Raw genomic sequence first — 144,179 nt, forward strand, 5'->3', positions numbered from 1 at the left:
CTCTGCTAGGGCTCTTCCAATGTTTGGACAGCTATAAAAACTCACTAGTACCAAGGCCATGCGCAGGTCAGAAGTGTAGGGAGCAAGGGGACTTGCATAGCTCAGAAGTGCAGGGGGGCAGAGAAAGAGACCAGGAACAAACATTGACCAGTAGATGTCATAAATTGACAAATGCTTCTGCCTTTGGTATTTTTGTCAAACATATTCAGGGATTATTCTGTATGCTTTCAGATGTTCCTAGCAGAATTGAGTCCTCTTTGTCTCCATCAATGACGAACTCATTAATGCACACTCTATTGGCTTTCCTTCCTTCTCTGTCTGCGTCTCCCCAGTGGCTTATTCCTGCTTTCTGCGATCACCTCCCAAATGAACTACCTGCACATAAACCCTTGTCTCATTCTTTCTGGGAACTTCAGCTAAGACATTTACCGTCATGTACTGATGGTAGGAATGTAATTGTGCAATCCTTCTAGAAAGAAATCTGGCAATATATGCACAAGTAAGATGTATGTGTATCCTGTGACCCACCAATTCCTTTCCTAGATGTATATCCCAAAATTCTAATATAGCTCCATAAGGGGATATATTCAAAGATGTTTATTGAAGCATACTATTGCTTGGATGGGAATAGGCGGCAAGCTAATCTCCATCCTTGGTTCAATGTGGTCAATGTACACCACGGACTATTAGGTAGCAGTTAGAAGTATGCTTTAGATGCACATATAGCAATATGGATGGATCTAGTTTAAAATAAAAAACAAAATAAGATAAGGCAGTACCATTTACATAAATTAGGAAAATATACACAAAATAATACACGTTTTGCAAAACAGTCATTCAAATATGCAGATATACATGTCATATATTAAAATACTGTGGTTGCCTATGAGGTAGAGGGGAATGGAAGTGGGCTATGAAGTTTAAAAAAGGAAAAATATATAAATAGGAGGGCCTTCCCTGGCCAATAATGATAATGTGTTGTGAATTAAGAAATGAGTAACTCAAACCTCTTTACCTGAGGTCCAAACAAAGAAAAAAACATAGATTTTTATATTCATATGTATTAACTCATTTTCCTCCTTAAGAAATTATATGCTTTTACTACTTAGGGTTAGATTAATTCATTCCAAAGTCTTTCATTCCTTCATGTATTAATAAAATATTCACTGAGTCTCTTACTATGTACCAGTCCTCTTCAAAGTACTTGTGATAAATTAGTGAACAAAACAATGATCTTTGCCCACATTAAGCTTACATTCTAGTTGAGAGAACAGGCCATAATAAACATAAGAATCTTTCTCTTATGTTAGATTATTTTTTATGGTACATTAAGTGACAGTGCTATGCGGGAAAAATAAAGCAGAACAGTGAGAGTAGGGGTGACAAGTGGGGAATGGTTTACAATTTTAAATATGGAAAGGGGAGGCCTCATGAAAAACTTAGTGTATTTTACTTTTTTCCCACAATCTCTCCTATTTTAGTGGATATTATTTGAGTTGTATTCTTGTTACATCAAGTATCTTTTTGTTTAAGCATCTTTTCATATTTTCTTGAAAACTGAAATTTTTATAAGGTTGATTTTGTAGTTTGATGTTTCTAGTATCATTGTATTCTGTGTCATGTTACTACTTATTTAATTATGTTCATTCTGGAACATTCCTAGCTCCCTTTCCATGTGAATCTATTGCCTTATTTCATCAACATTCAAAATTTCTTTTATGGATTCCCAATTCATTTAAATTTTGCTGAAAGCAGGAAGCAGATCCTTTCTAAAAATTATTTCTGCTTACTCTAGTAAATAGTCATTTTTTTTCTGAGGAAGATTGGCCCTGAGCTAACATCCATGCTGATCTTCCTCTATTTTATATGTGGGTCACCACCACAGCATGGCTGCTGAAGAGCGGTGTAGGTCCATGCCCGGGAACCAAACTCGGGCTTCCAAAATGGAGCATACAGAACTTAACCACTAGGCCATGGGGCCAGCCCTAGGAAATAGTTTTAAAAGGGTTCTATTTTTTCAAGATTACGAAATAGGAGAGAATTTATTAATGGGATTAGATCGTTTTCAAATAATAAAAAATATCTCTAAAAGCTGCATTTTTCTATGTTTTCACATATCATTCATGGCAAATATAAATACCAGTGTTGGAGATTTAACAATATTCTGAAAAATATTCTCTTGCAAAATATGGATTTCTGTAGCAGACTTTTTTTTACAAAGGCAATTATAATTGTACTACATTAAAAGCCTCTAAACCTGTAACTTGAGATTTACCCTCTTAACAATTTTTAAGTGTACATTACAGTATTGTTAAGTATAAGTACAATATTGTACAATAGATTCATAAAACTTCTTCATCTTGCAACTTTATACCCATTGAACAACAACTCTTCTTGTTCTCCTCTTCCCAACCCCTAGCAACCACCTTTCTACTTTCTACTTCAATTAGTTTGGCTACTTTAGACACCTCATTCATATAAATGGAATTGGGCAATATTTGTCCTTCTGTGACTGACTTATTATTACTTAACATAATGTCCTCAAGGTTCATCCATGTTACTGCATATGACAGGATTTCTTCCTTTTTTATGGCTGAATAATATTCCATTGTATTCTATGCCACATTTTCTTTATCCGTTTATCCTTTGATGGACATTTGGATTGTTTTCACCTCTTGGCCATTGTGAATAATGCTGCAATGAACATGGGAGTGTAAATATCTCTTTGAGATACTGATTTTATTTTCTTTGGATATATACCTAGAAGTGGGATTGCTGGATCATATGGTACTTCCATTTTTAATTTTTTGAGGAGCCTCCATACCGTTTTCCATAATAGTTTTATTACTTTCATTCCCACCAACAGTACTCAAACATGCAAATTTCTCCACATCCTCACAAACACTTGTTACTTTCATTTTTTTCTATTCTTTCTTTTTGTATAATGGCCATCCTAGCAGATGTGAAGTGATATTTCATTGTGGTTTTGATGTGCATTTCTCTGATGATTAATGATATTGAGCATTTTTCATATACTTGTTGGACACCTATACATTTTCTTTGGAGAAATATCTATTCAAGTCCTTTGCTCATTTTTTATTTGGGTTATTTGGGTTATTTTTTTTTTTTTACCTTTTCACTCTGTTGACTGTATCATTTGTTCTCTAATTCCACTGCTTAAATATCATGTTCATCTTTTTTTTTCATTTTGCATAATATTTTCATAAGCTACATGCTGGTTTTACAAAATAAGTATTTATCTCTTAATCAGGGTAGGTCTATACCAAACTTGCGGGTGACCACAATTAGTGTATAAGGAGTCTCCTTGAATTCCCTCACTATGCCTGACTAGACTTAATGACTCAGAAGTTCGGCAGGAGGCCCTAACTGATGTATGTTTATATCACAAAACTAGTGATACTGAAGCCTGAGTGGGGCTGAATTTAGAGTTTTGGGTTGTCCTTTCGGGGAAAATTTGCCTCTGCACGCTTCCTCTTCATTGTCTGGTGAAGTGATAGTCTATAATTCCAAATTTTATGTTTGTTTTTCTCTGTTCTGCCTAAACCCTACTCCAGTTACAGAATGTGGCCATGTCAGGGCTCTTCCTTCATGCTACTGTTAACTACTGCTGAAAGCCAGGAGAAGGAAAATCCCACTGCCTCTAGGTTTTCTGCTAGATGTGATCAGACTTGGCCTTGTAATCCTCCTGCAACGGATTCCAAGTGGTTTGGATCTAAAGTAATGAATTTGGTCAAAGCGCCTGTTCCCCATTCGTCCCCAGTCTTACCCTAACCTCCAACCCACACCTGCCAAATCAGGAGATTCTGTTTGGCTTGTATTAGTCGGGGACTTCTCTAATTATTCACACACTGTATTGTATATCTATTAAATGGTATTTTGAGGTTTTTCAAGGCCTTTAATTAATCTTGTTCCATCTTTAAAGTAGCTAGTGGAAATTCTTCAAATTGTATAGGATGTGAATGTTTATCCTCTTTTTAAGATAAGTTTGATTATCTCAGTTGGTTTTTGTTACTGTGATCACAAAGGATTGTGTTAGATACTGGTGTTCTAGTCACCATCTTTTTGCAAATATTACCATTTTAAAATATTACATGTGCTTTATGTATGCAATTTAAATGTTTTTTGCTTTAACCACATGATTACTGTATACAGTGTTTGTTAAAATATTGACCCACACTAAAAGTACAAGTAAGAAAATAAACCACTGTTTTACATTTTAGTGTATCTTTTCCATATACTTCTCTGAGTCTTGGAAAAATAATGTGTTCTTACCTTTTTTCATATGGCTATAACTGTTCTTTTTCATGAAGGAGATCACAGTGTGTGTATGTGTGTGTTTGTATTTAATCAAACTTCATTACATTATAGTTAGTAGAAATTCCTTCTTAATTTTGGCAAAAAGTTGTCTGTAAATCTTAGTTTTCTGAGGAGTTCTGTGTTTTACTTTTTTAAAAAATATATTCAGGTCTTTTAGAAAACATTAGGAGAGGCTGTGACAGCAGCTGCTAGACAGATATCATTTTTCAAAGCCACTTTTTTTGTGCCAAGGGTATATGAGAACAAGAGTATTCTCTTTTTCTGGTCAAAAAATAATTAGATCTTGGGGCCAGCCCAGTTGCACAGTGGTTAAGTTTAGCATGCTCCATTTCAGCAGCCCAGGGTTCACAGGTTTGGATCCTTGGCATGGACCCACACCACTCTTCAAAGCCATGCTGTGGCAGCATGCCATTCACAAAATAGAAGAAGATTGGCACAGACGTTAGCTCAGGGCCAATCTTCCTCACCAATAATAATAATAATAATAATAATAATAATAATAATTAGATCTGCAGACACTCCAGTAGACAATCTTCTATTATTTCTTTGACAGAACTCTTTTTTCTTAAGTTTGTGTTAAAATATTTCCTTTATTTTTGTGGAAATATATTTCACATTGAAGATTAAGATATCAGCAATGATTTCAGTCATATATGCTATCAAGGATTCTCCATGATTGCAAAATCACTTTTAAGAAAAGAAGATGGATATAACAAAGTAAAATATTTTGTTAAAAACTAAAGCCACGCCTTATAATCAATTTACCCCAAATAGCTAGTGCTACGTGTGAGTAGTTTCCATAACACACTATTACCCTGAACTTTATCTTTCAATTTTTCCAAATGAGCAAGTAAAAGGCTCTTAAGTTTTAATGCAGCAGGTAAACAGAAATCCTCGTGTTACTATTTTTATGATGGATTTTAAGATCGTGAAAACGAACTTCTGAATATAGTATAGCTTAATAATGTTGAGCTTATAATTTATGGAGTTCCTTTCTTTGACACCTTAATAGCAATAGTATATCTATCTATCTAATCTTATTACTGTATTTACTTCAAGGGGAAGCATATCTATGAATACTATATTGCTGCTCTTTTCTTCAGGAAGGCTGAAAGAACATGTTGTTTGATTGCAACTCTCTCTTAGGTACCCTCCAAACATTTTCACACCTATGGCAGGTGCACATCCTATTATAGCATTCTTAATTTCTAGAAATAAAATCATCTATGTGAAATCACTATGTGAAATGTTAAAGGTCCTAGAGGTATTGAAGGTGTGAAGTGGCAATACGATAGCTTTATCAGAATACTGAATATTTTTAAAAACCATAGATTCATTCTCTATTCTTATTGGTTCTGGGAGGTAAAAAAGTTATTCTCAAGGCTTGAGGCCTTACCTGAGCATCTTTTCTAAGTGGATATAGATATTTGTCCTGTGTTTTCAGCTAACAAGGATTTTCTCCCAATCGCGCCTTATGTGTTTGCTTACTTTATTAATACTTTTGAAATGCCACCCTTGGTTTTACTGATATTCTCAAGAGGTTTTTGGTATTGTTTCTAATAGTTAAAATTTCCCTTATCTTTATTGCTTCCCTCACTCTTTAGTTCCTCTGCCTCTGATTCTTTTCCTAGCTTATTTATCACAATTCTCAATTATTTTCCATATTTCTTGTTTTTAAACATGTATACTTAATGTTGTACATTTACCTGTAAGTACCACTTCAGTTTTGATAAGTGAACTTTCATTGTTATATATTCCAAATATTTTGATTTTTTAACACATGAATTGTTTAGAAGTGCCTTTTAAACTTACTAATCATGTTTTTCTATATTTAGATAATTGAATTCTCATTTAACGCATGTGTTCAGACTACCGTTTGTATGATATTGATTCTTTGAAATTCCTTGAAAATCCTGGATTTAACAATACAGTTTTTCTTTCTTTAAAAAATAATTTTGAATGTGTACTGGGAAAGATAATATGTGTTATATTTTAGATTAAATTTATTTATATTGTTGCTTAAAATCTCTATATCTTTAATTTTTGATATATTTTTATATAGAAGAGTGTTAAATATCTACCACTACAATTATGGATTTGCCACCTTGCTTCTAATTCTGTCATTACATACACATGCAATGGTATTAGATGCATATGAGTTCATACTATTATATATCCTTTTTAGATTATCCTTTTTTATTATCATGCGTTAAACCTCTTTATCACTATCAATGCTTTTTAACTCAAAATTTATATATTTTAGTGTTACTATATTTCTGCAATCTTTTTTTGGTTAGTATTTGCCTAGTATGACATTTTTGCCATTCCTAATTTTAACCTTTCTGTGACCATTTATTTTGGTCTATCTCTTTATAGCAATAGATTTCTGGCTTAAAGAAAATAATTGAATCAATTGATTTTTGTTCCCAAAAAGCACGTTTAATCCTTCTGCATTTCTTTTTAATATAAGTATATTTTGAATTATTTTTCAACATTTTTCTTTTATTTTCAGTCATCTCTTTTTTCTTTTATTCTCCATTCTTGCCTTAGCCTATATTGATGATGTTTTATATGAACTTCTTTGCTTTTCTTTGCTGATATGAAAGCAGTAAGTTGTATTCATTATTATCTATTAATTTGTCAGTTATAATGTACACTATGTTCTACTTCTCTATCACAACCCCTTCCCACCAAAGATAGTCACTAGTCATAATGTTATGATTTTTTTATTTCATTGTATGTATATGTATGCCATAAACTTGTATTGCTTTATACATTTGGTTGTTGTACATTTTAAAAGGTATAACAGATAAAATTTTGCTTTGTCACTCAGCATTATGTTACTAAGAGTCATCCATTTTGTGGCATGTGGCTCTAGAATATTATTATCTAAATATACTATAATCTATTCATTCTTCAATCACTAAGTATTTGCATATTTCATTTTTTTTACTTTTTTGATTACATGTAACAGTGCTGTTATGAACATTCTTGTAAATGTGTCTGGCACACATGTGCGAAAGTTCTCATGTTATTGCTGTTTTATAGAGTACGTGAACATTCATTTTTACAAAAATGCCTAATTGTCTTCTGAAGTAGTTGTACCAATTTATACTCTCAACAGCAATACAAAGAGACATTGTCAATTCAACATGATCCTTTCCAGCACTTCTCAATCTTGGCAAATCAAAATGGATACATACTATTACATTGTGGTCTTGATTTGTGAAGTTCAGCTCGTGAAGTTGAACTTACCTTATGTTTATTCCTCACAAATGTTTCTCTTCTACAAAATATTTGGTCATGATTTGGTATATTTTATGTCTCTTATTTTCTTTTTAAATTATAAGAATTCTCGATGTGTTCATAAATGATCTTTCGCCAGCTTCTCTCAGTTTCTAGATTGTATTGTAATGGACAGAAGTCCATTCTTTTAATGTAATCAAACTTACCAAACTATTCAACTCTGGTGTTAATAGTCACTTGTCTTAAAAAATATCCCTGGTGACATCAGCATCATGGTGGAATGAGCTCTCCCTGTAAACTCTCCCCTCTAAGACACAATAAAAAGGACATTCATATTCCAACAGAGGATATCCACACAACACACAGATGTCTGAGAGACACACAGCCATATGTGAGAAGGTGGAGGTGCTGGAGCTGCCTCCCCCTGGGGAAGTGGAATGAGATAAGAGAGAGCTTCTCTTCCTCCCCAAAGGATAGTGACCCAGGGATTGCATGCAGCTTCCAAGACGAAAGAGGGGAAGGAGTAGCAGCCCTCTGTGGGAGCACCATAGATCTCCAAGGTCCCTCACAGCTTAGGGGAAAGCCCCACACAGAAGTGACTAGCTATCGTGGGGGTGTCTTCATCAAGCTAACACCCCAGGAGAACAGATAATGAGAGCAGATCAAGAAGCCCCTGAGATCAAACAGGAGAATGAAAATGCCCCTCCCTGCCCGGCCCAGCACCCCAGTCCAGCACCTAAGAGTTGTCCTGAGGATTGCAGCTGGCTCAGAATATGCAGCTCTTGAACCCCACCCAGTGGTGACAGTTGGAAGGGGCAATCAAATACTACCACAATGTGGAAGCATGAGTCCATGCCATCTAGCAGTAATAAAAAATATATTAAATCTCCAGACCAGAAGGAAAATGGCAAATACCCAGAAATCAACCCTGAAGACAGAGAAACCTATAACCTAAATGACATATAATTCAAAATAACTATCATTAAAAAACTCAAAGAGTTAAAAGAGAATGCAGATATGCTGTTCAATGAATTCAGGAGCTATTGCACAAAAGATATTGAAACTATAAAGAAGAACCAATCAGAAATATTGGAGATGAAAAACACAATGGATGTGATAAAGAAGAATATAGATTCCCTGAACAACAGAGCTGATAATATGGAGGAATGAATCAGCAACATTGGAGTCAGAAAGCTAGAAATGCTTCCGATGGAGGAGGAGAGACAATTAAGACTAAAAAGAAATGAAGAAAGTCTTTGAGAAATATGTGACTCAATTAGGAGATGCAACATAAGTATTATAGGTATTCAAGAAGGAGAAGAGAAGGAGAATAGAGCAGAAAACTTGTTCAAAGAAATAATAGCCCAGAAATTATCAAACCTGGGAAAGGAGATGGCAATCCACGTGAAAGAAGCCAACAGGCTCCTAAGTATATCAGCATAAAAAGACCTACTGAAAGACATATAGTAGTGAAACTGGGAAAAGTCAATGACAAAGAAAAAATACTAAGGGCAGCAAGGCAGAAGAAAATAACTTACACAGGCACCTCTATCAGGCTTTCAGTGGATTTCTCAGCAGAAACCTTACAGGCTAGGAGAGAGTGGAATGATATATTCAAATCTTTGAAAGACAACAACTTTCAGCCAAGAATATTCTTTCTAGTGACAATATCCTTCAGATATGAGGAGAAATAAAACCTTTCTCAGATAAACAAAAGCTAAGGGAGTTCATCATCACAAGACTCCCACCCCAAGAAATCCTAAAAAAGACGCCCATATCTGCCCAAAAAGAAGAAATGGGTTACAAGGTCCTGAGTAAGGAGATAAATAGGTAGGAAAAACTCAGGAAATTGTAGTCATCCATCAGAACAGGTTAGCAAATATTCAAGTAAAACAGTACAGATAAAGAGAAGGAAAATACAAAAAACAAAGATAATATTATCATTTAACCACAAACTCAGAACAGCAGATGGAATAAGATGTGACAAAAATGACCTAGGAGGGGAAGAGGAAAGGGACTGAATTGGCTTAGTTTAAGCAAATAAGAGGTCATCAGAAAATGGACTATCTCATCTACAAGATTTTCCATACAAACTTCATGGTAACCACTAAACAAAAAAGTAGAACAGAGACACAAATAATAAATAAGGATAAAACTAAGAAAACCAGCATAAAAAACTACCTAACCAAATTGGTAGTCTGAAATACATGGGACGAGAAACAAAGGAAATGCAGGAGAACTGGAAAATGAGCAATAAAATGGCAGCATTAAGCCCTCATATATCAATAATCACTCTAAATGTAAATGGATTGAATTCTCTAATAAAAAGACAAAGAGGGGCAAGACAGATTAAAGAACATGACCCAACAATATGCTGCCTTCAGTAAACACATCTCAGCTGAAATGACAAACACAGGCTCAGAGTGAAGGGATGGAAGAAGATACTCCAAGTTAATGGCAAACAAAAGAAAGTAGGTGTTGTAATACTTATATCAGACAAAGTAGACTTAAAGATAAGACAGGTAAAGAGAGACAAAGAGAGGCAGTATATAATGATCAAAGGGACATTCTACCAAGAAGACATAACACATAAATATCTATGCACCCAACACAGGAGCACCAAAGTACATAAAGCAACTATTAACAAAGCTAAACAGAGACATTAACAACAACAAAATAATAGTAGGAGACCTCAACACTCCGTTCACATCAGTGGATAGACCATCCAGAAAGAAAGTCAACAAAGAAACAGTGGAATTAAATGAAAAACTAGGAGATGGACTTAATAGATATATAGAGAACACATCATCCAAAAACAGCAGAATATACATTCTCCAGGTAGCATGGAACATTCTCAAGGACAGACCATATGTTGGGAAACAAGGCAACCCTCAATAAATTTAAGAATACTGAAATAATAACAAGCATCTTTTCTGACCATAATGCTATGAAGCTAGAAATTAATAAGAAAAAAGCTGAGAAAGGGACAAAGACATGGAGACTAAAAAACATGCTACTGAACAATCAGTGGATCATTGAAGAAACTAAAGGAGAAATCAAAAAATATCTGGAGACAAATTAAAATGAAAACACACCATAGCAACTCATATAGGATGCAGCAAAAGCAGTAATAAGAGGGAAATTCATTGCAATATAGGCTCAGCTTAACAAACAAGAAAAATCCCAAATAAACAATCTTAAACTATACCTGACAGAATTAGAAAATGAAGAACAAACAAAGCCAAAGTCAGCAGAAGGAGGGCAATAATAAAAATCAGAGCAGAAATACATTCAATTGAAACAACAAAGAGAATAGAAAGGATCAATAAAGCAAAGAGCTGGTTCTTTGTGAAGATAAACAAAATTGGCAAACAGCCAGACTTACAAAGAAAAAAAGAAAGGAAGCTCAAATAAATAAAGTCAGAAATGAAACAGGATAAATTACAATGGATAACCACAGAAATACAAAAGATTATAAGAGAATATGAAAATCTATATGCCAAAAAATTGGATAGTCTAGAAGAAATGGATAAATTCTTAGACTCTTACAACTTCCCAAAGATGAATCAATAAGACATAGATAATCTGAATAGCCCAATCATAAGTAGAGAAATTGAAATAGTAATCAAAAACATCCCCCAAAATAAAAGTCTTAGACCAGACAGATTCCCTAGAGAGTTCTACCAAACATTCAAAGAGAATTTAATACCTATCCTTCTCAAACTATTCCAAAAAATTATGGAAGGGAAAACACTTCCAAACACATTCTGCAAGGCCATCATCACCCTGATACCAAAGCCTCATGAGGACAATACAAAAAAGGAAAACTATAGGCCAATATCACTGACGAACATAGATGCAAAAATCCTCAACTAAATATTGGCAATCCAAATACAGCAATACATGAAAAAGATCATACACCACGATCAAGTGGGATTTATACCAGGGACACAGGTATAAAACTTTGGTTCAACAGCCACAAATCAATGTGATACACAACATTAACAAAATTAGGAATAAAAACCACATGATCATCTCAACAGAAGCAGAGAAAGTATTTGACAGAATCCAACAACGATTTATGATAAAAACTCTTAACACACTTGGGATAGAAGGAAAGTACCTTGACATAATAAAGGCTATATATGACAAACCCACAGCTAACAATATATGCAATGGGGAAAAACTGAAAGCCATCCCTCTGAGAACAGGAAGAAGACAAGGGTGCCCACTCTCACCACACTTATTCAACATTGTAATGGAGGTTTTGGCCAGAGAAATTAGGTAAGAAAAAGGAATAAAAAGAATCCAAATAGGAAATGAGGAAGTGAAACTCTCACTGTTTGCAATTGACATGATTTTATATATAGAAAACCCTATAGAATCCATCATAAAACTATTAGAAATAATCAACAACTACAACAAAGGTGCGGGGTAAAAAATCAACTTACAAAAATCAGTTGCATTTTTATACTCTAATAATAACTAACAGAACAAGAACTCAAGCATACAATCCCATTTACAATTGCCACAAAAAGAATAAAATACCTATGAATAAACTTAACCAAGGAGGTGACAGATCTATACAATCTAAACTATAGGGCACTACTGAGAGAAATTGATGATGACAAAGAAATGGAAAAATATTCCATGCACGTGGATCAGAAAAATAAACATAGTCAAAATGTCCATAGTACCCAAAGCAATCTACAGATTCAATGCAATCCCAATGACATTCTTCACAGAAATAGAACAAAGAATCCTAAAATTCATATGGGGCAACAAAAGACCCTGAATATCTAAACCAATTCTGAGAAGAAAGAATAAAGCTGGAGGGATTATAATCCTTGACTTCAAAATGTACTACAAAGCTATAGTAGTCAAAACAGTATGGTACAGGTACAAAAACAGGCACACAGACCAATGAACAGAATTGAAATCCCAGAAATAAAACCACACATCTATGGGGAGCTAATCTTTGACAAAGCTGCTAAGAACATACAATGGAGAAAAGATAGTCTCTTCAATAAATGGTGTTGGGAAAACTGGACAGCCACATGCAAAAGAATGAAAGCAGACCATTATCTTATGCCATACACAAAAATAAACTCAAAATGAATCAAAGACTTGAAGTTAAGACTTGAAATCATAAAACTTCTGGAAGAAAATATAGGTAGTATATTCTTTAACATTGATCTTAAAAAGATCTTTTCAAATACCATGTCTTCTTGGACAAGGGAAACAAAGGGAAAAAAAAAAAATAAGTGGGACTTCATCAGACTAAAGAGCTTCTGCAAGGCACAGGAAACCAGGATAAAACCCAAAAGACAACCCACCAATTGGGAGAAAATATATGCAAATCATACATCTGACAAGAGGTTAATCTCCATAATATATAAAGAACTCACTCAACTGACAAACAAAAAAACAAACAACCCTATCAAAAAATGGGAGGAAGATATGAACAGACATTTCTCCAAAGAAGATATACAGATGGCCAATAGGCACTTGAAAAGATGTTCAATATCACCAATCATCAGGAAAATGCAAATCAAAACTACACTAATATACCACCTTATGTTCATTAAAATGGCTTTAATCACCAAGACAAAAAATAACAAATGTTCGAGAGGTTGGGGAGAAAAGGGAACCCTCATACACTGCTGGTAGGAATGCAAACTGGTACAGCCACTATGGAAAACAGTATGGAGATTTTTCAAAAAACTAAAAATAAAAATACCATATGACTCAGGTCTCCCACTACTGGATATTTATCCAAAGAACTTGAAATCAACAATTCAATGTGACTTATGCACCCCTATGTTCACTGCAGCATTATTTGCAATAGTCAAGACATGGAAGAAACCCAAGTGCCCATCGACCAACGACTGGATAAAGAAGATGTGGTATATCTATACAGTGGAATACTGCTTAGCCATAAAAAAAGAAAAAATCATCCCATTTGCAACATGGATGGACCTACAAGGTATGTTAAGCGAAATAAGCCAGACAGAGAAAGACAAACACCATATTATTTCACTCGTGTGTGGAACATAAACAATCACAGAGACAAAGAGAACAGTTCAGTGGTTATCGGGGGACGGAGGTTGCAGGGTGGGCACAAAGGGTGAAGGGGAGCACTTACATGGTGATGGACAAATAATAACGTACAACCGAAATTTCACAATATTGTAAACTATTATGAACTCAATAAAAAATTCCCTTATCGTGAAGGTTGGAAAGGTATTCACCATTTTATTTCAAAGTTTTAAAGTTGTGCCTTAGACTTTTAAATTCTTAATACAGTTGAAGTTTATTTTTCCATATGGTGAGACATAGCCCTATGATTTAATTTTTTGGATAGATAAATGTTTTCTTCTTCACTTACTGAATTTTCTCTACTGATCCGTCATGTTAACTCTTTCATTTAACAAAGTACATGCGTGTATTTAAGTAAGTCTGGTGACGGTACTTGAAGATCTCTCCTACCTTTTATGAGATAGTGTGCCACATCCCCAACTACTGGCTCTATAATGAGAGACTGGCGTTGAACTCATCCCATGTGGACATGTTTAGTCTTTAATATACTTCAGTAACCAAACTCCTGGCCACCAGTACATGTTCTAGAAACCAGCACATTTCAGCTCCACTCACTGCCTTTCATTCTTGTCATATTTCTAGTTTGCGGCTATGTCCTTGTTCTTTCTTTTTTTATATTGTACCTATCATTGCTAAATATTTAAAGCACAACTGGTGTGCCAGAAAATAAAGTTACTGACTCACCTTGATCAGACTTAACTAATAACTTTTTTTGTTATAAAAACTAGACTGTGAGATCTTAAAAGGCAGGAATTTCGTATTTAACTTCATATAATCTTAACAAATATTATGTGTTGTCGTACAGTAAATCTTCAACAAATGTTTGTTGAATAAATGAAGTAATGATGATCATTCAGTGCCATAGAAAGCCTGGAAAACATGGATAGAAATAAATATATACGTGCAATAGCACATGCCACCTCCCTAGTTTTTGCTTTACTGAGATATTTAAAATTTTTATTTTTAGTGATCGAATGGTTAAGCAATAACAGTATACATAATTAACTGTTTGCTACTGTCCTCACAACATCATTATGTTGTTGCTAGGAATTTTGGTTTTCATCGTGTGCCTGAGCAAAATATGCATGCAAATAACCCCAGCATATTTGTAAAGCAATATTAAACTGCTTCTATAATGATATAAAACTGGTCATCTGCAAAACACCTATGTAAGCGAACCGTTTTTATAAAGATTTAATAATCATAAGGTAAAACAAAAACCCAACTGTCACTGAAATTTTAAAGATGTGATAATAATCAGTTTGCCTTATTCCCTTGTGTAATCCAACACTATGCAGAACCAAAATATTCTTCGTACAATATTTTATTCACTAGCAAATTAGTAGACCAGCTAGTCCTATTTTTGGAATTCCCAACTACACTTGCAGAGTTAAGATAACTGGTCTTTCTAAAAATTTATCAATTTCAGTGTCTAGAGCCTTTCTAAAGAGCTACTAGTTAATGTAACTCTCTGACTATTCTCCTTTCCCACTCTCTCCTATTTTATTTCAAATGACCAACAATGTTTTAATGGGCTTCTGCAGTAAACGAAATGTCATCATTAAATATTGCACCTCTGGATAATTTTCAAGGCTTCTGGAGAAATTTAACATTAGCCAGAATGGGTGTATTAAAAGACAATACATGAAAAATTATTGGCATTAATTTATTTCAGGCCCATATGCTTAAGTCGTACTAAATTAACTTTGTTCAAAGTAGCATAGCAATCAGGGTACTTATCCCATTTTATTGTGGTATATTTGATAAGCATGTAAAATGTATTCTGTGAAGAACTGAGCTTAAAGAAATATTGCATATTTATTTTGATAATACCAATATCCTCCCGGAAACAGGGAGAGGCTTGTCCTATCTTGGAATGTCTAATTGATGTCTTGATATAAACATTTCGATCAAGGGTAGCATTGCATACTTATTTACCAGACAGCAACTGACGTGCTTCCAAGGTTCTCAATTTCTATTTTAATATGCAAATAAGCAACTTTATGGTTGATTCCATCAATATTAAATTAATTGTGTCCCTATCTTCTTCAATTTTTAATTAATTCAATTAATTAAATTCAATGTCCCTGACTTCTTTTCTAAGTAATATGTCAAACATTAAATTTCTTCAGGTCAAGCATATAATTGCTTAACTTTGTGCTTGGGAAGAGTGTTCGGTGAGATCATCAGAGTCTAACCTAAATATTTGAGGTTATTTGGAGTTATGAGTGGATATTGACCTAAAGTCCTAAAAGTATAGATGGGACATAGGATTGCAAATTCCATGAGGAGAGGGGGATGGGTAGGAGCTCTTTCTGGAATTTTCCCTCCTTCCTGAAAATCCTCATAAAGCTTATAAAAAAGGGCAGAGCCATTGCCATCATCTTGAAGAATCACTCAGTATTGAAAATAATTAAAAAATGCTTTTTTAAATTTTTACCACATATGATGTAAATACTATTGTAAGTACAAGTATGATGTCATTTAACCTTATAACAATTCTATGAAATGGGTTAATATCCCTATTTTATAAAGAAATAAGGAAAAGAAAGTTAATGTTTGATAGTACTGATAGATACTGATCATTTAGTTGGTGGCCCTTGAGTTAAAGCTTGGAGGTTATCAGGGCCTGGTCATGGATGTGATCCTTCTGTGGCACATTTTTGCCTTTACCTCATTCTATTTCTGTGTCACAGGTTGCACTGCAAATAACCCCCTCACTAGCGAGACGAGTCAGGATTGTGTGGTTTGATCATTAAAATATCTTATTGGATTACATAAATTCAGTATCAACTGATGATAAATTTTTATGTTCACAAAAAGCCTGAGTTCTGTTCACACAAATCTGATGAGTTTTGTCTGTATTTACCACACCTAGCAATCAGATGCAGCCAGCAATCAATCAAATAACTCCTAATTCAGTGGAAAAATGTGTTGCCTGCCTTAATATAGCTGAAAAATGGTGGTATCTCTTCAGCCTAGAAGTTTGTAACTCACCAACATTTACTGACTGCTGTTTATGATACTGATCACATGAGAGGCTCTGGGGACCCACAACAAACAAGAAATGATTCTTACAAATAGATTTCACAATCCAGTATGGAAGGCACACATGAAAACAATGTATTACAATACAGTGAGATGATGTGATAATAAATATATGGATAAGATCTTGACATTATATTGACATAATATAGTAGAAAAAATAATTCATTGAGAAGAGAGAGTTAAAAAGAAAAAGGCTTCACAGAGAAAGTGGTATCTCAGCATGACTTTAAGGGATGAGTAAGCATTTACCATGAAGATGAGAATGGAAAAAAAAACCCAATAAGAAGCCATCGTGTTCAAATGTACACAACAGCACGTTACATGTCTTTGGCTTTTTGTGGAGAAATTTACTTCTAGTCTGAAGAATTGAGTTACTCTGCTTCAGAAATAGTATAAGTAAAATCATTGTTCGTTAATAGAGGAAAAAGCAATCAAATTTGATGTGTTTTTGGAGAAGGAAATATCTTATGCTTGGCACTGTGCTAGGCATTATGAGGAAGGATATGCAACACTAAATTCTGCATAGGTCAGAAATATCTCTTACTGGCAGTTTCCAGGACTTTCGGCAGTACAATATTTCATTGTTACTGTCATTGCATTGCTTATAATAGTATGTTTTCTATATTGTGCTGAATTTTGGATTACAAGAATTGCATTTAGAAGGGTACTTTTAGTTTGATAGTCATCTATAATGTATTATGCATCACTTGTATCTGGCACACCTTTCCCAGGGCAGTCTTCAGGTCACTGATAGGAGTGTCACCTTCCACAGCATAATACCTCTCACCAGTGATCCTGGAAATACTTGCTAAATAGAAACGCAGAGTCATGGGCCAATTCCTGCTTAGCACTCTCAACACAAGAGTGCTTTTACAAGGGTGTAATTTTGGGGAGAGGTGCAGGAAATAAGAGCAATACATGACACATCCTTTAATTTCCTAAATTCTAAATCAATTGAGACATAGGACAAGATAGGCACACACATGATTATCAAAATGTCAGCTATAATTTGATAGAGACATCCTGAAGAGCATGTTGTTAGACTGCCTAACAACAATTGGCTTCCTATTATGACACTCTAGATGAATCACAGGCACAGCCAGACACCTCCAGACCACCCCTGACGGGCGGACAGATTGGACCGCTTACTTTCCTCCGTCACTAAGAGTAGAGCAGCATGTTCCTTCTTTGTAGTCAGACAGATCTCCCAATTAGCAATGTTGGAGCCAAAAACATCCAGTTCATTCTCCTAAACTCACTAACCAGGTAAGTCACTCCTCTTCCTCCTATAGAGAGATCAGAAATATTACGGTAATTAATCTCCATCCACATGGAAACCTGAAGCCGAGGGAAAGGAGGTCCTCCCAACATGAATTAACAGAAAAAATATACATATGTGACAAAATAAAACTATAGATATTATAGCAATGCTAAAAAGGCCTCAAAAAACTCCTATATTCATTGAGGGGGGATGATTTCCATAAACTTAAAGGCATTAAAGGGAAAAGACCAAACAGTGGAGGTTTTCTGGCTCAGAAACTAGAGTTGCTGTGCTGTTTACTACTGGATCCATTTCAATTCCTAGTGGGTGCCTTTTAGTTAATCACTCAATAATTTTGGCTTTCCCCATGATAACAATAGCTCTTCTCCCACTGTGTGGCCAGCTTTCTTGTTCAACTTGACCCTGTTCTGTGGCTTTTTTTTCTTAAAGAGATACTTTTCTGAGTACTTATTATATATCAGACATTAGAACCTACAAGAGGCTAAGCTGCCTCAGACGTGCATTCAAAGAAATATCAACCAGCAATCTAAATACAATGAAAATTAATTAAAAATTTTACTGTAGCTTTTTCATAAGCTGTCAGTGGAAGATTTTGTTCATAATACGCCATCCCAACAGCAGCTGCTCTCCAAAGTCTTTCTCCTCCCCATCTCCACTGACTATCTGCTGAACCCCTCTGGCTTTGCTGTTCTTTTTCTCATTCATTATCCCAAACTTAAACTGGTTAGTTAAAGGAAATTGATTCTCCTTAGAAATGAGATGAAGATAGGGGATGATTGTTTTTCCCCGATCACACATGTAATATTTATTTGGTCTTAATGATAATACTGCAAGGAAAAGATTATCATTCTTCCCACTTTATCAATGAGGAAACAGAAGGTTGGAAAGGTTCAACTAATTATCGGAGGCCACAGAATCATTAAAATCGGCAGAACTTAGATTTGAAGCCAGGTCTTTTAAAAAAAAAATAAACTTCAGAAGTTGGTTCGAAACACAAAACAAGCAGAAAGAAAGATTTGGAATAAAGTTTCACTGACTTAAACAGGGTGAAAAGATTGGAGAAGTATACAGTCAAAATACGCCTTGAAGACAGAGCAGAAATTCAGCACGACGAACTACCAAATGCTTGAGTGAATATTGTCTTGAGAAATTTCTAACATTTAAGGGACTTTTTTTCCTTTTGATGGTACAATTTTGAAGAGGTGAGCTTTGTGGAATTTGTTTTGTGGTAGGGCGAGAGGCTCTCAGTTTAGGCCAGATTCTTACCTATGTTCATTTTCTAACATTAATAGACTTTCTTTTTTGAACAGTTTTAGATTTACAGAAAAATTGAGCAGATAGTATAGGGTGTTCCCAGATACTACACACAGTTCCCCCTGCTATTAACACCTGAAATTAGTATGGTGCATTTGCTATTATTAATGAACCAATGTTGATGTATTATTAAGTCCATATTTTATTCAGATTTCCTCACTTTTTTATGTGTTATTTTTCTACTCCATGGTCCCATCCAAGATGTCGCATTACATTTAGTTGTCTCATCTCCTAAGGCTTCTCTTTGCTGTGACAGGTTCTTAGACTTTCCTTGTTTTCCATGATGTTGAGAGTTTTGAGGGGTACTGGTCAGAAACATTGTAGGAAACCCCTCTATTGGAATTTGTCTGATGTTTTTCTAATGCTTAGCCTGGGGTTATGAATTTTACGGAGGAAGATCAGAGAAGTAAAGTGCCATTCTCATCACATCGTATCAGGAGTACCCACTACCAACATGACAGATTGTTGTTGATCTTAACCTGGACCACGTGGCTGAGGTAGTGTTTGTCAGGTTTCTCCACCCTAAAGTTACCCCCTCCCTTTCCATTCTGTGCTTTTCGGAAGTCTTAATGTGTAACTCACGCTGAAGGAGTGGGGAGTTTTGCTTCACCTCCCTGAGGGCAGAGTATCTACATAAATTATTGGGATTCTTCTGCAAGGGAGATTTGTCTATTCTCCCCTTAATACATTTGTTGCCCATTATTTAATAAACTTGTTTTCTCATGATTGAGTTTTGAGTGTTCTTTGTGTATTTTGGATAGAAGCCATTTATCAGGTACGTGTTTTGCAAATATTTTCTCCCAGGCTATGGCTTGACTTTTTGATGTCTTAAGAGTGTCCTTTGCAGAGCACATTTGAATTTTTGTAAAGCCTAATTGATCAATTATTTCTTTGATGGCTATGTTTTGAGTATTCTACCCAAAAGTTCATCACTAAACCCAAGGTCATATGGATTTTCTCCTATGTTTTCTTCTATAAATGTCATAGGTTGTGCTTTTCTCATGTAGGACTATGATCCATTTCAGGCTCATTTTTATGTAAGGTACGACATGTACATCTAGGTTCCTTTTATTGTTTTTTCTTTGCAAATGGTGTCTTACTGTTATAGCACCATTTATTGAAGAGACTATCCTTTCTCCATGGAATTGCCTTTCCACTTTCATCAAAAATCACTTGACTATATTTGTATGGGTCTAATTCTGGGCTCTCTATTCTGTTACATTGATCTATGTGTCTATTCTTTCATCTGATACCGCTCTGTCTTGATTACTGTAACTTCATAGTAAGTTTTGTAATCACATAGTGTGAGCCATTCAACTCTGTTCTTCTTCAGTATTGTGTTGGCTATTCTAGTTTCTTTGTCATCATTTCAGCTATAGCATCAGTTTGTCAATAACCAAACAATAGCTTACTGGAATTTTAATCACATTGTGTTAAATTTATAGATCAAATGGAGGAATTTACATTTTAACAATATTGAGTCTTCCAATCCATGCACACAGAATATCTCTTCATTTATTAAATCTTCTTTGATTTTTTACCAATGTTTTGTAGTTTTCCACATATAGTTCCAGCACATACTTTGTTAGATATATACCTAAATCTTTCATTTTTAGGGGGTGCTATTGTAAATCATATTGTTTCATTAAGTTTAAAATTCCAGTTGTTCATTGCTGGTATATAAGAAAGCAATTAACTTTAGCATGTTAACCTTGCATCCTGCAACCTTGTTACACTCAATAGTTCCAGAAATTTTTTGTCGTTTTTTGAGGGGATTTTCTACATAGGCAATTATGTCATCTATGAATAGAGATAGTTTTATTTCTTCCTTTCTGATCTGTATTCCTTTCATGTCGTTATTTGTCTATTGCACTATGATGTTGAATAGAGATGGTGAGGGAAAACATATTGCCTTATTCCTGACCTTAGGGGGAAAGTGTTCAGCTTCTCATGATTAAGCATGATATTACTTGTAGGTTTTTTGGTAGATATTCATTATCAAATTGAGAAATTTCCCCTCTATTCCTAGTTTGCTGAGAGTTATTACCATGAATGGGTGGTGGATTTCGTCAAATGCTTTTTCTACATTAATTAATATGATCGTCATTTTCCTTCTTTAGTTTGTTGATGTGGTAGATTACATTAATTGATTAACTGATTTTTTATTGTTGGACCAGCCTCTCAGACCATTTAGTCATGGTGTGTAATTCTTTTTATACATTGTTGGATTTGTTTTGCTAATATTTTCTTGAGAAATTTTACATCTATGTTCACGAGACATATTGGACTGTTACTTTTCTTTTTTGTAATCTCTTTATCTGATTTTGGTATTAGACTAATGCTGGCCTCAAAGAATGAGTTAGGAAATGTTCATCTGCTTCTATGTTTTTAAGAGATTGTGTAGAATTAGTATCATTTCTTCCTTGAAAGTTCGGTAGAATTTACTGGTGAAACCATCTGGGATGGGTGATTTCTTTTTTAAAAGGTTATTAGGCTATTAATTATTGATTCAATTTCTTTAGTATGTTGTAGCTGTTCAGGTTATCTACTTTTCCTTGTGTGAGTTTCGGTAGTTTGTGTCCTTAAGGAATTGATCCATTTCATCTAAATTATCAAATTGTGGACATAATTTTTTCTTAATATGCCTTTATTATCCTTGTAAATGTCCATGGGACCAAAAATGATAACCTATCTTTCATTTCTTATATTGGAAATCTGTTTCTTCTTTTTTTCCTGATTAACCTGGCTAGAAGGTTATCAATTTTATTCATCTTTTCAGAGAACCAGCTTTTGATATCTTTGATTTTCTTTATCATTTTCCTGTTTTCAATTTTATTGATTTCTGTTCTAATTTTTGTTATATCTTTTCTTCCACTTGCTTTAGGCTTAAATTGGTTTTTTCCTCTAATTTCTTAGGCTACTGATTTTAGATCTTTTTTATTTTGTAACTTTTATTTTGTAATACATGCACCTAGTGCTATTTTATTTTGTAATAATGCACTTAGTGCTATAAATTCCCATTTAAGCACTGCTTTTGTTGCATCCCACAAATTTATATAAATTGTATTTTTCATTTTTATTTAGTTCAAATATTTAAAAATTTCTTTTAAGACTTCTTTGACCTGTGTGTTATTTAAAATTCTGTTGTTTAATGTCCAAATATTTGAGTATTTTTCAGCTGTGTTTCTGTTTTTGATTTCTAGTTTAATTCCATTGTGGTATGAGATCATATTTTTTGTGACTTATGCTCTTTTAAATTTATTAAGTGTGTTTTATGACTTAGATGTAGTCTGTCTTCTGAATGTTCTTTGTGAGCTTGAGAGGAATGTGTATTTTACTGTTGTTGGAGTAGTCTATAAATGGTAATTATATCAAGTTGATTGATAGTGCTATTCAAGTCAACTATATATTTACTGATTTTCAGCCTGCATAATCTATCAATTACTGACAAAGTGTATTAAAAATCTCCAATTATGATTGTGAATTTTGCTATTCTTCTCTTTAGTACTATCAAGTTTGCCTTACATATTTTGATGCCTCGTGTTTAAGGTGGACATACACTTAGGATTCTTAGGTCTTTCTGGACAACTGACCCCCTTGTCATTATGTAGTGCTCCTCTTTAGCCTTGATATTTTGTCTTGTTCTGAAGTCTGCCTTGTCTAATATTAATATAGCTACTCCAGCTTTCTTTTGATTGGTCTTAGTGTGGTATATCTTTCTCCATTCCTTTACTCTCTTTCTATATTTAACTGAGCATTTTATATTATTCCATTTTATATCCTCTCTTAGTGTATTAATTATACTTCTTTTGAAAATAGTCTTGCAGTTGCACTCTACATTTTAAATGAATCTAAGTTCATTTAAAAATAACATAATGCCACTTCTTGTGTAATGCAGGTAACTTATAACAAAATATTCCCAATTTGTCCCTCCTGGACTTTATGATATTGCTGCCATCCATTTTGTTTATTCATACGCTATAATTGTCCAACATACTGTGATTATTATAACTTTAAACAAAGATAAGTTAAGACTATGAAAAAGAACAGATTTTATTTTACCTCTATTTCTTCTCTGATGCTCTTCCTTTCTCATGTAGATCTGAGTTTACGATCTAAAACATTTCCCTCCTCTCTGAAAATTTTCTTTAAACACTTCTTGTAGGGTATGTCTTCTGGCAATGAATTCCCTGTTTTTTGGGGAGAGGGTCTGAAAAAGGCTTTACTTCTCCATCATATTTGAAGGATAATTTCACTGGATTTAGGATTCTGGGTTGTGTGTGGTTTTTGTCTTTTAACATTTTAAATATCTCATGCCACTCTCTTCTTGCTTATTTGATTTTTGATGAGAAGTCCATTGTAATTGTTATTTTTCTCCTTCTATAGATGAGATATCCCCATCCTTGGTTTTTTTTAAAAGATTTCCTTTGTCTTTGTTTTTCTGCAGTTTGAATAAGATATTCCTAGGTATAATTTTTTAGCATTTATCCTGTTTGGTGCTCTCTGAGCTTCTTGGATCTGTGGTGTGATATTTAACATTAATTTTGGAAATTTCTCAGATGCTATTACTTCCAATATTTCTTCTCTGTTTTTTTCTTTCTTCTCCTTTTGGTATTCCAATTATTCCCTTTGAAATTGTTCCAAAGTTCTTGGATGTTCTGCTGTGGGGTTTTTTTTTCATTATTTTTCTTTGCATTTCAACTTGGAAAGTTTCTATTGCTCTATCCTCAAGCTCACTAATTCTTTCCTTGGCCATGTCTAGTCTACTGATGAGCCCAACAAAGGCATTCTTCATTTCTGTTACAGTGTTTTTTAATTCTGGTATTTCCTTTTGATTCTTTCTTAGAAGTTTACATCTCTTTGCTTACATTTTTTGAATGTTTACATTTTTCATTACAGCCCTTAGCATATTAATCTTAGTTATTTTAAATTTTCTATCTGATAATTCCAAAATCTGTTTCATACCTAAGTCTGATTCTTATGCTCTCTTTGTCTCTTCAGACTATGTTTTCTCTTCTTGCTTTTTAGCATACCTTGTATGTTTTTGTTGAAAACCAGACAAGGTGCATTGGGTAACAGGAACTTAGATAAATAGGCCTTTAGTGTGATAATTTATGTTAATTTTTCTAAGAATTGCACTGTGTTTAATGTTTTTTTGTAACTACGGATACTGAAGGCATCAAATTCTTATAGGGTCCTTGTTTTTATCTCCTTGAGTTTGGGTTCTAAAAGTACTCCTTCTCAGAAAGGTTCTGTCTTGTAGCTCTTTCAATTGTGATCCAGTGTAAGCATGCTGCAGACTTGTTGGTGTTACTGTAATGGGTAAGGGAGGCAAAGCTTTCTATAGTCTTATGATTAAATATCAGTCTTTCAGTGGTCCTATGCCTTTGGCCTGTGACTTTCAGAAGTGTTTCCTCATGTAAAGCTCCCCCTGCCCTCCCTTTGGTGAGACTAGAAGGCTAGAGGGGGCTAGAGTGGAAGAAATGTCATTCCCTCAGATGGGATAAGGCTCCAGTAGTCTTTCCCTGGAGAGTGGGACTTTCTTATGGAGAATGCTCTAGGCATATTTCAAAATGGTTACTTTTCCCCTCCTGTTGCCAGAGACATGAAGGGATTTTTCTTGGCTCTTTAATGAGAAACTGGTGGGGTTCCTTCAGGTAAAGCTCACGAAAGTGTGAGGGCCCTGCTACGACTTTGGCTCCCAATTGTTTCTCACTTTCACGTTCATCCACATTCAGCCTCCAGCAATTCATCAGAATTACCATTTAAGTGTTCTTACCAGTTTATGGCACAGCAGTTTCTGCTCCAGGTAAGCAGATGACAGTGATGGTTCTCTGGATTGCCTGTGTGTCCATTATTCTTGGGGTGGTTGCCTCTCAAACTAAGTTTTTTGGTAGCTCTCTTTGATTTTCAGTTTGTCTAGCTTTTCTCTTGTAAGGACAGAGTTGATGACTTACACGCTCTTTGCATGTCAGAGATCTCTCCATAATGAATTTCATTACTCTGGGCCAGACTACTGATATGGTAATAAGAGTATGTCTCATAAACCAAAGAAATAAATTTTTTGTGTGCTTATAGCAATTATTTGTGCTTTTATTTCTTTATAATTGAGTAAGTATGATTCACTTTTTGCCCAGCTTGTAGGCATGTATGAAAGGATCTTATCAGAGTTCTGTTTCTATTTGATAATTTTATTACTTAGCAAAAAGTATAAGAATGTTCTATTTGTCTCTAAAACAGAGCACTGTGGGATGACTGTTATGGCCATCATATTTGAGGGAATATAATTTTGATGGACCTTATTGCTGACATGACACTTTTATCTTATGATAATACTGATCTGTTTGTTTTGATCAATGTCTTTTATGGGAGCTGAATTGTCTCCATCTCAGATATTTAGCTCCAAGTCTGGTTTGCTGAATCTCTGAGAATGGACTTAGATTTTGTCTCGTAATATTAGAGTTAAAAGAAATCTTAGTGACTATCTAAAGAAGTGATGTGATTTACCCAAAGTCACAAACTAATTTGGAGACAGTATTGGGATTGGAGCTCAGGTCTACTGTCACATAGTTCTTTAATAAATAAATAAATATATATATTGTTTTATTCAGCTAATATTTATTGGTGCAAGGATTTACATTGTACAAGGTTATATAAGAATTAGTCTTTGCCATCCAGGTGTTTCCAACCTTGTTAGAAAGATAAGACAAATATGCATGTAGTTACTCTACATGGTAGAAAATGTTAAGTGCCAGGAGAAAGGAGATTCAGAGTTGGGACAGAGTATATCTAGTGGAGAGATCATTGATGTCAAGTTCAGTGCCTTTTCTATCTGTCTTTTACCCAAAATGTCACCGAAAAAGAATTCCTCTTGTGCTTTGCTGAATGTTCAAACTCTGCCTGAGATCTTATTCTTCTATTTAGTAAAATATGTATAAAATATTGATTAGTAATTTGGACCCAAATAAGACAGATCTGTGTTCAAATCCTAGTTCCATGGTATGCTAACTATTTGACTAAGGACAAGGTCAATTCAATTCAATTCAACAAATATTTATCAACTGCCTTCTATTTGCCAGGCACAGTTTTCTAAACACCTGGAAATACTTCAGTGAATAAAAAAGCAGAGAAATATGTTTGCCTTATAAAGTTTACATTCTAATGGGATGCATTTTTAAATAAAATAGTTGCATATGATTTTATTGGATATAATTTTATTGTGCATAAATCTTCACAGCATTCAGTGATGAAACTTCCCCGAGCCTCATCTTCCTCATTTATAAAATGAGGTGTTAACAGTGCTTGCCTCATAGGGTTGTTAGTAGTGTTAAATAATTTAATGTCTAATGCTTTTAGTAGAGTACCTGGCATATAGACTGTCTTCCACAAATGTGAGCTGTTACAATTGTTAGGGACACAGTGATTCTTATAAACTGAATTACGTCCTCCCCCCACCCTGATTCATATGTTGAAACCCTAACTGTCAATGTGACTGCCAATATCTCCTATTTGGAGATAGGGCCTTTAGGAGATAGGACTTTTAAGGAGTTAATTAAGGTTAAATGAAGTCATAGGATTGGACTCTAATCCTGTAGAACTGGAGTCGTCATAAGAGGAGGAGGCACCAGAGCTCTCTCTCTCGCTCTTCACTCACGTGCACAGAGAAAAGACTCTGTGAGAACACAGTGAGACAGTGCTGGCTACGAGCTGAGGAGAGAGGTCGCATCAGAAACTAACCCTGCTGTCATCTTGATGTTGGACTTCCAGTCTCCAGAACTGAGCAAAAATAAGTTTCTGTTGTTTAAGCCACACAGTCTATGGTATTTTGCTATGGAAGCCCAAGCAGACTAATACCATGACTGATTTGGGGATGTAATTTGCTGCTGGTATTTAAATAAATGATGTCTTTAGTTTGTGCTTTATTTAGTTCTTTCACAGACCAAGTAAAACGCCATCTGTTAGTATAAAGAATAAAAACATAATACTTTTCAAAAAAAATAGTTCCCATGACCATTATGAACAAATATTACAATACATTCTAGTATCTGTGGTGTTCAGTGACACTAGGTTAATGACATCACACCCCACTACTGGAAAATTAGCACAACTGTGAAGCAATATTGGATCAGAATATACAAATACTGTTAAAGGATGCTCATTCCGAGGTTTTTATTAGCTGCTATTTTTTTCATGAATTCAGACTGATCCATTATTTCCATTTTTTAATAGTTTTGAGGTGTAAGTGACAGTATAAACTGCACATAATTAAGTTGTACATTTTGATAAAATTTGACATACAAAAACACCTACAAAAGCATCACCACAGTTGAGTGGAATATTCATTACCCCCCAAAATTTCCTCATGCAACTTTGTACTCCCTTCTATTCCTCCTGAACGCTTTCACTCCATCCAAGGCAACCACTGATCTACTTTCTGGTATATAGATTATTTTGCACTATATGGAGTTTTATATGAATAGAATCAAACAGTGTGGACTCTTTTGTGTCTGGCTTCTTTCATTCAACATAATCATTTTAAGATTCAGCCATATTGTGTGTATCAATAGTTCATTCCTTTTGATTGCTGTGTTATATGTATTCCATTGTATAAATATACCAAGTTTACCCATTCACTTGTTGGAGAACATATTGGTAGTTTACTTTTTTGGCAATTATGAATAAAACTTCTTTGAATGTTAATGCAAAATATTTGCATGGAGATAACCTTTTGTTTTGGGGGGTAAATACCTAGGAATGGAATGACCGAATCATATGGAGCATATGTTTAGCCTTTTAGGAAACTGCCAAACTGTCTTCCAATGTTGTTGTATTGTTTTACATTATTTATATTATTATTACATTGTTTAACAGTGTATGAGAGTTACAGTTCCTCCACATCTTCTCCGAAACTTAGTATGGAAGTACATTTTAATTTTCACCATTCTACTAGATGTACAGTGGTATCTCATTGTGGTTTTATTTTTAAAGATTGCCCCTGAGCTAATATCTGTTTCCAATCTTTGTCTTTTTTTCCTTCTTCTTCTCCCCAAAGCCCTCCAGCATATAGTTGTATATCCTAGTTGTAGGTCCTTCTAGTTCCGCTCTGTGGGGCACTGCCTCAGCATGGCCTGATGAGGCGTGCTACGTCCACCCAGGATCTGAACCGGTGAACCCCGTGGGCCCCCAGAAGCAGAGTTCATGAACTTAACAACTTGGCCATGGGGCCGGCCCTCATTATGATTTTAATTTGCCTTTCCCTAATGACTATAAAGCTTTTCATGCGCTTATTAGCCACCTATATATCTTCTTTGGTGAAGAGTGTGTTCAAATCCTTTGCCAATTTTTTTATTTGGATTATTTATTTTCATATTATTGAGTTTTGAGAGTTCTTTATATTTTCTGGATAAAAATATTTTATAAGATGTATGATATGCAAATATTTTCTCCCAGGCTGCAACTTGTGTTTTCATTCTCCTAGCAGGGTTGAAGAGCAGATATTTTGATGAAGTTCAACTTATCAAATTGTTTCTTTATGGATTATGCTTTTGGATCTGTATCTAAGAAAACTTTGCTTAATCCAATGTCACAAAAGTTCTCTTCCAGGTGTTATGTTGTCTTCTGGAAGTTTTATAGTTTTATGTTTTAAATAGCTCTATGATTGTTCTCAGATAATTTTAATGCATGATGTCAGCTTTGGATCAAAGTTCATATTTTGGCATATGAATATCCAGTTTTTCCAGCATCATTTATTGAAAAGACTATCCTATCTCCATGGAATTGTCTTTGATGCATAGGTTTGTAAGATATCCTTCAAATTTCCTAAGCTCGCTTATTAGTTCTGGGAGCTTTTTTTTGTAGATTCCATTGGATTTTTTACATAGATAATCATGTCATCAGTGAATAAAAATTTTACTTTTTCCTTCCCAATCTGGATGCCTTTTATTTCTTTTTTTGCCTGACTGCTCTACCCAGAACCTTTGCTACAATGTTGAACAGAATGAGAGTGGCCATCTCTGTCTTGTTTCTGATCTCAGGAGGAAAGCATTCAGTTTTTCACCATTATGTTGATGGTTGTAGGTTTTTATAGATGTTTTTTGCCAAGTTGAGAAAGTTCCCTTCTATTCCTAGTTTACCAAGAGGTTTTTTTCCCCAGCTTTATTGACATATAATTGACATATAATATTGTGTACATTTAAGGTATACAGCTTGTTGATTTGATACACATATATTACAAAAGGATTACCACCATAGTGTTAGCTAACACCTGCATCATGTCACATAATAATCATTTCATTTCTGTGGTGAGAACATTGAATATCTACATTCTTAGCAACTTTCAAGTGTATAATACAGTATTATTAACTATAATCATTATGCTGTACATTAGATCCTCAGAATTTGTTCATCTTATAGCTGCAAGTTTGTACTCTTTGACCAACATCTCCCCTTTTCCCCCACCCCCAGCCCTTGGCAATCACCATTCTACTCTCTGTTTCTATGAGTTTGGCTTTTTTAGATTCCACATATAAGTGATATCATACAGTATTTGTCTTTCTCTGTCTGATTTATTTTACCCTGAGAGATTTCTTTTAATCATGAATGGATGCTGGATTTTGTCAAATTCTTTTTTTATGTCTATTGGGATAATCATGTGATTTTTCTTTTTTAGTTTGCTAATATGGTGAATTATATTGATTGATTTTGTAATGTTATACCAACCCTGCATTCCTGGGAAGCTCCAGTTGGTCACGACATATTATCTTTTTATATATTGTTGGATCCAATTTGCTAAAATTTATTTACATCTTTTGTTTTTGCATTAATATTTGTGAGGTATATTGGTCTGTAGTTTTCTTATCTTGTAACATTTTTCCCTACTTTTGCTATTAGGATAATGCTGGCTTCATCAAATGAGTGGGAAGTATTCCTCTTCTTCAGTGTTTTGGAAGAGCATGTGTATGTGTCCATGTAGAAATTGCATTATTTCTTCCATAAATGTTTGGGACACTTCGCCAGTGAAGCCATGTGGGCCTTGAGATTTCTTTGTGGAAAGATTTTCAACTAAAACTTTATTGCCTTTGATAGATTGCATATTTCTTCTTGTCTGAGCTTTGGTTGTTCATGGCTTTCAAGGAATTTGTCCATTTCATCTAAATTATTGAATTTCTAGGCATAAATTTGTTATGATATTAATTAGTTTTTTTTAAAGACTATGTAGTGATGTCACCTCTCTCATTCCTGCTATTGGTAAATTGTGTCTTCTTTCTTTTTCTTCCTGATTTGTCTGGTTAGAGGTTTATAAATTTCATTAACTCTCTCAAAAAGTCAGTTTTGGGTTTCTATTGTTTTTCTGTTTTTGATTTTATTGAATTCTCCTTTAAACTTCATTATTTCCATTTTCTGCTTACTTTGGACATAATTTTCTCTTCCTTTTACAGATTTTTATTGTGAAATAACTGTTTTCTTCTCTAACATAGGCATTTAGTGCTATAAAATTCTCACTAATACTGCTTTAGCATCATCCCATAAATTTTCTGGATGCTTTTAAATTTTTATTTTTATCACTGCTTTAGAGTAGCTTGGTTGTGATGTGACAGTATAGATTTCTTCATGTACTTGCTCATGAGGTTTGTTGAGCTTCTCCAGAGTGACCATTTTCATACACCTGGGGAAATTGTTGACCATTATTTATTCAAATATATTTTGTGTCACCGCGATCTCCATTAAGGACTCTAATTACATGTATATTAAGTTACTTGAAGTAGTCCCACAGATTGAAGATGCTCTTTTAATTTCATTGGTTTATTTTTTTCTCTATGTGTTTAATTGTGGATAGTTTCTATTGTTATATCTTCATAACATAATCTTATTTTCTACAATGCCTAATTTACAGTCAATCTCATTCAGTATATTTTTCATCTTCTGTATTTTAGTTTTCGTCTCCAGATGTTTCATATGTGTCAACTTTTTGAGCATATGGAATATAGTTACAATAACTTTTAATGTTTTGTCTCCTAATCCTAACATCTGTCTCAGTTCTGAGTCAGTTTTGATTGATTGGTTATTCTCCTCACTATGAAATGTTTTCCTATTTCTTTGCATGTCTAGTAATCTTTGATTAGATATCAGGCACTGAAATTTTTACTTGTTGGGTGCTGGATATTTTTGCATTCCTATAAATATTCTTTAGCTCTATCTTGGGATGCAGTTAAAATACTTGGAATTAGTTTGATTGTTTTGAGTCCTTATTTTATGATTTGTTAAGAAGGACCAGAGCAGTGTTCAATCTAGGACTAATTATTCCTATCTACTGTTGCAAGACCTTCCTAAATACTCCAACCATTGCCACATGAATTAAGTGTTTTCCAGTCCACCTAGTGAGAAAAGGCATTATTACTGGCCCTGTATGAGCATGGATCACTCTTCTCTGATCCTTTTGGATGATATTTTCCCATTGGCCTCTGTTAATTTCCTCATAAATATGAGTTTATCACTTCTCAGCCAAATACTATAAGGGCATCTTCTGAATATCTCTGGGGTTCTCACTCTGTGCAATTCCCTTCTTTGTGGTACGCTGTCCTTTGAACTCTAGTCACCTTATTATCCTTGGACTTTCAGCTCCATTTTCTTACCTCAGGGATACCAAGGGTGCTCCACCTGGATTATTCTACCCTGCATGGAAGCCTGGAAACTCAAGCAGATAATCTGGGGCAGTCATAGTGCTCAGCTGATTTGTTTCTTTTTCTCTGAGATCACTTTCTTTCATTGCTTGAGAGCCAGTGTCTATTGTTTCTTATATTTTATCTGGGTTTTTTTTTCCTGAGGAACATTCTTCCTGAGCTAACATCTGTTGCCAATCTTTCTCTTTTTATATGTGAACTGCTGCGACAGCGTGGCCACTGACAGACAAGTGGTGTGGGTCCACGCCTTGGAACTGAACCCGGGCTGCTGAAGCAGAGCACACTGAACTTTACCACTAGACCACCAGGGCTGCCCCAACTGTTTTCTTTTGTCGTTTGTTTTTGTTTCAAGAGGGAGGGCAAATCTGTTTCCTGTCATTTCATATTGGTCAGAATTAGAATTCTCCATTATTTGAATTTAACATTAATCTGAACAAATATATTACAGTGACTTTTTAAAAATCAACTTTAAAGTCAGAAAGACTTGTGTTAGAATTCCAATTTCAACCTTAAACATCCTTGTGACCTTGAGCAATTTAGTTAACCAAAGATAATGTCAGGGTTTATGAACAGTGCGAATAAATGGTTAAGAACATGAGCTCTGAAGTCACCAGCACATCTGGTGAACCTCAGGCCTCACCATGCAGTGGCATATCCTTTACCTCCTGATATAGTGATGACATGGAAACACATGTTCTTAGGTGGACAGTATTTCCAATGCTGAGAGAGAGGAGGGGTTTAACAGTGCTTGTGCAGTTTGTTCTCCCAGGCTCACCGATCAGTTAAACCACCCTCCTCTGGTTGGGAGAAAGGCCAGGAGTATTATTCTAGGGAAAGATTTCTACATGGAACAAGTGGAGTGGAGAATAAGTAATCCTCCACCCACCCAAAATCGTTCAACTCTTGGAATAAACAGGTAAGAAGTGCCTAGTGTTTCAGTTGAATTATAGACCCATTTCCTAAGGGCTCCAAGTTCAATAAGAAGAGGTGATTGTACAAAATATCTTTAAACCATATTTACACCAACTAAAATATTTCAAGAAATTGAAAGAAAGATTTTCTGTGGAAGATCTACTCTCAGATAATGGGTCATTGACTATAATGTCACAGCCCTTATTCTTGGCTTTTTTATGGATGAAATTCTGTGCTATATAATTGAGCTCCCCAAGATCAAACTATGAGAAAAGAAATTAAGGTATTGAGACAGATGCTTTTTCTGTGATTTACAAGAAATACCATTTCTTAATAAGACATTGATTAGTGATCGCTCTGCAGAAAGCATCCTGTGTACTAAACCATGTAATAAACTATCAGGAAACAAATTGAACTGGCAACTAACCATTTGAAAATTTCCCCTAAATTTATTTGATCTTTTTCATAAAAAAGAAGGTGAAAAGGTGATTGTTTCTTAGCATTTTATTCCTGGTTTGGATGCAGGTCAACTATAAGTAGGAATTGTAAGTAAGAATGTCATGTCTAGCATCCACAGATGTGTTTCACCTGTGGTTTATAAACTAGAATTGGCTTGCTATTCTCTTTTCAGTCTCTTTTATTAGAACAGTAAAATCTTTCCTTTGTTGATCTTAAAAATAGGAATTAATACGCCAATAATAAGAAAAAAATGTACCCCTCGAAAATAAGATTAACACGGTTTTCATAGTTAGACCAAACTAAGCTACCATGCCAGGTCTTTCAAAACACTGTGTCTTCAGTCTTGATTTCCATTTAAATTAGCAAATCAACATCAACTTCTCCATTTCAAGTACAGTGCCAATAAAACTCTTAAGAGGCACAAATGGGTTAAATTCCTACTATATGGTATACTTTGTAATGTATAAGATGCAGCTCCTTATTCAAAGATTTTCCACTCTAGTTAAAAACGAAGTATCATATGCTCTTTAGACCCATAGTTCTCCAGAAGTCTGAGAAAGGAGTGATAAGTACAGGTTCAGGTGAATAGCAAGGTTTTGTGGAGGAAATGTCCTTGAGGAAATGTCCTTAAGGTATAGATAGAGATTAGATAAATAAAAGATAGGAGGGAGGATATTTCTAGATGCGGGAACAACATGGAGGTAGAAATGAGATTGGTGTGAGACAAGAAGAACTTACGCAGAAATTTCGTGATGAGGAATTGGTGGAAATAGGATTGGGGATATAGGGTAGATCACAAACATGGAAATCATCCAAAATTATTCAAGATTGATGCATTGACTAATGTCTTAATGAATTCTATGCAGAAGAACAATGTGCTCAAATTTGCATTTTAGGAAATTAGACGTTATATGACGAAAGGCAAGATTAAGGAAAATGTAACAGGCTGCTGTGATCATTTAAGCTTAAAATATAGAGAGAATTACAAAGTAAAATAAACAAATTCATAATTATACCAAGAGCTTTAGCACAGATTTTCCTCTAGAAACTGATAGATTACACAGATAAACACAAATAAGGGTATGAAAGATATGAAAAACACAATTAGCAAGATTTATCTGGAAAAGACATATCTGCATCCATCACTTAGATAATACACATTGATGTAACACAGATACTGACCATGCATAGGTCACAAAACAAGTCTAAAAATAGGATATATAACCACTCCTGCCGATGACTTTGTGATAATATTAGAAATCAATGAAAAAGGTAGTAGCTGCCACACATTTAGAAAATGAAAAAAAAATTCTACATAATTTATGGTTCAAAGAAGAAGTCATAGTAAAAATAAGAAAACGTTTGTAACTGAATAATGAAAACACTCCATTTCAGATTGGGGGTGAAGCTAAACTGGTGCATAAAAGAAAATGTATATTCTTAAAATTTTCTCTTCCAATTTAGGGTTTCGAGGATAAAAATGGCATCAGTAGTCAAATTAAGAAGATGGAAAAAGCACAACAGAGTCAATTCAAAGAACTGGAAAAAATGAAATAATAAATGTATAATAGATATAAAAAATAATTTAAGCAAAAAATGCTAACAAGAAGAGAGAATCAACAAAATCAAAAGATAGTTCCCTAAAAGGTTGAAAGAAATAGACAAACTTCTGTCAAGATTCAAACTCTCCAGGGTAAATTTCACGACAGTAGAGATTGCATGTGTTGTTTTTGATGTCGTTCAACACTCTGTCCCTTGAATCTAGTACAGATCCTGGAACATCTTGTTAAGAGATGTTGTATTAGAGATGATGAACTGCCATCTAAATGGATGGGTAACAGGATGATATACAAACAAAATAGCCCTAGTCTGAGAGCCACTGCCTCTGCACAAGTCTAAGCTAAGCTGTGTAATGTTGGGAAAGTAAGTTATCTTCTCTGGACCTTAGAAATAGAAAATTAAAAGGTTCAGAATTCATTCATATCTCTTCTACCTCTCAGACTCTAAATCTGAATCTGTAATTTACTTTTCTCAATTAAAAATTACAGGTCTATTGATTTGTTTATCTGTGTGTTGTGCATCTTTCCCCACTAAGCTTCATTGGGTAACCTTCTCTGTTTCACTTCCAGTGTATACCCAAGACCTACAGCTATCCCCGGCACTTACCAGTGCTTGATAAATGTTTGTTGGCTGATTGAATAAACACTACAATGGGGTAGATTTAAGACACAGAGTTTGAAGAGACCTATAGGTCAGGAGCAGCAACATATACATGTATATGGCTTGGGTGAAAAGTCCAAGGAAATTTATAGTTTTAGGAGGCATCAGAATAGAGGTGCCAGCTGAAGTTGTGAGGAAAAGGAATCACTAAAGAAAACCAAATGTGGGCCTCTCAATGTTTTTAATGGTATATAATTTTCTACTTAAAAGGTAATGCAGAGTCATTGTATAGAATTCGAAAAGCAGGGAAATGTACAAAGAGAAAAACACATTTCTAAAATGCATTTGAAAATGCCTGTGATTCCCTTAAAACTATAATTATAAAAACAAGATATATTAATTGTCTGTTCTGTGTAAAGTCGTGTGTGGGTGATTGGCAAAAGATTGAGAGTTGTTATTAAGCAAGCAGGAAACATGGCCCCTGACCTTAAAGAGCTCGCAATTAAATTGAAGGAACAAAACAAACCCCACGAAATGAGAATAATTACAAAGTACCACATGATTAAGGGCATAAACACACATAAAAATTAAAACTTGAATGTGCTGATAGCCAGAGGTGGAAATCCGTCAGTACGGGCTGGAGAATAGAGTTAGTCTGGTTTCACAAGAGGTAAACTTTTGCTGAGGACGTGACAGAATCTAGGGGCAAGTGGGGTGGATGAAACAGGTGAATAGGAGGGAGGAATGTATACTTTTTGAGTAAAAGCAGTTGAAGGCCTCCTTTTTTGAGCGGTTTTCCAGAGGCAGCCCGGGAGCAGTAAGACCTGGGATCTTGTCTCATCTCTGTCACTAATTTGATGTGAGTTCTTAGAGAAGTTGCCTCAAGCTCTGTATCTTAGTAGGGCTAGGGTTTCTTCTAGCTCTTGTATTAAAGGAAATATACATAAAATCTGTCATTTAAATCACCACTCACCCATTTGGCTTCCCTTGACTTTCATATAAAGCATGTCATTAATGGAGAGTGTAGGTTGATTTGAGAGGAAGAGCATTTATTTAGGCAAAACTACTTCCCCAACTATGATAATTTTTACAGACTTGAGAATATTTTAAACCTGAGGCAAAGCCAAAGGCAGATTTACATAATGATTGATATAAAAGCTATGTCACCTCCCACTCGGCTATTCAGCCTGCACCCAGAATGGGAGAAGACTCTGAAACACAAATTTATGTTATGCAAAACTAAATTGTAAGTACTGTGTAATTTTCAGAATCCACAAGCAATTTGCCTCCTGTGGAGAAATCCTTCTCATTCACTACTATATACTCCTGCCAAAGGCAGACACACCCCGGGGGGTTTAGTCAGTGCCTTCTCCTTTTTTTTTCCTGACAGCATAAACAGGTCTCTTTCTTTCCTTCCTTTCTTTCTTTCTTCCTTCTTTCTTTGCTTGCTTCCTTCCTTCCTTTTTTTTCTTTCTCTCTCTCTTTCTCTCTTTCTTTTTCTGTCCTTCTGTCTTTCTCCCTCTCTCTCTCTCTCTCCCTCTCCCTCTCTTCCCTCCCTCCTTCTCTGTCTCGGTCTCTGGCTCTCTCTCTTTCTTCCTGAATTTCTCTCATTTTTCATATATAAAGCAGCTTCATTCCCTTTCCCGTCCAATTATACATCAAGGTTAAATTTACCTTCATGACTTCTATTGACGAAGATTTTTCTGGGAATCTACATTCAGACAGCTGACGTCTTTCTTGTCAGCTTGAAATCAAGGAAAAGAACCAAAGGTGTGTTCAGGTTGCATAATAAAAAGAATAATGAAAATTCATGTCAACATGTCAGTGAAAAGCCCATGAACGTGAGACCACACAGTGTATTGTTTAGTAATGTAACAGCTGAGTAAAAATGTGAAATCTGTCAGCTAGAGTAGCAGAAAATGAAAAGTCTTAGTCTTCAGAAGAGTGAATTCTTCATCGAGTCAATTAATTCTTGCACTTCATTCTGGAAATGCAGGAGTTAGACTTGTCACAAGGTTTTCCATTCTCTTCTGCAGATCTGAAACACATCCCCCTTATCCTATTGTTTCAGAAATAACTGTTATTGTTGAAATATCATCAGTGGATGCCTCTTGAACTCTCATCCTTCTCTCTTCTTTATATAACTCTTTCTTTCTTCCACACAGCCCCAAACATGAACCTTCAGCATCTATACCAATCAGAATGTGTTTTTCTTTTTTTGATTTAGAGCTGCTTAAAGATGGTATTTAAAATGACCATCATTTTTATGCTTTCAAGAACAATAAGATTATTCAGGACCAAAGCAGAGGTATACATTTTATTTATCTTCAGTTCATTTCAATCAAAAGAATTGTCAAATGGTATGCTGAAGGAAAATGAACATAGAGTACTTACGATGTCCTATTACTTTATTCAGTATCAATCATTTTAGAATTTGCAGGTCATAAAAAAAAAAAACAGCTAAAACAACCAAAAAAACAACAATGAATGCCCAACAAATCTCTAGGTGGTTGCATGTTTTTCTTTCTGGAGATTTATTGACTAAATATTCAGTTTATCATCATTGGATTTCATTGGGCTAAGTGGGTAGTTCTGGTGAATTATGGCACTTGTTTGTATACCTAGTATAGATCAAATACTTGTAGCACATTAACTTGTTTATACATTTTGATCATTTTTAGACGTACCTGTGTGTCCTCTGTCCACAAGAGGGGGACAGAATTGTTCTTCCTCTGATGGTTTTGGATTATGGGCTTTAGGTTAAAAGCAGAAAATGCCAAACACTTCTCCCTTCTTTCTGCCCCTTCTTTCTACACACAGAATTCTGAAATCAATCAATTTGTTGAATCTTTATGCTCTGTGCTCAGAGGTATCATTGACAACAATAAAAACCCCAAGGAAGGCCAAGAGATGCAGGAGTCCTGAGCAAAATTGCAAAAGTGGCTTTGAACTTCAGCTGCCTCACTTGGAACTGTTCCAGAAAATCTATGCCATACAGTTACTATAATTACAAATTATCTACAGCCATTAAAGAAGCTTATAATATTTAATCGTTCCCTAAGAAAAAATATAATTACTACACCCCTGTTAATTGGACAAGCTTTGTGTTAAACTCTTGGTATAAAATACAGGCTCTACTTGCAAGGTGTTCATAGGGCTCTTACTTTTAATCTGTTAGTCATGTTCTAACGTGTCAGAGTTGAGGTCCTGAAGTTGAAAATAATAATATGAATAGATCCCCACTTCATCTTATTGTTTCTTATAATCTAAACTCTGAGTAGACAGGACTAAGACCTCCTCCAAATACTTGTAATCTAGAAGACCAACTCATTTGGGCATAGTTACTCTGTAGATGACATAGAGACACAGTTTTACCCCCAGAGAAAGCAATATGTGAAGCATTATTTTATGAGGTAAAATTAGAGAAAATAAAGAAAATGACTTTTTATTCTTACTGTTAGTGTCTTATGTCAGATACTCATTATTCCTCACTGACACTAATTTAATACCTTTTAGTAGATCTTATCCCCTTAAATCCATCCTCTACACTACCTACAGAGGGATTTGTCTACAAATACAAATTGTACCACTTCATTCCCTTGAGAGAAAAAAAAAAGTGGATTGGGGCCAACCTGGTGGCATAGTGGTTAAGTTCAGACACTCCACTTTAGAGGCCTGGGGTTCACAGGTTTGGATCCAGGGTGCAGACCTGGCACTGCTCATCAAGCCACGCTGTGGTGGCATCCTACATAAAAGAGAGGAAGATTGGCACAGATGTTAACTAAGTCACAATCTTTCTCAAGTGAAAAAACAGGAAGATTGGTAACAGATGTTAGCTCAGAGTCAGTCTTTCTCACACACACACACAAAAAGTGGATTATTAAACGTATCATTGAGATCAGATTCTGAAGAGAGCATTTAAATCCCTTAATCCACTATTCCCAATGTATTTTTTTAAAAAATCTCATCTCCAACTGGAGTCCTCTATACACTCAGGCTCCAGCTACACTGCCCTCAAAATCTACCAGGCAAGCATATATGCTCATATCTTCATGTCTTTACTCTCGGCTACTCCCACCACCTGAAATACATTCCCCATCTAACAAAATTCATTTTATCCGTTGCAGCTCACCTCAACTCCAGATTTATTAAGCCCACCTGAGTCTCTCAGTTGAGGTTAGTTACTCTTTTATAAGAAGCTCCGAGCACTGTTTAAACCCTTGTTACAGCGTGTAGATTATTCTAGTTGCTGCAGGTTGAAGCAGCATCCTATACCTTCTTGAGTGAGTTTCAGCAGCTTGTGTCCTCGTAAGAATTGGTCCATTTCCTCCAGGTTATCTAATTTGTAGACATACAGTTGTTCATAGTATTCCCTCATAATTCCTTTTATTTCTATATTTCTGTAAGGTTGGTAGCAATGTCCTCTCTTTAACTTCTGATTTTAGTAGTTTTGAGTCTTCTCTTTTTTCTTGATCAATCTAACTAAAAGTTGAGGTAACATCCTAAATCTTTTTCTGTACTCACATATGTGTGATAATTCTGCTTGTGGCTGCTACATACCTTTAGTAATATCTAAGCTAGCTTCAGGGTGACAGCTCTAACAATGAACGTGCAGTTTACAAATTCAACTTGCGTCAATATAGTGAAATACTTGACATGAAAAAGATTGAACTTAAAACAAATTCATATTATCACAAGAAATTGCAACATTAAACTTACCAGTGAAAGAACAGGAAGAGCTATTAGAGTTTTTTTCCAATGTCTCTAAATACTCCATTTAATTTCTTCACCTTTTTTTAATTGAGGTATAATTGACAGATAACATTATATTAGTTTCAGACATACAACATAATGATTTGATATTTGTATATATTGCAAAATGATCACCACAATAAATCTAGTTAACATCTGCCACCTTACGTGGTTACACTTTTTTTTTGTTTCCACATATAAGTGAGATTATATGGTATTTATCTTTCTCTGTCTTATTTCATTTAGCATAATGCCCTCAAGGTCCATCCATGTTGTCACAAATGGCAAGATTTCATTCTCTTTTATGGCTGAATACTGTTTTAATTTTTGCTTATCTACTCATCCATTGATAGACACAGGTTGTTTCCATATCTTGGCTATTATAAATACTGCTGCAATGGACATGGGGGTGCATATATCTGTTTGAGTTACTGTATTCAGATAAATACACAGAAGTGGAATTACTGGATCATATAGTCACTGTATTTTCAATTTTTTTTTGCAAAACCTCCATACTGTTTTCTGTAGTGGCTGCACCAATTTACATTTACACCAACAGTGCATGAGGGTTACATTTTCCCCACATCCTTGTCAACACTTCTTATATATTTTCTTTTTGATAATAGCCATTCTGACAGCTGTGAGGTGGTATCTCATTGTGGTTTTGACTTACATTTCTCTGATGATTAGTGATGTTGAGCATCTTTTCATGTGTCTGTTGGCCATCTGTATGTCATCTTTGGAAAAATGTCTATTCAGGTCTTCTGCCCATTTTTCAATTGGTTTGTTTGTTTTTCTGATATTGAGTTGTATGAGTTCTTTATATATTTTGGATATTAACCCTTTATCAGATATATCATTTGCAAATGTCTTCTTCCATACATTAGGTTGCATTTTTGTTTTGCTGATGGTTTTCTTTGCTGTGCAAAAGCATTTTAGTTTGATCTAGTCCAATCCAATTTGTTTATTTTTGCTTTTGTTGTCCTTGCCTGAGGCAACATACCCAAACGTATATTGCTAAGACTAATGTCAAAGAATTTACTGCCCATGTTTTCTTCTAGGAGTTTTATGGTTTCAGGTTCTATGTTTATGTCTTTAATCCATTTTCAGTTTATTTTTGTATATGCTGTAAGAAAGTGGTCCATTTTCATTCTTTTGCATGTAGCTGTCCAGTTTTCCCAACACCATTTATTGAAAAGACTGTCTTTTTCTCATTGTATATTCTTGCCTCCTTTGTCATAGGTTAGTTGATCGTATAAGTGTGGGTTTATTTCTGGGTTTTCTATTCTGTTCCATTGATCTATGTGTCTGTTTTCGTGCCAGTTACATACTATTTTGATCACTATAACTTTGTAGTATAGTTTGAAATCAGGGAGTGTAATGCCTCCAGGCTGGTTCTTCTTTCTCAATATTGCTGTGGCTATTTGAGGTCTTTTGATTATTTGTTCTATTTCTGTGAAAACGCCATTGGAATTTTGATAGGGATTGCATTGAATCTGTAGATTGCTTTGGGTAGTATAGGCATTTTAAGAAGATTCTAGAACTTGTTCATCTAGCATAACTGGAACTTTATACCCATTGAACAACAACTCCCCATTTCCTTCCACTCCCAGCCCATGGCAACCACTTTTGTATTCTCTGCTTGCCTATTTTAGACACTTCATGGTGTTTTCATGAATAATTATGTTACTTAAAATGGGAGCTCTTGATGATCACTTAGGTGCAGTCAGAATAACACCACAGAAAGGTGTATGAAAGTGAAAGAGATTTGTTATACTCACAAGTCCTAAAAGAGGAAGGCGTGACATGCCACTCAGGGGGCCACATGGGAAGAGCTCCAATGGTGCAGGCTCAACCAAGCAGATGGAGATCCAAAGGAGAGAGGTCCCACGGGCAAGTGCCTTTATTGAGGGTTAGGGTGGAGTGCACAAGCTAAAGTTGTTAGGGAATTTCAGTGGTATATTTGAACGTCACTAGGTCACACAGTCTGGGGGAGGGGGCCAAAATGGGAACTTGTGACAGGGACCAGGACACTGGTGCACCTTGCCTAGGGATGTTGAGGCATTAGGAAAATATGCTGCTTTAAAATTTTACACTACAATTGATACTATGATGCCTCAACATCATTAACAATACTAGTTAAAATGGATAGCACCTGTTTCCTTGATTGTAGAGATGTTAAAGGTGAGTGGAACAGCTGGACTTGGCCACCAAAGACAAACTTTGATAAATACGACAAATAGGGAGAGTCTTATTAGGCATACAACAAGGACTTGGAACCCAGTCCACAACCAGGCACCACAAGAAAACCAAGAGAATAAGCCAAGTATCTCTGATTTTAAGGGAATTTGTTGGAAGATTTTTGCTACATTATGAAAGATCTTTACTTCTTGGCCTTTTCCTCATAGTTTTGCCTGCACCTGTCCAGAATTAATAATGTACTTACAGCAGGAGGTACCCTGAGTGGCACAAACCCCTCCTTTCCTGGGTAGTGAGTAGTCAAGAGCCAGTCTCTTATCTACTACCATTTGGTCTAGACACCCAGCTGCCTGTTGCATAAGGGACAATGCTTAATGCAGCCTTTGAATATGATCTGAAAGGGTTGTCAAAAGGTGCTGGTTGGCAGTTATAATTTGATTTTGTTTGACAAAGAAACAAAGTGGCCATACTGGTGCCACTGCTGGTGGCTCTTATGGCCATGGCAAATCCTATTAAGATATGAATAAACACTGCCTGTCTGTCCCCAGAATCCTTGGATTGATGGAAGCAGGGAAGTACCCAGTGAATAAAGAACTGTGATGAACCCCAGTGTAATCACTGCACACTGACGTTTGGTTTCCTTAGGAAAAACATGTGGAGGAGTCAGCAAGGAAAGATGTATAAGGTGCTGTGCCTGTGAGTGTGGGCCACTATAGAACCCAAAAGTGCCATTATTCAGAGAGTAATGTACCTGTGAGAACGTGGTGTTGTGTTCAACCAAGGGGAAAGGGTGGTTGTGGTAGTCACAGTCGGAAATGCAAGGTGAGAAATTGTAGTTGAAAGCTGGAGGGGCATAGTAGAAAAAGACATGAGGGAGAGGGTGGTTCTCGCCCTCAGGGAGTCAAAGTTTGATGTGAAGTAGGTGCCTCCTGGGCACTTAAGCAATAATCTCCATTAATTTTCATAATTTCTACTACATTTCCCTTTATGCATGGAAGGGGTACGCATTTTAGCAGAGAGAAAAGAGTATACCAGGGCCAGGGGCTAAGCAGACAGAATGTTCGGGAAGAAAAGCAAAAAATGTCATGTGTCCAACTTGTAGCTTAAGAGGTCGTTCATGGGCATTGTCTGGGCAGAGGTCTTAGTATTCAGGGTGAAGTTGTCTCTGGCATAGGGGGCGAAGTCACCTACAATGACAATGTCTTAAGCTGAGGCAATGTTGTCTGAGGCAATGCCATCTACAGTGGTGAACCCCTAGACTAGGACAATGTCATCTGGGATGTGGGAATCAGGTGTACTTTTCAAGTGGGTGCCCACTCGAGTTGATGTGAGCCTCCAAATTGTTGACCAACGAAAGCACACAGATCAGTAGTAACAAAACCAACAGTCAATGGAATGGTGTGCAACTGTACCTGGCAGGGTTCCTTTTTTTTGTTTTTGGTGGAAGTTTAGGTTCAAATGGGTCCTTTATCAGATGAGCAACTGCCTGGACTGTGGAACAATCTGTGGTTAATGAATCCCAGGAGAATATGTGCCCTCTATCTGGCCTCTAGCTCTTATGGGATGGGGGTAAGATTGAAAATTTATTTATTTATTTATTTTATTTTATTTTATTTTATTTTATTGAGGAAGGTTAGCCCTGAACTAACATCTGCTGCCAATCCTCCTCTTTTTTCTGAGGAAGGCTGGCCCTGAGCTAACATCCATGCCCATCTTCTTCTACTTTATATGTGGGATGCCTACCACAGCATGGCTTGCCAAGTGGTGCCATGTCCTCACCTGGGATCCGAACCAGTGAACCCTGGGCTTCCGAAGTGGAACATAAAATAGTTCAAGGCGTGGGGCTAGGTAGAGAATTTTAGGGAGTTAGTTTTTGGACTAGAATTTAAAAGGGAGTTGTTTGAGGATACCATTATGTCTCTTAGTTAAATTGGCCGTTTGAGACCTATTAAGGACATGAAAGTTCCGTTTCTGCATTTTCCAAGAGCTCAGCATTGCGTATTTTAAGAAGTAAAATGTGTGTCTTGGGTACTACCAGTAATGTCTGTAACTCTGAAAGGAATAAATAGTGTCCTCACAAGACCGTATATTGTGGCCTTAGTATATATAAAGACAAATGTGATTTTGATTTATATTTTGGGTATCTGTGAAGCAAGAGATTCCCAAAGTTAGTTTTGTTTTTTTTTTAACCTTAAAGGGGGCGATTTTTAGGTAATGGCCCAACAGTTTATAATAAATGTGCCATTCGCTGGCCAGGGCAGTCAGTCCTAAGACAATGGCCTGGAGTTTGGCCATGTCTGTTGTTTCCTAGGTTCTGTCCTTTATTAAGGAAGGAAAGCAGCAACATTCCACTAAGCTCCATCATGTATAATGGCTAGCAGCGCAATCTACACAGTCTATGAACTCCCATTACTGTTCACTCAGTTAATTCCAAGAGGCTACCCCCCAGGTAGCCAAGGAGTCACAGAGAGGGTTGACTCCCTCTAGTATCTTGGCATCTGGCAAGGGACTGAAAACAGGAGAAACGACCCCCTCTGGAATATACCAGAGGGCTCAGATTTGGTTCCAATCTGTTTTAAGGAGACCTTGGTAACTGAGCTTGCGGAGTGCTGTTTTCATGACCCAAAGCATAATGGGCAGCTGGATATGGAGGTTCACAGCCTCAGGGTCTGTAAGAGCCTCTATTTCCAGAAGTCCCCAGTAAGTAGGCATTAATTTGTTGTTTTAATATCGTGTAGTGCAAGGCCAAGGAAGGGGGGACAATTTTTTGCATTAGAAGCATTGGGGCAACTAATGACCATTATTACTACTCCAGAGACTCCAGAAGGCATGAGAAGATGTTGCTAAAGCCTCTATAGTGAAGGAGTTTCTGAAGGCCACTTGCAAGAGTACCTGTTGATTTTCATTTGTAGGTAAAATTTGTAAACAAAGAATAGGTTAACACCAGAACCCGAAATGGACTAAAAGATGTTGGACTTATAAGTCATTGAGAAGTGAGTCAAATGAATCTCCTTGGAGGAAGATGTTGTCAATGTAATGACATACTTGTGTTTCTAGAGAAAGACAGATATAATCAAGATCATGTCTGCAAACATTCTGTGCGATAGCCAAGCTGTTGGGATACTCCATGAGTAGCCTGGAAAAGGTATATTGTATTCCTTTGGAGGTGGAAGCAAACTGTAACTGAGAGGCTATTGAAATAGGCATTGAATAGAACGTGCTAGCCAATCTATAAAAGCAAAATATTTACCAATTATTGATTGAACAGAATCAGTAATTTTAATAATATTGAGTATTGGGTATGGAAGTCGATGGACGAACCCACAGCATTATGTTTTTAGTAATCCATCATGAAGCACCCTTTATTTTTTCCTGATTTAAAAACAAGCAAAATTGGGCTATCAAATGGAGAAGCAGTGGGGATAACCGCTCCTTTATTAATTAGGTTTTATATAATAAATTTTAATCCTTGAGGCCCTATTTTAACTTACACTTGGCCATATTAACTATTTTAACTGGAGGTTCATGAGATTCCATTTTATTATGCCAATTTGTAAGTGTTAGAGACATACTTTGCTTTTAATTTCTTATTTGTTGTTAGAGCATCGATGCCCAATGTGGAAGATTTTAGGGCAAGGGGTACTACAACTATGGGAAATTTAGGCAGGGAAATTCACGAGAGTGAAAGTGAAGCATACTCATTTTTCTTTTCTTTTATTTTGTTGCTTTTAAAGATTATATAGGGAACAATGTGTAAATTTAGTGGGATCCCCAGGTAAATGTATAATTTGAGCCCCACTATTGATTAAGTCCATGAAATTTTGTCAATTGGTGCATTTTAGCAAATGCTAAGTTTAATTTAAAACCTAGGTTGTACGGGTACAAAAGCTAATCAGTGCGCTTTTTACCTTTTTTGTTATAGAAAGCCTGTAGTATATACATTTTGGATTTCCAATTGGATCAAATTATGGAACTTTGTTTTAATTCAGCCATATGCTATATGTACATATATACAATTTTTATATATTTATATTAAAATATTATAATGTGTGTAAATAATTTATTTAATTACCTTTTATTTTCTCTCCCCGTACTTATGGGTTTGTTTTTAAATTAATAAGTAAGCTAGGGCTTGCATTATGTTTGCTAGAGCTGGCATTTTGGCCTTTGCTCAGTACATGAGGTTTCAGGTTCCTCTGCACCCACCCCTCCTGCTTTGGGCTCACAGCTGCTTAAAGCCACAGTCTTTCTCCTTTTCCTTTTTTTCTGTTTTAGGCTTTTAGCCACCTGAAGCCATGGTCTTTAGTTTCTGTCTCTGGTTGATAAGAGGAAAAGAAAGGAGGGGGAGGGGGCCTGGTGCCTCTAGGCAACCTCTCCTTGGGATGACCCCTGTCCGAAGTATAATCAGTCCTTTTCCCTCAGCTCCCCCCTTTTTTCTTTCTTTCTTTTTTTTTTTTTTTGAGGGCAAACTCTTTAGAATGGCTTTTATCTCTAGGTGGCTAAAGTTTTTTCCTCTCTGTATGTTTATCTGAGAAGCTTCAGGTGGTCTCCGGTGGCCCCTGCTGTGCACTGTGAGCAATGACTTCTCTCTCTAGGGTGTCCCAGTCAACCTCAGAGGAGCTGGGGTCTACATACAGGAGAGCAATAATGGCTTCAACCTTGTCTTACAATTTTTTTTTTTTTTTTTGTGGTCATTTCACTTTAAGGAGGAGACTCTTAGCACATCAATATGTAGTAGCACTTAAAAGTGCACAAGCACATTCACCAGGAGATTTGTAATTTCAAATGAGCTGAGAAACCTCCTCAGATGTCTTACAAGGTGACAAATAAAAATGGCAAGCAATAGGATATATTGGAGAATATGAGGAAGCCATTTTTTGTAAACCTAATTCGGCCTGACCTTGTCTTTCCAAAAGGGCCTGACCGAGGCCGTTGAGCATGCATTGTATATCTGCTTTAGATATTCCTTATGGAAAGAACAAAGGCCCTTGAGATAAAGGTGCAACTTCCCTCCCCATCCCAACATTGGCATTTCCTTAAAGATTAAGCATCTTTCCTTAGGCTAGAAACTCATTGCTGTGCTCACCTGTGACCACCCAGCTTGAGACAATAGACTTGCCTCCTGCTACGCCCATTGAGATAGCAGACCCACTACCTGCTGTGTCCATCAAGTGCTGTGCCGACAGGGCAATCTTGTGACTATTGTGGGAGGGACATTTCAATCACATGTGAAACATCCTGTTTGGGGGTATATAACCACTCTGTGCACCCCACTGCTTTGGTGCCCTTTCTTCCTTGGAGAAGAAAGGCCCCAGGCCATGGTCCTCAGATTTTAGCTCAGAATAAACTCTCCCAAATTTTCATTTTTAGATTGGTTATGGAATATTTTCATCGACAAAGGAAAAGTACTTCCACCCCCCTGCTTTTTTTTTTTAATTGAGCCACCAGTCTGCATGGATGGGATCCACAATACCCCATGAGGTTGAGGGACAAAGAATAACAAGAGCAAAGGATACAGCACAGAAGGGTCTGCAGTCCCCAGGTAGCATCAACCCTTTTAAGGCACCATGGAGGACTCTCTGAGGAAAGGAGACCACCTGATGCCAAGAGGGAGGAGAGTAAATTATTTTATTCCAGAGTGCTATTCAACAACACATTGAATGGGGCCAATGGGGTCACCCACCTGTGTTGCAACCCACCTTTCCAGGCTAGCACCCAGTGTGGCTCCGTGATAGGGAAGCAGAACTCCACTTCTATCTGCAGAGATCCTTCTTCAAATCACAATCACTCTAAAGTACACTGAAAAATAGCCAATTCACATGTCTCAGTGACTCTGGATCCCAGGGAATGATAGGATAATTATCCCCTTCTTGTTGCAATCATGGCTGGGAAGTGATATCCTAGGGTGTGTTATTAGGATTGGGACAGGACTTGCACTTTAGGTTGGAGATTCTTGGCAGCACTTGGAAGAGGCAACACAAAGCAGTGCATAGCAGTGCACATGAACACCAACAAGACAGAGAGCCTCCCCAAATCATGGAGCCCAATCTGGATAGCCAATTAGAAAACCATAAGCAGTCGAAGGGCATCTCTGTGGGGTTTTCCGTCAGTCATGGATCATCCCATTCTAGTCACCAACTGTGTTGTGAGGAATCATTATGTTACTTGAAATGGGGTATTTTGATGATCAATGGGGTGCAGACACAGAATAGCACCATGGGAGAGGTGTATGAAAGTGAAAGAGATTTATTATTCTCACAGGTCCTAAAAGAGGGAGTCATGGCAAACTACGCAGGAGGCCTTATGGGAGGAGCTCTAAGGGATCAGGCTCAACCAAGCAAGTGGGGAGCTGAGAGACAGAGTAAGTACCCACGGGCAAGTGCCCTTATTGAGAGTCAGGGTGGAGTGCACCAGCAAAAGCATGAAGGGATTTTACTGGTACATTTGAATGTCACTAGGTCACAGTTGGGGGAGATCAAGGAGAACTTGTGGCGGGGACCAGCCTCATCACACTGGTGCATCTCATCACCTGGGCAAGGTATCCATAGACTGTAGGGATGTTGAGGAATCAGGAAAATATGAAGTTTTCAAAATTTATAATACACTCATGTAAGTGGAATCATGCAGTATTTACCCTTCTGTGACTGTCTTATTTTACTAAGCATAATGTCCTCCAGGTTTAATTTCTAGTATTTCATTGTGGTCAATGAGGTACTTTGTATGATTTTGATCTTTTAAAATTTATTGAGACTTGTGAACTAGCATATGGTCTGTCTTGGAGAATGTTCCATGTGCACTTGAGGAAAATGTTCATTCTTCTTTGTTTGCTAGAGTGTTCTATATATGTCTGTAAGGACGATTTGGTTTATAGTGTTGTTCAAGTTCTCAATTGCCTTATTGATATTCTGTCTAGTTATTTAATCAATTATATAATGTCAGGTATTGAAATTGCCAACTATTATTGCACAAATATCTATTCTTCCTTTAGTTCTGTCACTTCTAGCTTCACATATTTTGGGGCTCTGTTGTTAGGTGTGTTTATGTTTTTAATTGTGTCTTCTTAACAGATGAAACTTTTTATCAATATGTAATGTCCTTCTTTGTTTCTGGTAACAATTTTTGGCATAGAATCCATTTTGTCTCATATTAGTAGAGCCAACTCAGCTTTCTTTTGGCTAATACTTGTGTGGAATATTTTTTTCTGTTTTCATTTTCAACCTATTTGTGTCTTTGGATCTAAAATGAGTGTCTCACAGACAGCATATAGTTGGATCACATTTTCTTTTCATCTATTCTGCCAATCTCTCTGCCTTTTAATTGGATATTTAATCTATTTACATTTACAATAATTGATGTTAAGGGAAGAGTTACTATTGCCATTTTGCTACTTGTTTTCTATGTCATATCTTTTTAGTTCCTCAAATCCTCCATTACTGCCTTATTTTGTGATTGATTGTTTTTCCTAGTGGATCATTCAATTTACTGGTTACTTTTTCTATTTTTTTCCTTAGTAATTAATTTGAGAGTTACAATGGCCATTCCTACCTTATAATAATCAAATTTGAATTAATATCAACTTATATTCAAATGTATATAACATTCTTCTCTATTCTAGCTCCATTCCTCTTTATTTATGTTGTTGTTGTCACTCAGTAATTCTTTATACAGTGTACATCCATTAACATAGATTTTTATTGTTTTATGCACTTATATTTAAATAATATAGAAAAATAGAGGAGTTATAGATCAAAAATTCAATAATAATGGTGTTTGTATTTACCTATGTAGTTATCTTTGACTTTTTAAATTAATTTCTTCACCTGGTTTTGTGTTACTGTCTAGTATCCTTTTATTTTAGCTTGGACTACTTTTAGTATTTCTTTTAGAGAAGTTCTACTAGTGACGAACATCCTCAGTCTTAGTTTATCTATGAATTTCTTAATTTCTCCTTTATTTATGAAGGATAGTTTTGCCAGATATAGAATTCTTGGGTGAAAATTTTGTCTTTCAGTACTTTAATTATGTGATTGCACTGCCTTCTGATCTCCGTAGTTTATGATGAGAAATTGGCTGTAATGCTTACTGATTATCCCTTGCCTGTAATGAGTCACTTTTCTCTTTGTGCTTTCAAGTTTCTCTGTTTTTGGCTTTTGACAATTTAACTAGAATGTCTTTTGGTGTGGATCTCTTTGAGTTTATCCTTCTTGGAGTTTATTTAACTTTTTGAATGTGTAGATTTATGTTTTCACCAAATTTGGGAAGTTTTCAGCCATTATTTCTTCAAATATTCTTTCCACCCCTTTCTTTCTCTCCTCTCCCTTTGAGATTCCCATTATGTGGATATTTGTGTGCTTGATGCTGTTCCAAAAGTCTCTTAGGATCTGTTCATTTTTCTCCATTCTTTTCTCTTTCTGCTCCTCATTGGATAGTCTCAATGGAATTGTCATCAAGTTTGCTGATTCTTTCTTCTGCCTGCTCAAATCTACTGTTGAACACTTGTAGTGAATTTTTTGTTTCAGTTATTTTACTTTTCAGCTCCAGATTTTGGCTCTTTATTATAATTTCTATCTCTTTATTGATAGTCTCTATTTGGTTAGACATCATTTTCCAGGGTTTTTTTTTTTCTTTTTTAGTTATTTGTCTATGGTTTCCTTTAGCTCTTTGAGTATATTTAAATCAGTTGATTTAATTTCCTTTTCCAATATGTCCACTGCCAAGGTTTCCTCAAGGACAGTTTTTATTGCATTATTTTTTTGTGTGAGTGAGCATACTTTCTTATTTCTTTGCATGCCCCATTATGTTTTGTTGAAAACTGAACATTCTAAACATTATAATGTGGTAACTATAAAAATCATACTCCCCCCCTCCCTGGGGTTTGTTTTGCTGTTTCTCCTGGTTTGTTGTTGTTTGCTTATTTAGTGAGTTTTCTAAACTCTAGAATCTTTGTCATGTGTGGACACTGAAGTCTGTCTTCCATTAGTTAGATGGTCAGCTATTGTTTTGACAATTTTTTTTAAATACCTGGGGCCAAAAAGAAGAAAAAAAATAGTCTCCCAGTCTTCACAGACTAGATTTGTATTAGGACTCTTCTTCAATGCTTAGCCAGGCCATTTATAACTCCGCCTTAGCCTTCACTTCCTGCTTGCACAGGGTCTTTAGATCAGCCAGATGTGAGGGTTCAGATTTTCCTGGGCTCTTCTGAGTGTGTGGGCAGTCCTGGTCATGCACGTGGCCTTTTTGAATCACTGATATATTGGGAATTTTTAAAAGTCCCTTTCCCCTCATATATTCTTTTTTAACCTCTTGCCTTCCAGGTTTTCTAGTCTGTCTATTTCTTGTCCCAACTCTTGTCCCTTGCCTTTAAATATTTTTGAAAAATGCCATCCAGGAAACCACACTTGCCTTGGCAACACTCCTCATCAAGAGAACAAAGGCAAGTTCATGTGTCTGTCCCTCATGAGCAACCAGGTAGCTCAAAACAGACAACCACAATTCTTTAAAAATAAGGTCTATATTTCTCACTTTGACACTAGCAACCTGCATCAATACCCCATGGCTACTCCCAATCTAGGAATTAGGGATGGTATGTAGGCAATTTAAAATGCCACAATACTATCTTATTGCAAAACAGTAGCTTCTTACTTCGCCATGCCTTCCCCTGGTTGGTGTAAGATTTTTACCAGATTCCAGAGTTCTATAAAAGTTAATACTGACAGATTTTTCCAGCACATTAGTAGCTTTTGTGGAGAGATTGAATCCTGGAATTTCTTACTCCATCATTTTCCAAAAGGCATCTTTTAAAATCAGTATCTACATTCTATATTGGAATGTTTCATTTCTTCCCAAAAAGATTATATCAATTTCTGCTTTTGGTCATGAGGCAGTAAAAGTATATAGAATTAACATCCAGAGATATAAAAGATTAAAACTGGGTCAATATATGAAATATCTGTTTTAAGTTATTGAACAATGGACAGCAAAGGATTGTGATCCCTGAGGAAAAAAAAAAAGACTTCACTGAGCCCTACAGTCGCCTGATTTTCTGTCTGGAGGAAATTTCTAGACCACAGTGCAGGGTGCGGCGGCGGTGGGGGCGAGGGGGAGATCTCAAACAGAGCTCGGTGTTTTTGCTTAGTTAAGTAAAGTGATATATGAGTTTTAAGAAGTTGAGACAGCTAGAATTTGAGAGACAGAATACTGAAAAAGAGGAAACTACACAGAAAAAGAGATCCAGATATCTGCATGAGTGTCTGAATTCCCATTTGGATACACATAAGATGAAACCCCCTGATGTCTGTCAAAGTATAACTTCCAGAAAAAAAATAATTACGGAAGCTGAAAGCCAAATCATCCCAGAGCTCAAACAGGGCAAGGGATCATTTGAGTTCCCATTAGCTAGAATGAAGAGACTCATTGACTACACAGAGCATTCAGTATACACCCTCGAAGGATTATGCCTTAATTGTGGGACTAAATTTGCCTTAGTATAAAGGCTAATCTAGACCCACCACAACAAATCCATAGAAAAAGCAGAGGAAGGAGCAAAGTATCTGCAAGTAACTAAAATGATAGCCATATGCTTAAGATGTTCAAAAAATGCATAAACAAAATGAGACACCAGCAAATTATAATAAGAAAAAAATCTAGAGATGAAAATGCAGTATTGGAAATTAATATTTTATTTAATGAGATTAACAACAAATTAGACACTGCAGAAAAACAGATCTGTGAACCTGGAGAGCTAGCAATAGAAATTGTCCAACATAAAGCACAGTAAGAAAAAAGGCATAAATCAAGACAACATCAGTGAAACATGACACAATATCAAGTATTCTAACAGGCCCACAATTGGATTGCCAGAAGGAGTAAGTTAGAAATATATTTGAAGAAATAATAGCTGATAATTTTCTAAATTTTTGAGAAATAAAAACCCACCTATCTACTAAGATCAATCAATAAAACCAGGAAGATTAAACACAAAGAAAACCAGACAAAGGTACATCATATTCAAATTGTTGAAAACCAATGTTAAAGAGAAAATCTGATAATCAACCAGAGATAAGAAGCATGTTTCATACAGGAGGCAAAGATCAGACTTTGAACATACTTCTTTTCAGAAATTACACATGACAAAAAACAATAGAATCACATCTTTAAAGTGCTATGAGGAAAAGAAGGCAGTCTAAAATTCTATATAAAGAGAAAATAAATTTCAAAAGTGAAATAAAAACAAAAAAGTGAAGACAATTTGGCCTCAGTGAACTGGCACTATAAGATATGCTAAAGGAAGTTCTCCAGGCGGAAGGAAAATGATATCAGATGAAAGCACAGATATACAGAAGGAAATGAAAAGCATAAAAAATAAGTATGTGAGTAAATATGAAAGTCATTTCTTTCTTATTTTTAACTTCCTTAAGAGAGAATTATTTAAAAAATAACAACACATTGTGAGGTTTATAACATATATAGAAATAAGATGTACAACAGAAATAACGTTAATACAAAGGAAAGAAGGGGTCCAATGTTAAGCCTACTTTTGAAAGGTTCTTGTATTTGACATGAAGTAATATGGTATTATTTAAAGTTTGACAATGATAAAGTAAAGGTGTATCTTGTAAAACTTAGAGCAATGCCTAAAAAAGTAAAACTCTGCTGGTTAGTTACTAAGCCAATTTTGGAGACACATAGAATCCTAAGTAAGTAATTAGCTATTCCAAATGAAGGCTAACAAGAGAAAAGGGAATAAAGAAGAGATGAATCAAAAGCAAAGTTGGAGGACTTACTCTTCCTAATTTCAACATTTACTTAAAGTTACAGTAATGAAACTGCATAAGGATAGATAGAGAAATAGAATAGACTACAGAGTCCAAAAAGAACCACTTACATTTATGGTTGATTTATTTTCAACAAAGGTGCCAACATAAGTCAATAGGAAAAGAAAAATTTTTTTAATAAATGATGCTGAAATAATTGGCTATCCATACGGAAATAAAATAATTTTGAAAATTACCTAGTACCATATGCTAAAGTTATCTCAAAATGTATCATAGCCCTTAATGTAAAACTCAAATTAAAAAACTTCTGGAAGAAAACGTAGGACAAAATCTTATTAAGGGAGACAAGGTTTTCTTATATAGGGCACAAAATGTATGAACTTTGAAAGATAAATTGCACTTTATCAAAACTGAAAACTTCTGCTTTTCAAAGAACACTTATAATATTGAAAAGATAAATTCCAAAACTATTCACGATGTTTATATCTGACAAAGGACCTGTATCTAGCATATATAAAGAATCCTTACAACTCAATAGTAAGAAGATAAACTCATGATAACAGCTAAAATAAAAAAGAATGGCAACGCCAAGTGCTGAAGTATGTGGAGCAAACGGAACTCTCATGCATTGATGGTGGGAGCATAAAATGATACAACCACTTTTGAAAACAGTTTGACAGCTCCTTAAAAGTTGAGTGAATACCATACAAAGCAGCAATTCCACTCTTAGGAATCTCCCCCAGAGCAGTGAAATATATATCCACACAAAGACCGGAACATGAATGTTCATGGAATCTTTATTCATCCTAACCGAAAACTGTGGACTAACCAAATATCCATCAACTAGTGATTGAATAGGCAAACTGATCTAAACAACAGTAGGATACTACTGAGAAAAAAAAACAATGACTGATACAGAAAATAATGTGATTGGATCTCAAAAACATTATGCTAAGATAAAGGAACCAGACAAAAATTAGCATATACTCTGTGATTCCATTTTATACAAAACACTAGAAAAGTCCAAATTTAATCTACAGTCACAGAAATAAAAACAGTGATTATCTGGACTGAGAAGGGGCATAAGGGAATCTTCTGTGATTATAGAAATACTGTATATCTTGATTGTGGAGGTTGTCGCACAGATATATAGAGATTTCCTCCGTTTTCTGAAGGTTCTCTTCATGCCACTCTTTCTTACAAAAGACCTACGTTAGTACATACCTGTTTTCGTTAACCAAAAGAAATCTGAAAAGGATTTTTGCTTTTACAAAAAAAAGGCAAAAAGCGAAAATAACGTTCAGGGTTTATATATAAGGTGCAGATATAAGTGTTATGGAGGCTAAACAGTCACACACACTGTAGGATTTCAAGCCTTCCACATCAACCGCATCGGCCACAGCAGACAATGATATTGTGATATTGTGGCTTTCCCCATTAATAAGAATGGACTATATATTTTCTGTCCTTTGAGGAACACTGCTTATTCCTACTCCTCCATTTATTTTGGATCACATGCCTTTACCTATAACTAGAAAATTTGAAACAATGACAATATTTAGAAAAGAAATTTTAATATACACAGTGCAGCCATTTAGGCACGATGCAGGTTTACACAAATTCAAAAAGCACATGAGATAAGGAAGGAATAAAAGAGGAATGGAAGAAGGAAGGAATGGTAGTCGAATGCAAAGACCTTCAGAAGTCTTAAGTCTCTGATCTAATCCTGGCTCTACCATTATGCTGGTCCGTTCAGGCTGCTATACCAAAATACCACAGACGAGGCAGCTTATAGACAACAGAAATTTATCCGTCACAGTTCTGGAAGCTAGAAATCTGAGGTCAGAGTGCCAGCCTGATCGGGTGACGGTCTTCTAGGTCACAGACTTGTCATTGTATGGTCACATGGTAGAAGGGGCTAGGGAGCTCTGTAAGTTCTCTTTTATAAGGACAACTCATTTTATTTATGAGGGCTCCACCCTGATGATTTAGACACCTCCCAGGGGCCCTACCTTCTAATACCGTCATATTGGGCATTAGGATTTCAACATATGAATTCTGTGGGACACAAACATTCGTACCATAGCAACCCCCAAATAGTTTATAGCTTGAATTAATCTATTTTTCCTCTTTGTGCCTCAGTTTGTCTACTTGTAAAAGAGCAAGGAGTAGGGGTGGACTAAACCACTTCCACGTTTTAATGCTTTTAAATTCTCTATCTCTAAAAAGTGGTATATACATTCAAATCGCATTTTTAAAAGAAACCAGATTGATTTGGTTTTGTATTCTAGCCTGGTGAGCTTACAGGTCAAGAGAATAGGCTCCGGAATCAGGCTTCCTGGGTATGAATCCCTGCCCTGCCGCTGGTTTGCTGTGTGACCTTGAACAAACCACTTCACCTCAGTTTCTTCACCAGTAATACAGAGACCAAGAATAAGGGTCATGTGGCTATATCCCATAGCTGTGGGGCTGATGAAAGGAGATGATGCACGTAAAACGTTTGGTGCCAGTGCTCGGCACGGGGGCAGTCCTCAGCAAACTCGTAGCGTTAAGCAGTGAGTCAGATTGCAGGCCTTGTGACTCTAGTGCCACACTTTTTTATGAATACTCAAAGAAAGACTAACCGCAGAAGGACTGTCCCTGGGACCAGCATCAGCATGGTCCAACCATAGAACAATGTCAACAAACGCACATCCCCTTTAACATTTATTAGAAGGCAGCCTGTGTGGTCAGTCTCCTTTTGGTCAGAGATCCTTTTTCATGCTTTGCTCTGCCTCTTTTTCAGAGATGTCCTTATTTTGGGGATCAGGCACCTTCCATAAAACTGCTTTCCTTTTACTGGAGCTGGTGAAGGCTCGCATGGAGAATTGAAAGCGCTCCCTTTTGCTATAGTCTGTCAGGATCCCCCTTAGTGGATGCATTTAATGATTCAGAACACAAGTTGGTCAATAGAACATATGACTTTGTTGTTGGCTTGGAATTTCCTGCTAATATGTTCATAATATTTTTTAGCACGGCATCTTCTCTGCTTTCTTCATGAAACGTAATGTCAGATTGATAGGTCGTTCAAGGCGTTGAAGGAAGAATGGCTGTCAGTTATCTCTATTTATAATGTGCAAACTAGTTTTTTAAATGTTTCGTGGAAATATTGGGCCTTTTCCAAAATAATAAAGATTGTTTAAGAAAAAAATTGATTTAAAAAATATTTGTTCTAGATTCATTAACCAATCCTAGATACAGTAGCCTCAAAACAAAGCCAATTCAGAGACGATGAGGAGCACTTTTCTTTTTTTAAATTATTTTACTGAGTTCATATTGGCCTACAACACTGCATAAATATCAGGTGTACATCATTATATGTCAGCTTCTGTATAGACTGCATCATGTTCACCACCAATAGTCTGGCTTTTATCCATCACCATACATACGTGCTCCGTTCGCCCTCCCTCCTCACCCTTCCCCTCTGGTTAACCGCTAATCTGTTTTCCTTATCTATGTGTTCGTTTATTTATCTTCCACATATGAGTGAAATCATATGGTATTTGTCTTTTCTTTTTCCCCAGAAACAAAGGTGCAAAATTAACAACTCCTCTGGACCTCCATTACCTTTCTCCCACCATGAGGTCCTCATTGCTTCCAAGGTGCATCCAGGCAACAAACCACAGCTGAAATTTTCTGCCTCTCTCTTACCCAAACTGACATCTTTTGCAACTCACCTTTTCCTCAAAGATTTTCGAAGTGCATTTTTGCCAATATGTTTCTCTCAGAGAACCTATTTGTGTTTTAGCAACATCCTTCAATGCCTTAACCCAAAAGGATATAACAATTCTTGGCAGTAGGGTGAGCCTTTGAGGAGGCTGGGGACATCTCCCCGTGCTTATTTTTCCTTTTTCTTTTTTTTTTTTTTGAGGAAGATTAGCCCTGAGCTAACATATGCTGTTAATCCTCCCCCTTTTTCTGAGGAAGACTGGCCCTGAGCAAACATCTGTGCCCATTTTCCTCTATTTTCTAGGTGAGAGGCCTGCCACAGCATGGCTTGAGAAGCAGTGCAGAGGTCCGTGCCTGGGATCCGAGCCAGCGAACCTCAGGCCGCCGATGTGGAGTGCACAAACTTAACCGCTGTGCAACCAGGCTGGCCCCTGTGCTTATTTTTCTTAATAAAGACGATTGAAACTGGAATGCTCTGAAGATAAACATGCTTTCCCTAAGAGTGTCCCTAAAGTATCCTCTGGTAATGTCAAATGATTAAAGAAAAATAAGACATTTACTTTTCTGGTTATGTTCTGGAAATATCCTTGGAAGTGATGATCTATATAGTTTGTGGAACGGCATTTAGTCAATTGCATTTCTGCATAAAGATTGTTTTTGTTAGTGCCCTCGAATCGATTCCGACTCCTAGAAACTTTGTGTACAGCACAGCTGAACCCTGTCCAGTCTTTTTGCGCCATCCTCTCCCCTTCTGCCACTATAGCAGACAGTGCCCTGCTGCTATCCAGAGGGTTTTCATGGCCAATATTTTGGAGAATGAGTGTCCAGGTCCTTCTTCCTAGTCTGTCTTAGTCTGGAAGCTCCACTGAAACCTGTCCACCATGGGTGACCCTGCTGGTATTTGAAATACCAGTGGCATAGCTTTCAGCATCCCAGCAACATGCAGCTGCCACAGTATGACAACCCACAGACCGTGGTGTGGGTCCCTGACTGGGAAACGAACCCCACGCCACAGTCGTGAGATCTCCAAATCCTAACCACTAGACCACAAAGGCTGATGTGTAAAGATTACAAGTCTAGAATAAAGACACGCTGAATAAAGGGACAACAAAGAGGAAGTTGGCTATGGTGTATTGATGCTACCTGTTCAATTCTTTGCTTCTGAAGATGGTTCTACGATAAGTAAGAGCCTAGAGAGGAAGTTCGGAGACGTGACTTGACAGTAACTCACCGTGTGATCCTGGAGCAGGTCCCTTTCACCCTCTGAGCATCCATCCTCTTATCTACTAAATGAGGTAGTGAACTAAGCATTTCTAAAATTCATGGCAGTAACTATCACTGCTCACTTTTCTCTGAATCCTGAGGAATCAAGTTTATCTTGGTTGGATACTCAAGGTCGGTCTCTTGACAACAGACCAGCGATTTCCTCTAGTCTTTCACAGAAATCTCCTTGAAATAATTACTATCAGGCTCTCTCAGCTGCCACACTAGCCTCCTCCTGTGTCCAGCCTTAATTGCTGTGATTTCCTTATTTATGCCCCAACTCCTTCCAAATAGGCTTTGAGGAAGACTTAACCCACTTTATCCTGTGTTTCCCACTGTTTCCTGACTCATCGGTTTTGTCCTACACATCTGATTCTTAATAGATTTTTCCCCTCTACCTTGTTCCTGTTCAATTATTATCTTGTTTCTTGGTTACTACCATGTATACCATATTTATTGTTATTATCGTGTATATACTGTGCATATGTTACCACATATACTGTGTATATTGTTATTACCCTATAAACCTGCACACGTGGCTTATATAAGATGGATTCTATTGGCAGCAAAAGGAATACATTCAATATATACTTAGGGGGGACTATAAAAGGATCTTTACTAAGTTCTTTCCTTATGACTCCTTCTTTTGGTGTCTTACCTCTTTTTCAACAAGATGTGAATCTTTCCCTAGAGACTCCTAGAGAAAAAAACTTTGAATTGGCTGTATTATTGGTATTCTCTTTAAAAAATTGCAGTGGGATATCCAGGAGGCTGGGGATTATCAGTTGTCTTGAGTGGTGTGCTATTTTCAATAAACCAATATCAGTGGTTGGAGATTTTATGATTTTCTATACTCATGGGTATTATAAAATAGAAAACCATATCACTCAAGACTTTCAAGTTAAAAAGTTGCTTTTATTTTTTTCTTCCCTCACATTTGTAGTTTTAATGTAAACTGGGGCAAGATCTAAAGAGCAATTAGAATTAAACCCTTTCAAGGATTCAAAAACATGTAGATTTTTACCTCCTCCTCTACCTTTATTTTCAACTGAATGCCAATCAGCCCTTAATAAGCCATTTTTCTTTGTTTTATTTTTTAAATACAAAACCAAGTATGACTGGTTTCCAAGTATGATCTTCAAGCACTGGTTTCCATGTCTTTTAGTCCTGTCTAATTAACTCAAAGCGAATTGATACTGCCAACAATTTGGTCAGTATATACGGCTAGGAAAATCAGGACAACCCCCATAACCAGAACTACTTGCTGAGATCACTGAATTACAGGTAAAGACTATGGTTCTGCATTGTCCGATAACACTCTTACTGGGTCTAGGCATATGATAGAGAGAGGAGCTAGAGCCACTCATTCATATGCCTTTCATTCAGGGGAGACCACTCTCCCTGTTATTTTTTCTATAATAATGATTGACTCTTATTGAGCACTTCATCTGTGACAAGCACTGTTCTAAATGCTCTACATGCTTTACCTCATTTAATCTGCTTCCCTAGATTATGCAATAAGTGCTATTTTTGTCTCCAGATCAAAAATGGAAAAAATAAAGTACAAGGAAGTTAAGTAACTTGCAAGGTCTCGGAGTTAGTAATTGACAGAGGCGTGATTTGAATGCAGTAGTCTGGCCTCTACATTAACCACATCCTTAAAGGAAATATGGAGATTCTCTGGTCCTGATAGGAGTCCTGAGAGAATTGGTCTTTTTGAAGGACGAAATAGATCGCCTTCTACCTGTTGGAAAGGAGGGAGTCCAGGAATGTCCCCTCCATATCTAACATTGTCTCCTCACCACTAAAGTACAATGCTTGGATGTATATATGATTTTTTACTTTGAACAGGGTGAGTAGGGCTTCTTTTAAAACAAGAATTTTACTCAGGAATGGTAGTATATTAAGCTATTGCCATCCATTACCAAGCTGGCTGTTCATCAAACTTATAACGAAATTAAAGAGCACTCATCTAACAGAGAATGGAGAAAAGACACAGGATATGATTCTCAAACTGTGCATCAAGTTACCCTGGAAACAGGCAGGAAACTCACTGGGGTGCTGTAGGATATTTTAAAATTTAAAGGGAAACAGTATGATATTCAACATATGTCAGACACTGCATGGACTACTAGCTCGAGATATTTCATAATTTCAACACTGGGCTGTGCTACATTATTTTCGATGACAGCATACATTGCTAAGCTGGGATTTCTGGCAGTTCCTGTGATTAACAAGCAAGTACCGTGTGAAAACCATTTGGGACAGGAAATGGTGATATCTAATCTGATTCTAAATTTTAAGAAACTGTGCAGGCCCATGTTTCCCATTAGTAAGTAGTTATGAGTATTCGAGAGTGAAATAAAAGTATATTTTCTTCCAATTTGTGGATATAACTTTTTCAAGTTGCCACTAAGTTTTTAGGACATAAACACTAATTTGTTTGAAATTCACTGGTTAATAAATTGAAATACTCTTTTGGTCTGGGGGAAAAAGGAGTACTATTACTAAGACACTAAGCGATCTATGAGCAGAAGAATTTTAGGAACCTCTGTGAACAGATTATATCATATATTTATTTTGTGGGTAGGAGATAGAAAAAAGGAAAGTCCCATATTGAGACTGCCAGGTGGTGTCCCATGAAAGTACTGGGCATCTGAATGAGAGGAAAATATTGCAGGACAGAGATGGAGCAGTTCTAAAGGAAAACTGTAGACACAAATCACCCATGAGTTTGTTAGACTTCTGGCTCAGTAAGGATAGAGACCATGTGAATCTAATTCTTCTGCAGTTTCTCAGTTTCTAGCATATTGTCTGACACAGCAAATATTTTCTGAAAGAAGAATGAACCTATTTCTAGCGTTATCACAAAAGTTCAGTTTGGCCAGCTGACAAATGAAATCGATAATTGCACTCACTCTCTAGCAATCTAAAATGGAAAGATTGTATTTGATTATCTCACAACCCACCTACAGACACTGCTCTGTTAGCCAACAGTGACTGCTTCCTAGGAGTTAGTAACACTCCTACCCTGATACCACTTCCCACATAAGCTGGGGGTACACAAACAACACTGCTGGGAACTAAATTCAGTATCGGGCTGAAGCCCATTGATGAATTCAGAACACTGTTGTTGGGTACATCTACTTTGATTCATTGATTCTTGAATCTTAATAGACAGGTAAAGAAGCAGGAAAACGTGACCTATAAGTTGAATGCAAATAAGTCAATAGGAACAGACCCAGAAATTAGAGAAATGGTAGAATTTGCAGACAAACATTTTAAACAGCTGTTGTAAATATGACCAAGAAATTAAAGAAATACATGAAAATGAGGAGGAGAGAAAGCAGTGCTACAAAAAGAACCAAATGGATCTTCTAGAGCTGAAGAATACACTATTTAGAATGAGAAATTCACTGCATGAGAAAAACAGCAAGTTAAATACTGATGAATAAAGGACAGACTCTTTTAGAGAAATAGAAAGTTCAAACTAAGCTACAGTGAGAGAAAATAAAGTTAGCAGAGCATCAGGGAATCTGGCTAAAATATTTACAGTGGGAATATCAGATGTGAAGAAGGGTGAAAATAATTAGCAAACGATGGCTGAAATTTTTCAAGTTTGATAAAATGTATAAACACAGATCCAAGAATCTTAGTAAACCTCAATCAAGAAGAAGATAAAACACCAAAGTATATCCTAATCAAATAGCTGAAGAACAATAACCAAGAGAAAACAATTTAATCAACCAAGGAAAGGATGCACAATACACAAAGAGAAAGAAATGTTTTAAAAGACTGAAGACATTTGATCAGAAAAAAATACATGCCAGATAACCGCAAAACTTTCAGTGTAAGTGCTCAAAGAAATAGAACAAAAGTTAGCCTAGATTCTATACCAGTGAAAATACTCTTAAGAAAGAAGGCAAAATGAAAAAAAAAAAAATAGTCAAACAAAAGCTGAGATAATCAGTGTAAGCGGTCATGCATTACAAAAAATAGTTAAGGGAAGTTCTTCAGATGGACAGAAAAAGTTAGATCAAAATTTAAAACTACATAAAAGTATATACAGCAATAAACATGAAGACTATATGGGTAAATATGTTACTTTTTTTTTAAAGATTTTATTTTTCCTTTTTCTCCCAAAGCCCCCCAGTACATAGTTATGTATCTTTAGTTGTGGGTCCTTCTAGTTGTGGCATGTGGGACGCCACCTCAGCGTGGCCTGACGAACAGTGCCATGTCTGCGCCCAGGATTCAAACCAGTGAAACCCTGGGCTGCCGCAGCAGAGTGCAAGAACTTAACTGCTCGGCCATGGGGCTGGCCCCATGAGTTACTTTTATTATTAACTTACCACCTGAAACAACAAATAAACCACACAAAGTATATAAAATTAGTTCTCCAAACACTGGACACTGGGCAGTGATGGACTGTGACCCACAAGAATAAGGGAACACATAATTTGGTCCCTAATATTGCCCAAGTACTGCTTGGAATAAATGGCCTAGGCACAGCATAGGATGAAAGGACTCAGGTGCAATACAGCAGTCTCCCTGAGTTGAGGGGCTGGAGCTGGGAGTCTGCGGAGGCCAAGACAGCTGGAGTTGAAATGGAAAAGTAGTAGAGAAAAGAGAACTGCACAAAGAGAGAACTCCGGATATCTGAAAAGCAATCTCCTCAAGTATTTAGCTGAGTACTGATCAGTGCATAAGTCTGAGGTGTTTCCTGAGGTTGCAGAAAGAATCCCACAAAAGAATTACAGGAAATAGTCCCCAGAGCCTATACAAGGCTGAGGATAAAGCCTGCTCCCACCAGCCAAGGTGAATCATCTCAGAGCATTGGGGAGAATTCTCAGAAGATGTTTGTTTCTTGTTTTTTTGGTTTTTACCTCAATAGTAGGAGAAATTAATGCTAGATTAAACACTGGTCTAGTATCACCTAACAAAGATAAAAATAATACCCAAAAGGAACAAACTTTTTCTCTGTAATTTAAATATGTCTCAGAACAAAGTTCAAGGGTATTTTTATGAATGCAAACATATCCACACCAAACAAGATAAAATTCACGTCTGTTATCTAATTACAATTAACAAGCATGAAAGAATAGGGAACATAGTAACATAATGATAAGAAATATTTATCAGTCATAAATGTTTCTGAATTGAGATATAGATTTAGTAGACAAGGACATTAAAATAGTTATTATTGCAGTATTCTGTATCTTCAAGAAGCTAGAGAAAAACTGAATATATTACATAGAGACATGGAAGATATAAATAGGCCCTAATAGAATTCCTAGAGATAAAAATCTCAATGTCTAAGATAAAAAATGCACTGAATGGTATTAACAGCAGAGCAGACATTGCAGAATAAATGATTAGTGAACGTGATTGTTACAATAGAAATGATCTGAAATGAAGCACAGGGAGGAAAAATGAATAGACCATAAGTATGCTGTAGGAAAATTCAAACTGCGTAATATATGCGGAATTAGAGTCTCTGAAGGAGAGGAGAAAGTGAGAGAACAAAAGAATGTTTGAAGAAGTAATGGCTAAAATTTTCAAAATTTGAGGAAAATAATTAACTTACAGTTTCAAGAAGCTCAATGAGCTCTAAGCACAAGAAAAATGAAGAAAATGGCTCGAAGGTATACTTTAATCAAATTACTTAAAATCATCAATAAAGAGAAAATCTTAAAAGCATTTAGATGAAAGACAAAACTTGTTATATACATCAGAACAAAGAAAAGAATAGAAGATTTTTTTAATTGGAAAGAATACAAGCTAGAACACAGTGGAGCACAACTTCTTCACTCAGCAAAAATATCTTTCAAAAAAGGTGAAGAAAGTAGAGGGGAAGAAACTTCCAGAATGGCTGAGTGAGGAGCTTGGTAAATCCTCTCCTGAAAAAGCAATGATAAAAGTGGACAAAATTTAAAAACAAAAACAGCAACAAAAAACATTTAAAGACTCTGAAAATTGGCCAGAGACGTTAAATAATTTGAGAAGCACTTATACAAGAAAATTTACTGACTCTTGATAAGAACAGTGGAAGTTATGGTGTTTTAGCTCCCATCACAACCACTTTCCCAACTCCATGAGGAAATACCACCAGGGCAGCAGGCAGAGCTAACTTTATTTGGAGCAGACTGCAGAACATTCTACTTCCAGTGGTGTCGTCTTCCAGCTGAGGCCTCAAACACCATGGAGCAGAGAAAAAATATCCCCCCTTTTCCCTTGTTTGAATTCATGATCCGTGAGATGCGTGAGTCACAATAAATGATTGTTTTATGTCATAAATGTTGGGCTAATTTGTCACATAGCCAAACTAACCGGAAGATATTTGTTACACGGACATGGGATGCCATAAAACAAAAACATAATATGGCAGTGTTTTGAGGACCAGATGTTAGGCCTAAGTTGGAAAAGCCTTCAGATTAATAGTGGAAGCATGAAGGCCCTCACGAAATGTGTCATTTAAGGTTTAAGGAAAGTAAATAATTGTTGTTGGAACATGGAGGAAAGAAAAACCTTGTCATGTAGTGGTGGAAAGTTTAGACACAATGGCACCTGCAGAGATCTGGAAAATAGAAAACATATGTAAGAAAATGGATGAGATATCTAAGGAGTTTGAAGGCAAAGTGCCAAAAGTGCCACCTGGCTTCTTCTCTTGGCCTATAGAAAAATGCCAGAGAAATAATCTAAAGGCAGATCTGTTGAATATAAAGAAAAGTTCAAAACCTGTTTATTTGCTGGCTTTCAAGATTCTAGCATTAAGGAAGGGTTTTACAGAAACGAGGAAATGCATAGTAAGATTGTAAGATCCTTTGTAAAATCAAAGAAAGATCTAATGTGGTACCTCCAAGAGTCATTTAGTTGAACAAAAGCTCCCCTAAAGATCTTCAGGACTTGTCTCACAGATTTTCTCAATTGAACAATAGAGTTTATGATATCCTGAGAACATTCATTATTCCTCGGAAGTTGTATGGGATGCCCAAATAGAGCAGGGCTAATCTCAAAGAGATTTGTGAGTGTGGCTTTTATTAATGGAGAAAATTATGTATTGATCCCTAACAAAATCACTAAGTTTTTAAAAGATTTATATCAGCATGGACTACAAAATTCAAAGAGGCCTGTGGCACTCCAACGTTTTAGAGCAGGAAGGATGATGAGGAAAAAAACCTCAATTGTAAACACAGGCTACTTTTTATTGAAAAGGAAGGATAAGTAAGAGCCTAGAACCAAAACCTTTGGTGAATCATTCCCAAACAGTAGGACTGAGCCCCAATCAAGGACCCGGGAACACGTACCTACCTGAATATTTGAATTGCTAGGGACCATTGACTCCTGCATGCCTCCTGCTTTTCTTCTTTTGCTAAGGAGTATCTTGTCTATCAAACATTTCATGTTGGGGTGTGTGTGTGTGTGCATGTGTGTGTACATGACAGATAACATCTTTTTAATTCACAGGACTTTCAAATCAAGAGGAGGTATCCTTGAGAAGCTATACCTGAGGAACGACAGCCGAGGAGCCTCATCCCACTTGGAACAGATCTAGGTGTGAGATCCTAGGCCTTGAGATTGAACCCACTGCTATAATGGGTTGAGAGTTTGGGGGTCTCGGAAGAGGCAATCTTATGTGCAGGAGGGGTGTGGATTATTTTGACGAGAGGACAGACTGTGGTAGACAGAGACCCATGGCCTATATATGCCTCCTATTTGCTACAGTGTGAATGACACCTCCTCCCTCTGAGACATGAGGTTTTTGTCCTCTCCCTGTTGAATCTGGGTGAGGAATTGTAACTTCTCTGACCAACAGTGTGTAGCAGAAATAAGGTTATATGATTTCTGGCTAGGTCATAAGAAAGATATAGTTTCTGTTTGGTCTTTCTTTTTCTTGTCACACTTGCCCTTGGAACCAAGACACCATGCTCTGAGGAACCCCAGGTCATGTGAGAGGCAATATTTAGGCTTATTGACTGAAAATCCAAAGCAATATCTCAATGGATAGCCAGCATCAACTTACATATTAGTATAAGTATCTTCAGAAGATTATAACATCCAGCCTTTGAACATCCAGCCTCATCTACCAGATGAGGACTCAAACATCATGAAGTAAAGACAAGGCATCTCTACTATGCCCGGAATTAATTCCTGTCCCACAGAATATATGAGCCAACAATTTGGGAGGTAAGTTTGTATCTTGCCTTAGTCACATAAACAGATTTTCTTGTCATGAGCAAAGATAGGTCACAAAAAGTACAAAGTAAAAAAGAACAAAAAAAAACCTGCTAATAAATTTGACTTCATCAAAATTAAACTTTTATATCTTTAAAGACACCATTAAGAAAATAAAAAGGCAAGCCACAGAATGAGAAAACATATTTGCAATATATATATATATATATATATATATATATATCTGAAAAAGAACATTTTAACCAGAATATATAAAGAATACCTGCAATTCTCTATTAAGAAGACAACTTGGGGGCCAGCCCAGTAGCACAGTGGTTAAGTTCACACATTCTGCTTCAGCGGCCTGGGGTTCGCCGGTTCAGATCCTGGGTGCGGACATGGCACCACTTGGCAAGCCATGCTGTGGCAGGCGTCCCACATATAAAGTAGAGGAAGATGGGCACAGATGTTAGCTCAGGGCCAGTCTTCCTCAGCAAAATGAGGAGGATTGGTGGCAGATGTTAACTCAGGGCCAATCTTCCTCAAAAAGAAAATTAAAAAAAGAAAACAACTCATCAATAAAATGGGCAAAATATTTGAACAGACAATTCAAAGTGAGATATATATATATATATGGTAATAAGCACACAAACAGTAAACATCATTACTCTTAGAGGAAATGCAAATTAAAACCACAGTGAGAAATCATTACATACCCAGTAGAAAGGTCCAAATTTAGAAGACCAAAAAACCCATGTCTGACAAGTACAGTCATGCATCGCTTAATGACAGAGATATGTTCTGAGAAATGTGTCATTAGGTGACAGGCATTATGTGATTTCATCATGGTGTGAACACCGTAAAGTGTACTTACGCAAACCTAGATGGTACATACCTAGGCTATATGGTACTAATCTTATGGGACCATTGCCGTATAGGTGGTCCTTCATTGACTGAAACGTTGTTATGTGGTGGATGAGTGTATTTGGAATAACTGGAACTCTCATACATTGCTTGTGGAAGTTTAAAATGCCACTAGCAGTTTAGATACCATTTTGCCTGTTTCTTATAATGTAAAACATAGACTTTCCATACAATCTGACAATTTCAATCCAGGGTATAAATCTAAGTTTAAAGAATATATATGTTCTCACAAAATATATTTTCAGCCATTTTCTGTTTTTGTTTTGATATTTCCATGGAGGAATGATAAGTCGAAGCTTCCTAGTCTACCATTTTGCTCCTGGCGTGTTTTCCACTATATTTTTAAAATCAACTTTACTGTCATATAATTTTATAGCAGCTTTATCCATAATTGCCAAAAATTGAAAAAAAATCCAAATATTTCTCACCAAATTGTGAATGTATGAACAAATTGAGGTATATCTATTCAATGGAATAGTACTCAGCCATAAAAAGGAATGAACTACTGATACAGTCAATTACATGGATGAATCTCAGAAATATGTATGGCAAAAATAGCCATACATAAAACAGTATATATTGCATGATTTACTTTATATGAAATTTTAGAACAACCCAAACGAATCTATAGTGGCAGAAGGAATATCAGTAGTTGTCTGGGGCCAGGGCTGAATTGACAGAAAAGTTTCAAGATGGAACTTTTGGAGTGATGGAGATGTTCTCCATCTTGACTGTGGTATTGGTTATACAGATACATACATTTGTGAAAACTCATGAAATTATGCACATAAAATGTGTATACTTTGTTTTATGTAAATTATACCATAATAATGTTGATATAATTGGACCTAACAGACTTATACAGAAAACTCCACCTAACAATAACAGAATATACATTTTTCTCAAGTGCACATGGAATATTCTCCCGGATAGACTATATAACAAGTCTTAATATGTTTGAAAGTTTGAAATCATACAAAGTGTCATTATGATCACAATGGAATGAAACTGGACATTGCTAACAGAAGGAAAGGTGGAAAATTCATAAATATGTGAAAATTAAATAATGCACTCTTAAACAACCAATGCATCAAAAGATAAATCACAAGGGAAATTAGAAAATATCTTTAGACAAATCAAAACAAAAGTAAAATATATCAAAACTTATGGGATGCAGTAGTAAGAGGGAATTTTACAGCTGTCAACACTTACATTAAAAAAGAGGAAAGCTCTCAAATCAACATCCTAACTTTACAACTTGATAAAGTAGAAAAAGAAGAACAAACTAAACCCAGAGTCAACAGAATGGGATAATAAAGATTAGAGCAGAGATAAATAAAATAGAAAATAATAGAGTAAATCAACAAAACCAAAAGTTGATTCTTTGACAAGATCAACAAACTGACAAACTTTTAGCTAGATTGACTAGGAGAAAAAGAGAGAAAATTCAAATTGCCAGAGCAATTAGGCAAGAAAAAGAAATAAAAGACACCCAAATTAGAAAGGAAGTAAAAGTGTCTCTGTTCACAGATGACATGACCTCATATGTAGAAAATCCTGAAGATTACACACACACACAGACTGTTAGAACTAATAAACAAATTTAAGCATGCTTCACAATACAATAGTCACACACAATACAAAAATCACTTGTGCATCTATACCCTAGCAAAGAACAATCTAAAGAGGCAATTAAGAAAGCAAGTCCATTTATAATAGCATCCAAAAGAATTAAATATTTAGAAATAAATTTAACCAAGGATGCAAAAGACTTGTACAGTGAAAACTACAAAACATTGATGAAAGAAATCAAAGAAGACATAAATAAATGAAAAGACATCCTGAGTTTATGGACTGGAAGACTTATTGTTACAATAACAATACTACCCAAAGTGATCTATAGATTTAATGCAATTCCTATCAAATTCTCAACAAAATTTTTTTTTACAGAAATGGAAAAATCCATCCTAAAATTTATATGGAATCTCAAGGAAACCTGAATAGGCAAGGCTATTTTGAAAACTAAGAACAAAGTTGGAGGATACAACTTGCTGATTTCAAAACTTACTACAAGAGTACAGTAATCAAAATTGTAGTGCTGGCGTAAAAACAGACATATAGACCAATGGAATAGAATAGAGTCCAGAAACAAACCCTCACATACGTGATCAAACTGTTTTTGACAAGAATGCCAAGACCATTCAATGGAAAAAAGGACAATCTTGGGGCCGGCTCCATGGCCGAGTGGTTAAGTTCGCTCCGCTGTGGCGGCCCAGGGTTTGGATCCCGGGCACGGACATGGCACCGCTTGTCAGGCCCCATTGAGGCAGCGTCCCACATCCCACAACTAGAAGGACCTGTAACTAAGATATACAACTATGTATGGGGGGCGGGGGTTGGGAGATAAAGCAGAAAAAAAATATATATTGGCAACAGTTGCTGGCCCAGGTGCCAATCTTAAAAAAAAAAAAAGAAAGAAAAAGAAAAGAAAAAAGGACAATCTTTTTCAACAAATGGTGCTGAGAAAACTGGATATCTACATGCAAAAGAATGATGTTACCCCGTACACTATACACACAAAGATTACTTAACTTAAAGCAAGCACAACAATTAACTCAAAATGGATCAAAGATCTAAATCTAAGAGCCAAACTATAAAACTCAAAAGAAAACATAGGAGAAAACTTCATGACATTGAATTTGGCGATGATTTCTTGAATATGATAAAAGAAAAGCATGGATAAATTGGACTTTATCAAAATTTTTTTTTAAAAATTGTGCAGGAAAGGAGCCTATCAAGAGAGTGATAAGGCAATCCACAGAATGGGAGGAAATATTTCTAATTCAATTATTTGTAAAAGATTAATATCCAGAATATATATTGAACTCCTACAACTCAACAAATAGACATTTCTCCAAAGAAGATATACAAATAGCCAATCAGCACATGAAAAAGATGCTAAATGTCACTAATCATTAGGGAAATGCAAGTGAAAACCACAAAGAAATACCACTGCACACCAATTAAGGTGATGTATTTGTCAACGTTCTCTGAAGAAACAGAGCCAATAAGATGTATAGGAGTGATTGATTGATTGATTGACTTAAAGGAATTGGCTCATAGGATTGTGGAGACTGACAAGCTCAAAATCTTCAGGGTGGGCTGGCAGGATGGAGACCCAGGGAGGGGTTGATGTTGCAGTTCAAGTCCCAAGGCACTTTTCTGGCAGAATTCTCTCTTCTTTGGACGAGGTTAATCTTTTTCTATTAAGATCTTCCATTTACTGGATGAGGCCCACCCACATTATAGAGAGTAATCTATTTTATTCAATGTCTAGAGGTTTAAATTTTAATCTCATCTAAAACAAAAAAACCTCCAAAGAAACATGAAGAATAATGTTTGACCAAATCCCTGGCTACTGTGGCCTGGAGAAGTTGATACATAAAATTAATCATCACAAATGGCTGTTATAAATGAAAAGAAAATGACGTGTTAGCAAGGATATTGAGAAATTAGAAAACTTGCACATTGCTTGTGGGAATGTCAATTGGTACAGTCACTGTGGAAAACAGTGTGATAGTTCTTCAAAGAGATGAAACATAGAATTATCATATGCCACAGCAATTTCCCTTCTAGGAATATACCCCCAAACATTGAAAGCATGAACTCATACAGACATTTGTGTATCAGTTTTCACAGAAGCATTATTCACAATAGGAAAAAGATGAAAATAATCCAAATGTCCATCAAAAGATGAATGGATAAACAAATGTGGTGTACACATACAATGGAATATTATTCATCCTTAAAAAAGAATGACATTCTGATGCATGCTGCAACATGGATGAACCTTTAAAACATTATGCTAAGTGAAATAACCATACACAAAGGACAAATATTATGTGTTTCTATTTATATGAGGTACTAGAATAGTCCAATTTATAGCGGTAGAAACAGTAGTTATCAGAGGCTGAGGGGAAGGTGGTAATAGGGAGTCATTGTTTCATGGGTACAGAGTTGCAGCTTGGGATGGTGAAGAAAATCTAGAGATGGATAGTGGTGATGTTTGTACAACAATGTGAATGTACTTTATGCCACTGGTTATATACTTAAAAATGGTTAAAATCATAAATTTTATGTTAAGCATATTTTACCACAATAAAAAAGAAAGAAAGAAGGGAAGGAAGGAAGGGAGAGAGGAAGAAAGAACACATGTTACAATTTGACCCTTGAAAATAGTATGCTGGTGAAAAAAGCCAGACTCAAAAGACCACATATTGTATGATTCCATTGATATGAAATGTCCAGAATAGGCAAACCCACAGAGACAGAAAGTATATTAGTTGCTGCCTATGCCAGGGTGAGATGGGAGGATTAGAGGGTGATAACTAATGGGTATGGAATTTCTTGTTGGGTAAATGAAAATGTTCTAAAATTGATTGTGGCAATGGTTGCACAAATCTGTGCTTATAGTAAAAACCACTGAAGTGTACACTAAACAAGTGAATTGTATGGTATGTTAATTATACCTCAATAAAGATATTTAGGGGCTGGCCCTGTGGAGCAGTGGTTAAGTGGCCCTACACCCACTCGTCAGCCATGCTGTGGCAGTGACCCACATACAAAATAGAGGAAGACTGGCCCAGATGTTAGCTCAGGGCCAATCTTCCTCAAGCAAAAAGAGAGGAAGATTGGCAACAGATGTTACCTCAGGGTGAATCTTCCTTGGCAAAAAATTAAAAATAAAAAAAAGAAGATGTTTAAAAAATAATGATAATATAAGCTACATGTAGTTGGAGTAATAAAAGATATCTAAGAAAATTATGGTGAAACTTTGTTGAAAGTAATGAAAGATGACATCAATAAATGATGACATTTATTTTGTTCATGCATAAAAAAATCAATATTACAAAATGTTACTTCTTCCAATATTCATCTTAGTGTCAATGCAATTCCCATTAAAATACCAATAGGATTTTTCTTGGAACTTGAGAGCACGATTTTAGAATTCATGTGGCAAAAAAAGTGAAGACACTACTGAAGAAGGAAAAATGGAAACACTTCTCTTGCCACATATCAAAACTTTATATAAGGCATAGGAATTGCATAGTACTGTATCAGGGCTAGATAAATAAATCAACAGGTCATAATAGAAAGAAAGGAAGAAGGGAAGGAAGGAAAGAAGTTAGCTAATGAGGGAGGGAGGGAGACGGTAAAGGAGGGAAGGAAGGAAGGAGGAAGAAGACAGACGATAGATATATTGATATGTGACAGAGGTGGCATTGTAAGTAAGTAGAAAAGGAATGACCATTTGATAAATGATGGAATGGTGCTGAGAGAAACGTTTATCCATTTTAGATACAAAATATAATTATGTATTCAATTGAGATACAAAACCCACAGGACATACACCAAAATAAATTCACAGTAGATTAAATGCTTAAATGTGAAAAGCAAACTTTCTTAGAAGAATATATGGAAGAATATCTTTATGATCTGAGGTAAGAATGGATTTCTTTACAAATATACAAAATGTAAATTACATAAAAGGAAATTCTGATTCATTTTCTTGCATTAAAATTAAGATGTTCTGTTCATCAAAAACAAAAAAATGTTTAAAGACAAGTAAAAAATTAAAAGAAGATATTTGCAACACATAACTGCAAAAGGATCGATAGACACAATAAATAAACCCTCTGATTTAACATAGAAAAAAACCACAAATGACCCAATAGAGAAATGGGCTAACTATATGAGTAGAATTTCACATAAAACAAAACTCAAAAATAACGTCAATAGATGCTAACTTTTATTAGTAATTGAGAAATTGAAAATTAAAACCACATGAAATGAAGTTTTATACCTTCCAGATTTTGAAAATTAAAAGCCTGAGCATTTCAAGTGTTTTCCAAGATATGAAGTAATGGAAACTCTTATATACTACTCTTGAGATTCAAAATTGGAAAACTACTTTGGAAAATAATTTGACATTATCTTGCAAATTCAAAAGTGCACATACCTAGGAACCCAACTCCTATGTATACACCATATAAAAATTCTTGAACGTGAGTGCCAGGAGACATGTACAGAATTGTTTGTTTAACTACTCTTTGCAATAGCCGGAGATGAGAAAAAACCCAAATATATATGAGCAGAATGAATAAATTATGGCACACTATTTATGGACAAAATGAAAGCAACTCTGGTCGTTCTCATAAACATGGGAAACTTCAGGTTCATAATGTTGAGTGAAAAGACCAAGTCAAAGCCAAGTGCATACAGTATGTTACTATTTATAAGTTCAAAAAATAAAACTAAATAATATGTTGTTAATGATGTTCTGTGCATGCAGGTGTGTTAGCCACTTGGCACCACTCTCCCAAAGAAAACTGAAAGCTATGTTTTCAAGAATCCTCTTCCCTATATTTGAGCTGGCCATGTGATATTTGGAAGGCAGAAGTGAAGTAGCAGCCAATATACTAGAAAGTTTGTCAAAATGATATAGAGGAACAGACAGATTTAGAGAAGCTTAGAGCTCCCTACCTTGTCTCTGCTCTTCTGTTCCATTCCTAGCTCACCTTTCTAACTAATGGCCTTACCAATCAGCAGCAGGCTCAAGACCGTGACCGAGTGCTTGGCTGTGATCTCGCAGAAGTAGCAGTTTCCACTAAGGGGACCGCTTTTGCAGAGATGGCATTTTCCACAGAAATCTCCATTCGATCTTCTTTCATGGTACAACTTTGAGCCACACGTGCTCACCTCCTCAAATTTTTCCATGTTCTCTAACTTTCCACCCTTGTTAGGGATTCATGAGGATGTAATATTTGATTACTATAATAAATCGCTTATTGCCGCTGTACACGTTTGCTCGGGCTGCCATAACAAAATACCACAGACTGGGTGGCTTAAACCACAGAAATTAATTTTCTTACAGTTCAGTCTGTAACACCTATAATAGTTATTGTGGTCTTGTTTTCCTGATACATCTACACATATAATAACACTATAAAAAGAAGCAATGAAATTAGAAACACACAAATAATAGTAGTTACACTGGGAGGGAATATTTCATTTAGCACCTCTCTCAAATCTTCGTTTCTTGTGTGCTCCTTGCTCAAGAAGATTATTCGGTTACTATTCTCTTATGTGACCTTAGAAGCTTCTTAAACCATTGCTAACTCATCATTTCTCTTTCCTTGCTATCTCAAAACCATCCTTTCATTTCCATTCCTTACTTCTTTCATTTCACAAATCCCTTAACCATAATATGGAATAGAAGTTGCAAAGTGCCGACCCTAGGCCACATCCTGGCTGTGGATATATTTTGCTTAGTACAAAAGTTTAAAAATGGCTAAACATGTTACGAATTAATTGCCAACATTTTAAAACTGGGAAATTTTACACAACCATCTAGACTTCTGACTTCTCTTAAAGTTGGAAGATCTAGCAATATTGACCACACACACTCCTGCAGCAACAGCTGAGTAGAGGCTGTACTCTGACAACGCCTGTTCCAGTTCCCTGCAGTGTTCGCCACACCACACTGTCTTACATACAGCCAGCTTCCTTCACTTGTTTTTTCTATTTCTTCACTGATGACATTTGAACTGGGGACCACAATCCCCAGGAAGAAAGTTAACATATATAATATTTTCCTCATTTTCAGTCACCTTGACCCCAAGACACTCAATGTGTTTATTCTCTCCTGATTCTTCCTCTTATGAGAAAATACAGTTGGTTCTAGTAATTTAAATTAAGGGATGAATAATTTACAACCAATTAATAGTCAGCTGTCTCAGAAATATTTTTACTTTTAAAGAGGTTACTGAAGAGAGGAGGAACTTCTGCTATGCACCTCACTGCTTCCTGTGCTTTGCTTTCCATAACACTCGACTGACTTGTCGTTACTTGCTCAATGCTATTTTCTGCAGTAGATGATAAGTTCTATGAGAGCAGAAACCGTGTACATCACTGAGTAAGCCCTGGGTAAATATTTTTGAATGAATAAAGCGATAAATGCCTGCTTTTCTTAGTGATCTTAGTTTAAAGCAGACCTGATGTTGAGCTCTTTGCTGTTCAGATAAGCCTTATTTGGTAGCAGCAACCCAAGAGCACCAATTCTATGGAGTTTATCTGGTACCCTTATCTAATCTACCAATAACAGCCCTGGTCCAGGTTTAAATAATCTTCCATCAGATCACAGAAATTGTACCGTTTAGTAACCAGTATGCAGGAGGAGCATACTTAGATAAAAGTGTTCCTAATGCCTTAGTGACCAGCCTCAGCTCCCGTTAAAAAGTGTGTGTGCGTGTGTGTGTGTGAGAGAGAGAGAGAAAGAGAGAGGGAGAAACAGAGAGAGAGATTGATTCTGTTCTCTGTGTTATTAAACACGTAAACACAACACATACGAGAGACAAGCTCCACCAAACTAGAGACTAGGGAGCAAAGCAAAGATAATTTTCAAGAACTAAATAGAAGGTACAGAACAGGGCTAGAAATATTAGAAGATTTAAATTTATAAGTTTGTCCTAAGTGCACTTTCAACTAGAACAATCTATTGATTCAGTGTCTCAAGAAATTAAGTCAAAATTGCATTTTTCATTTCAAAAAGCCTTTTCCCATTTATCCAAACAAACATGACTTTCCTTTATATACATTTACCCATTACAAGTTGGTGTATGTAATTTACAGATTGGTCTCAGAGAGCAAGATTGGAATGTTGAGCTATTTTAAGACATTTGAAGAATTCATTTGACACCAAAGATCCTTATCATTTTCATCATTAAATGAGCAATTCAGAGTGCCTACTAAATTGGCTTCTCTTTTTTTCCTGCTTTATTGAAGTATAATTGACAAATAAGATTGTAAGATATTTAAAGTGTACAATGTGATGATTTGATCTATGCACACACTATGAAAACATTCCCCTCAATCAGTTAATTAACCATTTCACGTATTTACCTTTTTTTAGTGAGAACATTTAGTTTTATTCTCTTAGCAAACTACAATTATACAATACAGTGTTATTAACTATAGCCATCATGTTATACATTAGATCCTCAGAAATTATTCATCTTATACCTGAAAGTTTGTATCATTTTACCAACCACTTCCTATTTCCCCCATCACCCCAGCCCCTGGCAACCACTTCTCTACTCTCTGTTTCATTGAGTTTGGCTCTTTTTTTTTTAGGTTTCAAATATAAGTGATACCATTCAATATATGGCTTTCCCTGTCTGGCTTATTTCACTTAGCACAATGCCCTCCAGGTTCATCTATGTTGTTTCAAATGACATGATTTCCTTCTTTTTAAAGGCTGAATAATATTTCATTGCATATGTATACCACATTTTCTTGATCCACTTTTCTACTGACAGACACTTGTGTTGTTTCCATGTCTTGGCTATTATGAATGATGCTGCAGTGAACATGGGAGTACAGATATCTCTTCAAGACAATGGTTTCATTTCCTTTGGATACATACTCAGGAGTAGGATTGCTGTTTCATGTGTTAGTTGTGTTTTTAATTTCTTGGGGGAACTTCCATACTGTTTTCCATTGTGGCTGAACCAGTTTACATTCCTGCCCACAGTCTAGTAAGCAAACTGTGGAATGGGAGAAAATATTTGCAAGCCATATATCCAATAAGGGGTTAATATACAAAATGCATGAGGAACTCATACAACTCAATAGTAGAAAAACAAATAACTCAATTAAAAAAACAGGAAAATGACCTGAATAGATGTTTTTCCAAAGAAGACATGCAAATGGCCAACAGGTGCATGAAAAGGTGCTCAATATCACTAATCATCAGGGAAATGCAAATCAAAACCACAACGAGATATCATCTCGTACCTGTTAGAACGGCTACCATGAGAAAGATCAAAAATAACAAACGCTGGGGAGGATGTGGAGGAAAAAAAGCCCTTGTACACCGAATTGACTTCTCTTTTAACATAACTCACAGAGACTAGTTTAGTCACACACTTTCTCAGAGAAAGCCTAATTTAGCAGTAAGAAATAACAATGTATGAGCATGTCTTTTCCACCCATTAGCATAGATATCTAGAAAGCACTGTATCAAAGGCTACCGGACATTATTTTCCACATTCTTCTCTCAGGGAAAATACTGAGCCTTTCATTTAAGTTCCAGTAAACACATACTATACAACCACTTATTTTATATCATAACAAAGTCACAACACTTTGTTTAAAGTGTTAGCTTCACCATTTGCTAGCCTTAAGGCAAAGTAATTAAGCATAAATGATCCTTGAAGAGAGATTTGAGGATAGGTGCCACAGCCAAGAGGACTTTGTGGGGGTGGGGCACAGCCAAGAACCTTGGACAGGGAAAAGGGAGCTATCCTCAGGTAAAGGCTAAACTGCTATAACAAAGAGGTCCAAAAATACAGTGGTTAACCAGATAGAAATTTCTTTCTTTCTCAGATAACAAATTTCTCAGATAAAAAAGTCCTGAGAGGGTAAATAAACTCTGATTCACAAATTGATCCCAGGATCCCAGATTAGCAGGGAAGTTCTGCCATCCTCAATAAGTGGTTTTTAACATTATTACTCCAACTTTCAAATTTTCCAGTCAACAGGAAGGAAAAAGGGTAGTAATCTCAAGGTAATCTTCATTTAAAACAAATGACACTCAAATTGCACAGATCGCTTTCACATCCATCCCTTTGGGGAGAACTTAGTCATTTAGCCACACCTAACCATGAGGAATGCTGGGAAATGTAGCTTAGCTAGGCAATCAAATGCCCAGCTACAGCTCAATTACAATGGAAGATGTGGAGAATGGAATCTGGTGGAGAGGTAGCAGCCTTTGCCACAGGGAATGTGATACAATTGAGGCTCTAGATCAGCAAACATTTTCTGCAATAGGTCCAATAATAGATGTTTTAATCTACCTGCCTATGACAAGCTTTCCTATGACGTATGTCCTCTATTGCATACTCCTTTTTTTGTCACAACCTTTTAAAATATAAAAACCATTCTTAGTTTGAGGGCCACACAAACACAGGATGTAAGCTCACAGGCAGCCGTTTTCTGACCATTTCCCTAAGGCATAGCTGATTCAGTCACTTAGTTACCTATTCACTGTTACACTTCAGAGAAGTCATTGAACTTATCTCAACCTCAGACTCCTTATTTGTCCTTACCCAGTGATGTGCTGGTAAATATTTAACAACTGACTGGGAGACAGGGATAAGTAAGTATTCGTGCCATTTGTCTATTTGCATGATGTTAGTACTCTCACTATGGCCACTTTCAATCTATTAACACAAAAATCACTGAACACAGGTTTGGGAAAAGATGCACAAAATCAGTTCTGCAAGCTGATGTAAATCAGTGCACTGGCACCATTTCTCTTAACTATTTCACTGTATTGTGTGAAGAATCAAAATTTTAAAAGTGCAGAATGACAACAGCATCATGGCAGACTGAGTTGTTCCCCTTGTCTCTCCCCTCCAAGTTACAACTAAACACACACATTAGCCAACAGAGGATTCCCTACACAACACAACAGGACACCTGAGAAATCCATGCAGCCATACATCTGAAGGTGGGTGGACTGGATTCCTGCGAAGCAGTGGAACTAGATGACTGCCCCCTCCACCTCCCTGGTGTCAGCACTTCAGATCTCAGATCCTCACACAGTGATCCAGAGCAACTATAAGTGGGGGTAAGGGCAGCCTGGCCTGCACATGAATGCTTTCAGAGTGGTGGCCCAGACCGAAGGAGTGTCCACTGTGCCATGGCAGCCTCACCCATGGGAACTATCCCTGCTGAGTGGCGGGGGCTCAGCCCCCGCATAGGCACCCGTCCTACCTAAAGCTGCAGCTCAGCAGAACTGCACACAAGCATGAGTGCAGCACCAGGCTGCATGAAAGTAAGCACCCCTCTCACCTAGTGCAGCAGCTCAGTTTGTCCCCTGTGAGTGCAGTGGCCTGACCCAGTGAAAGTGACCTGCCCACTGAGCACAGAGGCCCTTCCCATGTGAGCACAACCTCCTGAGTAGCTGTGGCCAGGCTGCACAAGTGAAGAACAGTCCTACTGGCACAACTGCAGTAGACAGGGCAGGATCGGAAAGCACAACTCCTGCACTCCCCCCAGTGGTGGCAGATGGAATCTGCAACCTGATATTACCACAAATGCACTAGCAGAGGATCAATTCACCCAACACCATGAAGAGCTACAGTAATACTTCAGAGGAGAAGGAAAATGACAAGTCTCCTGGAGCCAATCTTGAAGTCACAGAAGTTTACAATCTAAAAGACAGAGAATACAAAATAGTTGTCATAAAGACTCAACAAGTTACAAGAATACTCAGAAAGACTGTTCAATGAGCTCAGGAATGAAATTAATGAGCAGAAGGAATACTTCACCAAAGAGATTGAAGCTCTAAGAAAACCAAAAAAACCAAAATTCTAGATGTGAAGTACACAATTAATAAGATAAAAAGTAATCTAGAAACCATAAAAAATAGAGGTGACATTATGGAGGAGAGAATTAATGAATTAGAGGACAGAAAAATAGAAATGATTCAGGTGGAGGAGGAGAGAGAAAACTAAGAATTTTTAAAAATGAAGAAATTCTTCAAGAAATATACAACTCAATTAGGAAAAGCAATAGGAGGATTATATGTATTCCAGAGGGAGAAGAGAGGGATTAAGTTGCAGAGATCTCATTCAAAGAAATAATAGCAGAGAACTTCCCACATCTGAGGAAAGAATTGAACTTACAAGTACAAGAAGACAATATAACTCCTAACTACATAAATGCAAAAAAGACCTCTCCAAGGCATATAATATTAAAGCTGGCAAAAGTCAATGACAAGGAAAAAGTATTAAGGGCATCAAGGAAGAAGAAAACAACCTACAAAGGAACCCCTATGAGGCCTTTGGCAGATTTCACAGCAAAAACCTTACAGGCTATGAAAGAATTGAATGACATATTTTAAAAACTTTCAGCCCAGAATACTCTATCCAGTATTCTGGATATTCCTTCAGATATGATGGAGAAATAAAGGCTTTCCCAGAAAAACAAAAGCTAAGGCAGTTCATCACCGCTAGACTTGCCTTACCAGAAATGATGAAGGAAGCATTCCTACCTGAAAGAAAAAGGCAAAGCTTTACAAAGCTTTGAGCAAAGAGATAAATAGACAAAGTCAGAAAATTGCAGCTCTCTATCAGAACAGGTTAGCAAACAATTATAACATAAAAGATAAAGGTAAAGAAAGTATCAAAAATAATTATAAACACTTCAATTTAGTCATAAACTCTCAACACAAAAAAGAATAATTTGTGACAACAATAACTCAAAAGGGGAAGAGGACAGACACAGAACCTGTTTATGGAGATAAGAGACTATCAGTAAAACGACTATCTCATCCATGAAATCTTTTATACAAACATCAGGGTAACCACTAAACAGGAAATCAGACCAGAGCCACAATTCACAAAAAGAGAGAAAACTGAGAAAAATCTCTGAAAAACCCCAAAATGAAATGGCAGTCAGAAATACAAAGGAAGAGAACCAATGGAAACAACTAGAAAACAAGAGATAAAATGACAGTATTAAACCATCATATATCAATAATCACTCTAAATGTAAATGGACTGAATTCTCCAATCAAAAGACACAGAATGGATGAATGGATTAAAAAACAAATGTAACAATATGCTGCCTCCAGGAAACATCTCGGCTCTAAAAATAAACAGGCTCAGCATGAAGGGATGAAAGATGATACTCCAAGCAAATGGTAAGCTAAAGAAAGTGAGTTCTGGGGGCCAGCCCTGTGGCTGAGTGGTTAAGTTTGCGCACTCCACTTTGGAGGCCCAGGGTTTCACCAGTTTGGATCCTGGGTGCGGACATGGAGCCGCTCATCAAGCCATGCTGAGGCAGCATCCCACATGCCACAACTAGAAGGACTCACATCCAAAAATACACAGCTATGTACTGGGGAAATTTGGGGAGAAAAAGGAAAAATAAATAAATAAAATCTTTAAAGAAAGTGAGTGTTACCATACCTGTATCAGACAAAGCAAACTTCAAGATAAAAAAGACAATGTGAACAAAAGGGGGAAATATATAACGATAAAAGGGACATTCCACCAAGAGGAAATAACAGTTATGAATATATATGCACCTAACACAGGGGCACCAAAGCACATCAATGGATAGATCATCCAGACAGAAAGTCAACAAGGAAACAGTAGCCTTAAATGAAACACTAAACCAGATGGACTTAACAGATATATATAGAGAGAACATTCCATCCAAAAACAGCAAAACACACATTCTTCTCAAAAACACATGGAAGATTCTCAAAGATAGACCAAATGTTGGGAAACAAGGCAAGCCTCAATACATTTAAGAAGATTGAAATTATATCATGCATCTTTTCCAACCACAATTTTATGAAACTAGAAATCACCTATAAGAAAAAACAGGTAAAGGTGCAAATATGTGGAGATTAAACAACATGCTACTGAGCGACTATGGGATCAATTAAGAAATCAAAGGAGAAATCAAAACATACATGGAGACAAGTGAAAATAAAAACATAACATACAAACTCATGGGATGCAGCAAAAGTGTTTATAAGAGGGAAATTTATAACAATACAGGCCTACCTCAACAAACAAGAAAAATCTCAAATAAGTAATATTAAACTACACCTAACAGAACTAGAAAAAGAAGAAAAAACAAAGCCCAAAGTCAGCCAAAGGAGGAAAACAATAAAAATTAGAGTAGAACTAAATGAAATAGAGAATAAAAAAGCAATAGAAAGGATCAATGAAAGTAAGAGCTGGTTCTTGGAGAAGATAAACAAATTTGACAAATCCTTAGCCAGACTCACTAAGACAAAAAGAGAGAAGGAGCAAATAAATAAAATAAAAAATGAAACAAGAGAAATCACAGTGGGTACCACATAAATACAAAGTATTGTAAGAGAATACCATGAAAAAATATGTCGATAAATTGAATAACCTAGAAGAAATGGATAAATTCTTAGAATCATACAAACTCCCAAAACTGAATCAAGAAGAAATAGAGAATCTGAATAGATGAATCATAAGCAAAGAGATAGAAACAGCAATCAAAAACTTCCAAAAACAAAAGTCCAGGACCAGATAGCTTCTCTGGATAATTTTACCAAACATTCAAAGAAGAGTTAATACTTATACTTATCAAACTATTCCGAGAAATGGAAGAAGATGGAACATTTCCTAACTCATTCTATGAAGTTACCAAACCCTGACACCAAAACCAAAGACAACACAAGAAAGGAAAATTACAGGCCAATGTCACTGATGAACATAGATGCAAAAATCCTCAACAAAATATTGGCAAATCGAATACAGCAATATACTAAAACAATCACACACCATGACCAAGTGGGATTTATACCAGGGATGCAGGGATAGTTCAACATCTGCAAATCAATCAATCTGATACACCACATTGACAAAAAGAGGAATAAAAATCATATGAACATCTCAATAGATCCAGAGAAAGCATTTGAGAAGATTTAACATCCACCTATGATAAAAACTCTCAATAAAATGAGTATATAATGAAAATATCTCAACATAATAAAGGCCATATATGACAAACCCACAGCCAACACCATACTCAATGTTGAAAACCTGAAAGCCATCTCTCTGAGAACAGGAACAAGACAAGCTTGCCCACTCTCACAACTCTCATTCAACATAGTACTGGAGGTGTTTGCCAGAGAAATTAGGCAAGAAAAAGAAATCAAACAGTTACCAAAATTGGAAAGGAAGAATAAAAACTCTCACCGTTTGTGGATGACATGATTCTCTATATAAAAAACTCTAAAGAATCCATCAGAAAACAATTACAAATAATCAACAACTACAGCAAAGTTGCAGGGTACAAAATCAACTTACGAAAATCACTTGCATTTCTATACATCAATAATGAACTACCAGAAAGAGAAGTCAAGAATACAATCCCATTTACAATCACAAAAAATGAATAAAATATCTAGGAATAAATCTAACCAAGGAAGTGAAAGACCTATACATGGAAAACTGTAAGACATTATTGAAAGAAACTGAAGAAGACATAAAGAAATGGAAAGATATTCCATGCTCATGGATTGGAAGAATAAACATAGTTAAAATATCCATATTACCTAAAGCAATCTATAGACTCAATGCAATCCCAATCAGAATCCCAATGATGCTCTTCACGGAAATAGAACAAAGAATCCTAAAATTTATATGGAACCACGAAAGACCCCAAATAGCCAAAACAATCCTGAGGAAAAAGAACAAAGCTGGAGGCATCACAATCCCTGACTTCAAAATATACTACAAAGCTATAGTAATCAAAACATCATGGTACTGGCTCAAAAACAGAGACACAGATCAATGGAACAGAAGTGAAAGCCCAGAAATAAAACCACATATCCATGGAAAGCTAATTTTCAACAAAGGAGACAAGAACTTGCAACAGAGAAAGGAAAGTCTCTTCAATAAATGGTGCTGGGAAAACTGGACAGCCACATGCAAAAGAAAGAAAATAGACCATTATCTTACACCATACACAAAAATTAACTCAAAGTGGATTAACGTCTTGAAGGTAAGACCTGAAACCATAAAACACCTAAGAGAAAATATAGGCAGTGCACTCTTTGACATCAGTCTTAGGAGCATCTTTTCAAGTACCATGTCTACTCAGGCAAGGGAAACAAAAGGATAAGTAAACAAATGGGACTACATCTGACTAAAAAGCTTCTGTAGGGCAAAGGAAACCATGAACAAAATGAAAAGACAACCCACCAACTGGGAGAAGATATTTGCAAATCATATATCTGACAAGGGGTTAATCTCCAAAATATACAAAGAACTAATACAACTTAACAACCAAAAAATGAACAACCTGATGATAAAAAAGGGCAGAAGATATGAACAGACATTTTTCCAAAGAAGATATACAGATGGCCAACAGACACATGAAAAGATATTCAACATCACTAATTATTAGGGAAATACAAATCAAAACTACAATGAAATATCATCTTATGCCTATCAGAATGGCAATAATTACCAAAACAAAAAAATGAATGTTGGAGAGGATGTGGAGAAAAGGGAACCTTCATACACTGCTGGTGGGAATGGGAACTGGTGCAGCCGCTATGGAAAACAGTATGGAGTTTTCTCAAAAAATTAAAATTAGAAATATCATATGACCCAGCTATCCCACTACTGGGTATTTATCCAAAGAACATGAAATCAACAATACAAAGAGATTTATGCACCGCTATGTTCATTGCAGCATCATTCACAATAGCCAAGATGTGGAAGCAACTCAAGTGTCCATCAATTGATGATTGGATAAAGAATATGTGGTATATAAATACAATGGAATACTACTTAGCCATAAAAAAGACAAAATTGTCCCATTTGCAACAACATGAGTGGTCCTTGAGGGTATCGTATTAAGCTAAGTAAGACAGAAAGAAAGACAGACACTATGATTTCACTCATATGTAGAAAATAAACACATGGGTAAGGAGAACAGATTAGTGGTTACCAGAGGGAAAGGAGGTGCATGTTGTGTGAAAGGGTTAAAAGGGCACATATGTATGGTGATGGATAAAAACCAGACTATTGATGGTGAACACAATGCAGTCTATACAGAAACTGATAGATAATAATGTACACCTGAAATTACACAGTCTTATAAACCAATACAACCTCAGTAAACTAATTTTTAAAAATGCTTAAACAATGTAAAGTTTTGTGATTGAAAGAAGTGATAATTATTACTTGAAGAAATTTATCCTGGGTGGGAGAGTTTTGTTAGAAAATTCTTCTTCGAGTAAACCAAATTTAACACACTAAAATTTTGAACCATTGGGTTGAACTGTGCTGTCCTGAGCCAAACAGAATAATAATTTTAATTTGTCTTTTACGTGGCAGCTATTCAATATCTGAAGGCAGCCATTCTATTTCCCCTAAGGCTTCTATTTTCCTAGTACTAAGCTTTAAGATTTACTTAAATGATGATGCTATTTCAATTATTTGGATTACATTCTGTAGGCCATGAGAAATTTTTAAATACTCCTTTATCTGACAATGGGGAATTACTGAGCAGATGCATTTATTACACCTGAATCATTCATGTACCCTCCAAATAAGAGTACAATTTGCAAGCTTTTTACGCATTTGAATATACCATTTGAACAAGATGTGTGGAAAACAAATATTTTGTCCATTGTAATGGTGTCCCTTGGACTTCCATCATAACTTCAGAGATGAGTCCTAACATAAACAAATATTGAGTCCATACTTAATCAAAATCCTAGTAGAAAATTCTGACATCCAGTTCAGGGAGCAATATGTCTTTGTCAGAGGCATTTTGTTTTCTGCCATAGGTTGGTCAAAAGGGCAATCTGCTCACATGCTCTCTGGCACACTGATTCAAGGCGCATGTTTCGTGTGACTGAATCAAGGAGCAAGACTGTGTTAACCATTGTTGTAAAAGTTTTGTATCCATCAAGTGGCAAACTTTGCAACAGTCACCTTAGAATACTCTGTCCTGATTCTTACCTGCATAGCCCTGCTAACCAACCCCTTGCCCATGATTGAACTTTTCTTTGAAAGTTATTGTGGTCTCTCTTTGACCCCTATGAGTAATCATTTTGTTCTCACTCCCTGTGTTTAGAGTATGATCCCTTGACCTCCACATGCAATTTCAGAACCCAAGCAAAGCCCAGAGGACTCTCTGAGATGAGGAGGTGGAGCCAAGAGTGTGGGGAGACCAAAGCAGCTAGACAGGACAGGATACCAGAGTGGAGAGAGCTGCACAGAAAGAAAACTCAAGATATCTCAGGGGACCCCTTGCCAATATTTAGCTGAGAACTGATAAGTTCATGGATGTGAGGAAACTACTTGAGACTGGGAAAATAACTGTCCTAAAACGTTAGAGATAACAGTGCCTGGTGTTCACACAGGGACAGGAATGTTGTTTGTTCTCAGTAAAGAGATGAAAAACTCTCATGATTCATGAGACGTTAGGTAAACTATACATAAAGATCTTGCCTCAGTAACTGCCAATAATCAAGCATAGACTGAGTACTTCTCTGCTTCCACTTAACAAAGCCTAACAGCGAGATCCAAAAGGATAAAACAGTTTCCGAATAAATTCACTGAGTTCCAGAACAAAGCTTAAGAATATTTATAGAATAAAAATTATCCAGCACCTGATAAGGTAAAATTCACGAAGTTTGGCTTTCAATCAAGGGTTACCAGGCATTCAAATAAGCAAGAAAATGTCAACGATAATGAGGAAAATAATCAGTTAAAATCACTCTAGAACTGACACAAATGTTAGAATTAACAGAGAAAGACATTAAAGAAACTATTACATCTATTGCACATATGTTAAAAAAGTTAAGATATGGAAGATATTTTTTAAAAGACCAAAATTATACTTCCAGAAATGAAAATTAAAATGTGTGAGGTAAAAAATATACTAGTTAGATTAATGACAGATTAGATGTTGCAGAAGAATAGATTAGTAAACAAGAAGACACATTAAAAATGAAACAGAAAAAAAGAATACAAAACAATGAAAATGGTCTCAATTAGCTGAGGGACAACTTCAAGAGCCTAATATACGTGTAATTGGAGTCTCCAAAGGCTAGGAGGACCAGAAAACACATTTCAAGAAATAGTGCCCATAATAATCTTCTATGTAGATGATTTTATAGAATCTCCAACAAAGCTGATAGAAAGAATGAACGAATTTAACAAGACTGTGGGATGGAAAATCAACATACAAAAACCAGTTTTATTTCTACATACTAGCAATGAATAATCTTAAATTGAAATAAAAACGAATACCATTTAAAATCACATCAAGAATATGAAAAACTTTGTGATAAACTTAACAAAATATTTGGAAAACCTTTACACTAAAAACTACAAAACTTTGCTGAAGGAAATTAAGGAAGGCCTAAATAAATGAAGAGACATAGTTTGTTCATTGATTGGAAAGCTCAGTATTCAATATAAATTCTCCTCAAACTGATCTACAGATTTAATGTAATCCCAATTAAAATCCCATCATTCCCTTTTTTTTTAGAAAAAGGCAAACATTCCAAAATTCATATGAAAATGCAAAGAAGCTGGAATAGCCAAAACAACTTTGAAAAGAACAAATTTTTGGAACTAATGCTATCTAATTTCAAAATATATTATAAAGCTACATTAATCAAAGCAGTGTGATTTGTTTGTTTGTTTTTTGAGGAAGATTAACCCTGAGCTAACTGCTGCCAATCTTCCTCTTTTTGCTGAGGAAGACTGGCCCTGAGCTAACATCAGTGCCCATCTTCCTCACTTTATATGTGGGACACCTACCACAGCATGGCTTTTGCCAAGCGGTGCCTTGTCCACACCCAGGATCCGAACCAGTGAACCCCGGGCCACTGAAGCGGAACGTGTGCACTTAACCGCTGCACCACTGGGCCAGCCCCCCAGTGTGATGTTGATACAAACAGAAAAATGGCCAATGGAAAAGAATTAATTGTCCAGAAATAGATCCACACATATACGGACAACTGATTTTTCACACAGGTGCAAAGGTAATTCAGTAGAGAAAGAGTAGTTCCACAAATGGTGCTGGAAAGTTGGATATCCATTTGTTTAGAAAAAGGAATGTTAATCAATACTTTAAAGCAAGTACAAACATTAGACCAATATGGATCAGAGACCTTAATCTAGACCCTAAAACTTATACAAATTCTAGAAGAAAGCATAGGGGAAATTTTGTGTGTGTGAGACCTTGCATTAAGGTAGGGTTTTTTTTTAGATTCAATGCCAATAACACATCCGTAATAGAATAAACTGATAAATTTTACTTCATCAAAATTAAAAATTCTTGCCTCCAAAAAACACTGTTAAGAGAATGAAAACACAAGCCACAGACTAAGATAAAATATCTCTGAATCGCATATTTGATACAGGACTTATTTCCAGAATACACCATGCCCTCTCACAACTCAATTATAAGAAAATAATTTTAAAATACGTAAAATATTTTATGGGCACTTCACAAAAAACCTTCTGAATGGCAAATAAGCACATGGCAAGTTGATCAAACATGAATGGTCATTAAGGAATGCATGATAAAACCACAATGCAATATCATTACATGTGTATTAGAATTGCTAAAATTAAAATGATCGACCATATCTAGTTTTATACACTGCTGATAGGAAAGAAAAATGATACAATCACATTGTAAAATAGTTTGGCAGAATTATTTTAGATTAGACTTATACCTACCATTTAATTGAGTCTTTTTATTCTTAGGTATTGCCCAAGAGAACTGAAAGCATATGTTCATACAAAAATGTACACATAAATGGTCATAGAAGCTTCATTTTTAATAGCCCCCAACTGGAAATAATCCAATTATTCATCAATTGTGAATCAGTAAACAATTCATGGCACAGTCACATAATGGAATACTACTCAGTAATACAAAGGAATGAACCATTGATACCCACAACAACATGGGTGAATCTCAAAATCATTATGCTGAGTGAGAAAAAAACAGCTCTAAAAGAGTACATCAGTAAGATTAAATTTATGTAAAATTCTAGAAAATACAGACTAAAACATTATGACAGAAAGCTGTGGGCCGGAATGGGTGGTGGCTGGGGGTAGGAGGGAAGTATGGGTGTATGGACTGAATTGTGTCCCTGCAAGATTCATGTGTTGAAGTCTAGCACCAATGTGATGCCATCTGGAGATGGGACCTTTGGCAGATAATTAGGTTTAGATGAGGTCATGATGGTAGGACTCTCATGATGGGATCAGTGTCCTTATAAAAAGAGACACAGATAGCTTGATTTTTCTCTCTCTTTGATATTTACCCAACATCCTGTTATGCTTTTCCCCTGCGCATTTGCTGATTCATGCACAAAAGAGGTAGAGATTGACAAAAAGCAGAAAGTTGTTCTTAACAGGCAGAGAAAAGAGGAGAGCTTTAAGCAGTTGAACAAAGCTAAGAAGACAAAAATAGGAATTTCTGCTTATCAAATAAGTCAGGACTTACAAGACCAAAATCAAGGAGAGAAAAAAAGCACAATGAAGTGAGCCAGATATTCTGAGCATCTTTTCTTCTCCAGGCACTCGACAATTTATAAGTGGCATAGGACAAGAAAAAGAAAAGCCAATCAGAAAGCAGCTGCAAATAAGCCGAGAAACTAAGCAAAACTATTGATAGTGTTCACAGTGCTTAAGCACTGTGAGAAAAACATGGTAATTAAGGAGCATGAAGGTTCATGGGCTCTGGGAAACACTCCAGGCTATCAGCTGGGGCTCCAGAGGACTAGGTAGAGGAATAAGGGTGAAGTGGAAATACACCAGGCCTTATAATGAAATTCACCCTCAAATTATCTCGGTCCCTTATTGGCTTAAGATAATCCTACCCTTTCCTAGCTGCTTGCTAGAACCTAAAGAAAATCTTGCCTGGAGAAAGATTTTCCATATGAGACTAATATAAAGTTAATTTCAAAATCAGATATGGACTTTTTAGGGAAAGGAAAATCAGAAGTCAACCTCCCTCTTAAATGTAAATGCAAAACTTCTAACAACAGAAAAATAAAAGCAAATCAGGTCTATGAGTGTACAGAAAAATTAACGTGAGGATGTCTGGAATGGTGGATGGAATGAGGACCTCCATAAATTTATTCCTTTATAAAAGAAATAAACACACTGACAAAAAGATTGTCTAAATCAACTTTTTCAGAACTCTGGAAATTAACAAAAAACTGTAAAAAATCTGAGAAGCATTTATGCAAGAAAACTGCTGAACCTCTGAAAGAACAGTAGATTTGGGATGTTGTGACTTAGACTACCCCAAGCCCCTGTCCTCAGCTCAACGGTAACCCTGAAGAACATCAGCCTCACATCCACAGTGCTGCAGTGGCTGTGAAAACCAGCAGCCTTGTAGCCTGTAAGGGGGCTGACTTGCTTTGAAGTCCCTTGATTAGCCCCATCCACAGAGAATTGTCACTATTTGACCTGTCTCACATCTCCCTGGAAAAGCCCCAATCACAGAGCCTTGTTATTGTTTGATCTGACTCAGTGTTCACTTCTTGAGAAAAGCCTTATCATAGGGGTTTGGTGAAAACAGTCAGGGGCAAGTATGTAACATTGCAACTGGAGCAAACAAGAGCCTGACCAAAGACTTAAAAGGAAGAGCTGAGGAATGAGATGTCCATAGGGACCTCTGTAAAACTTAGATGTATTCTTGGGGAGGTAAAAGGCTGCATACACATGCAGGGTTGGGCACATGCCTAAGAAAAGACCTGAGAAGACCCTAAGCCTTCACCTCTGGCTGACCTTGAGGCCCTGCCAAATTTTGTGGAAATAAGTGAAGACCAACCAAATGAGAACAAGTAAACACTTTGCTCAGAGCTTGCTATAGCAACGGAGTCGACTACCATCACTTGTGTTTTGGCAGAGACTCAAAGGCAGGCAGAGGAGTAGGAAAGCTTTATAGTAGTTCAAAGGGAAGGCTTCAGTTATGCCCGATTGGAGGCTGGTGACCTGGGGAAGCTGGAGGCAGGCTAACCAGAAGCAGGTCATCTTATGTGGTTGGTTAGTGGTGCATCTTTGGCTGTCTTTGATTGGTTCTAAGTTGGAAGTGGGGACAAAAATTAGGAAAGCTATTAGTTATTAATCAAGTCCTGACGGTTTGAGGCCAATTGTTACAGAAATTATTATTTGGCTTCCTGAGGCAGTTACTAGAGATAGTGGCCTGACTTCCTACAAATCTGACTTTTAGATAACATATTTTCTTTCTGGGCTGATTACTGTAGATAGTAAGTTAGTTTCCTGGACTGGTCACTGCAGATTGTGGGTCAGAGTTCTATTTTTATATGTGGTCTGGCTCTTGTCCACTTGTATATTCAGTCTATCATATTTTAATGAAAAGTTTTAATATTTTGTGATAAACATGTAATGTACTTTATGGAGAAAAAAGAATGGAATCTAGGAGTAAATGCTGGTTAGAAATATAACTTAAGGATAAATTATGTAGAGAAAATAAGCAAATCCATGAGAATGAATGCACTTTTAAAGACAGAGACAGATTGGTTAAGATACAATTTTGTTGCTAAGATTCCTGCAAAGAGCTCCCTGGTCCTTTCAAATTGCAGGAATAGGCCCAAACAGTCTTTTGGATGTTGAATCTAAAAATCTGTTATTAAGTGGAAGTATATATTACACATAAGGCTAATTACCACAGAGAGAAATATGTTGGTGGACAGGAATGATAATCAGAAAGAATTAAAAGAGAGAAGGAGAGAGAGAGAGAGCAGCAGACAGAGAGGCAGAGAGACAGAAGACAGTGAGTGAGAGAGATAGGCCAAAGAAGACAAATAAGGATAGTAGAACCTACAAGAAAAATAAGAATAAGAGAGAAAAATCATGAGGAGCTGTGGCTGGAATTTATACAATTTAAACAATTGCCTCCAACCAATTCCATCTTGAAAGCAAAATCATTCACAAAGTTCTTGATTTAAAAAAATAAATAGGTAGGGGAAGAAGGTTAATTTGGTACAGAAGACACACAGGGTGTTTTCTTCCTAAGATGAACTTAACTCTCATGGAAGGAGCAGATCATACAGAGAATGACAGTGCAAGAGACTGCCTAAAAGGAAACTTGATTGCCAAGAGCAGAGACAGTTAGATTCTTCTGGGTATTAGAGAGGCAGGCTATGTGTTTTCAGAATGGAGGTAAGGCTCTGCCATGTTTGGTAAAAGTGTGGGCTAAAGAAAACAATCTATTCATAAGGAGGATCTTGCCCAAAGACTTGAAGAGTCATAGCAGAAGAGAACTCAGATTTTCCTTCTTTTTTGTTCACTTTACTCATCTCTCAGGAGGAATCTCTTCTCAGACAACCCATCTGTAAAATGTAATTTAAATAAATGGATCTATCTTAAAGTTACATGAATTCCAAAGAAAATAAACCGTCTGAAATTCTTATTCCTATGATTCAACATCTGTTGTTTTTCTTTTCACTTTTTCTCAAATAGAGGAAAAATCTCACTCCTGGGCTGAATGGAACATTACATACCAAGTTTTTATAGAAGGATTTTTTAATAGTTGAGTGATTGGGCTATAAAATGAGAAATTCTAAATTAATTTGGGATGATGTTAAAATGTATCACTTCATTTCTCCCATCTTTTCTTGGAAAAAGTTTTGATCACCTTGCCTTCAGTATTCCATAGTCCTCCTTCTGTAGTGTTCCAAAAAATGTTTAGCTTGGCTCCTGAAATGTGGGGTTGAATTTATGGGCCTTCCTTGATTACTAATCATCATTTGGAATGCAAATTTAAGTATGGATATGACAGTTGGGGACGAGTGGTTAGAGGGGTGGCAGGGAGAAAAGGAGAGTAGAATATAGTCTGAATAAAATATATGATCTTTCAGAAAGCATAATAGAAAATAGCAATTGTCCCCAAAATTCCTGCTGCATGTATTTTCAATACCACTTGTATGGTACTTTAAAAGTATATTGTTTGGTATCGTACCTAATTGTGTACTTTGTTAATCTCTGTTAGTAGACAACAAACTCTTAAGAAAGAAGGATCTTAACCACTGTACCTACAAGACTGTCTGCCATACAAAAAAAAAAAAAGAAGCCCAGTAAATGTTTATAAAATGAATACAGAAAGAAGGAAGGAAGAAAACAAGGAAAGGAGACAGGGAGGCAGGGAGAAAAGGAGAAAAGTAAGTAGGGAGGCTATGCAGGGAATTGGCAGGTATTACTACACGGAGGTAGAATGCTTTATATAATATCAATCTGCTCCAAATAAAAGCATAAATTGAAGATGCAAGATGAAATTCTTTCTTGTTCCTAGATTGTTTTTTGTCTCCCACTTCTGCGACTCAACAGATAAGCAAACAAGCCATCAAATAGCACAAGGAACAGACGATAATTCTATAACTCCCTTTAAAAACATCGGTGACTTTTGTTCTGGAATTGTTTTTAATATAATGATCCTTAACTTAAGTTGCATTTTCCCTCCTGTCTACATCAACCCACATTGAACTCTTCCTACTTTAGTAGTTTTCATACTTTGCACCACATATTTATACTTATTATATAAACCTTGTATTCCATTTTTTTTACCACTATGTTCTAGCTAGCTAAATACATTGTAAACTTCCAGAGGGGCTGGACTGGACTTAGCATTCTTGGATTTCTTTATATCACCTAGCATGATGCTTTGCATTCAGTAGTCACACAGTAGATAAGTTTGTTAATTAAAATAATATGAAACTGGACTTCTGTTTCTGCTAAAATGGAGTGTCCCCATTCGCCCCGCGTCCTCCATCTCACTATTAAAAAATCCTGAACGTGGAAGAGTCAGCAAGCACAGGGAGATTCTGAAAGGTGGAAAAAGTATATGGGCTGCCTAGGAACCTTGGGACTTGAGGAATGACATGGTTGTGAATTCTCTGGTTTTTGCCTCCCATATATCAAGGGCAAGATGCTATAGAATCCTCCAACCTGGTTCAGCCAACCTATATTCTACTCTCCTGTTTACATTATTGTTCACTCTTGGTGTTGTACATCCTATAGGTATGGACAAATGTATAATGATGTGTATCTATCATTATAGTATCATAAAGAGTAGTTTCACTGCCCTAAAGATCTTCTGTGTTCTGCCTATTTATCCCTCCCTTTCCCCTAATCCCTTGCAATCACTGATCTTTTTACTGTCTCCCTAGCTTTGCCTTTTCCAGAATATTATACAGTTGAAATCATACAGTACGTAGCCTTTTCAGATTGGCTTCTGTCAGTTAGTAATATGGATTTACAGTTTCTTCACGTCTTCTCATGGCTTGATAGCTCATTTCTTTTTAGCGCTGAATATTATTTCATTGTCTGGATATACCTACTGAAGGAAATCTTTCTTGCTTCCAAGTTTTGGAAATTTTGAATAAAGCTGCTATAAAGATTCATGTGCAGGTTTTGTGTAGATATAAGTTCCTAGCTCTTTTGGATAAATACCAGGAATGCAATGGCTGGATCATTGCATATGGTAATAGTGTGTTTAATTTTTTAAGAAACCCCCAAATTGTCTTAAAAAGTGTCTGTAGCATTCTGCAAGCCCACCAGCAATCAATGAGAACTCCTGTTGCTCCACATCCTTGCCAGCATTTGGTATTGCCAGTGTTCTGGATTTTGACCATTCTAGTAGGTGCGCAGAGATATCTCATTGTAATTTTAATTTTGCAATTCCCCAATAATGTTAGCAATAAAATATAAGATGGTAAAACTAAAAAAGATGATGTGGAGCATCTTTTCATATGCTTATTTTCCATTATGTATCTTCTTTGGTGAGGTGTCTTTTAAGATCTTTGGTCCATTTTTTATTTGGGTTGTCTATTTTCTTTTTGTTGAGTTTTAAGTGTTCTTTTATGTCTTGATAACAGTCTTTTATCAGATATGTCTCTTGCAAATATTTTCTCCCAGTCTGTGGCTTATCTTTTTATTCTCCTGACAGTGTCTTTCACAGAGCAAAAACATTTAATGTTTATGAAGTCCAGCTTATCAATACTTTCTTTCATGGATCATGCCTTTGGTGTTGTATTTAAAAAGCCATCACCAAACTCAAAGTTGTCTAGATTTTCTCCTACATTGCCTTCTTGGAGTTTTATAGTTTGGCATTTTGCATTTAGATTTGTGATCCATTTTGAGTAAATCTTTGTGAAAGTTATAAGGTCTGTGTCTACATTCATTGTTTTTCATTAGGATGTCCAGTCAACAACTAATTATCAGCATACTTGAAAAATACTTTAAAAATCTCAGTAAAGAAATAGGTGTCATAAAACAGAACTAAATGGAATACAGTAACCAAAAAGAAAAATCTATATATGGCTCCATAGGACAGTGGTAAATGTAAAGGACAAAATTGGTTGACTTGAGGGCAGATCAATGGAATTTATCTAACCCAAAAAACAGAGAGAAGTAGACTGAAAAGAATATGTATACAGTCTCAGAGACATTTGAGATAATAAAAAAAAAGCTAACATTCATATATTGGAGTCCCAAAAAGAGATAAGAGAATGGAACTGAAAAACTATTTGAAGAAATAATGGCTAAAAATTCCCAAATCTGTCTAAAAGGGTAAATGTACAGATTCAAAAAGTTGAGCAAACTCCGAAAGGATAAACCTCAAGAAATCTACACCAAGACATATTATAATTAAATTTCTGAATTGACAAAGAAAAAGTCTTGGAAGCAGACAAAGAGAAATGATGTATTACTTATAGAGAAACACTGATTACAATGACAACAGGCTTCTCACCTGCATCATAGAGGTCAGGAGGAAGTGGCATAGAATTTTTCAAATGTTGAGAGAAAGGAACTATCAGCTAAGAATTCTATATCTGGAAAAATTATCCTTCAGAAATGAGGATAAAATAAAGACATTCTTAGACAAAGGAAAACTAAAAGAATTTGTCACTATCAGATCTTCCCTCAGGGCATGACTAAAGAAAGATCTTAAAACAGAAATAATATGATAAAGAAAGGAAACTGGAGCATCAGGAAGGAAGAAAAACAGAGAGTAGATATACAGGTAATTATAATAGACCATTCTCCATATGAGTTTTCTAAACTATATGGGAAGATTGAAACAAAAAAATATTACATAATCTGACACTGATAACAAAAATGTTTTTAAATGAGGGAGATAAAAGAACTGAAATAGAAGTAAGGTTTCCAAATTTCACTTGAGTGTTAAAATTTTGATACCAGTAGACCATGATAAGTCATACAAATATATTGTAATTCTCACAAAAACCAATAAGAAACTATACAAAGTGATATACTCTTAAAGTACTATAAATAATCAAGACAGAATCCTAAAAAATTGTCAAGAAATCCACAGGAAAGCAAGAAAAGAGAAACAGAGAAATGACAAAGAGAGGAAAAAACCCTGAAAACAAACAATAACTTGGCAGACTTAAGTTTTAACATATCAATAATCACCTAAAATGGAAATGGTCTAAAAATACTAATTAAAGACAGAGATTGGCTGAGCAGATTAAAAATATGCTCCAACTATAGTTTGCAAGCATTAATTTCAAAAAGTAGGAGTGGCGATGTTAATATCTGATAAAGTAGACTTAGTACAAAGAAAATTACTAGAGATAAAGAGGGAATTACATAATACTAAAAAGCTCAATCTATCAAGAAGAAATAAAGATCTCAAATATGTACGCACAAGTCAACACAGCCTCAAAATAAATCAAGTAAATAATGATGGAACTGAAAGTATAAATAGACAAATCCACAGTTATAGTTGGAGACATTGCCACCCTTCTATAAGCAACTGGGGAAAGAGTTGATAGAGGTTTGCAGAATCTCTGGCCAGGTTGATTGGTAGAGAACTTCTCCTATATGAGGCCAGTGTGCAAAGTCTTTTTTGTCTACTGCACAGACACCAACACAGGGATGTTCCAAATAAAGGAACAAGATAAATCTCCAGAAATTGATTCTAATGAAATGGAGTGTATAATTTATCTGACAGAGAATTAAAAATAACTCTGACAGAATGCTCAACAAGGTAAGGAAAACAATGCACTGATGAAATGAGAATTTTATCCAAGAGATAGAAAATATTAAAAAGTATCAAACAGAAATCATGGAGCTGAAGAAAACAACAACTGAACTGGAAATTTCACTACAGGAATTGAACAACAGACTAGATCAAGCAGAATAAAGGATTGGAAAACTTGAAAATAAGTCACTGGAAAGAATTTAGTCATGAGAGCAAAAAGAAAAAGAATGAGAAGGAGGAAAGCTTAAGAGAATTATGAGACATAATCAAGCAGATAAATATTTAAATTATAGGGGTCTCAGAAGGAGAAGAGAGAGAGAAAAGATCAGAAAGTTTATTCAAAGAGATAATAGCTGAAAACTTCCTAAATCTGGGGAAGAAATTGGACATTCAGATCCAAGAAGCAAATAAGACAACAAATAGGATAAACCCAAAGGAATTCACACCAAGATGCATTATAGTCAAATTGCCCAAATTACCAAAAGTCAAAGACACAGAGAGGATTTTGAAAGCAGAAAGAGGAAATAAATTTGTTACATATAAGGGAATCTTTATAAGACTATGAACAGAATTTTTTTAGCAGAAGTCTTGCAGGCCAAAAGAGAATGGGATGATATATTCAAAGTTCTGAATAATAGGAAAAAAACAAAAACCACAGCCAAGAAAGAATACTATAGTCAATAAAACTCTCTTTCAAAAATAAAGGAAAGAATTTCCCAGGCAAAAAAAAAGAGCTAATGGAGTACATCATTGTTAGACCCACCTTAAAAGAAATACTAAAGGGGGTTCTTCAAGTTGAAATGAAAGTATGCTAAACAGCAACATGATAGCATAATAACGTATGAAACTTGTTGGTAAAAGTAAATATACAGATAGAGAATACTGTATTGCTATAATTGTGATGGTAAATCACTTTTAATTGTAGTATAAATGTTAAAACACAAAAGTATTAAAAATAACTATAACTAAAATATGTTAAAACATACACAATAGGAGTAGATGTAAATTGTGACAACAGTAATGTAAAGTGTGAGGAGAGGAGTTAAAGTGTAGAGTTTTTGTATGCAATTGAACTTAAGTTATTATCAACTTACAATAGACTGTTATTTTATGTATGCCCCAAGGTAACTATAAAAGAATACCTAGAGAAATTACACAAAAGAAAAAGGAGTCAACACGTATTACTACCTCAAAATTGACACAACACAAAGACAGCAGGTGAGGCAAAGACACCCAAAAGAAATACAAGACTAACAGAAAACAACTAATGCAGGGCCAACATTAAATTCTTCAGTATTAATAATGACTTTAAATGTAAGTGGATTAAACTCCTTGATCAAAAGACAGAGTGGCTAAATGGATTTTTTAAAAAAGACAACTAAGTGAGTCTCATCTATAAGCAATTCACTGTATATATAAGGACACACATTGGTTGAAAGTGGAAGGACGGAAAAAATAGTCCATGCAAATGGTAACCATAAGAGAGAAGGGGTGACTGTTCTTATGTCTGACAAAATAGACTGTCAAAACTATCAAAAGAGACAAGGATATTATATAATGATAAAAGGGTCAACTCGTTGGGAATATACGACAATTATAAATATATATGAATCCAACATCAGAGCACCTATATATAAAATAAACATTGATAGAATGGAAGGGAGCAATAGATAGCAGTACAATAACAGTAGGAGACTTCAGTACCCCATTTTCAATAATAGACAGAACATCTAGAAAGAAGATCAATAAGGAAACAGAGGTCTTGAATAACACTAGACCTAATAAACCCAACAGACGTATACCAAACATTTCACCCAACAGCAGCAGAAAACACACTCTTCTCAAGCACATATAGTTCTTTTTCCAGAATTGATCACATATTAGGTCACAAAATAAGTCCAAAAAAGTTTAATATTGAAATTATACCAAGTATCTTTTGTGACCACAATGGATTGAAACTAGAAATCAATAGCAGAAGGAAAAGTGGAACATTTACAAATATGTAGAAATTAAACAACAGACTCTTTGAAAAAGCATTAGGTCAAAGAAGAAATCAAAAAGGAAATTGGAAAATACCTTATGACCCAAAATTGTAAAACTCCTAGAAGAAAACATAAGGAGAGCTTTCATGACATTGGTCTTGGCAAGGATTTCATAGATATGACACCAAAGCATAGGCAACCAAACCAAAACTAAATGAAACTACAGCACACTAAAAAGCTTCTGCACAACAAAGGAGAAAATCAACAGAGTGAAAAAGCAACCTATACAATGGGAGAAAAGATTTGCAAATCAAATATCTAATAAGGGTTTAGTCTCCAAAATATGTAAGAAACTCTTACAATTAACTGTAAAAGAACTAATAAGCCAACTTAAAAATGGGCTAAGGACTTGAATAGGCATTTGTCCATAGAAGACATAAAAATGGTCAACAAATATTAAAAAAAATGTTCAACATCACTAGTCATCAGAGAAATGCAAATCAAAACCACAATGAGATATCTTCTCATACCTGTCAGGATGGTTATTATCAAAAAAACTAAAAAGAAGTGTTGGTGAGGATGTGGAGAAATTAGAACTCTTGTACATTCTTGATGGGAATGCAAAATGGTACAGCTTCTATAGAGAACAGTATGGCAGTTCCTCAAAAACTTGAAAATAGAGCTACCATATGATCCAGCAACCCCGTTTCTGGATATTTATTGCAAAAGAATTGAAATAAGAATCTTGAAGAGATGTTAGCACTCCTATGTTCATTGCATCACTAGTCACCATAGCTAAGATGTAGAGTATTCTGGGATGAAAGGGTTTTTTTTTTTCACTATTTTGAATATGTCATTCCATTCTCTCCTAGCCTGTAAGTTTTCTGCTGAGAAATCTGCTGAAAGCCTGATGGGGCTTCCTTTGTAGGTTATTTTCTTCTCTCTTGCTGGCCTTAATACTTTTTCTTTGTCATTAAATTTTGACAGTTTTAATATATGCCTTTTAGTGAGTCTATTTGCATTGATATAATAAGGAGTTCTATTAGCTTCATATACTTTTATGTCCAGTTCCTTCCCCAGGTGTGGGAAGTTCTCAGCTATTATTTCTTTGAACAAGTTGTCTGCTCCTTTTTCCCCATCTTCTCCCTCTGGGATACCTATAATCCTTATGCTACTTTTCCTAATTGATTTTGATATTTGTTGAAGAATTTCTTCACTTTTTTAAAATCTTAGTTCTCTCTCCTCTTCCACTTGAAGCTTTTCTAGGTTTCCATCTTTGAGGTCACTAATTCTCTGCTCCATAAGATCTACTCCATTTCTTATGCTTTCTACATCATTTTTTATCTCAAAATTGTGTTATCCGTATCCAGAATTTCTGTTTTGTTATTTTGGAGCTTCAATCTCTTTGGTGAAGTATTCCTTCTCTTCATTAACTTTATTCCTGAGCTCATTGAACTGTCTTTCTGAGTTTTCTTGTAACTCACTGAGTTTCTTTATGATCACTATTTTGAAAGCTCTGTCAGTTACACTGTATTCTTCAGTGGCTTCAGGTTTGGTTTGGGGGAGTTGTCATTTTCCTTCTGTTCTGCAGTCTGACTTTAGGTCGTCATGGTGTTTGATGAATTGACCTACTTCTGGAAGATTTATGGTAGTATCATCTTTTCTTATTTAGGTACAGCTTTAGTTACGTTGGTTCTGGTCACCTGGGTCTGTTCCTCCACTTGATCTCCATGGGCTCAGATGCTGCTGTCCTGTACACTAACTGTGCTACTGTTCCTGGGTTGTCTTGGGATACTGGTTGTACCGTTGGCAGGGGTGATGGGTTCACAGGTGTCACTGACACTGACAGAGGCCTAGAGACCTGGGGACTTGTATATAGCCCCTGCTGCTGGTGGAGCTGGTGTCAGAGTTGCTGCTACTAGGGGCTGGGTCACTGGTTATGCTGTGGTTTCTGTTACTTCTGGTCACAAATACTCCTTGCCAACATTGGGCAGGCAGGGGCCATTCTTTCTGTTCCTGCCCCATCTACTAGTAGTTGTGTTGGTCAGCCACTCTGTGTTTGCACAGGCTGGGCCACAGTCGCTTGGCAGGGTGACTTCATATGGGCCAGGCCACCAAGACATCATGTGCACTTCTGTGGGCTGGGTTACTGCCACCCTGCAAACACTCATGGGTGAGCTGGGCTTCCCCCGCCTCCACTCAGTCTGGCTGTCCACTATATGAAGATCTGCATCCTGGATTGCTGCCACTGGCAAGGGGGGACTACTCCTCTGGTTCCACTGCCTCCTGGGTGTCCAGTCCACCCATATTCAGATGTATAACTGCATGGATCTCTCAGGTGTCCTGCTGTGCTGTGCAGGGAATCTTCTGTTGGTTAATAGATGTCTGTTTAGTTATAACTTAGAGGGGAGAGACAAAGGTAATAATTTACTCTGCCATGATGCTGATGTAACTCCAGGGTACTTCTTTTTTAAAGATTGGCACCTGAGCTAACAACTGTTGCCAATCTTTTTTTCTTCTTTTTCTCCCCAAAGCCCCCCAGTACATAGTTGTATATTTTAGTTGTGGGCCCATCTAGTTGTGGCATGTGGGACACAGACTCAGCATGGCCTGATGAGTGGTACCATGTCTGCACCCAGAATCTGAACCAGCGAAACCCTGGGCTGCTGAAGTGGAGCACGCGATCTTAACCACTCAGCCATGGGGCCGGCCCCCTGGATATTTTTTATATGTGAGAGTTAAAGTCCTCTACTAAGAGTGAGGAAAGCAGATATCAGATAGGAAGCTGGAAGAGAGTAATAGAGATTATAATAATTGTGTGGGCCATCTAGAAGAGGAAATGATTAAACAAAAGTAAGGAGATTAATATGCAGCTCTGGTGTCTCAGTTATTATTGGAATAATGTTTTGTAGAGGAACTAATCTAAACATTTGCACAACCCTCAGCACCCAAGTTCTGATGAGCAAAGAAGATTAATTTTAAGATTGTTCCAAATTTAGTCACGTGGAAGGTAAGCATGATAAAAAGCACAAGATGATAAGGCACATGGCTGCTAGCCAGAGAATACTTCAGTGATTGACCCTTAAATCCAGGCTAGGAGAAAGCAAATTGAGTTCAGAGCTGATGAACTAAGAGAAGGTTGGGAATCATTTGACATAAAATCACAATACTTTCAAAGAGCAGGTGTAATGGGAGGGAATCAGCTGGAAAAATAGACGGTTATGGTCAGATAATAGGATCAGACGTCATGATGTAGCCATGGGAGTGGGTTGCTGAAATTCAGTACATGTGACTATTTGGGAAATCAAGGGTTGGTGAGTAGTTTATGGACTTTAAATCATTCAAGAAAATGAAAGGACTAAGAATGAAGAAGAAAATTCTCTGAAGACAAATAAGGAAGACTATTCTTTATATTGACAGATCATCATCATCATCATCTGACAACAATTAACATAGCATAGCTCTTACTAAATGCCAAAGACTGTTGTGAGCACTTTACAGATGCTATATAATCCTCACAATGTCTCTATTAGGAAGATATTATGGACACATTACAAATGAGAAAATTGAGACACAGGGATATTAAGTAACTTGCCTAGTCACATTGCTAAATAAGTAAAAGAATTGGGTTTGAAGCACATATAATCCAGTTCCAAAGTCTACATTCTTTGCTACTACACCATGGTACCTGGATATTGGACAAAGAGGGTCAGAGAGTAGAATACCTGTATTACTAACAATATAGGACGTAAAGTCTGTGGGCCATGGGATTAACAGCGTCTGTTTCAGAAAGACACAAGTGAAATAGTATTCTTTGGAAAGATCTGTGTTTCAATTAAGGTAAGAAATTTGATTCAGAGAAGGTTGGTGCCCTGCCCTTATCCATTTGGTACTCACCACTCCCTTATATGCCAACAGCTTTCTGCAACAAGCAACTATAACTCTTTGCCTTAGGACTTTCTGTGGCCAGGAGCATCAGGATTTAATAACCAGGGAACAAACCTTTTGTTAAGAAGGATAATGCCCCCCCGCCCCAAGATGGAACTTGTGAATATGTTAGGTAACACAAATAAGGGAAAATAAGGTTTCTCATCAGCTAACCTCGAGATGGGAAGATTATCTGGATAGTGTAATCACAAGTGTCCTTATAAGTGGAAGAGGGAAGCAGAAGAGAAAGACCCAGAAGGATGGCAGCATGAGAAGGACTTAGCCCAATGTTGATGGCTTTGAAGGTTGAGGAAGTGTGCTATGAGTCAAGGAAAGCTCTAAAAGTGGAAAATGAAAGGAAATGTGTTCTTCTCTAGAGCCTCCTGAAGGCAGGCTCACAGTTTGTTTTCAGACTTCTGGCCCACAGAATTGTAAGATGATTACTACTACTAATAATAAATTTGTGTTGTTTTAAGCCACTAAATTTGTGGTTATTTATTAAAGCAGCCATGGAAAACTAATACAACCCTAAACCAGAGATGGACAAGAATTAGAAGACGAACACCTCAGCGTCCTCTCCCTTGAGTGGAACGACTGAAACGTGTTGTACCTAGAGGTCCCCAGCAAGACCCAGCACCAGTTACAAACAGCTTGACTTGCTAATTAAAACACTGCAGTGACTTTCTTTTTCTCCCTATCTCACTTTTCTTCTCTTTTATTAGTACTTCCTGGGATCATTTTTCTAATAAACTACTTTCACACTAATAAATGAGACTGCTTCTGAGGGAACCCAAACTAGGACAGAGAATCAAAATAATTCCTATGAAATTCAGGAGGATGTAGGGGACATTTTTCTTATGAAATGAGGGTTTCTAATAGAAAGCGTCTGTAAGGAGGACTGCAGAAATATAAAGAGCTGTATTTCTAGGACATTCAGAGTGATACAAGTTTTGATTAAATTTTTCAGGCACATAAATGGTGCTTATTCATTTATTAAAACATAATTATTCAGATGGAATTAGTTTCTTAAATATATTAATAGAATTTTTTCTCATCTGTTAAACATCACTAAAATGGTCATAATGTAACTTTAATGAAAATAAATTAAATTTAGATTTAATTAAACTGTTCTTTGAACTTTGCAAACTGCAATGGAAAGTGAATTGTGTTTATTAGTGCTTCAATTAACCATCTTTCTAACTCTTAATTACATAAATCCCAATTTAGAATAGTACCTTCATGTTAAAAATATACATACCTTTGATATTTAGTTGAAAAACTAAAGATTGTACCCATTGTGTACCAAGCAGATATCCCATTTATCAAAATTGCATTCTAATAAGTTAAGTTAATAAGTTAATTTCACATCTCCTCAGCCCATCTAGGAGTTTTGATTTAAGTCTGAAACACAAGTTATATTACCTGCTAATCATTTCAACCAGTTGAAATTATGGTTGGAAATTTTGTTTTGTGAAGTCAATCAACTATTTTTTTAATTTAGGATATAGTACACATGTAGTACTTGCTTCAGTTCAACAGACTTCAAAGGATATTTTTATTTCAAGGTGGTGGAAGAGTGGTGGTTTAAAAGCTGCAAAGGAGAGTGAGCAAATTATCACTTCTACAACCCCTGCCCCATCATAACGATTCTCACACTGCTCTGTTGGATGTGGGAAATGGATAAATACACAAGGTCCAACAAGAGGGATGGGGCAGGTGGATGTGATATCCCTGAGTGGGAATCTTCTTTTAAGAATCAAAGAAGGATTGAACATTTTGTGATGAGATTAAGAACGTCCAGAGTTACTTAATAATTAAATAGAGGGCACAATTGAAAAATCTTGGGAGGGAGTCAGGGGAGAGGAAATCACAAAAAATAAGGGGATCAGCACTCAAGAGAGAACATATTTAAAACTTTGGTAGATATTCGAGTTCAGAGAGGTAGAAAATCAGTATTCTTGGACACTGATGAGTATGATAGCCATATTTTCCAAACTTCCAAATGGAACACATAATTTGACAAATGTGAATATATTTGTGGAGTAAATGGGATAGAGTATTTGAAATTCGTATGCTTTTTGAAAATCCAGGTCACCATAGCTTTGGAGAATGCATGATTTTACCCACAAGTGTGTGACCCATGGGAGGATTGAGAGAATTAACACAAGTGAATTCAGCAGTATCCAATGCAAGGCAGTGTTTAATTCTCTGGAATAAACTTTGCCTGTCTCAAAGAAAATTCAAACTGACCTGAACTTCAAAGAATGGGTAGGATTTGAATGAGGAAGAAAAGGAAAAAGAAATGATGTATTTTATGGGATTAGTTTAGTAGAGCAGAGTAGTAACTTCAGGATGTGGGAAATAGGACTCAGAAAATGTTTGTAGAGCCGGCCCTGTGGCCGAGTGGTTAAATTCACATGCTCCGCTTCAGTGGCCCAGGGTTTCACCTGTTTGGATCCTGGGCACGGATGTGGCACTACTCATTAGGCCATATTGAGGTGGCATCCCACATGCCACAACTAGAAGGACCCACAACTAAAATATACAACTATGTACTGGGGGGATTCGGGGGGCGGGGGGGAAGCAGAAAAAAAAAAGAAGATTGGTAACAGTTGTTAGCTCAGGTGCCAATCTGAAAAAAAAAAACAACGAAAAGAAAATGTTTGTAGGATGCATGTTGGGAGGGACGGTCGGGTGGAGAAGCATGGACAGAAAGTACAACCCAACTAAGAATTTTCCTGATGATTGACACTGTATTTGCAGCCACCTTACAACCATCTAGACTTTAGATGGCTTTTTTTTTAGTGTTGGTCTATATCATGGTCTATCTTGGGAAGAATTATACTATCAATTTATTTTAGGATCATTTTTCAACAGAACTAGAAACAATATCATGAAATTGGGGAAATCTACTATTAATGCCCTAGTCTTCCTTTCCTTTCATCCGTTTTGGCTGTCCCATTAGCCCATCCAACACATCATAGTCTCCATCCCACTACTCTCATGTTGCCCAGCCCATCTTTCACATCAGAGAGGAAATAAATCTTATGAAAGCACTCACAATGAGGAATAATTATGGAACCTCTCTCATTTTTAGAAAAATTTTCACATAGGTGATAGGATAACATTCAGTACTGAATTGCTAGCTGTGGATTTCTTTCTGCACTGCTGGATGGAGACTATCTTGAGTGAATTGAGTGAATCATCCCATGTGGAAATTAATTATTGATTATATCTACCTTTGAGGCTAGCCCTACTCATGCAAATTTAGAGTTGTGACTTGTTCCATCATGCAAATAACAAGGTTTTTCTCTGTTCTTTGCCTCCTATGCTAATCTTAGACAATAAAATTCATCCATGGCTAAACTTTCAGAGTTCAATATAAAATCACAAAACATCAAGTGTGGGCATTTTTACTAGTTTCTCTACTTGTACCAAAGCACAAACCCTCAGAGTGTCCCCAGGATTACCAGTTGTACGTCTAAATAAACAGCTTATCTGTGTCTCTAATTTTATGCAAATTGATATTGACAAAAGAACTGGTGTTTCTGTTTGCATATCCTGTCTCTGTGGTGCTTAGATATGCAAATGAACTTTCTATTTACATATGTTTTAACAGTTCCATTGATGCCTTTTAGAATTCAAAAGTCAAGAAAATCACATAATGAGCCACCCTATGAGAAATTGTATCAAATATACAGAAAAGAATGGAACAAAGGCAAAGCTGGGTGGCCCTGGTGGAAAATGATAACTGCTCTAAAATTAATTTCTGCTTCCTTAAGCAAATAAAAACACAGTTCAATCCGTTTATAATATAGAAATAATACTGGATAGATTTAATTAAAAAGGCAGAATCACCCTGAGGCAGACTGATCAGAAGATTCTGTGGTTTTGATCTCTACTGAAAATCTATCTGACTCATCAGTAAAAAGCTAAAACTTCTCAACTAAACTCTTTGGGTGACATTTTACATTTTTAGTTAATTATTAAAACCATAATTTAAAAGTAAAATACTTTTATAAGGCCGACTATGAAATTCTGCACCAATATTGTCCAGTGGCATGATTAGATCAACATTCAAAGTATAAATATTATGATTAAATTATGGTCACATCTGATTCATGAATTGAGAATAACTATACATCCTTCCTGATACAATTTGTCATTTCCTGAAATTCCTTTTTTCTTTTTTAAAATTTATATACTTATGAGTAATTCTCCACAAGAAGTGCAAATGTCCTCTCAACACAAACAAATACTTTTGGTACTCTATCAATTTTATCTCTTTCTTGAAGGCAGCTTTCCTAGACCCCTCCATCATTCTATTTCAATTTGGACCAGTTGTTAGATCTGAGTCTTGGTCTCTCTCATTGATCTCTTTCTGGATCCCATTTCTTTCTGTCTTGCTTCCCCAGCCCCCGATTTTGGTGGAGTACATATGATGCTGGGTCGGTGAGCTGAGGAGTCGAAAGAAAGATTTCTTGGAGTCTCAAGATCCGGCAGTAGTGCTCTTTTATTTAGAGAATAGTATGGAATAGCATGGGGACAGGACCCATGGGCAGTCAGGGCTGCTCCTGCGTGGGGACAGGACCCACGGGCAGTCAGAGATGCTGCTGGCATGGGGAGCTCCTGCTGCTGCTGCTGCAAAGTTAGGTGGAGAGTAAGGCTAAATTCAAGGCATAGGTATGTGAGTTATCTCTTTACAAGACACAGGAAAGGATATGTAAAAAAGTTGTTAAAATGTTATCAGTGCCAGTAGGGTCTTGGTAGGGTCTCGGTAGGGTCTGGTTATGGGGTGGTCCTATAACTTTTAGATAAGGATGAAACCGGATTGAGTAAATGGCGGAAGGCACCGCTTAAATATTATCCTCAGCCAAAGACAAAGGAGGATGTTGGGGGGGGGGGGGGGCAGTTACATGAGGTTGCCAGACAGTAAACGACTTAAGTTCTTGCTTTTGGCATTGATTAAGAGTTTCTTCCTGGCACAGAGAGGGAGGCATCTTTACAGATGGAGGTTTCGCTTACAAATGTAAATATTTCCCAACAAAGGGCAAGCAAACTCCAGTCCTTGGAGCCTGCTTCTCATCTGTAGTTTTAAAAGTAACCAGCCTAAAATAATCCTCATCACATTCATTGCTTACTTAAAGGGATGTAATGAAGACAAATTATTTGAGAACTTGTACATCTGAAAATTCTACACTTCCAATTAGTTGATAAAGAATTCAAGGTTGGAAATACTTTTCCTTCAAAATATTGAGGACCTTGCTTCCAGATAGTGTTGCTTTGAAGAAGTCTGTTGCCATCTTCATTGAATTATCCTCTCCAGAATTTTCTCTACTTCTGGAAGCTTACTCTTATGTGTTGCAACCAGAAAATTGCACAGAATACCAAGTGCAAACCGACTATAATTTCATGCAAGATTAGTATTTTACTCTCTGGTATTCTGGGGAGAAGGGGGTGAGTGGAGGGATGCATGGGTTGGGGAGTGAGGGGTAGTATCATAAAATTTTGAAAATCAAATTTTGAAAAATTTTCTTTATTCCTATATCTATCTTTTATATTTCAAAACAAAACAAAAAGACATCAGGTGATGCCATTAGTGTAATACGTTTTCCTTCTAGTCAAATGTACCAGATTACTACATGTTATCATCCAAGATGCATTTTGCACCCAGATCATGAAGATGAGTTCCCTGGGAAACCACATTGTTCAAACTCAGATGTTTACTATAGCATTATTTAGAAACGTTTATGATCTTGACGGGCCACCATTTAGGCTACTACTTGTCTGTTTTCCAAAGATCAAATAATCTTAGCCATTAACTATTATAAAGGATTGGTAGTCTTAATATTTTATTTTTTCCTGTCTGTGTAGGAAAAATTATCCAAAATGATATTTTATAGAAAACATTGCCCTATACTGTATTCAGATATTTCATTGGCTCACCTCCATGGAGGGGTAGGATGGAATTCTTCTCAAGCAAAAGGATACAACCACTCCTTTAGTGTTTAAAGTTTATGAAACCTATCTATATTTAGCAACATACAATTCTGGCCCACATGACTTTTCAGAGAACTGTCTGTTATGGTCTGAAGGACATGAAGAACACCCACTCTATTGTATAATCAGAATGTAGACTGTGGGCACAATAATTTTAATAATACTAACAATAAGAGCAGTAAGAATAATAGCAGCTGTCATTTCTTGGGCAGTTTCCAACATACTTTATATGCCTTATCTCTTGTAGAACTTAAAATGTATTGTGAATTATTAATATAATTCCAGTTTTATAAACAAGAAAGCTGAGGCTCATCGTGATTATTTGCCTATTCTAGTGTCACACTGGAATTTGAAACTAGGTCTGTTTGATTCCAAATCAGGTGTGCAAACAAGTGTGAGTCTGTGTTGGTTTATCTTAGGGAAAAAGACTTGGTAAGATCTGAGAGTGTAAATTTAGAAATTTGGAGAGGACCCGAAGTTCTGCACATTCGCATTTATCCTTCTGGGTGTGTCAAGGAGGATTCTTTTCTTTTTTTAATAGATTTTTTTATTTTTTCCTTTTTCTCCCCAAAGCCCCCAGGGAACATAGTTGTATATTCTTAGTTGCCAGTCCTTCTAGTTGTGGCATATGGGACGCCGCCTCAACATGGCCTGATGAGTGGTGCCATGTCCACACCCAGGATTCAAACCAGTGAAACTCTGGGCTGCCGCAGCGGAGTGCACAAACTTAACCACTCAGCCACCAGGCCGGCCCCTCAAGGAGGGTTCTTAAGGCAAGTCTTAGGATCTTCGGCAGTTTTGTGCCATCCCTACCTGTGAGATTTTTACCAGAGGAGGAAAAACACAGTGTTCAGTGAAGCTTAGATTCCAAATGATAGAGATAAGAGTTTACTAATGATTCTTTTTTTATTTGAAGACTTGCTCTCCTTTTTTCCTGTATGCACTTTATCAGTCTTTTGTCTTCTCTCAGGCTAAATACAACTGTAGAAGGACCTGCTGCTTTCAACAAGCTTAATGTTTCCAATTTGTTAATTCTCTAGCAGACTGCCTTTAGACTTAATATGCACTATCAGCTCCCTTGGGCCTCCAGCTTGCTGGCCTACACTGCAGATTTTGTGTGTATCAGCCTCCATAATCCCATGAGCCAATTCTTTATAATAAGTCTCTCTCTCTCTCTCTATATATATATACACACACACATATATATACACACATATATATCCTATTGGTTTTGTTTCTCTGAAGAGCTCTAGTACATATTTTGGTATGAAAAGTGCTGGAGAGACTATGTATGTATCTTTGGGGATGGGGACCCCCAGGACTCATACGCCATCAAAACACTAACAACCAGTCTGTAGCTGTGTGTTTATTTCTTCCGTGCTGCCTGTTTACTCTTCTCTCTGTGAGTCTTTGTCCTCATCATATATCCTTAAAAATTATTTTGAGTTGTATCTTCAGTTTCATATTTTTTTGTTTAAGATAAAAGCATGAGAAAGCAAAAAGAAAAACAGCCTCTGACATCTAGAAACTGGTCTGACACTTACAGCTAGGCCTCAGGGTTTTTTAGAAGCTGGCCTGGCACTCACAGCTAGTCCATGTTGTTCTTTTGTTGGATACAAGCAATCTCACAGAACACCAATGTCAGACAAGGTCACTCTGAGATCACGATAGAGTGATACAAAATGAGGCCATTTTATAATTTTGTCCAAGCACAGACCAAAACAAGATCACTATGCAACTTACAAAATATTATATACATGCTGTCTTGGACAAAATGTTACTTCTTTACTAAATATAGTTTTATCCTTGCTCTAGTCTGCCCTCCCTTTAAGGACTTATTGCAAATACACAATCGTAGAATCACCCCCACTTTCCAACACCATCCAATCCCCTAAATAACCCAATCAAAGTAGGAGTCTCATAGTAGATTCTTTCTAGCACCCTCTTACTGAGACGCACCATGGTTCCCCAGGGCGTGCATCCTCTCTTGCTGCAATGCATAGTAAATCCAACTTGTTCAACTCCGGGTGTGTTCCTGGTGGTCCTTGGCTGAAAGGCAAAGAATCTCTGAGGGAATATATCATAGTCTGCTTGTTGTTTCAAATCATTTCAAGAAGAGAACACATAAAAGGAAACAATTGATCCTTGAACACCCATTATTAATCGAGTGAAAACCTGTTCAATTGAATGCTTTTATTGACTAACCTACCTTCCCTTGCATAAGACAAGAATAGCGTTTTATTGTGTTTTTAGTCATGGAAATAAGTGCGTGTGTAGCATAACATCATGATAATCAGTTCATTCCATCATTTTAAAAAATCTAAGCATGCACATAAACACACACACATGCCAAACTAAGCAAAAATCAACGTCAATTGCTTAACAGAATGAATTGATCAACTAGACCAACGGCACCTTCGTTTCAACAACCATTTGAAAGTACACATACTGATATTCGTGATTTCACCATTTTTTTCTAAACCGTCTAAATTCATAAAATGTTAAGTTCTCCTTATGCTTTCAATGTCAATGTTGGTGTTTTGTATCCATTAGTGGAATGAGATTGCTCAGTGGAGAGTGCATTTGCATTCATATATTCTTTCAACACGTGAAATATCCTTAACTTTTTCTGTGGAGATGGGGAGAAAAAGGAAGGATTGTTCTTATTTTCAAAGAGCAATTTTCCCTACTTTACATTCCTGAATTTTATTTTATAAGATTTATGTTAAACCAATAAACTAACCCTTTATAGCCTCAATACATTTCTTTAATTTGGATAACTAAAAAGTATCTGCTTAAATTAACACATTATTTAACTTCAATTGTTTTGATTTCCAGTTTACTACTTTTTTTTTTTTTTTTTAAAAGATTTTATTTTTTCCTTTTTCTCCCCAAAGCCCCCGGTACATAGTTGTATATTCTTCGTTGTGGGTTCCTCTAGTTGTGGCATGTGGGACGCTGCCTCAGCGTGGTCTGACGAGCAGTGCCATGTCCGCGCCCAGGATTCGAACCGACGAAACACTGGGCCGCCTGCAGCGGAGCGCGCGAACTTAACCACTCGGCCACGGGGCCAGCCCCCTCCAGTTTACTACTTTTCTGAATTAAAATATTTGAAATAGTCACACTAATGGCTGCATGATTATATCATAAAATGGGACCAATAAGTGTGCAATTAACTGATAGAAATTTTATAATCTAATAAAGATCTTGCAATCACCAAGGACAGAGAAACAAGCTCTTGTCTTAGTGTTGCCTGATATGTCTTTTACCTAGGTGAATACCGAGGCTAGATATACATCTAAAGTCCTAGCTAGCTGTTCAGTGAAGATTCTTGAACTTGCCTATTTCTGGATACTGATGGTCAAAGGTTGCATTGTGCTGCAGAGTTAAAAATGGTTAAAAACAACGTTAGGCCGGGAAAAGAGAATTTATAGAATAGACTAAAAGAGCAAGAGATGAAATAATTTTAAACGTAAAACAAGTCAGCATTATGTCTAAAGGTTTAAGAAGATGCTTGATTTAAGCTCAAGCCAAAAGACGAATCTCAGAAACATAAACTTCAGCAAAAGGAGCAAAGGATGTAGAATCTGTATGACATAATTCCATTTTAATAAAGTTGAACACCAGGCAAAATTAAATTATATCGTTTAGAGGTGCATGCGTTGATGGTTAAATGTAGAATGACAAGCCAGGAAATTATTACTATAAAAGTCAAGATAGTGATTACTTCTAGAGGATTGGAAAGAAATTTTGATCAGGAAAGGACACAGTGTAACGTGAGGATTGCCTCTGGGATGTTCACAAAGTTCTATTCCTCGGTATGGATAGTTTAAATGCAGGCTTATTTTATAACTGTTTAATGGACTATATGCATTTGCTTTAGGCATTTTTTTCTGTGTGCATTTCACAGTAGAAAAATGTTTACAAAGATTTTTACAAATATGTATGAAACGGTACTGAACTGTACCTTCTTGTCTTATCATTGCCTACACTTGTGGCATGCTCTACACAGTCCTGCCTACGACACATACAATCAGCTAGGAATACAAAATCACTGAGAAACCATTAAAATTACAATAACTGAGAAAAACCAAGGAACGATGCTTAGTGTCATATATTCAGGCTTCATAAAAGAGTTTTGGTTTTGAAATAAATTCACGAAACTAACAAAGCTCAGATCTCTGCTCTAGATTTTGCCTTTACTAAAGTTGCTTGACCCATATGATTTGCTGGCATTACCCCTCAGCATCTATTCAACTAGTCTAAATTTAAAGTGCTATAGTTAGGGAGAAGGTGAGACAGCTTATAAGTGTCTTAAAGTAAGCACACACAAACTGGGTATAAAATATTTCTTATACTTTTGAGATGCATTTTACATAGATTAAAATGAATAGATCTTAATTGTACAATTAAAGAGTTTTGACAAAAGTATACACAGATATAACCATCATCTGAATTGAGATGTAAAATATTTCCACAATTCCAGACAGTTCCCACATCCCTCTGCAGTCAGCACTTCCCAGAGGGAACAGTTGATCTGATTTCTGTCATCACCACATAATAATTTTGCCTGGTATAGAATTTCATATACTTAAAATAATACAGTATATACTCTTGTGATTGGCTTATTTTGCTCAAAATTATGTCTGTGAGACGTGTCATGTTGTTGCTTCTATCAGTAGTTTGGTCCTTTTGGTTGCAGAGTAACATTCTATTATTTGAAAATAACACCTTTTTCATCCACTCTCCTGTGGATAGACATTTGCATGGTTTTCAATTTCTGGCTATTATGAATAGAAATGCAATGAACGGTATTGTACAAATCTTTTTGAGTACTTATGTTTTAATTTCTTTTGGGTAAATAGCTAGGAGCGAAATTGCTGGACCATAAGATAGGGGTATGCTTAGCTTTGTAAGAAACAGTCAAACAGCTGAATGGTCTTCCAAAGTGGTTGTACTATCTTGGAGAAATTGTAATTCCATTTTTTAATAGACATAATCTTATTTAGAGTTCCCATTTTTTCTTGGTTGACTTTGGTAATTTGCATCTTTCAAGGAATTTGTTAATCTGTCAATACCATTGGCATAAAGTTGTTCACAATGCTCCTTTAACTTTCTATTGTGTATGTGGGGTTCGTTGTAAGGCACTCTTTTGCATTGCCAATATGAGTAATTTGTGTTTTCTGCCTCTCTCTTTCTCTCTTTTATCAGATAACTTAGAGTTTTATTGTCTTTATTGATCTTTTAAAATAATTATCTTTTAGTTTCATTGATTTTCCTCTAGTTTTTGTTCATTTTTTTCAAGTAACCTTTCTGGTGTCGAAAAATTTGCGTAACATGAAATCAACCACTGTAAAGCACACAATTTAGTGGCATTCAGTACATTTACAACATTGAGCAACCATCGCCTCTAACTAGTTCCAAATCTTTTTCATCATTCCAAGGGGAAATTCCCATAGCCATTAAGCAAAAAGACAAAGGAGGATGTTGGGGGTGGGGGGAGTCAGTTACAGGAGGTTACCAGACAAGCACAGTAAACAAATGCAGATTTAAGTCCTTGCCTTCCCCATTGATTAAGAGTTTCTAGAGATAAGGTTATTCCCTTCTTCCTGGTAGAGAGGGAGATATCTTTACAGATGGAGAGTTCCTTTACAATGTAAATGTCTCTTACAAAGGGTAAGTAAATTCTGCTTTTCAGTTGTCTTCCTGTTTGCAAAGTAACCAGCCTCAAATAATCATGCCAAAGAGATATATCTTGGGGTGGCCAATTCTAGGCCCCCACAATTTGCGTATCTCTGATATCTAATGATGTTGAGCATCTTTTCATATATTTGTTGGCCTTTTGCATATTTCCTTTAGGGAAATGTCTATTCAAAACTTTTGCTCACTTTTTAGTTGGGATTTTGCCTTCATAAGAGTAAGAGTTCTTTACATTTTTTGGATACTTGGCCCTTACCAGATATATGATTAGCAAATATTTTCTTCCTTTCTGTCAGTTGACTTTCACTTCCTTGGTCGTGTCCTTTGATCCATAAAAGTTTTTAAGTTGATTAAGTCCAATTTATCTATATATTTTTTTGCTGCCTGTGCTTTTGTTGCCATATTTAATAATTACCAAGTCTAACGTCATAAAGATCTCTTGTTATGTTTCTAAGAATTTTATAGTTTTAATTCTTAAGCTTAGGTCTTTGTTCTATTTTGAGTTAATGCACCATTGTTGAAGAGTCTATTCTTTCCCCATTGATTGGCTTTGGCACCTTTGTCAAAAATCAATTGGCCATAGATGTATGAGTTTCTTTCTGGACTCTCAGTTCTATTCCATTTGTCTATATGTCTATCTTTATGCCAGTATTATATAGTAACTTTGAAATCTGGAAATGTGAGGCCTACAACTTTTACTTTGTCAAGATTGTTTTGACTATTTAGGGTCACTTGAAATTCCATATGTTTCATGAGGGTTTTTGTTGTTTGTTTGCTTAGCGACTTTTCTAAACCATTTTTGTAAAATCTGTAGTGTTTTTCCCGTACGCCATTGGAGTCTGTGTTTTGTTAGCTTATTGGTTAGTTAGCATTTTGACTGAAGTTTCCTTAAATTCCTGGAGCAAATAAAAAAGAAAAACCAAGAAAAAAAGAGAAACAAAACAAAAAAAGTATTTTCCCAGGTATTACAGATTGACTGCGCTTTGGGGCACTCTTTCAGTGCTCAGCCAGGCCATTTACGACTCTGTCTTGGTCTTCACTTTATGCTTGTCGGATCCTAGAGGTCGGTCAGAGGTGAGAGTTCAAGATCTTCTCAGGCCTTCTTGGTGCATGCATCCAACCCTGAGGATGCTGTTGAGCTTCTCTATTCCTCAATGTATGTGGGAGCTTTTAACAACCCCATTCCTCCCATGTATCTCCTTTCTCAACCTCTTTCCTCTTCTTTCCCCTCAGACTTCCTAGTCTGTCTGTTGCTTATCCTGGCTGTTATTCCCTTGCTCCAAGCTGCTGTGGCCAAGACTTTTGCTTTAAAAATGCTTTCAGCAATGGCCACCTGGCAGCAAATGCCACCTGGGAAGCCATCCCAGTCCTGGGAATCCTCTTTATTCATAAAAAAATAAATAAATAAAAATAAAATAACAAGGCCAAATCCTTGTACTGGTTACTGAGAGCCACTAGACAGAGCAACACAACCACAATTCTTTGAGAATAGGGTCCACATTGCCTCTCTGTACTAACAACCTGCCCCAGGCATGCAGGTTCCCACCTTTATGGCCATAGCCAATCTGGGGAACGGGAGATGAAAGGTAGGCTGCCTAAAATGCCACAGCACTCTCTTACCACAGTGCAGCAGCTTCTTTCTTCCTAAGATTTCCCTTGGTTGTTATAAGTTTTTGGCTGGATTCCAGAGTCTGCAAAATTTGATTCTGACAGTTTTTACTAGCATTTAGCTGTCTTTTTGGAGGGACAGTGCCCTATATTTCCCTACTCTGCGATTTTTGGTGACATCACTTTCATTTATTCTTATTTCCTTATTATCCATCTGTTATGAACTAAATTGTGTACACTCTCCAGAAATTCATATGTTGAAGTCCTAACCCCCAGGACCTCAGAAAGGACTGTATTCAGAAAGAAGAACTTTACAGGAATAATTAAGCTAAAATGGGAACTAATCCAATATGTCTAGTGTCTTTACGAGAAAAGGAAATTTGGACACAGACACATACATAGGAAAGGCAATGTGAAGATATAGGGAGAAGATGTCCATCTACAAGCCAAGGAGAGGGGCCTGGTATAGATCTTTCTCTCATAGCCCTCAGAAGGAATCAATCCTGCCAACATCTTGGTCTCAGATTTCTGACCTCCAGAACTGTGAGGAAATAAATTTCTGTTTAAGCCACATAGTCTGAGGTACTTGGACATGGCAGCGTTAGCAAATCAATACATCTTTATTGCTTACTTCCTTACACATATTTTGGGTTTACTTTGCTACATTGTTTTCTAGCTTCTTAAGGTGGAAATTTAGATCATTGATTTTAAAACTTTAAACTTTTAATATAAGTATTTAAAGTTATAAGTTTCCTCATATGATTTGCATTAACTACATCTCTCAAATATTGGTAGGTTTTCATTGCTTCTTTGACCCCTGGGCTCTTTAGAATTATGTTAATTTTTTTACAAATATTTATAGATCTTCCAGTTATCTCTCTGCCGTTTGCTTCTAATTTAATTCCTTTGTGGTCATAGAACTAACTTCATGTGATGTGAATTACTTCAAATATATTCATCCTTGTTTTATGGCCCAGAATATGGTCTATTTTGGAAAATGTTCTAGGTGCACTTGAAAAGAATGTGTATTCTGATGTTATTGAGTGAAGTGATTTATAGACATCAGATCCTGTTGGTTGATTGTGATGTTCAGGCCTTCTATATCCTTATTGATTTTCTATCTAACTTATTCTATAAATTATTGAGAGATAGATGTTTAAATCTCTGCCTCTAATAGTAGATTTGTCTACTTATCCTTCGAGTTCTACCAAATTTTGATTAGTGTATTTTAGGCACAGTATTAGTTATACAACTGTTATTAAGATATTAATAATACCTTAATTTGAAATCTTTTTCTGCTAAATACAACATCTAGGTACAGTTGGAGCCATTTTAACTTTTTAATTAATGTTTTTAGAGAACCTATTCTGTTTATTTATTTATTTTCCAGCTTACTGAGTTATAATTGACCTATAACATTGTATAAGTTTACTGTATACAGTGTAATGATTTGGTATATGTATATTTGCACAATGATTATCATAATAAGATTAGTTAACACATACATCACCTCATTTAGTTACAATTTCCTCTTTATGGTGAGAGCTTTAAAACTCTACTCTCTTAGCAACTTTCAAATATACAATTGAGTATTGTTAACTATAGCTACCTTGCTGTACATTACATCCCCAGAATTTATTCATCATATGACTGGATGTTTGTATCCTTTGACCGCCTTTACCCATTTTCCCCACCTCCTACCCCCTGCTCCTGGAAATCAACAATCGGTTCTCTGTTTCTATGAGTTCAAGGTTTTTTTAGATTCTACATATAAGTGAGATAATACAGGATTTGTCTTTCTCTGTCTGACATTTCATTTAGTGTAATGTCCTCAAAGTTCATCCATATTGTCACAAATGACAAAATTTCCTTTTTTATGGCCGAATAATATTTCATTAATAAAATCACATTTTTTGTCCATTAATTTATTGATGGACACGGGTTGTTTCCATGTCTTGGCTGTTGTAAATAATGCTGCAATGAACATGCAGGTACAGAAATCTCTTCGCAACAATGATTTCATTTCCTTTGGATATATAGCTAAAGTGGGAGTGATGGATCATAAGGTAGTCGTATTTTTAGTTTTTTGAGGAACCGCCATTGTGTTTTCCATAGTGGCTTCCCCAGTCTACATTCCCACCAACAGTGCACAAGGGTGCCCTTTTCTCCACGTCCTCACCAGCATTTGTTATCTTTTGTCTTTTTGATAATATCCATTTTAATTATCTTTGTCTAGTTTTGTTATAAGGATAATGCTAACTTGATAAAATCAAATGGAAAGTGTTTCCAACTGTTTTATAAAGAAGAAATTGTGTAGACTTAGCATTAATTCCGTAAACATTTGGTAATTCTCAGTGAAACCTTTTGGGTCTAGACACTTCTTTTCTGGGGGATTGGTAAGTTACAAATTCAATTCCCTTAATAGTTATAGAGCCATTTGGATGATGTATTTTATATTGGATAAGTTATGATAGACTGTTAACGAATTGGTACATTTCATTTAAGTTGTCAGATGTATGTATGTAAACTTTTCCATAGTGTTTCCTTATGATCCTTTTGATGTCTACGTGGTCTGTAGTGATATCCTCTGTTTCATTCCTGAATATTAGTAATTTTTGTCTTCTATCTGACTTTGTCAGACTTAGTATAAGTTTGAAAATTTTATGTTTTAAAAGAAAAGCTTTTGTTTCATTGATTTGCTCTATTGTTTTTCTGTTTTCAATTTCATTTATTTCTGCTCTGAATTTATTCTTATTCTTCAGAATAATTTCATTTATTCTGCTAAATAATTTCATTTATTTCTGTGCTCAGTGAACACATTCTGTATTATTTCAATTATTTTATGTTTGTTGAGTTTTTTTAATGGCTCAGAATATTTTGTGTCTTGGGAAATGTTCCATGAGTGAGAAAGATGTTAAAATGTTCTATAAATGTCTATTAGATACTGTTGGTTCATGGTGTTGTTGAGTTCTTCTGTATTCTTGCTGATCTGCCTAGTTGTCCCATCAATGTTGAGATGGGAGTGTTGAAATCTTGAACCACAAGTGTGGATTTGTCTATCTCTCCTTTCAGTTCTATTAGTTTCTGCTTCTCATATTTTACATGGTGTTTTTTTCTGCATACATTATGTAGAATTTCTGTATAGTCTTAGTGAATTGACTCTTTTATCATTGTATAATGTATTTCTCCATCCCTGGTAGTTTTCTGTGTGCTCGAGTCCATTTTATCTTGACATTATTACAACCAATTCTGTTTTCTTTGATTAATATTTGCAAGGTATATCTTTTTCCATCCTTTTAATTTCAACCCACAGCTATCATTACATTTGAAATGAGTTTCTTATATACAGAATAAAGTTTGGTTCTTTAGTTTTTCATCCACTTTGCCAATCTCTGTCTCTTAATTGGTGTATTTAGTCTTAACATTTTATGTAATTACTGATATGATAGGATTTAAATCTGCCATTTTATTTTTTGTTTTCTGTTTTTTCTCTTTGTTTTCATTTCCCTATCTTCCTGTAGATTATGTCAACATTTTTTAGAATTCCATTTTGATGTGTCTATTGTTTTTGTTATATCTTTGTATCACTTTTTTAATGGTTTCTCTAGGTATTACATATTGTATCCACACCTTATCACAGTCTACTTGTGCAATCATTTTTCCAGTTTGAGTGATTTGTAGAAACCTTATCTTTCCTTATGTTTCTTTACCCTCCTTCTATTATAATTGTCTTACCCTCCCTCTATTATAAATTGATTATAAATGTATGTCTCCCTGACATCATTTAGAACCACGTTAGACAGTGTGATATTTTTTACTTCAACTATCTAACATAATTTGGAAAACTGAAGAGCAGAAGGAAAACCTTCTTATGTATTTGTTTTTTGCTGTCTGTATTAATTCTTCCTGATACTCTGAAGTTTTGTGCTTTATTCTTTCCTTTCTGTTTAGAGAACTTTAGCCCTTTTTCTAGAGTAAGTCAGCTGGTGACAAATTCCCTTATTTTCCTTCCTTTGAGAATGGCTTGATTTTCTCTTTATTTCTGAAGTATCTTTTCACTGGATATAAAATTCTGGATGGACAGTTCTTTTCTTTCAACACCTGAATAACGTGCCTCTTTGTATTGCCATCCATAGTTTCAGATGAGAAACTTCCTGTCATTTAAATTGTTCTTCCCCGTATAGGTCAAATGTCATTTCTCTCTCACCATTTTCAAGATTTTTTCTTTGTCTTCAGTTTTCAGAAATTTAACTCTGATGTGTCTTGGCATGAATTTCTGAGGTTTATCCTGTTTGGGGTTAACAGCTTCTGGAAACTGTAGGTTTATGTTGTTTGCTAAAGTTGGAAAAATTTTAGCCTTTATTTCTTCAATTTTTTTTCAGTTTTATTTATTTATTTATTTTTAATTACAGTAATGTTGGGTTATAACATTATATAGCTTTTGGATGTACATAATAATATATTTCGAATTCTGTGTAGATTACATCATCTTCACCACCCAAAAACTAATTATAGTCCCTCCCCTCACATATGAGCCTATTCCCCCTATTTCAAATATTTTTTTAGCTCACCCTCTTTCCCTTTCTTTCTGGGTCTCTGATTACACAAATGCTAGATTTTGTTGCTGTTGTTATAATCCCCATGAATAGGAGAAACTCGAATACCAATACAATTATGTTTTAGCATTGCATTTGGGATTTATGTGAGCTTTGTGGAGAAAGTGATTATTTCAGAATGGGCCAAATTGTCTTGATTGAGCTTTGATGGACTACATTTTATTAAATGTGAAACAATTACACATGTCCTCCTCCTCCAAGAAAAAGAAGATAAAAAAGAAATTAAGGAATATGTAGAAAAATAAAGAAAAGAGAAATAATGAAAATATACAGACACCATGCTGACAGCTAATATAAAGCAAATCCTAAACACATGCTACTCACTGAGTCATGTTACCATGAATGGTAATGTATGGTGAAACAAAGGGTAAAGAAACAAATATGCATTTGTGTTTCGAGAATGTGAATATTGAGCAATTCCAAGAAATTTTTATGCTTCACATAAGTTGATGAGTCTAAACTCCTTATAGCCTTTAACTGTAAACTGACTCAAATTCATAAAATAAAATACATTAAAAATTATTTTTCCACTATTGATTACTACCCAAACATCCTACCATAGTCAGTGCTATGTTACCTAACAGATCCTCATTCTCATCTTTGTCTTGTAGTATTTATGATGTTAGACCTGGATGTGGACAAAAACTGAAATAACTGAGTCAACTGGGAATTACTGGTTTTAGGTGTTTTCAAAACTTACTAACTTCTTTATAGATATTTGAAATTGGTTTTAGAAGACATATTTTTTAAACTGATATGGTAGGATCCTGTTGCTTCCATTATGTCATTCTTACTCTCAGTGATGAATGGATCCCAAAGTTCACCAAGAACGAATTTTCACACCGTTATTGCCAGTATGAGAGAAGTGCTAAAAATGCATGTCTTGTGGGAAATCTAGTTACCTAATGCAGTTATTTGAAGTTGAGTGTGATTAAGAAAGTAGGAAGTAAGTAATATAACATCTTAAGATTGGTGTAGGGAGAGAGATCCAAAGTTAAAAGCATATTTTAGAGATATAATTGAATACAAAGGATACATCAAGCAAGGCATTGTGAATTATCTTTTTCTCCCACTTTAAAATTTAATTTATAATATTTGCAAAAGGAACAATGACTTACAATTAGAATTTCAGGAGCATACATTTCATTTAATATTTACTTACAAATATTTTCAACATACAGACCATTATGCACAAAATGCTTAAATATTCATTTGAATGCAAAACCCAAAGTATTTGAGTCTATTTGTTTTGTTTAGCTAGTTAATGCCTTTGAGCACATTTATAACGTGGCTAAGAGTGCAAAGAAATGTACACATAATGGCAAACAAGTGTTGATACATCAGTTTGCTATGCTCAAATGCCAATATTTATTGGATTTTTTCACAACTACATCTTAGAACAAGCTGCAGGAGCACAAATATGCAAAAACAGGGAACATTGGAAATATAAGTTTAAAAAATATCTCTAGATGCCTTTGAATCCTGGCTTCTTCCCTAATTACTTTATAGATTACCCAAGCAAGTGGCCTCTTGTCCATTTGTCCTGACCAATTCTTGTTCTTGCAGTGTAGCACAACTGACCCTATTAAAATTCTTTTCTTGCTTGGTTTCTGAGTACCTACTCTCTCATTTGCACACTTTTCTGACCCCTCTTCCTATGTCTCTTCCATGGTTCATTTTCTTTTAAATATTAATATTCCCCTGAGTTCTATTAGGCCATAGTTTTCTCAATGAAGTGGCCTCCCTGAGTTATGATGTTTATTCTAAAGGCTTCAGTTGAGCACATATATAATAAAAATGATTAAATACATTTCTCTTCTGAAATAAAGATCTGTATATGTAATCGATTATAGAACCTTTCTATCCAGATGATTGTCAAGAATTTCATTCATTCACCAATTGTTTATTCAATGTCTACTATGTCTTAAAGAATATATTTGGTACTGGGGATAAAACTGCTAATGCATTGGATAAAGTTCCTGATCTCATTGCACTTGAAGGATAGAAGTAGCTAGAAACAAGTACCCAGTCGAATTGGAGAAAAAATGATGTTTAAGCTGAATCCAAAATGATAAGTAGGATTTAGCTAAAGAGTCAGGGAAGCACATTCCAGTCAGAGGGGACAATACAGGCATACCTCAAAGATATTGTGGCTCGATTCCAGACCACCACAATAAAGCAAATATTGTAATAAAATAAAGTCAGTCACATGGTGTTTTTGGTTTCTTGGTGCATATAAAAGTAATGTTTACACCATATCTTGGTCTGTTAAGTATACAATAGCATTATGTCTAAAGAAACAATGTATATACCTTAATTAAAACACTGTTTTGCTAAAATTGCTAACCGTCATTTGAGCCTTCAGCAAGTTGTAATCTTTTTGCTGATGGAGGGGCTTGCCTCGATGTTGATGGCTGCTGACTGATCAGGGTGGCGCTTGTTGAAAGTTCAGAGGTGGCTGTGGCAATTTCTTAAAATGAGACAACAATGAAGTTAGCTCCATCAATTGACTCTTCTTTTCACGAATGATTTCCTTGTAGCATGCAATGCTGTTTGATAGCGTTTTGCCCACAATAGAACATTTTTCAAAATGGGAGTCAATCCTCTCAAACTCTGTTGCTGCTTTATCAGGTAAGTTCATGTAGTTCTCTAAATCCTTTGTTGTCATTTCAATAATCTTCACAGCATCTTCACCAGGAGTAGATTCCATCTCAAGAAGCCACTTCCTTTGCTCATCCATAAGAAAGCAACTCCTCATCCGTTAAAGTTTTATCATGAGATGGCAGCAATTCAATCACATATTCAGCCTCCACTTTTAATTGTCGTTCTCTTGTTATTTCCACCACATCTGCAGTTACTTGCTCCACTGAGGTCTTTAACCTCTCAAAGTCATCCATGAGGGTTGGAATCAACTTATTCCAAACTCCCATTAATGTTGATAATTTGACCTCTTCCCATGAACCATGAATGTTCTTAATGGCATCTAGAACAGTTAATCCTTTCTAGAAGGTTTTCAATTTACTTTGCCCGAATCCATCAGAGGAATCACTATGGCCGCTGGATGGAGCATTATGAAACATATTTCTTAAATACTAAGACTTGAAAGTAGAAATTGCTCCTTGATCTACGGGCTGCAGAACAGATACTATTGTTAGCAGACATGAAAACAACAATAATCTCATTGTCCTTCTCAACCAGAGCTCTTGGCTGACCAGGTGCACTGTCAGTGAGCAGTAATATTTTGAAAGGAATTTTTTTCTGAGCAGTAGATCTCAACAGTGGGCTTAAAATATTCAATAAACCATGTTGCAAACAGATATGCTGTCATCCAGGTTTTGCTGTTCCATTTATAGAGCACAAGCAGAATAGATGTAGCTTAATTCTTAAGGGCCTTCAGATTTTTGGAATGGTAAATGAGCTTTGGCTTCAACTTAAAGTCATCAGCTTCATTAGGCCCTAACAAGAGCCAACCTATCCTTTGAAGCTTTGAAGCCAGACATTGACTTCTCCTTTCCAGCTATAAAGGTTCTAGATGGCATCTTCTTCCAATAGAAGGTTGTTTTGTCTACAATGAAAATCTGTTGTTTGGTCTGTCACTTTAATTATCTTAAATAGATTTTCTGGGTAACTGGCTGCAGCTTCTACATTAGCACTTGCTGCTTTACCTGCACTTTTATATTATGGAGACGGCTTCTTTCCTTAAACCACATGAACTAGCTCCAACTAGCTTCAAACTTTTCTGCAGCTTCTTCACTTCTCTCAGCCTTCATAGAACTGAAGAGAGTTAGAGCCTTGCTCTGGGTCAGGCTTTGGCTTACTGGAATGTTGTGGCTGCTTTGATGTTCTATCCAGACCACTAAAACTTTCTCCATATCAAAATAAGGCTGTTTTTATTTCTTATCATTCCTACGCTCACTGGAGTAGCACTTTTAATTTTCTTTAAGAATTTTTCCTTTGCGTTCACAGCTTGGGTGAAAGTTTGGCACAGGAGGCCTAGCTTTCTGCCTGTCTTGGCTTTTGACATGCCTTCCTCGCTAGCCTGAATCATTTCTAGCTTTTCATTTAGGTGAGAAATGTGTGACTCTTCTTTTCTTCCTTTTTGAACACCTAGAGGCCATTGTAGGGTTATTAATTGGCATAATTTCAATATTGCTGTGTCTCAGGCAATAGGAATGCCTGAGGAGAGGGAGAGAAATGGTGGAATGGCCAATGAGTGGAGCAGTCAGAACATACAAAAATGTATTGATTAAGTTCACTACTTTATATGGGTGCGGTCTGTGGTGCCCCAAAACAACGACAACAGTAACATCAAAGATCACTGATCACACATCACCATAACAAATATAATAATGAAAATGTTTGAAATATTGTGAGAATTAACAAAATGTGACACAGAGACACAAAGTGAGCAAATGCTATTGGAAAAATGATGCCGATAGATTTCCTCGACACAGCGTTATCACAAAACTTCAATTTGTAAAAAATGCAATATCTTCAAAGTGCAATTAAGCAAAGCACGATAAGATGGGGCATGCCTGTATATACAAAGATGTAGTTGCTGGAGACAGCACGGCATTTTAGCATTATATAGTTCATTGTGGCTATAATGGAGAGTAGAAGATGAGAAGTGACAAAATATAGTACTAGAAAGGTAGATCCAGATTATGAAGAGATTTATAAGCCATTGTAAGTCATTATTTAAAACTTACTTGATGGGGAGTCATTGAAGGATTTTAAGCAGGGTAGTAAGATGGTCACTATGTAATCCTAATGGGAAACTAAATAGAGTGGGAACAAAACCTCAAACTCAACATGGATAAAATTAAGTTCATTGTTTATCTCTGCCAGGTCTTTCCCTCACTCCTGAGACCTTGCCAAGCCTCACATATATTCCTCATCAAGCCATCTTTTCTATCCTTTGTAAGTGCGTTACCTTCCAAACAGTATATCAAGCAAGAAATCTCTTACTGAAAGTGAGGGAAGCAAAATGTCGAAGATGGTCAAGTCCTTTGGATTCTTCCCCCAAATTCTCCTATAGCTGATCTCTCCCCTTCATAATCCCTGTCTCTGTCATAATCCATGCCGCCATTATCTCTCACTGAAATTACTGGAACCACATCTGAACAGATCTGTCTGCCTCTAGCCTTGCATTATCCAATGAATTCTCCAGATTGCAGCTCAAATAATCTTTGTAAAATACAAATCTGACATCACTCTTTTGTTTAAAACACATCGTTTTTCCTTTGCCATCAAGTCTAAATTCAGAGTCCTCTACAAAAGTGTTTTAGCCTTTCTTTCTAATATCAATCATTTTCTCTCACATATCTAGCTACTTTAGATTGCATTCCATTGTTCCAAAACTCCCAGCCTATTCATATTGATTTATTCTTGATCATATGTATAACCTTCTATAATGCTTCTCCTACCCACTTGTTTGGCAAAGCGCTGCTCATCTCTCAAGTTTCAATTCACATGTCACCTTTCTTATATAGTCTATTCTCATCAAACTCCAACACAGAATGAATTGCTTCCCTAACTGGGCCCTAACAGTATTTTGTACCTATCAATATCATAAGATTGGTCACAATACTATAGTTGTTTGAGTATCTCTATCCTTTACTAGGTTTGAACTTCTAAAAGGCGAAGATACTTTGCCTGAAACATAGAAAGCAAGTACCCAATAAATGGTTGTTTTGTTTACTTACTGAATTGAATATTGCGACGGTTAGTTTTATGTGTCAACTTGATTGGTCACAAGATGCCCAGATAAAACACTATTTCTGGGCATGTCTGTGAGATTGTTTATGGATGAGGTTAGCATTTGAATTGGTGGACTCAGTAAAGTAGATTGCCATCCCAAATGTGGATGGGTGTCATCCGATATGGTGAGGGCCTGAATAGAACTAAAGGCGGAGGAAAGAAGAATTGTCCTTCATTGTTCTGCCTCACTACTTGTCCTAGGAAATCTCATCTCATCTTCTCCTTCCCTCAGACTGACATTTGCACCATCCACTCTTCTGGTTGCCAGACTTTTGGACTTAGATTGAATTACACTGCTGGCTTTCCTGGGTTTCTAGCTTGCACGTGGAAGATTGTGAGACTTCTCAGCTTCCGTAATCACATGAGCCAACTTTTCATAATAAAAAACTATACATATATAGTTTTATATATATATATATATATACACACACACACACATATATGCAAAGAATCATTTAATATATTACAACATACATAATAAAATCATTTTTATATATGTATGTATATGTAAGTGTGTGTGTGTGTGTGTCCTCCTCCTGGTGTTTCTCTGGAGAAGTATGACTAACACAATTATGAAACGTTTTTCTTAAGCAAAAATCTAGAGCATATAAAGCACATTTTATTTATTTTAATCCAAATATTTTATTGAGGTCATAGTGGTTTATAAACACTGTGTGATGGGTGTACATTATTATTTATCAGTATCTTTATAGATTGCATCATACTCACGATCAATAGTCTAATTTTTATCCATCGCCATACATATGTGCCCCTTTACCTTATCACCCACCCCACCTCTTCCTCTCTGGTAACCACTAATCTGTTCTCTTTATCTATGTGTTTGTTTATCTTATACATATGAAGGAAATCATATGGTGTTTGTCTTTCTCTGTCTGACTTATTTCACTTAACATCATACCCTCAAGGTCAGTCCATGTTGTTGCAAATGGGACGATTTTGTCTTTTTTATGTCAGAGTAGTATTCCATTGTCTTTATATACCACATCTTCTTTATCCATTCATCAGTTGATGGACACTTGTCTTCCTTCCATGTCTTGGCTATCGTGAATAATGCTGCAATGAACATAGGGGTGCATAAACCTCATTGAAATGCTGATTCCAAATTCTTTGGATAAATACCCAGTAGTGGGATAGCTGGATAATATGGTATTTCTATTTTTAATTTTTAGAGAAATTTCCATACTGTTTTCCATAGTGGCTGCACCAGTTTCCATTCCCACCAGCAGTGTATGAGGGTTCCCTTTTCTCCACATCCTCCCCAATGTTTATTGTTTTTTGTCTTAGTAATTATAGCCATTCTGACAGGTGTAAGATGATAGCTCATTGTGGTTTTGACTTGCATTTCCCTAGTAATTAGCGATGTTGAACATCTTTTCATGTATCAATTGGCCATCTGTACCTCTTCTTTGGAAAAATGTCTGTTCATATCCTCTGCCCATTTTTTGATCAGGTTGCTCCTTTTTTTGTTGTTGAGTTGTATGAGTTCTTCACATATTTTGGAGATTAACTCCTTGTCAGATAACATGATTTGCAAATATTTTCTCCCAGTTGGTGGGTTGTCTTTTTGTTTTTTCATGGTTTCCTTTGCCTTGCAGAAGCTTTCAGTCTGATGTAGTCCCATTTGTTTATTTTTTCTTTATTTTCCCTTGCTTTAGTAGACATGGCACTCAAAAAGAGGCTGCTAAGACCAGTGTCAAAGAGTGTACTGCCTCTATATTCTTCTAGGAGTTTTAGGACTTCAGGTTTTACCTTCCAGTCCTTAATCCGTTTTGAGTTAATTTTTGTGTAGGGTGTAAGATAATGGTCTACTTTCATTCTTTTGCATATGGCTGTCCAGTTTTCCCAACACTATTTATTGAAGAGAACTTCCTTTCTCCATTTGTATTTTTGGCTCCTTTGTCGAAAAGTAGCTGTCCATAGATGTGTGGTTTTATTTCTGGGCTTTCAATTCTGTTCCATTCATCTGTGTGTCTGTTTTTGTGCCAGTACCATGCTGTTTTGATTGCTATAGTTTTGTAGTATATTTTGAAGTCAGAGATTGTGATGCCTCCAGCTTTGTTCTTTTTTCTCAGGATTCCTTTGGCTATCTGGGGTCTTTTCTTGTTCTGTATAAATTTTAGAATTCTTTATTCTATTTCCGTGAGAATGTCATTGGGATACTGATAGGGATTGCATTGAATCTGTAGATTGCTTTGGGTAGTATGGACGTTTTAACTGTTTGTTCTTCCAATCCATGAGCATGAAATATCTTTCCATTTCTTTATGTCTTCTTCAATTTCTTTCAATAATGTCTTATAGTTTTCATTGTACAGGTCTTTCACCTCCCTGGTTAAGTTTATTCATAGGTATTTTATTCTTTTTGTTGTGATTGTAAATGGGATTGTATTCTTGATTTCTCTTTCTGCTAGTTCACTATCAGTGTATAGAAATGCAACTGATTCTTATAAGTTGATTTTGTACCCTGCAACTTTGTTGTAGTTTTTGATTATTTCTAATAGTTTTCTGATGGATTCTTTACAGTTTTCTATATATAGAATTATGTCATTCATAAATAGCAAGAGTTTCACTTCTTCCTTTCTAATTTTGGTCCCTTTATTTCTTTTTCTTACCCAATTGCTCTGGTCAAAAACTCCAGTACTATGTTGAATAGCAGTGGTGAGAGTGGGCACCATTGTCTTATTCCTGTTCTCAGAGGGATGGCTTTCAGTTTTTATCTATTAAGCATGATGTTGGCTGTGGGCTTGTCATATATAGCCTTTATTGTGTTAAGGTACTTTCCCTCTATACTCATTTTATAAAGAGTTTTTATCATAAATGGATGTTGGATCTTGTCAAATGCTTTCTCGGCATCTATTAAGATGATGATGTGATTTTTATTCCTCATTTTGTTAATGTGATTTACCACATTGATTGATTTGCAGATGTCGAACCATCCTTGTATCCCTGGTATAAAACCCACTTGATCATGATGTACGATCCTTTTAATGTATTACTGTATTCAGTTTGCCAATATTTTGTTGAGGATATTTGCATCTACACTCATCAGTGATATTGGCCTATAATTTTCCTTCTTTGTCTTATCCTCATCTGGTTTTGGTATCAGGGTAATGGCCTCATAGAATGAGTTAGGAAGCATTCCATCTTCTTCATTTTTTTGGAATAGTTTGAGAAGGATAGGTATTAACTCTTCTTTGAACGTTTGGTAGAATTCTCCAGAAAAGCCATCTGGTCCTGGACTTTTGTTTTTTGGGAGACTTTTGATTGCTGTTTCAAGCTCTTTACTTGTGATTGGTCTATTCAGTTTTCTATTTTTTCTTGATCCAGTTTTGGGAGGTTGTATGAGTGTAAGAATTTATCCATTTCTTCTAGGTTATCCAATTTATTGGCATATAGTTTATCATAGTATTCTCTTATAATCCTTTTTATTTCTGCAGTATCCATTGTAATTTCTCCTCTTTCATTTTTAATTTTATTTATTTGTGCCTTCTCTCTTTTTGTCTTAGTGAGTCTGGGTAAGGGTTTGTCACTTTTGTTTATCTTCTCAAAGAACCAGCTCCTAGATTCATTGATCCTTTCTACTGTTTTGTTTGGCCTTTGTTTCATTCACTTCTTCTCCAATTTTTATTATTTCCATCCTTCCACTGTCTTTGGACTTTGTTCTTTTTCTAGCTCTTTTAGGTGTTATTTAAGATTATTTATTTGAGATTTTTTTTCTTTGTGAAGTGGGCCTGTACTGCTATAAATTTCCCTCTTAGAACTGCTTTTGCTGCAGCCCATAAGAGTTTGTATGCTGTGTTTTCATTTTAATTTATCTCCATGCATTTTTTTATTTCTGTTTTGATTTGCTCATTGATGCAATGGTTGTTCAGTAGCATGCTGTTGAGTCTCCACATATTTGTGACTTTCCCAGCTTTTTTCTTGTAGTTGATTTCTAGTTCCAGAGCACTGTGGTTAGAAAAAGATGCTTGATATGATTTCAATCTTCTTAAATTTGTGAAGCTTACCTTCTTTCCCAACATATAGTCTATGTTTGAGAATGTTCCATAGGCACTTGAGAAGAATGTATATTCTGTTGTTTTTGGATAGAATGTTCTAAACATATCTATTAAGTCCATCTGATCTAGTGTTTTATTTGAGTCCACTATTTCTTTGTTGACATTCTGTCTGGATGATCTATCCATTGATGTAAGTGGGGTGTTGAGGTCCCCTACTATTATTGTGTTGCTGTTAATTTCTCCCTTTAGGTCTGTTATTAGTTGCTTTATATACTTTGGTGCTCCTGTGTTATTTGCATATATGTTCCTGAGTGTTATGTCCTCTTGGTGGAATATCCCTTTTATTGTTATATACTGCCCCTGTTTGTCTCTTACTGTCTTTTTTATCTTGAAGTCTGCTTTATCTGCTATAAGTGTGGTAGCACCTGCTTTCTTCTGCTTGCCATTCACTTGGATTGTTTTCTTCCATTACTTCACTCTGAGCCTATGTTTGTCTATAGAGCTGAGATGTGTTTCCTGGAGGCAGCATATTGTTGTGTCTAGCTTTTTAATTCATCCAGCTACCCTGTCTTTTGATTGGAGAATTCAATCCATTTACATTTAGAGTGATTATTGATATATAAGGGCTTAATACTGCCATTTTATTTCTTGTTTTATGGTTATTCTATATTTCCATTGTTTCTCTTCCTTTGTATTTCTGTCATTTCAGTTTGGTGGTTTTCTGTGATAATTTTCTATTTAGTTTTGAATTGTGGCTCTGCTCTGATATTTTTTGTTTAGTGGTTACCATGAGGCTTGTATAAAAGATCTCATAGATGAGGTAGTACATTTTCTGATAGCCTCTTATATCCATTAGCCTAAGCAGGTTCCATTCCTCTCCACTTCCCCTTATGAGTTATTGTTGTCACAGATTATTCTGTTGTGAGTTTGTGACTAAACTGAAGTGTTTATAGTTATTTTTGAGGCTTTCCTTCCTTTTAGCTTTTATGCTATAATTGTTTGCTAACATGTTCTGATAGAGAGCTGCCATTTTCTGATTTTATCTATCTTATCTCGTTGCTCATAGCTTCGTAAACCTTTACCTTTTTGTTTCAGGTATGAAAGCTTCCTTCATCATTTCTTGTAAGGGAGCTCTAGTGATGATGAACTCCCTCCACTTTTGTTTATCTGGGAAAGCTTTTATTTCTCCATCATATCTGAAGGATATTTTTGCTGGATAGAGTATTCTTGGCTGGAAGTTTTTGTCTTTCATTATTTTGAATATATTTTTCCATTCTCTCCTAGCCTGTTAAGTTTTCTTTTGAAAAATCCAAGGAAAACCTAATAGGGGTTCCTTTGTAGAGTATTTTCTTCTGCCTTGCTGCTCTTAATATTTTTTCTTTGTGATTGACTTCTGCCGGTTTTACTATCATGTGCCTTGGAGAAGGTCTTTTGCATTGATGCAATTGGGAGTTATATTGACTTCATGTACTTTTAAGTCCAGCTCTTTCCCTAGGTTTGGTAAGTTCTCGGTGATTATTTTTTTTGAACAAGTTCTCTGCACCTTTCTCCCTCTCTTCTCCCTCTGGAATACCTATAATCCTTGTGATGGTTTTCCTAATTGAGTCAGATATTTCTTGAAGAATTTCTTCTTTTTTTTGAAATCTTAGTTCTCTCTCCTCTTCCACCTGAAGCACTTCTATATTTCTATCCTCTAAATCACTAATTTGGTCCTCCATAAAGTCAGCTCTATTTTTTAAGCATTCTAGATTTTTTTTAATCTCATTAAATGTGTTCTTCATATCCAGAATTTCTGTTTGGTTTTTTTTTAGAGTTTCAATCTCTTTGGTGAAGTACTCCTTCTGCTCATTAATTGTATTCCTGAGCTCATTGAATTGTCTTTCCGAGTTTTCTTTTAACTCACTGAGTTTATTTTTGACATCTATTTTGAGTTCTCTGTCATTTAGATTGTAAATTTCTATGACTTCAGTGTTTAATTCTAGACACTTGTCGTTTTCCTCTGTTGTGAAGTGTTACTGTAGTTTTTCATGGTGTTTGATAAACTAATCCTTTACTGGCACATTTGTGGTAGTATCAGATCACAGATTCCACCTGCCACCACTGGGGAGAAGCAGGAACTCTGTTTCTGATCTAACCCTGTCTGCTAGAAGTTGTGCAGATATGGCTGCTGTGTGTTTGCATGGGCTGGCCACAGCCACTCAGTGGGTCACTTTTGTGGTGGTGTGTCCTCAGGGCCTCTGTGCTCAGCAGGCAGGTTGTGCAGTGCAGGCCAGCACTGTGCTTATTGGTGGTTTGTCTGAGCTGCTGTGCTTGGTGGGCTGAGCACCTTTGCAGGGGTTGAACTGTGGCCATGTTGTAGGGAGCATTCCCACTGGCAGGGCTGCCACAGCACTGTGGGTGCTCCTGTATGCTGGGATTGCATTTGTGCAGGCTAGGCTGCCCCGGCCTCCTCTTAGAGTCATGCCAGCTGCAGTGTGAAGCTCAATCACCTGGTTCACTGCTACCAGGGAAGTGGAGGAGCGAGCTCACCTAGTTCCACTGCCCCCAGTGATCCAGTCTATTCACGTTCAGATGTATAGCTGCATGGGTCTTTCAGGCATCCTGTTGTGCTGTGTGGGTATCCTCTGTTGGTTGATGCATGCCCTTTTAGTTGTAATTTAGAGGGGAAGAGGCATAGGGAATAGCTCATTCTGCCATATTGCTGATGTCACTCCTCTCAAGCATATTTTAAATGGAAAAGGGACAAAGAAAACCATACCCTCCATCCTACTACCAAATATCTTGTCTTACAACATCACTCAACAAGCTGAAGCTCCATAGAGTTAGGTCTATAACTGCCTTCTCACTTTTTGTGGTTATAAGCAGATCCCTTGGGTCCTGTTTCTGCCTTCAACCCCAAGGGTCATTTAGAAAATGTCAAGATCTAGGGGTCTTCCCTCAAGCTTGGTGAAAGTTAAGAATTTTATTGTTAGCTCTGATTGTTATTTAAAGGTTTCATCCTCTCTTATGGCTTCTTATCTTTCTCTTTCCTGTCTGATTATTTTGTCTTCATCTCTTTTGCAGGTTTCTTTTAACCTGCCTGGTCATTAAACGTTACTGATGCCTAGGATTCTTTCCTTGTCGCACTATTTATTTCATTCAACACATTTCCCCAGGGTTATCGTATCCATTCTCATCATTTTCACTGCAAGAAATTGATGGAACCCAGGATTTCTATGTGAGTTCCAGAATTGAATCTTATATTCAGCATATACACACTTCAAATGCAGCTTGTTAAAACGTAAATTCATCACATCTCTCATCTCATGTCTACCTGATAAGAAGGTAGTCCTCCTCCAGTGTTCTCTAAGTTAATAGTGTTCACATTCATCTATTTTCCCAAGCTAAAACCCTAGGAGTCATTCTTTACATCTTTTTCTCCTCTTTGGCACTCACTTTATGCATCTAATTCATCAACAAAAATTTCCAAATTTATGGTAAAAATGTATTTTAAATTTTTCTACTCCTGTTCATTTTATTGCCGTAACTGTAGTCTAGGCTATTATCATCCCTTCACTGGATTACTTCAAAAACCTCAATTGTTTCCTCTGTGTCTCCATTTTAAACCACTCTAGTTCATTTTCCACATTGGTACCAGAATTATCTTTCTAAAAAGTCAGTTTAGTTATGTCATTCTCCTGTCTTCCAGTGTGTTCCCATATGTCCAAACTCCATAACATAACATGTGGTTCTTATGATTTAGCTCCAGACTATTGCTCAAGATTCATCACCTACCACTTGCTGTTTTGCACTTTATATTCTAGCAACAATGAACTGCTTATAGTTTTTCACATAATCCATGATTTTTTCTTTTAGCATTTGTCTTTGTTTTGGGGAGCTCTTATGTTTAAAATACTCTTGTGTCCACTCTTTACTTAGATAAATTTATTCATCCTTTATGATTGAATTCAGATAGCATCTCCTCCAAGAAAAATTTCCTTATCTCCACAGGGTATAAGTATTCTTCCTCTTATCTTTCATAGCATTCTCTGAGTTTTTCTATCGTCACAGTTGTTTAACAAATTCTATTAAAATCTGTTTAAGATGTTTGTCTTTCCCACTAGATGATAAACATCTCAGGACAAAGGATATGTCTTATTCATCTTTGTGTGCTTCGTTTCTACATAACACACAGTGTCTAATCCACAGTAGGTGCTAAAGAAGTGTATATTAAAAGAATGACTGAGTGAAGGCATTTGAGGTACACTCATCTGGTTATGTGTCAGCTTTAGAAACAAGCAAAAGAGCTATGATCCTTTTCATGCCCACAATAATGAAAGTCAGTTTCTACCAAGCTAGTCAAACATTCACTATTTGCTGAGGAACTAACTCAGTTTTAAGGAAATTGTTTCACAAAACAATCCCACTCTTAGCAGAAATCCGCCTTAATGACAGAATTGCATCCTGGACACTGTACACTACTAAACAAATCCTAGACTTTCATATTTCTTTTGCAAATATTATTACAACATTTTTGTTGAGTTATCAGAATTCTATCATATTTTGAAAGGCATATAAATTCAGGTCCACAGGGTTGTATGGGGGAAAAGAAGTCATAAAGTAGAATATACTAATGTTTTGTAGGTGTTTAAAACCACTTTGCTCTGTATAACTGACTTTGCAAGCCCATTAAAATATAAAAATAATAAGTGAAACATTAACTACTTAATAGTTTTGATCACAGTTCAATTTCTAGAATTCCAGATTATGGAGCATACAGAATAGGATTTGGATTATGGAAAGGAATTATCTTAAACCTTACTTCCTTTTTTCCCAAGGTTTTTGGAGGATAAATGACAAATATAGTTGTGTATATTCAAAGTGTACAACATGATGATTTGATATACATATACATTGAGGAATAATTACCAAGATCAAGATAATTAACACATTCATCACCTCACAAAGTTAACTCTTTTTTGTGTGTGTGAGAAAAACACTTTAGGATTTACTGTTAGCAATTTTTAAGCATGCAATACTGTATTACTAACTATAGCCATCGTGTTGTACACTAGATCCTCACAGCATATTCTACTTGTAACTGAAAGTTTGTACCCTTTGACCTACATTTTCCCATTCCCCCCTCCCCTCACCTCAGCCCCTAGCAACCACAATTCTGTTCTCTGTTTTCATGAAATCAACTTTTTTTAGATTCCACATATAATTGATACCACACTATATTTGTACAGTATTTATTTTTCTCTGCCTGGCTTATTTCACTTCGCATAATGCCATCCAGGTTCATCCATGTTGTCACTAATGGCAGAATTTTCTTCTTTTTATGGCTGAACAATATTCCATGGTGTGTGTGCATATACACCATATCTTCTTTATTCATTTATCAGTCAAAGAACATTTAGGTTGTTTCCACCTTTTGCTATTAATAATGCTGCAATGAACATGGGAGTGCAGATATCTCTTTGAGATACAGTAGGTTGCCTTTTCAATTTACTGATTGTTTCCTTTGCTCTGCAGAACCTCTTTATTTTGATATAGTCCCATGAGTTTATTTTAGCTTTTGTTGCCTGTGCATTCTGTGTATTATCTAAGCAATCATTACAAACACCAGTATCAAGGAGATTTTTCTGTTTTCTTCTAGGAGTTTTATGGTTTCAGGTCTTACATTCAAGTCTTTAATCCATTTAGAGTGAATTTTTGTGAGTGGTGTAAGATAGAAGTCCAACTTCATTCTTTTGCATGTGGATTTCCAGTTTCTCCAACACCATTTATTGAAGAGACTGTCCTTTCTGTGTTGTATGTTCTTGGTGCCCTTGTCAAAAATTAGATGATTGTATATGTGTGGTTTATTTCTGGGCTCTCTATTCTGTTCCACCAATCTATGTGCCTGTTTTTATGCCAGTACAATGCTGTTTTAATTACTATAGCTTTGTAGTATAGTTTGAAATCAGGAAGTGTGATGGCTACAGCTTTCTTCTTATTTCTCAAGTTTCCTTTGGCTGTTTGGGTCTTTTTTGATTTCATACAAATTTTAGGGTAGTTTGTCTATTTCTGTGAAAAATGCTAATGGAATTTTGATAGGGATTGCATTGATTCTCTACAACGCTTTGGGTAAAATGGGCATGTTCACAATATTAATTCTCCCAATCCATGAACATAAGATAGCTTTCCATTTATTTGTGTCTTCTTCAAATTCAAATTCAAAACATTCAAATTCTTCAAATTCAAAAACATTCATCAATGTTTCACAGTTTTTAGTGTAGAAGTCTTTCATCTCCTTGGTTAAATTTATTCCTAAGTATTTATTGGTTTTGATGCTATTGTAAATAGGATTGCTTTCTTAATTTCCTTCTGAATATTTTGTTGTTAGCATATAAAAATGCAACAGATTTTTGTATGTTTACTTTGTATCCTGCAACCTTGCTAAACTCATTTATTAGTTCTAACAGTTTTTTGGTGGAGTCTTTAGGTTTTTTTAATATATAAGATCATGTCATCTGCAAGCAGAGATAATTTTGCTTCTTCTTTTCTGATTTGGATTTTTTTTTTTTTTGGCCTAATTTCTGTGCCTAGGACTTTCAGTACTTTGTTAAATAGGAATGGCAAGACTGGGTATTCTTGTCATGTACCTGATCATAGAGGAAAGGCTTTTAGCTTGTCACTGTTGAGTATGATGTTAGCTGTGGGCTTGTCATATATGGCCTTTATTAGTTTAAGTTCATTCCATCTATACCCATTTTACTGACAATTCTTATCATAAATGGATGTTGGATCTTGTCAAATGCTTTTACTGCATCTATTGAAGTGATCATATGGTTTTTATCCTTCATTCTGTTCATACGATGTATCACATTTATTGATTTCTGAATGTTGAAGCATTCTTGCTCCCCACGAATCAATCACACTTGATCATGGTGTATGATCCTTTTAATGTGCTCTTGAATTAAGTTTGCCAGTATTTTGTTGAGGGTTTTTGTATCTATGTTCATTAGAGATAGCAGCCTGTAATTTTCTTTTCTTGTAGCATCCTTGTCTGGCTTTGGTATCAGGATAATGCTGGCCTCATAAAATGAGTTTGGAAGCGTTCTTTACCTTTCAATTTTTTAGAAGGGTTTGAGAAGAATTGGTATTAATTCTTCTTTAAATATTGATAGAATTTACCAATGAAGCCATCTGGTCTTGCGTTTTTTTTGGTTAGGAGATTTTTTTTTAAAGATTGGCACCTGAGCTAACAACTGTGGCCAATCTTCTTTTTTTTTCTTCCCAAAGTCCCCCAGTACATAGTTGTATATTCTAGCTGTGAGTGCTTCTGGTTGTGCTATGTGGGATGCCATCTCAGCATGGTCTCATGAGTGGTGCCATGTCCGCACCCAGGATCCAAAGCGGCAAAACCCTGGGCTGCCGAAACACAGTGTACAAACGTAACCACTCAGCCATAGGGCTGGCCCATGTTAGGAGATTTTTGATCAATGATTCAATCTCCTTGCTTGATATTGGCCTGTTCAGATTTTCTATTACTTCATGATTCAGTCTTGGTAAGTTGTATGTTTCTAGAAGTTTATTGATTTCTTCTAAGTTAGCTAATTTGTTGGTATATAAATAGTCGCTGTTGGTTTATAGTAATCTCTTATGATTCTTTGTATTTCTGTGGTATCAAGTGTAATAGCTCCTCTTTCATTTATAATTTTATTAATTTGAGTCATCTCTTTTCTTCTTACTCTAAAGGTTTGCCAATTTTATTTATCTTTTTAATAAATTCTTATTTTTTGATCTTTTCTATTGTCTTTCTAGTTTCTATTTCATTTATTTCTGCTCTGATATTTATTGTTTCCTTTCTTCTGCTAAATTTGGGCTTAGTTTGTTCCTCTTTTTCTAGTTCTTTGAGGTGTAAGGTTAGGTTGTTTATTTGGATCTTTCTTTTTCACAACGTAGGCATTTATTACTTTAAACTTCCCTCTTCTAACTGCTTTTGCTGCATCCCATAAGTTTTGGTATGTCATGTTTCCACTTTCATTTGTCTCAAGATATTTTTTGATTTCACCTTTTTATTTCTTCTTTGACCCATTGGTTGTTCAGAAGTGTATTAATTTCCACATATTTGTGAATTTTTCAGCTTTCTTCTTGTTATTGATTTCTAGTTTCATACTATTGTGGCTGTAAAACATACTTGATATGATTTCTATCTTCCTAAATTTGCTAATATTTGCTTTCTGACCTAACATATGATCTATCCTAGACAATATTTCATGCATGCTTGAGAAAAACGTGTACTCTGCTTCTGTTGGGTGAAAAGTTGTATATGCTTGTTAGGTCTGTTTGGTCTAAAGTGTGATTCAAGTCCATTATTTCTTTATCAATTGTCTGTGGAGATGATCTAGCCATTGTTGAAAGTGGAGTGTTGAAGTCTCCTACTGCTAATTGCATTGCTCTTTAATTCTGCCTTCTGATTTGTTGATAATTATTTAATATCTTTGTATGTTCTGATACTAGGTGTGTATATATTTACAATGTTATATCCTCTTGATGAAATGACCCTTTATCCTTATGTAATGACTTTCTTTGTCTATTATTATTGCTTTTGACTAAAATCTATTTTGTCTGATATAAGTATTATGGCCTCTGCTCTTTTTTGTCTCCTGTTTGCATAGAATATCTTTTTCTATCCCTTCACTTTTAGCCTATGAATATCCTTAAAGATTAAGTGAGGGGCCTGCCTGGTGGCATAATGGTTAAGTTCACACTCTGCTTTTGCAGCCCAGGGTTCACAGCTTCAGATCCCAGGTGTGGACCTAGCACTGCCCATCAAGCCACACTGTGGTGGGGTCCCACCTAAAGTAGAGGAATATTGGCACAGATGTTAGCTCAGCAACAATCCTCCTCAAGCAAAAAGAGGAAGATTGGCAACAGATGTTAGCTCAGGGCCAATCTTCCTTAAAAAAACAAAAAGCTTAAGTGAGTCTCTTGCAGGCAGCATATAGTTAGGTCTTGTTTTTTCTTAATTTGTTCAGTCGCTCTGTCTTTTAATCGGAGAGTTTAAATCATTTACATTTAGAGTTATTTTTGAAGGGTAAGGACTTACTATTTTGTTAATTGCTTTCTGGTTGTTTTGTAATTCTTTTGTTCTGTTCTTCCACCTTTGCTATCTTTCTTTGTGAATTGATAAGTTTTTTGTGGTAGTATGTTTTGATTCTTTTCTGTTTATCATTTGTGCGTGTATTATAGGTTTTTGGTTTGTGATTACCGTGAGGCTTTCTTAATACTTCTTATAGTGATAACAGTCTGTTTTAAACTGATAACTTAACTTCAATTGCATAAAAATGTTCTATACATTTTCTTGTCTCCAACATTTTATGTTGTTTAGGTATAACATGTCTTTTCGTATTGTGTATCCATTAATAAAATATTGTATTTATAGTTGTTTTTAACACTTTTGTCATTTAACCTATATATTAGAGTTCAAAGTGAAAGAAAGGTCATATATTGGCTTTACTGTTTTATGCTGTTTTCTTCTGGAAAAGTTTGGCCATTTTAGAAAATGAAGTTAAGAGTTTCTAAAGTTTATATTCTATAAAAAAAGATAGAATAATCTATTTTATTGGCAAATGATTAGAACTGTACAATGAAAAGCTTGTGTAGGAAAATAAGGTATTGGTTAGAAAAGTGACATAAAGCTCAGGAGAAAAGTTATAGACATGTGACAGATTATATTTGCCAAAGATATCTGCAACTATATCTCCTTTTAAGTCCTTTTGTCTATTTGAAAAGCTCTAGAAGGTGTCACTTTAAAATCTGAGATTAAAAAAATATTTCATACTCCTGGTTCATCTTTACCAGATGATGTTTTCTTGATAGCACCTTGGACTTGAACTTTGCTCTGAAGCCATGCAAGGGTTATCTTATGTGTCAACCTTACTAGGCCAAAAGATGTCTAGATATTTGGTTAAACATTATGCTGAGTGTTTCTGTGAGGTTGTTTTTGGAAGAGTTTATCACTTAAGTGATACACTGAGTAAAGCCAATTGTACTCCCTAATGTGGGTGGGCCTTATCCAATCAGCTGAAGGCCTAACAAGAACAAAGGGCTGACCCTCTCCTGAATAAGAGGGAACTCCCCTCGTCTGACTGACTTCAAACTGTGACTTCAGTTTTTATCCTGACATCAGACTCAAACTCAAACATCAGCTCTTCCTTGGTTTCAAGCCTATGGCTTACTGGTCTTCAGACTGGAACTACACCATAAGCTCTCCTGGGTCTCCAGCTTGCTGACTACAGATCTTGAGACTTGTCAGCCTCCATAATCATGCGAGCCAATTCCTTATAATAAATCTCTTTCTCTCTCCCTATACATATACATCCATCTATCTCTCTCTATATATTCATCTATCTACTATCTACCTACCTACCTATCTATCTGTCTATTTATCCTATTAGTTCTCTTTCTCTGGAGAACCCTGACTAGTGTGAGCCCTTTCTTACTTTGATAATCTGTTATAAAAACTAGGAGTTATAAATAGTTTTATTTTCAAATACAATAAGTTATTGATTCCTTATATTTCCTGTAAATTTTTCTTGAAACTTAACAATTCCTTCTTTAGCTTGCCTTTTCCTAAAGATACCTTAAGATACTGAGCAAGCATTTTCTGGATAATAAGAAAAATACAATTACTGCTTTTGACATCCTACCTGGAAATATTTAGCCAGACCCTCAGTTTATAAGGTACATTTTCTATTTTCCACATAACCATGAATGATGATTTTTGCTACCACACATCAAGGACCTCTTTTCCTCCAGCTTTCAATTACATTTTCTCCACAATTCTTTAATCCTACATTAACAGCCTCCTTGAGGCCCATCAGGCTTCCACCAATAGTCTCAAGACCGTTCCAGTTTCTATCTACCACATGGTCCCACAATCAATGCCACATGTCTTTGGTTTGGCAATATCTTCTTTCCAGGAACCAATCTTTACCTGTTCACAATTTTGAGGGTCAGAAGTTTGGACGGGGAATGGCAGGAATGGCTTGTCTCCGTTCCACAGTAGCAGAGACTTCATCTGGGAAGATTCAAAGGCTTGGGTGACTCAGTAAGGGGAGAGAAGAATCATCTATAAACTTCTTATAAGTTTTGCACCTAAACTGGGATGATTTGAAGACTAGAACTATTGACCAGACTGCTACAGGTGATCTGCCCATATGGCCCAGCTGTTACAAAGAATGGCAGCTTCAGGATGGTAAGACTTTTCATATGGTGGCTCAAGGCTTCTAGTGTGTTTGCTCAGAGAGAACTAGGCAGAAGCTTCATGGATCTGTTTGACATAGCCTTAGAAATCACACAGTGCATTTCCACTACATCCTATTGTAAGGGGTGTATCACTAAGGTCAACCCAGATTCACGGGGAAGGGACATAGACTTGCCCTCTTGGTGGAAGGAGTATAAAAAATTGCTGGCTTATTTTTTTTATATCACTGCACAAAACTAGAAGGCAAAGAAGCCCATCATTTGAAATTTATCATGAAAAATGTGTATGCTCTAAACACACGGATGTAGGCCTTTAAGCTTCAGTGTTCATAATCCTTCAGTCATGTATACAGGAAGAAAAATGTATATAAATCAGAGGAAATAGTATAGAATTAGACAATGGTTCTCAACCTTGGCTATGCATTAGAAATACCTGGGGAGCTTTTAAGAATTCTGATGTCCGAGCAGCATCCCAGACCAATCAAATTAGAATCTCTTTGTGGGCGTGAGAAGGAGGTGCAAGCGCGCAGGCATCAGTAGTTTTTAAAGTTCCCCAGGTGATTCCATTATACAGCTAATATTGGAGACCACTGACCAAGCTGATCCTGAGGTTAGCAAGAAAATTGATGACCTTGATTTTAATTGACTCCTAACAGCCCAGGTTAACTGACCTCTAGCAGCTCCCCAAGAGACCCCTAAGAATGAATGTGGGCTACTAATATGTATAGCGAAGAGAACCTGAGAAAAGCCAGCTCCTAGTGGAGTTAGATAATGAGGCTGCCGTCCTAAGCCTTGTACCATTCCCAAAAGAATCTGATTCCAAGAAAAGCATAACAGTAAGATATAAAGAAGCATACTACGGGAAAAAAGTGCACACAGTACTGGGGTTGTATTAAGCTGTAACTGATAACAGTCAATTGTCAAGAGAAATTTTTATAGTTCTTAAAAATTGTTCTATAAAATAATCTCCTTTTCTATTTAATTTTGCACTTTCAATGTGCTGGGACAGTTATGGTGCCCTCATGTGTTGGTGTTCTAATTAGATATCTATGTGCTTGTTTCTCCAGTTTGATTTTGAGCTATTTGAGGATAGGAAGCATGTCTTATTAACCATCGCAGCCTAAGTGCCTGGAAAATTGTCAGGCTCAGTAATGTTTGTTAAGTTAAATAATTGGGCTGAGAAACTAAGAATCCTTTTAAGACGAAGAGGAGGGGGCAATTTTCATAGTAAGTAAAGTGCCTAAGTGGGGAAACATGAGTTTGAACACTGAATGTGTATATGAAAACAAGAAAGCGATTAGAAACGACATGTACTGCCCTAGGCCATTTCCCAAAAAGGCCACTAACACAACATCT

The sequence above is a fragment of the Equus quagga genome, chromosome 10 (genome assembly GCF_021613505.1).
Source record: "Equus quagga isolate Etosha38 chromosome 10, UCLA_HA_Equagga_1.0, whole genome shotgun sequence".
In the NCBI taxonomy this organism is placed as follows: Eukaryota; Metazoa; Chordata; class Mammalia; order Perissodactyla; family Equidae; genus Equus; species Equus quagga.